Source organism: Pezoporus flaviventris, unplaced genomic scaffold, assembly GCF_033815535.1.
Source record: "Pezoporus flaviventris isolate CSIRO_AGI_PZ_B2104156 unplaced genomic scaffold, CSIRO_AGI_Pfla_v1 ptg000093l, whole genome shotgun sequence".
NCBI classification, from domain to species: Eukaryota; Metazoa; Chordata; class Aves; order Psittaciformes; family Psittacidae; genus Pezoporus; species Pezoporus flaviventris.
Window position 1 is genome coordinate 2,450,858 of NW_026892641.1, and position 107,171 is coordinate 2,558,028.

Sequence of the window (107,171 nt, forward strand, 5' to 3'; positions counted from 1 at the left end):
TTGGGAATGCTCCATCCCTGGCAGTGTCCAAGGCCAGGTTGGATGAGGCCTTGGGTGATATGGTTTAGTGTGAAGTGTCCCTGCCCATGGCAGGGGGTTGGAACTTGATGATCTTAAGGTCCTTTCCAACCCTAACTACTCTATGATTCTAAGTTCTGTGCTGCCCAGCGATGTGCTGAGGAGGGGAGAGAGGCTTTGGTGCCATGTGGAGACTTTTAATTTCCCCGTGTGGCGATGGTATCATGGCCCTGACTGTGTACTAAGCGCATGTCTTATCTCGCTGCCCGTGGAAAAGCAATATCAATTTTGTGGCGTTAAGGGCTGGAGCAGGAACAATGTGCTGTGCATTGTTAAACAAGCCACCAGCCCTGTGCTGTACAAGCAGAACAAGTGTAATCAGTGATACAGACTTGCAGCATAATTACAGCTTACCAGTAAGCACAAAATCCTTCCCTGTCCTCCCTCCCTCCTCTTGAGCATCCTATATTGCAACAGCCCTTGAGATTAGCCTCATAACTTCTTGCTAGGGGGAGACTGCCCCTTTGCCACCTCTGCACGTCGGCTGATCTTGTTGAAGGAACCAAGGATGTTAGTAAGGAGAGCTTGGAAGAGTCCATAGGATTTATTCTACTATTTAACCCCTCTCTGACTGGTCTCACCATTGGAGATTGCCACTGCAAGCTCCCATCCCACTGAGCCACCCATAGAACCACATTTGTCACCCTCTCTTCAACTGGTTTGGAGCAGGGAAGAGTCATTGCCTGGATCCTCAATGACAGCACAAGACACTCTGTGTGTTCTCCAGAGCTCTCCCACCAACTGAGACAGAGAGGGAACTGCCCCCATCCTCCCACCTGTATGTGCCCTTTCTTTAGGCAGGCAGACCATAATGCTCTGAAGTCTAATTGCTGCTCTTAGCAGACAGATTCACATAATGACTACAGTGTTCTGAAACGCTGAATAGCAGCTGTGTATCGGCAATATCTGTGGAGCAAGGTCAACTGCTTTGCAGTAAAACTCTATCCTGCCTTTCACATCCCACCAGCACAATCAGCAAATTGGACTCTTCTCCAAATACTGAATGCAGCAGCAGACTCTAGAATAAGCTTCCCTTGAGTGTGACAGGCTCTGCTTTGAGCTCAGACCAGATGCATGTTCTGGATGCTGCATTGCTGCTGCTGTCTTCCCTGGTCCCTGCTCTAGGCTGTGTCCAGCCCCAGTTACAGCCAGGTCAGGCAATGGGCTTAATAGGAATACAACAAATAAAACTAAGAAGTATTTCATTATGCCCTAGCATAGAAGGGGATGTGGAAGCATCCTGAGAGCAGAAACACCCCTTTACCTGCTAAATCTTTACTTTGAAATAATGAAGGAAAGAGACGTGCTTCAAAAAGGTTGGGGACTGTCTCTTGGCATGGCTCTAGGAGCTGCAAGTCTGTCTCCTCAGGCCCTTGAGGACCTCTTCTGTGCTACCATCTGCACCAGACAGTGCAGATGTCTTTTCTCTACCTAAATCAGTGCTCTCCTTCATTTTTCCCCCCATACAGTGGTATCTTCTTTATTTGCAGGGCCATATCCTTGTTGGGTTGAGGACACAAGAAGATAATCTGGTTTCTCTCAGCTTGCTGTCTTAAAGTGCCCTGGGAGATTGCATGTGTGCATACTTGGGTTTACCCGCACATAGCTACACAAGAGAATACAGTACACACATACAGAGAAAGAGACCAGAAGAGAATGTGAATGCGTGGACAGCCTTCGAAGGGTTAAGAGCAACATCCCTGTTGGCAGAGGAAAGGAGAGATGAATTCACAGGCTCAAGAGCAATTTCAGAACCCACTCAAGCTTCATGCCACTCGGTGAAATCTCAGTGCACCTCAGCTAGATCAGAAATTGGTTTACATTCCCTTCTATGTGTTTATGAGTTTGTAAAAGCTGATTTATTTTACTCCTTTGCTACTCGAGGATATTATAGCAAAGGCATCTATTGGGAGAAGAACTAGGATTCATTATAAAGTTGCTTAAACAAAGTCACTGCTATCAGAAGTGCTGGATCAGATAGTATTTTGGTTTTATTGCACTTCAAGGAAATACCTTGGCAGCGCTGCTGATTATGGCCTAGCATCTGATGGGAGAGAGTGGAACTGTGGTGGATGCAGTCAGCAGAAAAATTACTTTCCACTTCTCAGAGGACACAATTTCACCTGGGGGCTTTCATTTCTTACTTGGTTCCATACTTGCTTGCACGATGGCTACGATTCCCTTTTTCTATCACTGTTGGAGGAGAAGATACCAGGTTAAATGGATTTTGGGCCTGTCCCAATCAACTCAACTGATTTTAACCACAGTGTGTGGGCCGATATTACAGGCACAAAGATATCGGCCTTCCTGTAGTACTTCACATCCTCTCTAACCATGTGCTAGGCTCTGCACAGCACAGGGCAGCAGCAACGCTTGTGAACACCAGGTGCTTCTCACTCTGAAAGGTTAAGGAACCCATCCCTTCTGCTGTGAGCCATGAGCTCCTGTTGAAAACAGCATCTTTCATCCCTCTTTTCATTTCTTCAGTCTCCCTAGTCTCAACCTCTTGGCCTCCTCTCTGCTCCCTCCTTCCCAAATGCTTTCCTCGTGTCATTTCTGCCTTGCTCAATGCAAAACCCGATTGTAAAACAACCTGAAAGCAATTTTGCAGCTGCCTCATGATAAGAGGCAGAGCTGGTATCAGGGATGTTCACTTTAGAACCACGATGCACAGAAATAATGATCTCAGCTCATGAAGAGGAAAAGAGAGAGGGAGGGAGAGAGAAAACATGAGCAGCACGTGCCCAGATCTGCCTGGATTTCAGAGTTGCTATCAAATAGTCTTGGCTTGTGTTTTCCCCAAGGCATCTGGGAAGGTTTTCCCTTAAGAAACAGATGCTGTGAACTACCCCATGCATAAGTTCATTGCACTGATTTGCCCATCGCACAGACGTGGCCCAGTAACTTCTTTGACACCAGGCCAGCTTCACTCAGCTGATCTAAGTGGTGTATTCACACCCTCAGATTGGAAGTGAATCGGAAAATAATGGTGTTACATACTTCCATCGTTGTGATTTATTACTCACTGGATAATTCCTCATTTATTCTTTATGTTTATTAGTATAACTGAGCTCTTCATGGTGCGACTCTGCTTGCTCCACGCAGTGCACAGCACAGCTAGTATCTGGTCTCAGCTAGCTTCACTTGAGACTGCAATTCCAGAAGTGAATCATTAAAAGCTGCAATGACTTATTGAAAACTCATCATCTTTCCTCCAAAACTAGAGTAAAAACAACACTCTGCTCCCCCAAAGCTAAACCCAAGTGCAGCCATTCCCAAAACTTTCACTATGACTTTCTGATCCAGATCTGAAAATTGCCTGTCAAATTAAGCCAACAAATCACAGCAAACTGCCCTTCCTCCTCTAATTCCGTGCCAAGATCAGTGTTCTGCCTGAGCTGCAGAAGGAGCTGAATGAATAAACAGCATTTGCCTTCAATCTCGGCACCTTTTCCTCCGAAGATGACAGCAGATAAGCACACACACTCTTGATGTAATAGCTGATTCTGGGGAAGATTAAAGCTGAAAGGCCACATACAAGGAATTTGTATCTATAGGTGGGAGGGATTTCTTAGGCAGCCTTACAAGGGCAGCCCCACCATTTGAAAGAGTGGACAGAGGGTTTCCTGTGGTTTCTTATAGGAGATATTTCCCAAAAACTTAGGGAATTAAACGAAGACATTCCCTGGACCAGAAGCCAGCAAAGGACCAAACCCTTTAAATCACCATAGCACAAGAGTCTCCAGCTGAAGGCATGCCCCAAACGCCTGGACACACAGCTCCAGAGGGGCCTTAACACATCCTACTTCAGAAGTAGTTGCAGATCAACTTTCAGATTAGCAACGTGGGTATTCCTGTCACCTCCCTGACCCTCTTGTTGGTGCAGATAGAATGTGCAGCTTTTGGAAGCTCCAAATCCCTAGAACCAAATCCTCTGGAAGAGGCAGAATATGCCTAAGCTCGCTATCCAAGTGCCTGTTCCAGGCCCTGAGCTGTAATACATAAAAGATAAACTGTGCACCTATTAGCACCGCATCAATATCATTTAAAGCCCCATTCTGAGGAGGGCCTGGCAACCCTGTTAATGCCCTTCATTTTCCCGTGTCTCTGAATGGACATAAATAATTGTGCAGAGCTGGCCCTTCCCGCTCCATCCTCTCCAGCCAGACGGATTATCTCTTGTTCTTTCCCTAGATTTGGCTTCAGGATGCAAACACCGTTTATGGTCCCTGATTGTTCAAAAGGCCAAGTGTATAATGTAGCATAAAATGAGATTTTAATACTCGGTGGGAAATTAGAGCAGCTAGTAAGCTTTATTATGTTAAAACAGCCTGTGTTCCCACAGTGCAATGATCCACAGCCCTTATAGCTTGTCACTGGGTTCAGGAGAACCTGGTGTGGGGAGAACACACATTGACCCAGAATGGACTTAGTTTAAATGATTCTGTCTTCTGCTATAGTTTTGACCACTTTGTCTTCAGATTTTTACCTTGCAAGGGCTGCTCTTGAGCCTAATGCTTTGGAGACGGAAGAGTTACAGGAGGGTGTGTGGTTAATGGGTGCAGTGCGGTGCTTTGGTGCCTGGAGCCTTGTTCTCCAAGCAACGCATGCAGACATGCCACTTGTCACAGTGGGCAAGAGGTGGCCCACTGACCTCCAACAAAGATGTGCCAACAGAGGCCATGTACTGGCCAGCCAGCTTCCTCCTGGCCATCACCACTGTCGGGCTCAGCACCTCTGAGCTCTGGAACATCCTTCCCATGAAACAAAGCTGAAGAATCACTGTTATTTGCCATGTAACCCAAAGAAAATCTATCATGAATTAATCACAATAGGGCACCTTTCCTCAGCCTTCTATAAAACTCCGGTGTGATAATTTAGTGGTGAGAATATCCTCTAACGAGCTTCGAGGAAACTGAAGTCGTCTTAATGGGCTTCTTAATGAAGAATCATTTAGGATTTTATTAACACTGAGGAAAAACACATGGTGTTTGGCAGCTATTCGGAGCTCGATGAACATGAATAATTGCTTCAAATGTTCAAACACAAGCGCCCTAACGGGCCCCTGGCTGGTGCTTGAAGGGGTATCACAATTTGGGTCTTGGAGAAGTGTATCCAGAAAGATGTTATTTTGGTTCCTAAACAGAATCTCCAGCACTTCAAGCTCGGTGGCAAGTGCCATCAGTACCATATGGCTCCCAAATGTTCTGACAACTAAAGACAGTTTGAAGATCCAGCGGAAAATACCAGTGGATCTCAGCTTTGAATCTTGTACTGGGTTTGCTGCAGGTTCAGCCATACCCACTGAGAGCAGTGTTTGCCAAGTCATTCCAATTTCTCTTTCTACTCCTGTTATTTTCTATTTTAATCCTTTTTAAGGCCGGACACAATGTCTAGGCAAGGGTCCCATTGGCTTCGAAAGAATGTGGCCCAGCCTCATAGTCAATGGAGAATGTGAAGTCTTTGTGATTTTGTCATTCCTGATGCAACCCTGGACTCGAAAACCTCATGTCTGATAAAGAAAGAAAAAAGCAAGACCATGACACACTAGTTGAAATGGACGGGGAGAGTGGGAGAAGAGGAGGGAACTTGTTTTCATTTCCTAGCATAATTAACCTAGCTAATGGACAATCTGTTCTGTGGGCATTACAAGTCTAGTATCAGTGAAGAAGTTTGAGTTAATAAAGCTAAGAGTTTCATGCTTTACAGGAGAAGTCAGAGCTGCTTTCTCCCACAACAGAAACAAGGATCCTCTCTGTCGTGTGGCCCTTGATGCTGCTGAGCCCTGTGTGGGGAGCTCCAGCTCCCTTCATTATAGCATTAATAGCTGGGTCAACAGGCATGTGCAGATGTTCTGTGTACACCAGTCTCCACCTGGCCTGAGTGAGATGCTTTGCCTAATCCTAACTTTTCCAAGGGATATCGCAATTTGTCCTGGAGACCCCAGCAGTTGGGAAAGAGAAATAACCATGAAATTACTGTCTTAGTCTGTCTGCTGCTGACTGTGGAATGAAAAGACCAGAGGTTACCATACAATTATGGAGTTAATTAAATGGGTATCTGCGCCCTTAAACATAAAACGTTACCAGGAGGTTGGATTTCAGAGAACTAAAAACAAAAGAAGGGGGAATGGAAACAAACTACTTTAGATTAAGGGCAAGGAAGGAAAGGGTGTTCATCATTTTCTCATCTGATGTTCCAGTTTGCTCAATGCCAGGAGCTGAACTCCTATTTAAACAAGATCTTGTGTTTTCAAGATCTGTGCCTCGGTGCAGAGGAAGCAGCAAGGGAGTGCTTTTGCCAAATTCAATAGAATTAGTCAATAATATTTCATTAATACAGAAGCAGTATCGCAAGCTTTTAAGTGTGGACACAGTAATCACAATTTATTTTGAAGCTAGGTTTATTTTCCCTGTTCAGCTGGCAGTAAAATAAACGGTAATAGTACCATTATAATTAATCTCTAACCTTGAGATTTTAGTAATGCCTGAGAAAAGAAAAGGAAGTTTTGAGGAGGAATATTCTGGGAGGTATTCTATGCAGGTGGGTTTATTCCACTTTCAATTAAAAGATTAATACTTCTGGTACTCTACCGGCTTTGATTTGCCAGCATCCTTCTCCAGTTTTACTGCAAGCAGAAATTAGGGTCCTCTGTTTCTAAAGGAGCCAACACCAGATTAAAAATGTATTTATCCAAATAGTTCACAAGTGCTTTGGGCTTCGTTTAAATGGCTCCTAATTTACTCCAATTTAAGGATAGCCTTCCCTGCCCTTTGTGTCTTCTTTGGGATGGGTCTCCCACCCCTTTGTGGTCTGATTTAAGTACAAATCACCTCAGGGCCATCAGTCAAAACTGTCCTTAAAAACAATGGACTTCCTGATCTGGGGTCCCAGAACCTGCCTGGAGCCTGAATAAGAGACTTGCAGCGTTCTGGTGGCCTCTGAGCAGTTTTGAACCGAGCTGTGCAGGTCTCAGCCCTGCAAGTGAGTGTCCGTACACTGGGATGTGCTACCTCCTGAGGGATGAATTGAGGGCTTTCTCAGCCAAAGGCTGAGCATATGAATTCCCCCTTACAAAACAAAGCTGCAGTGAAAAGGAAGAAGCTCCCTACCCTCATTGCCTGGTGTTTCTGCCTGTTTCTCTACTTCCACTTCTCTGGCACCTCCTCAGTGCGGTACCAGGCTCCTCCCAGCAGAGCTTCCTGTGATTCTTGTCAGTGCCTGCAGAAGTTATTCCCAAAGGGCAAGCAAATGACTTGCCATTTCTCTCCCTTCCTCTCATTTGCGATAAGAAGCCTACAAGCTAGCACCTCCAAACATACAACAAGCCAATATGCAAGTCTAAAGCTTGCAGATGCCTCCCACAGAGGAGCTGTGAACCCTGCATGGCCAATTTACCACCCTTTTTGCCTGCTCCAAGGGCCCTCCTCTACCTCCCTGGTTTCCCCTCGACTTAACAATTACCATTTAGCAAAGGTAAACTCAGGAGGCTTTCCAGCCACAGGAGATCCCTCTATTGCCTGGGGATAAACCACACACTGCAGTAAGCCTGTGTCTGCTACACAGAGGGCTCCAACAGGCTGGATTAGCATAGATTAAAGGAATTAAAGGGGAGAAAAGAATCATACCTCCATCATAGTCTCCTGTAAAGGCAGGGTCAAAAAATCATCAGCTATTCAGGGCACATAGAAGGTTTAGATCATGTTCTGTGCTAGAAAGAGAACATGGAGTCTTGAGAAGGATAGAGATGGGTTTTATATTAGGTAAACAGATACTATTCACACTTCCCCCCCCTCACTATTGCTAATCAATATGGACTCCCACTCCTGTAGTGAGATTCACTGTAGAATTTCTTCTCTGGCTGCTCCTGCTTGGGTTTCCAACAGAGATTCCCTCATCCATTGGGGTGTGATAGCTTGATTCATTTTTGGCTCACTTCCCTGTCATGCTTAAGTGATGGACAATGTGTCTGGAAGCCAGTACAGAATAATAACATTAACTCTGCGTCTAGCAAACAAACCAGACTTAAGAGAATACTGCCAAAGAAACCCTGAGGAAGGGAAAGTGATGAAAATATAAATGATTAGAAGGAGATAAGAGACAAAGAGCCTAAACCTGTCCAGGGAGAGAGGAAATGAAAGTGGGAAAGTGGTATTCAGTGGGTTTAAATCAACTCACTGATTATCACAGACTGACACCAGCTGAAGATCCGTCTCCCTGGCTGCTGCTGGGAGGAGCTCAGCCCTAACACTGTGCAGGCTGAACCCTGCAAGCTTTTTCCAGCATAAAGCTTGCAGAGCCTGAGTTTGTTGCGTTACCCATCAGTGTGTGTCGATGTCTAACGCAGCCCCTTTGTATCTTTCTCTTCAGATGCAGGCAAAAGAGGAAGGAAGAGAATATGGGAAGGGCCAGGTGATTTTTAGACCTCTGCTGTCTCAGTTGACAGGCTGTAGGGACAGTTTACCTCCAAGAGACAAACTCTTCCATCTTTCCCAAACGAACACACAGGGAACAGCACTGCCTGGGCAAGACCGGAGTACTAAGGCCGGTTTGCTTCACACTGGCATTTTCATGTCCTCTGTGCGAACTCTTCCGCAGTATAATCCAACTCACAGCTCTCATCCTGGGCTCACAGTATGGTCTCTTTGCTCAGTAAGGTCCGTTCATCCTCAAGCAGGGGTCAGGCATGAGTATGATCAGATTTGCAAACGTATGTGTGTGCTTGTGTGGTTAAGTGTCCCTTAGAAGCACGTTCCTAAGACACGGACAGGTTCTCCCACCCTGGAAGGAAGAATTGAGGGGAGTGGAGAAAGTTGCTTTACATTATTCAATATAAATGTAAATAGGAGAAAGGGTTCCTTGGAATACATTGTGTTATTTATGCTCAGCCCTGGAAAAATGGGCAGCAGGTTAGGATCTGCTCGCAAATCAGAGGCGTTTGTTTTCCTGGTAGGTGATGCAAATAACGTAAATATGCTTTACATTTTAGAAGGAAGCTTATGAAATATTAAAGGCAAATTCCCAGGTCCCATCTCCTGTTGAAATGGAGCACTCTTGAGGGAGACTCAAAGATACTGTGATGGTAAAGCACAGAAAGGGAGAGGTATGTGTGCAAGACAGAGAGAAAGCAATGTAAAGGGATGACTGGGAAGACACTTGTGTTTATACAGAGAAAGAGATGCCTAGAGGGAGGGATGAAAAGAGAAAGGAGTATGTGTAACGTCTCTGGGTCCCAGGAGAGACCCCGTTTCCTATTCCCTGTGTGTGTGCGTGGTGGGAGCTATGTGTGCATCTGTCAGTGCCACAGAACTCTTCCTGCTGTTAAAAACCCCATTGTAAGGAAAGCAGGATTACTACCTCATTGCTTTCAAGGCTGAGGCCTTCAAATGAAGGGGATTATTTCACACAGCAGATGCTTGCTGGGCTGTTTTAAGAGAACAACCCTTCCAGCCTTATATATTTCTGCTGTAAGATGAGGGCTCTTGCCTTACTGTCATGGCCAGCACCCCCTGCTGAACTATTGTAAGAAGACAGGATGGAAAAGGCAGAGTTTATTATCACAGGATGAATAATAATGTTGGTGGCTGGGTCCCAGCCATACAACACAGCCCGTTTCCTCCCCTCCTTTGCCTGAAGACGAAGAGGGCAGTGTCTGCCTTCTCCTAGCACTTAATCAGAGAGGCTGCATGAGCAGAGGTAATGGACCGCCTGTCACTTAAACATGTGGCTGGTGACCAATGGGTGGCAGTTGTCAGGGCTTGTTGCGAGGAAAGGAGGGTAATTATCGGCTGTAGTAGGGAGCAGAAGCAATTGCCTGGTTTGGTGAGGTCTGATTAGCAGGCAGCACCGCCTCTGGAGAGCAGGCCATGAAAAATGCAGGAGCGCGGATGCGTGCGTGACTCTATAAACATCATTACTGCAAGGGGAAAGGGGAAAGACCTGCGTGGGCAAGAGCCTGCAACTAGCAGCGGTACTCCAAGGAGCACAGGGGAAATGCTCAGGCAAGCAAGCAGCCCTGGCTGATTGAAGCATACCCTTGCATTGCTCCATCATGTTCCCATAATGGAGGGTTGGACTCTATGGGAGAAACACATGGGCATGGGGGAGATATAGCTATGTATGTACATTATACGTGTATGTGCTGACACCAGGGCATGCATAGACAGAAGCTAGCCAGTGGGTCTGTGAGTGAAATGGGTACAACACAGGTCTCTGGCTTAGGAGCCCCAGCCAGTACAAGATGGCTGGCCCCAAGAAGCATCTGAAACAAGGAATAGATATTAGCCATGGCAGCGCCCTGCAGCTGAAGCAGGAGGCTATGCAAACACTTCTTTAACATGCCTTAAGCAAACAACCCAGCTTCTATTTTGTCTGATTTATTTTCTTCCTTCCCTCTTGAGATAGGCAGCATGCCCACTTCAGATATTTCTGGGGCTAAATAAGGAATACAGCAAGAGGCAAGCAAAATCAGGGTTTAACCATCTGCAGTCCTCAGCTGGATAGGTCCAGGGAATCTGAAGAACTCCAGGCATTCCTCTGATCAATGCCATCACTGCAGTAAGGGCAGGATGTCCCTTAGCAGGGCACCTGTCTGCCAGGAGATCTGATTTCCAAGACGTTTTCTCTGTATAATTGAATGCACTTATCTATAGCACTGCCAGTGCCACCCCTGAAGACAGCAGAGAGGAAGGAAAGGAAAAAGGGCATTCTTTAACTTCAGATTAGAGAGTCTGTCAGTCTAAATAGGGACCTGCAAGTTGTACTGAACATTTTTATAACATACAGCTCTTCAGCAGCATTTTAAGTAGGACCCCCAAAAAAGACATCAGTTGAACTCCTTGACTTGATGACTGATTGGGTCATTGCCTGTGTCTGGAAGCTGTATTTGTATTTACCGACAGAGTTTGAGACTCCAGCAATGCAATCATTTGCTTGAGTTCCCCAGGCAATGGTGTATAATACGTGGCTGTAAACAGTAATGGATATAGAAGTATTAGTGCAGAGTCTAACCAGAAAACACACAACAACCAGCGGAGCTCTAGGAAGGACAGTGCATCCCAGCAGGATGCGGTGCTCATTGCAAAGGAGCTGGAAGGGGACAACTCACATGGAGCAGCTGGCTGCCCTGTGCCAGATCAGCATAGCTGGGCATGTACTTACTCACCTGTAGGCTCTCTGGCCAGTGCTAGCCTGGTGGCAGCTCAATGGGAGACAAGCAGCCTGAACCATGCTCCTTTCCTCCCCCATTGTAAGTCAACACAGGAGCAAAGAATTCACCCAGCACTCAGGCATGGGGTGCAAAAGAGCACGTCTTTTGCCATCCTCCATCCTAGCAGTGCACAGCCACACTTCTCTGACATGAGCACACTGCAAATGCAATGACATTGCAATTGCATCCTGCACCTTGCTCTGATAACAGGAAAGAACAGATTTCCACCCAGGCAAAAGAGCTTTTTCCGCCCCTCTCCCTGTTTCCTTTAGGGTGGAACAGCACCCTAAATCTTGCCTGCACTCCTGGGATGCGCTGCAACAGCCCCAGTGCATAGCTGGATGCTAGAAGTGGATCACGCGGGCTCCTCCTGCCAGCTGGATGCTGGTGTTGCCACCGGCTCAGCACCAATTATTTATGAAAGGAAATAGAAACAAAACTGCTTGACATTTGAAAAGAAATCATTACCACGCACTTGTGGCGAATCAGAGCTGGAGTGCTTTAAAGTTCCATCGTCCCAGTGCTTAATTAGAGACCAGGCTGCTTATGTTTAGCTCTCATGAAAAATTTAACCCCCGGATGCTTTGCCTGATTCCAGCCAAACTCTGCTTCTGGACCACATCCCAACAGGCTGCTGGGCTTGTCCCCTCCCTGCGCAGAGGCATCAACCCCAGCCTTAGGACTGCTCAGGGTGGGTGTCTCAGCAGAGCTCCCAAGGCCATTGGGATGGTTTGGGAATTGAATCTGTTAGGTTAGGACTTTGGTGCAGGCTCTGGGAATCTCAGTGAAGCCATCATAGCCTTTCTTCCTCCCAAGCAAAGACCTGGTGCATCAGCTCTGAGGGGTTTCCATCCTCCCCAGGGCAGGATCAGCTTTGGCCAAACCTGGCCAGTTTTCTTCCTTGCTTTTACAACACACACCCCTATGGATGGCTGAGCTGAAGAGGCTCACCCTCTCCACCCCAAAACCTTAATGGATACTGGGTTAGTTATTAGAACCTAGTCACCATTTTGGGGTCTAGTCTGAATTGCTCTGCTCTCGCTGGATGACACCGCTCGTCTCCATCCCTCTTCTATAAAATGGGTGTAGCAGGTGTAGTATGAAGATAAATAGACTGAGGAGCACAAACTGCTCAGATAATGGGATCTATATAAGCTTCCAGAGTAAATGATCATTGTAGCTACAGCTGAATTTTCCTAATCTAGACAAGCCCCTGTTCTCCTGTCCTTCAACTAGCAGTTTAATTTGCATTAAAGAAATCCATCCAAGATGATGTGAATTGCACTTCCCCCCCTCACCCTGCCCCATGCTTTACAAGGTATAAACATAGCATCTTCTCTCTTCAATGTAGCCTCTGGGTAGGGATTCCTGTGAAATGGAGAAGCAGGCCATTTTTCAGATAAATGATTTATACAGAAGATGCTGTGGATGACCTGACACTGACCTGGTTGAATTAATTCCAGCGTTTGAGCTTCCATTTCTATTAAAACTCCATTTACCAGGGAAGTGAAAAGGTAATTATCGTCCCCAGCTTTAAATCACTCTGCTGCTGAATTATTAAAGGGAAGAATTAAAAATAATCAGGCTTTTACATTATACTTCATAGAGAGGAAATTAAAGGTGTAAGAATGCAGGGTTTTTTTCCTTGAATTTAAGTATTCATTTCTGAGATTCATGTAGAAATTGAAATTATTCTCTCTGCATGCCCAGCTCGTTCTCTTTATGAAAGATGCACAGATACACACATGGGGGGAAGGAGAAAAGTAAAAACCCTCTTGTAGAATTAAAAGAACAGAAGGAAGAAGGGATTTAACATGAAAAAATATAGGAGAGTGTTTTGCATTTTAATACCTTTTTTTTTCTGCACAATTACACCTCTGAGTGATCCAGCATAGGGAGATTAAGCTGCTACTAATTTTTCCTCTGTATTTGCAGAGTGAAACTCAGATGCAAACAGTTGATCAGGTGGATGGGTGCACACAATACATATAATACACACGATGCCAGGAGTGTTTGCAGTGGGTACTTGGGTGTTTCCATTACACAGAAGCGGTGGGCTTCCTAACCAAAACAGGGCCAACCAGCATGGTCCTGCATTGGTTCCCACTTCAGTTCCCAGGAAACCACCTTCCCCATCATTTGTACAAAGTAGTTGCTATCTTTTCTCCCCCAGCCATATTCCCCTATACATTAGGGCTCAAGTGTACCCAGTTCCCTGGAAAAGGAAGGCAATCACAGAAGGAAAATGCGAACACGGTGCCTGCATTCACAACTGCCACAAGAGTGAACAAGGGAATCTAGGCCAGTTAACATCTGTCCCTGGCAAAGTAATCAGAAAAGTTGATATATGATTCAATTGATAAAGAATTAAAGGAGAGGAATATAATTAACATCAGGCAACACGGTTTCATGGAAAATAGGTCTTGTCAGACAAATCTGATTTCATTCTTTGATGAGATTACAAGTTTGGTTGATAAGGGTAACTGCAAAGACGTAATATATTTAGCTGTTGTAAGATGTTTGACTTTGTATCTCACAACCTTCTGATTAAAAAATTAGCGCTATACGATATCAGTAAAGCACATGTTAAATGGATTAAGAATCAGCTTTCTGACGGTTCCTTGGAAATGGGTTGTCAACGGAGAACTACCACTGAACAAGGGAGAGAGGCAGAAATGGGGCTTCTGACACATTTCTAGGCTTGCACTCAATTTTCCTTGATAATCTTGATACGAAGAATTAAATTAATACTAACGAAATCTGCTTAACAAATAAGCCCAAAGATCTAAGGAGAAGTATATGGCAATAAAGAGGGAAAATTGCTCAGGAAGAGCCCTGGATCACTCCGGAAGCTGGGCTCGTTCAAGCCTCAAAGGACATGGAACAGTGCGTCTGTAGTTCCACAGCGAGCAGAGGCAGGAGGCAGATGAGTAACTCAGCAGCTGGTGCACGAGCAGCAGTGAAGCAGAGGCAATTGCTCCACTGGATACAGCTGCAATGAGAGCAATCAAGCACTGCTTCCCACCCTGCTCTCCAAAGGATGCCACAAATCTGGAGCTTCACAAATTACCTGGCCAGGAAAACACGCCGGCTAGCAAGCATCCATATAGCAGGAATTCACTGAAGCGGGGCTGGTGTCTGGATAACTGCTTTCCCTGGTGGAGACCAAAGGCGGACGCAGAGCATGCTGATAGCACTGATGCATTGCTCCCTGGAGGGGGACATAAAGAGCTCAATCCTTTTAGTTTATCAAAGCAAAGTTTTGATATTGAGAAGTGCTTTGTCTGGAACAAGTTTAAAACCTTTGTGGGGAGGCAATAGCAGGTACTAAAGGCCTCATTAATCCGCCAAAAAAGACATTAGAGCAATCCAACAACTACAAGATGAAGCCAAAGAAATTCAAATGAGAGTTTAGGCCCAAATATCTGACTACATTGTGATTAAATAATAACAAATCAGAGGAATAGCACAAGCTCCAGACATGTAGTATTTTATGAAAGGCTGCCTTAACCAACAACAAATTGGTGCGCTCGTCTCTTTTGCTAGAAAGGAAACAGAACTCCTAGAATTAGAGAAAGCTTCTTCGAGTTCTCCCTTCCTCTGATGATTCCTAAGGAAGAACTGCTGAACGTAGCTCTGCTATCAACCAAGATGAGCGAGTGCCCCATGTTATCGCTCCCGGCTGTCCATGGGCCCACTTGTCTGCTTTCCAAGCTGCACAACCCTATTGGGGAGGGAATGGAGATTCGGACCCCAGGGCTAACACACAGCACAGATCATCCCGAAGAGGTGTGCACACACACACACACACGCTGATCCTTCTTACACCCTCCTTCAATCTCACTTTAACCCAGAACCAAGATAACCCTCAACTTGATAACACTGGCTACATTGCCTTTCTGCTCAGTATCGATGTTTAAAAGCTCCTGGTCTCCAGCAGTCTTACCTTCTTACCATATTCTGCACTGAACTATACTACCAGATCTCCTGGGCAATGAATTTATTATCCCTTTAACTGCCTGAAAAGAACTTACAGCCCTTATAATAATGCTTCACATCTCTCCCGGGTTTTCCCTTTAAGGATCTCAAAGAGTTGTGCAAATAACTATTATTCCTTATGTTCCCACACATGGTATTCCTTTCCATCACGCAGGTACGGAAGTAGACGCTGAGATGACATGAACTGTGGCATAGATGGTGCTTCAGGCATGGTCCCCCAAGCCTGAAGTCAGCTAATGCAAATACTCACACCGCAGCACCTTGTATTACTGATGTGACCAATGTACTGCCACTGCTGCCACCAACAAATTCTCTGCCAAGCCTTATCTCTCCTACCCTCTATGAAACCCAAAACATGCAGACATGCCACGTGCTCTCCCACATGGCACTTACCTGGAGCAGCATTTTAGTTTGGACACATCAGCATCCACACATAAATATATCCTTCATATCCAAGTGTAAACCTTAGCATTTTGATACTAGGCTGCATCATGCAGACGATGACATGGAGACATTTCCTATCTTGCTCTGCTGTTTTCAACTCCACCACCCATACACCAAGCAATTGGGAAGAAATTTTGATTAAAAACCCAGTAGAGATCCCTTTTGATAAAGCAGAAACAGCTTTGACACTGTTAGAAAGGAACACCTTCATTTCTCATTTTAAGACCTGCCATTTCAGAACACAGCTTTTATACTATTATCTTCTCAAGGCACAATTGAAAAGAAATATTGCAGTTGGCCCAAAACAATGTTGCTTGCAAAAAAATGTGTTCCACAGAAAGGAATAACATTGGATTCTAATTCAGAACAGAAAGCAGACACATTCACCCCATGTTTGGATGGATATTGCAGAAGGAGGACGAGACAGGCAAGTTAGCAAATAGGTGAGCAGGTAAAGAAGAGATGTATGGCTATTGTAAATGTATGAATAAATACGTAGCTAGAAGATACAGCAGTAAGCAGGTGGATGAGTTTGTGTGAAGGGATGTGAGTGGAATGCTGGACACGCCACTTGCAAGGTCAACAGCAGGTAGTTTCTTGGGGATGCTTCTTGGGCTTTAAGTCCCCGTGAGTAGCACTTGCTGTTGGTACCCACCACCCTTGTGGAACCAGCACAAGCAGCAGCTCCCTGTACCTCGGTGGTCTGTTATTTGCTGGTTTACATTTCCCTGCTGCATGCACCGGGTTGATGCACCTCTTCTCCCCCAGGGTGCAAGGAAATCATTGCCACTAGCATTTCTCCTTTGTGCTCCTGCTCTCCAGTCACTTCACACCGCAGCCTGATTAGCGTAAATATTGTCCCCAAACAGCAACCCCCTGAACAGATACCTTTCCATTTATCTGCTATCCCTTCCCACCGTGTGAGCCTGTAATGAATTAGCAGAAAACACTGCTGAGGTGACAGCACAATTGCTATTAAACATAATTTTCTAATGAAAAGGTTATAAGTGACTGTGTCAGAGCTAATCAAAACTCAATCCCCCAGCCACTGCACAACACAATCCTCTTCCAGCGAGTTGAACTTGGATGGCTGCAAGCCAAAGGGGGGGTCCCATGCCAGAGCTTGCTTTTGCAATGCCATCCTTTGCAGGAGTGAAGCACCTCCAGCTCTGGGGAGGGAGAAAAGGGTGAAACACTCGGGGGTTCCAGTAACTTGCAAACTGATCATTCCCTGGCTCTTCACCAGAGCACAGAGCCCTCTCCCCAGCCCAGGGAGCTGGAATAGTTTGCTCCTTGGCTAGCCAGCAAGCCAGCCTCTCTCAGGGTTGATTTTGCCCTTAATTTATCCCTCTCATTTCTTACTGTCCCTCCCATCCTTCCCCTCTTGTCTGCCTTCCCCAAACCACCAGAGAGGATTGGAGATAGGATTACTTATCGATAGCAACAGCCACCGTCCTAAATCCAGTCAGGGATGGTGCCTAATCCCTTTAATGAGTTGCTTTAGCTCTGGCAGCTGAGCTAAGCTGTATGCTAACTCGCCAGCTCTCCTCTCCTCCCATACAAGCTCACCTTCACCTCCTCCCAGTGCTGAGCTCCCCTCCGGGTGTCTCAGGGCCCAGTCTCAGATCTTACACAGCACAGAGGCTGTGTTCACGGGCAAGGCAACTTTGGCAAGCAGAATCTTCCCTGCAAACAGCAAGAGGAGTGGGATCACCCTGGGCTATTCAGGCACATTAGGCTGAACTGCTCTCTCTAAATTAGGCTTTGTGCAAGGGCTAAAACCTCCCATTGATTCACTCTCAGTCTTTCATTCCCAAGGCTCACTGGAGCTAATGACACTTCCTTCGCTACAACAAGCGCCTGCTGGGCTGGGAAAGGCTTCCAACCAGTGTAACAGAGCAGAGCTTCCCAAACTGCATCCCCAGGGAGGCAAGATACACACCTCTGCTGCCTCTAAAGGGTGCAGACCTCATGGCCAGAGTCCTCAACCACCTGCTGTTAATCACTGCTCACAGTCATTCAGTACTGCGCAAACAGAAAGCCCATCTATCCACCCCCAGCACTCACGTTGAGATAGGACAGGAGAGGTGGGAAGATCCACTTCGCTCTTCACTGAACACAGCTTGGGAAAAGCTGTTGCAGCATCTAAGGAGACAGTCTGGAAAGGTGCTGCCCGTTTCCCACCCAGGCAGCAAGGATGATAGGGATCCATTCTTGATTTGGTCCCAAGGCAAAATTCCTCTGCATGGATAATGCATGGCAGAACACATCACAGTGGCCTCATCCAGCCTTTACGGCTGCTCTTCGTTATTTTGCACTGGTGCTGCAATTTGCCCTGATGCAAAGAAACAGCGCAAATCAGGCATGAATGGGGGAGGATTACTGCTTCAGGAGCCTCTGACTGCCCCACATTGGCAGCTTTAATTGCTTTCCCAGGGACCAGGCCAAATCAGATTCACATGCTGAGAATGGAGGCATACAAGCAACCACACTCATTGAACATCCTCCCCTCCACAGGCTCTAGTCACAGCCCTGCTGCAGTGTCCATGGGTAGGAAGCCTACCTACAAGGTCTGATGCTTTGTTTCTCCTCCTCTGGATTTTAGAGGGAGATAGGCACCAGTCAAACTTAACCTAAAAGCCTCACAATGCAGCTCTACCCGCTTCCCTTTCGCTGCACAGGAACAGCCCTGTGGCTGTCAGGACATCCCTCTTGTCCTTCACTTACAGGTGCTTATGCTCCCAGCTACAGCTTGGAGTAACACTGCTGCCAGTGCTGCGCTTCCATTCCTTCTCTGCAGAACACATGCCACCTGGGTTTTTCCCCCCCTGTTTCCTTATTAAGATAAAGCTGTCATCAGCTTTCCCCATCCCACTGGTTTGTTGGGGCTTTCAAAGCCTGGAACTGTATTAAATATTCAGTTGACTCTTGGTTACATTTCCGAGCCTGTATCCCTCCCTTTAATTGCTCTGTCAAGAAGAGATGAAAGTTTGATACTGAGGCTTTGACTGGGACCAACTCAAACACTTTGGGCTCTGCTGATACATTTATTTAAAGAGAAATTAGCTGGATTATTCTGCTTAAATTAGGCCCTATGCCATTGTTGAAGACCTCTTTTTCATTTGTTCTTTCACTCATTCATGCACTCTTCCATTAATTCACTCTTTTCCCAGCTATCTTTGATTATGCTGAATTATATGCATGCACTTTCTTTTATCCCTTCCTTTCTGTCTCTCTTCTGTCACCAAATGTACATCTCCTCAAACACCTTTTCTAGCACAGCACTGTGCCCTATACTCTCATGGGAAGGCAGTTTGAGTTCTCCATCCAAGGAGATACCTCCCTGGGGCATTGCTCCACCAGCAAGGCAGCAGAAATCAGAACTCTGAGAGAAGTTGGCTGGCAAAGAAGAAACAACCACAGCATCCTCTGCATAGCTTCAAAGGCTGGCTCTGATTTATATGCACCCAACAGAAGCTCCTTAATCTGCGCCCCATCAATTGCCTACCCAGCCCACCTCACCTAACAGGCTGTGCTCTCAACCATGTCTCCAGGGCCCTTCTGCTCTCTCTTTGCTTCTCCTGAGCACCTTCATTTTTGCTGTGAATATTGCTTACTTCCCCACAGGCAGACAGAGGCAAGCTTTGCTCTCCAGGCACCTATTCAGATCCCTCTTCCTATTGGAAAGGAGCATCTGGAAGGAGACTTTTGTTTTGTTTGGGGCTTTTTTGCTTTCTTTGTCCCTATCTGCCCATAGCTGCACCTCAGTGGCTTTTGGAGTCTGTGGGTGAGCACACGTGCGCTGGGATCAGGGGGACAAGGTCAGCCCCAGTCACAGGGTGGCAAACAGCAGCCACTCCATCTGCACACCCCCCACCGGTTCCTTTGATGTAATTAACATCCCTTTGTTATTGTCTGAAATCCCTTCTGTCTCCGCTTTAATCATCTCCCAACAATGAGCATTCTTCCTCATTAGGGTCTTAAAACCCTCCATTATAAGCATGTAAATGGGATGCAGTGAGGAGGGAAATATTTTACTACTCCAATTTCCTGTTGTGCCACTGCCAGCAAGTCGTGATATTGTTACTAAGCATCTCCAATCGGCACCAACATCTACAGGACCAGACGTACATTGCGCTGGCAACCAGCATCTGACAATACACAAGTGCCCAGGGGTACCAAGGTTTCCAGCCCTGAATGGAGATTGTTCCTTTGAGGAAAGAGCAGAGATGAAACAGTAGGCTCTAAAAGCAAAGGAGAATCTTACCCACTCTCTTGAGATCCAGTTTTCAATTGGCAGCACACTGTCAAGGCAAAATGAGCCAACTGCCCCATCTTTATAGATAGAAAGTAAAGTCTGAGTCCCTCTGGAAGCATCATTTAAGGCCTTTAACTTCTTCAGGCTTTCCTACGTTCATACCAGCTGAGCTCTGGGCCAGCAGGACTCCTGACCTGCTGGTATCCCCACACTAACCACTGGCACTCATTGCATTGCACAGACCCGTTTGATTCTGTGAACTTCCTTCTCAGCTAACTACGAGGCTGCCTATGAGTCCCCTTCTCTCCTTCAGCAGCAACAGAAAACAAGTCTCCTAAGCATGAGCTTTGCAAGATGTCTAAGCATTTTGTCCCCTTCTTTCAGAAAGAGTCTTATATTGCAGAGGAATACTGACCTCTCCTTCTCTTCTCCACACGCTCCCATCCAGCGGGCAGGTCACACAAGAAAACCCCTGCTCTGCCCCATGGGTAACCTCTCTTACATCAAGACAGCAGTATGCTAGCCAGGTACTGCCAAGGTCTCTTTCAAATAGGAATGGCTCAACCCAATAACATTTACAATGCAAATACCAATTCTGTTTGCAAGTATAGCAGGCTTAGGGGGAAGCACACTGGATCATCCATCTCCAAAAAGACGTTGGGAAGCACATCAAGCCAGATGCTGTCCGTGGTGGTGAGAGGCTCTGCTCCCCTTTATGGCAGCTCTCACAAAAACAGATCTCCCCATGAACCTCTTGTCTTTACAAGAGGCCTTTGGCCAGACAGCCGCTGTTGGGCAATGTGTGGAGAACACAGCAGCTCTGACACCTCTTCCACCACTGTAACATCTAGGCAGTCCTGCCCTACTCAGAGGCCACAGCAGGAGTCCAGCTCTCTATCACTTGAGGCCCGGACACCATGGCCCGTTATATATGCCTTACATACTTTGCACATAGCTGTCTAGCTTTCTCCTCTACCGAAACTCCCATGCCAGGCACTCCCGATTCTAAGAGCATCATAAGCAGTTTAAGCCTTAGGATTCACCTGAAGCCCATGTTAGGTTTTTTCTCCTTTTCCCTATTCTGTTTTTGTTTGCAGTAGGGTATACAAGGGACACTCAATCTGATCTCTCCAGGCAGAGTTTTTCTACCTTATGCATGCTATGCCTCTGCAAGCAGAGCCCTCTGAATACATACAGAAATATTTCTCACCCAAGGTACCTAACAAACCCCTAGAGGCAGAACTTACAGCCAAGGTGCAGAGAAAAGATAGCAAATCAGTGCTTTCAACTCCAATCTCCTTGTCTACCTCCTGATGAAACGTTCCCAAAACCTTCCATCTCTCAGCTCCTCTCTAGCACATGGACCTGGCAGCCATGAGCTTTTCAATTTCATAAGCCACCGGTGCTTTTCCTTCCCTTTTGCACCCTGTGCCTTCTTGGAGCTCTCTGAGCCAGGTGCAACCACCTGATAAGTCCCTGTAATGTGATTACATCAGTTGGAGCAGGGCCTCTGTGCCAGAGCTGAACTGTAGCCCCAACCAAAGAGCACCATTGGCAATAAAAGAGCAGGACAGTCCCCTCAAGCTTGACCTGCACCACGCAAACCACCTCGTTTCACTGAGCCCCAACACTGCCCCTCGCATTAAGACCCACGGCATCCTCCTTTATGTCAAAGCTCAGCAATGCTACTTGCCTTCATTTCTTAAACCCCCTCACATCTCACCTCCATGAGTAAAAATACTAAAGCAAAACACCCTCAGCTCTCTGAGGAGTGGCTTATATCCTCTGTGTGCCTAAGGAAAGGGCACGTGCTATTGGTGCTTGGGCTAAAAAGAATCCCACACACCTTTTTGCACTCAAGTCATCAAGACAAGAGCAAGGCAATTGTGCTCACTCAGTTAAAGGGGTAAAGGCAGAGAAGTTAAAAGAGGTTAAACAGACATACGAGGACTTTCAGCCTTTTGTACAAGACGCTGTGCTTGCAGGCAATCCCCGTTAGATTTAAATCTCTTTAAGAAATGCACTGGCTTTGCTCCTGAACCTTTCTGTGTGTTCCCTTGGAGACAAGCCCTGAAAGCTTCTCTAACAGCCCTGAGTGGTTACATTTGCTGCCTTAGCTGACATCTACTGTGGCCAGGTCTTAGCTTTCTCTGAGCCAAACTGAGGATGGACAGGACAGGATAAAACAAAGCAATTGCCTTCTGCAACAGGAATGCTCCTATACTAGCAGTTCGCATCTGCAGATGCACAAACTGTGCTTCATGTGCTCAATCCCACTCATCCTTGTACCAAGCCACTGCCACAGCTGGTCAGAGCATCTATGTCAAAGGCAAAAGCATGACCAGAACCTGGACCTGCTTGCAGGGAATGGTTTGTAGTGAAGGGGGGCTTACAGGCAAACACATCCATCTGCCCAAAGACGTGCCACATAACTGCCTCATCCATCCCCTTCCAAACACCACTCAGCCAGAATTGAATACTTACAGATTCCTATTTATATCCCCATCCTGGTCTTAAAGTGTAACCAGCCTTTTCACAATGGGTTCCCACTGACTGCAGTGGAAAATCCATGCCTGCTTTTAAACACAGGAATGCCCTTCCCCAAAGAACTTCTTTTCTTCTCAATTAGAAGCTGCAGCTTTATGCAACATCTCCCTCCCCCTTGATGCTCATGGGTCTGCAAGAGGTTAGTTTAAAAGCAATAGAGGCCCAGTGTGTGCTGCTGGCAGAGTAGCAACTGTCTCTTCCTCTGAGTTCAGCTCAGGCTAGGGCAAGGGTTATGAGTTATGATGAGCATTAAGAATATTTAATAATGGGATAGAAGATTGAACCAGTTGTAGAGATAAGGCATGAAAGTTAGAGTGCTAATAAGGGCTTTAAGGGAGGCTTGCTCTTAAACAGTCATGAATGAACGGGGAGTGAATGAAGGCAGAGCGGATAGATGCGTATATGTGTGGGAATTAATAGTTGTAAAGATGAAATTTGGCTTTCTCTTGTGGTTAGAACTGGGATATAACAAGACTACCATCAAAGTCTGGATGATTTCAGCCTCTGATCTGTATGACAGGCCAATATTCTGAATTCCCCTTTGTTTCACTTATTTGGGAGAAGATACATCAACGGAGGCAGAGATGAAAATGCCTTTTTTCCTTAGAACTTTGGGTGCTGATTTTAATCAGGGTTTGGTTCTTGGTTTTTTCCTTCCCTTTCACAGCTACATTTCTAAAGTAAAAGTACAGCTCAGAGAGAAATTGGAGCTGCTCCCAGGACAAATGGGCCTGACTGGCAGTGCATAAAATTACCACTGTCTCTTCACCTTGCTTTCTGCAATCCCTTTATTAACTAACTGAATCCTCAGTCATTCTCTCTTTCCTAGTTCACTCATTCTCTTTCTTTCCCCCCCCCTCTCTAATCACAGACAAAATGTTAATTATCTCATGCTCGTGGACTAATAATGCACCCATATCATGGGGGAGTGCAATTACATGTCCTAGAAACATCACTAATTAAGCAGGAGGCCAGTCTGGCCTTCCAGGAGATGCTGGGTCTGGACTTTGGAGCTGTTTTCACTGGTATGGCAGAGATGTGCTGCATGGGGTTATGCATCTGGCTGCATCTAAGGGCACCTTATTGCTAGGATAAAGAGGAATCCTGCCTTCCTATGGCTCTGGCAATGGGAGGCAGGAAGAGGAAAGTAACACAAATATGACAAAGGGCTCAGCTAGCCCAGGATTTTGCCTCTAGCTGGGCCACAAGCCAATGAGAAAGCCTGCAAGCTGCTGGAAGAGCTTAGCAAGCTTCTTGCTCCTGTCTTTTCCAGCACCCAATGAAGCCACCTTCTGCGAACTGTTGTCTCACCCCCTTCTCAGAGCCCTTCTTAGAGCCCTGCCAATACCTGACCTCAGGACTGAAAGTGTCACAATTAACAGCCAAGCTCCATCGTTGTAAATGGGCCAATGTGGCTTTGGCCTTGGCACGTTGTTTCCTGGGGCAGGGCTGAGGCGTATCAGAAACCATGCTGGGGTGATTACACCCAGCAAGCTGTGGGACTCCGCTCCGCAGTGCTGTCAAGCCAGTTCTCACTTCAGCCCCTATAAAAAGGATTCAGATGCAATCTCCAGCTGTCAATCAGAGCACACATCCAGGTTTAAGTTCCAGGAGGGTAATTAATTTCCATCCAAAGACTGGAGGAGAAGTGTATTTGTTTAATGAACGCATTGGCAATTTGTTCTTCTGCTCAGTATGTGTGCTGGCATTTTATTAAGACTTGTGGGGCTTTTTTTCCTGGGGGTGGGGAACAAGGATTACTAAAATGTGTTAATGACAAATACCAACTGCCTGAAGAGAAGACATAAAAGGGACAAGATGATTTGTGGGCTGGATTGAAAGCGATTCTGTACACTCAGTCCACAAACTGGGATGAGGAAGAGCTGACATCATGCTCGCTTGAAAAAGGTGGTGGGTTTCTGGCACTTTTAAATCTTGCTTATTAGTGTCTATCTGTGGTGTGATTGTGCCTGAAGGAGGGCAGCCCTCTCCTTGCAGAGGCTGTCTGCCGCTTTACCTGCTCTGCAAGGCTTCTTCTTGCTTGCACTATGAACCTCACTGTAGTGACCATGCCCCTCAGGAGTGCCATCACCACATCTAGGGGCAGCTGGGACCCCCAGGTTACCAGCACTGGGACCCCCAGGCTACCAGCACTGCAGCTTCCCCCTTGGCACTGGGAATGATGGAGTACCGGGATGATGGAGGTACTTTGGTACCAGGATGATGGAGGCGAAGCTGCCCCAGGGGCTGTCAGGGTGCTGAGATGTGCCACCAGGCAGGCTCCATCAGACAGACCCTCCTACTGATCCTCATCCTCATCCTCCTGGAGCTCTTCCTGGCTCCCACACCCTCTTACTGCAAGGGAAAGGGCCCCTCACCTCTACCTACACCCAGTCACGCTGCTCTTTGACTATAAGGACCGATGCCAGAGGAGAATCCCACTTCTGGAAAGCTGCAGACAAATTGCTCTCTGCCTTCTTTTCATGGCTCCAGCTTGCGACTAAGCCATGATTTCCTGTCCTGATCATCTTGGTGGATGGGATCTAACACCAAGATCCCATCTTGGACATCTCATCTGATTGTTTCAAAGATACGACAAGAAGGGACTAAACTTGAACTAAAGCCCAACGAAGGTGGGAGGAAACGTTTCTGCCTCTTTGCAGCTCAACAGCCTCTTAACTGTGCTTTGAAAAGCCAAGTGAGCTATGCACAAATGGCATTGCTCCCTCTGGCTGTCTGCAGCACTACTCACAGCTTGCCTATTTGTCTGGTGTTGGGGGCTCTTGCATGGAATGCCCAGTGGCTCACTCAGCCTAGCAGTTTTCAGGATGGGCATGGCACATCACAACTGTCTTTCCCATCATCATTTTCTCAAGGTGATGCCAGCGCTTATGTGTTAACACAGAACACTGTTGTTATAACAAATATATCCATGCCTCTGTTGCAGCAAATACTGTTTTACAGGAGATGAGGGCAGATACAACCCTTGATATAGTGCCCTACATTGCAGTTATTTTCTCTTCTCTGTGTTTCGGGTTGGGGTTTTGCTTTGGTGCAGGTTTTTAGAACCATTTATAATTTTCCATATGTCACTTTAGAATCAGGAAGATCTTTAAAAGGAAAATTGCATTTTTCTCTCATGGCAGAGTCTTTTTCTTATGACTCTCCGCTTTGATTTTTCTTTCTCCCAGAGTAAATAAACACCAATATTGTGTTACAGCACTCTCAGGAGGTTATTTTCTGGTCATTTCTCATTTCTTTTTTTTTCAGTTTTCAGTGACAATTATCACAGAAAAAAAAAACCACACATTTTTTCCATCCAAAACCTAGAATGAGAACAGTCACGTAAACCAGAGCTCATAAAGGAGGAAGCAATGTGGCTGGATCCACCTGATCCATAAACTCTGAGAGCCCAAGTGACCTTGGGTGCACTAAGCACATTTGTGTTGTTTAACTTCTGCATCCCCTGACACCCCCAGCACTTTCTTACTTGTACCTGATACACATTGAAGCTACTAAGAGTGAGCACATAACAGCTATATTTTTATCACTTCTTCACTGTTTGGAGGTGTTACCAACTTCCCCAGTGTTTTTGCACCAGATGCTTGTCCATATCATCAGCAGGATGAGACCTAAAGGAGTAGCTCATCTTTCCTGTCTGGAGGCAGCCCAAAGCCCTGGCTAAGGGAAGGATTGTTCCTTTGGTATCTTCCCCTTGTCTCTCATTTCCTCTCAGTTTCTCCTTCCATCTGTTGACACATACAGGAGTTTTGTTGTAACTGGAAATTCCTCACCGTTAAAGGGGTCTGCCCCATGGTATATGCAGCACAGCCCAGGCAACACCTCTGCTTTGATGAATGTCTCCTGCAGGTTCCAAGTGTGTCTCCATCTGCTATCAGCTCCATCTCCTCACAAGGAAATAAATCACCAGTCTGCATTTAGTCACTCAGAACAAAAACAAGCCATGCAGAGCAGAAAGGCTATCAGGAGGCAAAGCACTGTTCTCTCACTGTGCTTTGTGCCTTAGGATTCACTAAGAAGATGGACAGAAGGGGTTCAAGGACAAAGTATTGTTCAATGTGCTCTTTTCTGCCTAATCTAAAGAATGCCAAGTGTGGAAAGCAAGGGGTAGAATATCAACATCTCTGGGCACAGCTTGCCCATTTTAAACCCACTTGGTTTTCAAAGGAAGAAGCAGCAAAACCTTTCTTGCTCACTTGGCAATATCAGTTCCCAAAGGAGCGGGAGAAAATGCCTTCTTAGATCTCTACAGGTGTCCATTCTGTGAACTCAGATTAAAAGTGTTGTGTAAAGGACAGTGGCTGTTCATGCGTGGACACTTCTGTCCTCTCCCGGTCCAAGAGGAAGGTGTTGCTTTCAAAGTGGGAGAAGATGGACAGCAAACCGGGGCTCCTGGTTCTGCGCTAAGGGATGGCCAGAGTTCACCAGGAGTTGCACTCTGTGGACAAGCTCTGAAGCCTTTCTCACCTTCTCCCCGTCTGGTCTGAGTTTCTAACAATCGCCCCGTTACTGCTGGTGACAAGCTTGTGATAACATTGCCATTTCATTAGCTGAGTATTGTTCGGGAGATTGATGGCTGGCAAGCTAAGAAAAATTGCATCTCCCTCTGCAGCTGCCTGTCTCATAGACAGCATTCATCACAGAGGGAAGGGGAGTGAAGAGAGTCGTACAGGAGCAGGAACCACGTATATTGGCATCCCACCGAAGTCAAATGTCTATCTGCAAGCATGAGTGAGGATCCTGATGTCCAGGCATTTTCCCTTCACTGCTCCATCCCCAGGAGAATGTCTCCCAAAGGAAGAGAAAAGAGGAGTGCCAGGACCACCTTCCCCAGTCTGAGCTCACACGGCTGGTCCTAGAGGCCTCACCTCTCCTCTGTTCTTAAGAGTTATTATTAAACAGAAAGAACCAAAGGAAAGCAAATATTGATATTAAATACGAAAGTAAATGCCACTTTGCTTCTGGGTGCTTGGAGGGAGTGAAAAGGAGAGACAATGTAGAACAGAAAGAAATGAGGCTCTGGAAAGTTTTAGAGAGACTTAGGTCTGCTCCCAGCCCCTCTCAGCATCTACACTGAGAGGTGTAGATGGGAGGAAGAGCGCCTTAGGCTTTCTGATGGAGACAGCAAATGCTGAGAAAGGTGGCAAAGGTAGAAAGCAGGCAGAGAAAAGGATAAAAGTGATGCCAAAATAAATGTTTCCATGGTTGTGTCTAACATTCCGTCTTTCTGGAATGGCTTCTTGCAAGTCTCTTCCAATATTGCTGACTGGTTCTCAGCATGGATGAAGCCAACTGTCCAGTTTCCAGAAGAAGTTCTCCCATGCTGAACACCTCCTTCCGTGCTTTCAACACCTCTGCTAAGCTGAGTTTCCTACCAGTACTTGCATGGTGGATGATCCTAGGAATCTTGCATTGCTTTGGCACTACTGCTGAGGACAAGTTGTCCTAAGCCACTTATTGCCCAGCAGTATGTTATGTGGGGCAATCAGGACATTACCTAGGTGCTAGGAGGGGCCCACTCTAGTGCCTCGTGTTTGTGACAAATAGCCCCAGCTGATATTAAAGCCGCAATCGCATCCTGCCACTTCTGGAATAGCATCCCAGTTTTGTCTGGCTCTTTCCATCCCTTTAGAGGCAGTTTCTGACGTGGGAGGCCTCCGAGAGCTCCTGATGCGATGAATAAAAACCACCTCGCAACTGTACACAAAAAATTAAAACCTCGTTTGTGTCTGCTGAGCGAACAAACCACAGCTAATTAAATCCCATAACAATAGGACATTATACAAATGAGTACCGCCTCCTTAAGAGCACAGCTGGGGACCAAGTACAGTTATTCGTGCTGTGCCCCTCCAGAGCCATGGGGTGACAAGGCTTTCACAGCGAGGCTGTGCAACAAAGGCAGGAGCTCCATCATGCCCTGCCAGATGAGCCAAGGTTTCTTTTCTGCCAGGGAAAACCCACACAGAGAGGCACAGAGACAAACAGCATGAACGCTCTCCTGCTGCCTCCCTGGGGAGTGCTGGAGCTCGCAGCAATCGCTCCTGCTGAGGGCTGGGGGAGTTTTCCCTTCGTGCTCACCACAGGCTGTTTGCAGCAGCTCACGCCATGGCAGCGCGGGCAGGATGGAGCCCGGGTACACAGGGAGGAGAGGCACGCTGCTGAGCAGAGCCGAGGGCTCTGGCCTGCCTGACGTGGAGAACGGATTACTGCCTAACATCTGTGCCAGTGAAAACATACCCATCTCCAAGGCTTGAATAACTTCTTTAGCTATTGTATAGGATCTCCTCACTAGTTTCACACATCTGAGGGAGAGAAGTCATGAGTTGCTTTTCTCCCTTTTTTCCAGACAGCCTCTGAGACGAGGTGCTCAGAGAAATCTAAATGACAAAACTAAGGCCAAGAAGCAAGTCTGCACCGGTACCTACATCTCATCCAAATGTGATGCTCCATGACTGCACTCCACACCATCAGCATGGCTGGGGTGGCATCCTGCATGGGATGCTCTGCCCCTACCCAAAGACATCCACAAAGGGAAAGGTCCCCACAGTGCTAGTAAGGTGTCTCACAACTAAGGCCCCACTTCCCATACTGTTTACTTTCAACCTATTACGTGGTGTAATGTGCAAAGTGTACAATGTGCCTGCTCACAGCACTGGCTTTGCAGTGAACGGTACTTAAAAGTATAAAGGTGGATTGGAAAAAGACCTGCTTTGTATTAAAAGGATGGAGTTCATTCAGCTGAGCTCTGTCTGAACTCCCTGGGCAGGAAGAAGACAAGGGCTCCTTCCCTATCTACACCCATACAAGCTCAGCCTTTGTGATCTTTTTTTTTGTAATATCAGTTAACTTTCATTTCTGAACAAAATGGTATCTTCTAACGTAAAGTGGAAGATTTTGCCGATTTTGGAAATGTTGAAATGGGATGATTCGTCTCTGTCTTTCATGTTTTCCCTTAGATTAATCTGTTATTGCGTTGCTTGGGAAAATTGACTTATTTATGAAAGCGCTTTCTGCAAAGAATTTCAGTTTCATTAAAGCAGCCTTCTGATGAGGAAACAGCTAATCAAAGAATACCTGACCTTCCTAAGTCATATCTCATCTTCCCCCATTAGTACTGAGGAGCTCTTCTGACACAGCCTGACAGTTGCAGCAGGGGAAGGGCTGGATTTCTGTGCTAACCATGATCCTGGACCGTGTCAGGGAGCCAAGGAGTAATCAGGGAGGCAGAACCCCAGCCTAGAACAGTCAGGAAGCAAAAGACAGCTCTTTTCACACCGACGCTCCTCTGCTGGCAGTGGTAGCAGCATCACTTCTCTCATCCCGCATTTTGATCCCTGGGGCCGCATTGAGCACTCAGGGAGAGCTGGTGGGGTTTTAAAGTGATGAGAATCCTGCTTTTACACCAGTTCTGCATTCTCCAGGCTGGCTCATTTGTGACAGAATTCCCAGTGGCCATGCAGAACTTCGTCTCCTTCCCCACCTTCTCTTGCTCCTGAGGGCAGCTTAACTAAGTCACCTGAAAGATTATTTATTTGGCAGTAAAAGCCACAAATAAAACACAGCTGCCTAATGAAGACAACTTGGTAAGTCTGGCCCATTTTTAATGTTAATGTTGCATGTAATCTCCATTCTGGTCTATGGATTTGTCAGTGGTTTTACAACTTCTGATTATATGAGTGCAGTAAGCAGAGACAGCTCAGTGGAGGAGCTGGGGAAGCAGCATTAACAACTGCCTCTGGGGAATCCAGCCAAAGGAGCAAGGATTTGTCTGCACCATCATTGCAATGACAGAAAGCAGAGCCTGAGTGGGCACTCTATGTGGTGTCCTTTTCACAAACTACCTTATTTAGCTCTGGGTCTTAAATACAAGAGGAGACTTCTGCTTCACCATCCATGGGGAGAGGGATGCCTCACTGTGTTTTACAGAAGGGCAACTGTTACAGAAGTAAAGCAAACACTAGGGATTTGCCCATGGCTACAGAGCAGGGGAGCAGTGGCAAACATTAGGGTCAAACCTATAGCCAAGTTTCCAGTCTTGGGCTAACCACCATTGCCTAACTCCCCATCGTCAAGGCTACCTCCACCAATGAAGGGTACCATCAATGACAAGTGAGCCAACCTCCCCTCCAGAGCACTGTCCTGCCAATAAAGCCTTCCCGACACATTTGCCTCCTTCCCTTAGACAGTCTTGCTGCCAAACAGCTTACAAATCAGAGAGTAAATCTATTCAGAGGCTAAGGATTTCCTGACAGAAAGACGGATACAGAGAAAGCAGTTGCGTTGCCAGCATGAACAGAGGCAAGCATGAAAGGGCATGTGCATAAAGGCTCAGCGCTGCTCCTGTTCAGAGGCCCGTAACCTCAGCCATCCTGCATGCCTCGCTCTTCTGCCTGCAGAAGCCCAAGGCTCACTGCTTCCATTGTGCCATGAAGGATGCTGTCCTCCACCGCCCACTGAGCTCACAGGCCTTTCTGCTGCCCTGCTGTGAGCATTACTCCATAGCAAGTTTTGACAACCCAGAATCGGGTTGAAACAGTGGGCAGAGCAGCACGTGGAACTCCATGACTCTCCTGGGTGTCGTGACTGTCAGCAGGAGCACTCTCAGACCTGAAAGGGCTGTATTCCTCATAGCCAAGGCAGGAGGTATCCCAGTTTTTATGGATAGGGGAATTGGGACTGGGAGGAATTATAATCTGACTTATAGGGAGGCTATAGCAGATCTCAGAGTTTTATCCCAGTCATCCATCACTTTGGCCCTGCCAGGACTCCTCCTAGGTTTAGTGAAAGCTGCATCCCTTCCCTTTACAATCATGCAAATCTGGAGCAGCTCCCCTGGAAGTACACTGTCCTTACCTGCCTAGCAACCTGCTATAAGGTGGTGAGCTGTGGGGCTGTTTCATAGCCTGGCCTCATAGGCAGGCATGAGTTAGGAAGAGAAGACACTTCAATCCCTTCACAGTCTCCCAGCCCTGAGCCCACAGGCTCTTTCCTGATGCTGGGCCCCTTTTCTTCCTGGGGAAACGGTACTGCAGTGCAAAGAGTGCTTGGATGAAGTCCACAGGCATCAACCCCCAGTGAGAAAGGAGTGGTCTCATTGCCTGGCTCCCCTCCAGGCACCAAGCATGTCAGCTACACAAGATGCTGCTTGCATGAAAGTGCAGAAACTGCCACCAGCTGTGGAGCTGGTGAAAACTAGCCCATCCATTGACAAATCTTTCTCTGGAGGCTGACTCAGATGCTTTTCTGCCTCCCAGTCATCTCCTGTCATTTAGGCCCCATCACTTCCACGTCTCATAATTAGCCAGGAGGGCTTCCTGCCATCTGAGTTTGACCTTCTAAGGATGTTCAGCATCTTTCAGCATCTGGCCCATTAGGGATGTGACATGCTACACAGATGTGCAGGACAGCAGGCACCGGCTTTGCAGAGCAATAGAGACCTCATTCCTCGTTCTTGCTTTCCAGGGACTGAAGACACACAGTCTGCCTGGCTCCTTCAGGTCCCAGAAGCAACACACAACAGCGTACCCAGGTCACCATGTTTCCTCTCCTGAAAGAATGAACACTGTCTCACCTTCCCCCTCTCCCAAATGAGGTGCTCTAATCTTCACGCTAATCACTATTCTGGTCCTATCCGAGGAGGGGAGGTGAGCAGGATGGCTTTTGCTCCTCTCCTGCTACATTACACATGTCCATTCACAGGGGAGATCCCTGTGCACTTCAGGGGCTCACCAACCTGGGCTGCAGTTTGGCTTTGTACCAATACCTGGAGCTACCCTGCTGGCTGTGCTTCCCAAGGGGCAAGGAAGAGGCTTGTCTGTCTTTATGGATAATTAAATCTGGATTAAAACAAGATCTTAATGGGATCCAGCCTGAGGGAAATTGTAAAGGGCTTCCTGGAGGAGAAAAGGCTTTGGTGGGTGAATCTTTTCCTGTGCCTCAGTTTCCTCAACTGCAAAATGAGGCATTAATGGGCAAACTGATCTGGGCCAATGCCCTGCTTGGCAAATTGCTTTGAAAAGCAAAAACAACAAGCGAACATCAGGGCTCGCTGGACACCCACAGCATTCCCCACCCCTGCGCTTCCTCCTGGCTGCTGCATCACAGGCCTGAAAACACAGACCCAATATGCAAATCTGACATTTAATTTGGACATGAGAGTTTAATAAGGCTGTGGAGATTCTGCCACTCGCAGCCTCCACATCCTGCAACCTCCAGTCACATTCCCTTGATTGAACACATCCCCGCTACACGTGTGTGAATGCACGTTCACGTGCACATGCGCTCCCGCACCGTCCACCCTTTGCACAACAGTTGCTCCCATCTCCATCCATGCCTCCTCCCCGGCTCCTGAGCCCATAGGGCAAACGTGGGGCTCGTGACTCTCCATTAACCAAAAACCTCAGCTTTTCACAGCCCACTTTTGGGACCTCCATTCAAACGGTGTTTTGGTGCGATGACTTTTACAGCACTTGGCTCTGCCGCAGGGCAGGCCCCCCCGTTCCGAGCCAGACAGCCGGGGGTTTACGTTGCAGTTGCGCTGCATCACTTAAAGCAGATTTGGGCAGGAAAGGGGCCAAACGGACAAGAGCCGGTTGGAGAAGGCGCTTTATGGGGTACCCACCGCAATGAATAGCTGCGCACACGGCAGCGACGGGGCTTATTGCGGGGGACACAGGAGGAGCAGCCAGGACCTGCGGGAGCTGTCCCCAGCACCACGGGATGCTCCCCGCGGTTCCGAAGAGCCGAGCCCGGCCGAAGGCGCTCGGAGATCACCGCCCCCCCCCCCCGCCCCGTTGACGGAAACAGCCGAACCCTCCCGAAGGCTGTTCCCGCCCGCGGGGCGGGGCGGGGCGCGAGGCCAGGCGCGTGCCGCTGCCCTCGAGGTTCCCGCCGGCGCCAATCGGGGGGGGGGGTGGGGGGGTGTGTGTGCACGCGCTGGGCTCGTGCCCGTCACCTCAGAGGTGGGCGGGAAGAGCGGGAGCGCGCATTTACCTCAGGGTGAGGGGCAGACGGGGGACGGGGAGGGAGGGAGCCGGTGCCCCCGGGGAAATGGCAGCGATCGCCTCGGGACGGGAGGGAATGGGTGCCATCGTCTTGGTGAGGAAGGGTCTGCAATGGCCTCGGGACGGGAGGGAATGGGTGCCGTCGTCTTGGTGGGGAAGGGTCTGTGACTGCCTCAGGACGGGGGGGGAGCCGGTGCCATCGCCTTGGTGGGGAAGGGTCCGTAATTGCCTCAGGATGGGGGGAACGGCTGCCGTCGCGTTGGTGGGGAAGGGTCTGTAATTGCCTCAGGACGGGGGGGGAGCCAGTGCCATTGCCTTGGTGGGGAAGGGTCCGTAATTGCCTCAGGATGGGGGGGAACCGGTGCCTTCACCTTGGTGGGGAAGGGTCCGTAATTGCCTCAGGATGGGGGGGAACCGGTGCCTTCACCTTGGTGGGGAAGGGTCCGTAATTGCCTCAGGATGGGAGGATGGGGGGGAACCGGTGCCATTGCCTTCGTGGGGAAGGGTCCGTAATTGCCTCAGGCCGGGAGGGAAACGGGGCCGTCGTCGTGAAGCGGGGGGCCTGCAATTGCCTCGGGTCAGTCACCGTCCGTCGGGGGTCTGCGAGCTCCGCGGGCCGGGCTGGGCTGTGCACCGTGCCGGGAGGCGCGGGCAGGCATCGCCGAAGGGATGCAGCAGGACCACGGAGGATCCAGCTTCGGCAGGGAGCTGGCCGGAGCAGCAGAGCGTCCTTCGCCTTCGTCCCTGCAGGGAGCCCCGGAGCACCCACCCAGTGAAGAGAAGCCGATGGGTGAGCTTTTACCGGGTGGGAGGGGGGTAGGTGCGGGAGGACGGCGGGGCCGCTGGTGCTGGGGACAGCTCCCGCGGGGACCAGGGGGGGTGTGGGGAGCTCCCGGTCTCTCTTCGCCCCTGACCGCGTCCTCCTGCCTTCGCACCGGCAGAAGAGGCATCGTCGTGTGGCACTGCGAGGCGAGAGAGAGACAGAAGAGGAGCAGAGCGCAGAGAGGGAAGCCCAGGAGGCTGAAAAGAGAAAGGCACTCTGGGAACAGGGACCTCCCTATCACCGGGGCTGTGGCCACACCAGGGCGACACTGGCACCTTTGGGCTGCCCTGGATGGCTTTGAGCTGGGTGCCTTCCCTGTAACCAGGGCTCAAGTCTTTGGCATTTTGCCATTTCGCCCCACGGTTTGGCTGCCCGGAGAGACAGGCAACCCTGTAAGCAGGGTGAAAGCCACCGTCTACACATTCCTGGGTGGTGGGAAGTGGAGCTCCTGAAGATGGGGCGTCATGCTGCAGCCAGGACGGCCAGCCCATAACCCAGGCTCTGTGGGGCTTGTTGGGAGCGCAGAGCCATGGGGGGGTGCCCTGTAAGGAGGGCTGTGCACGGCCCCTGTGCTGGGTGGGAGGTGCTGAGAGGGACCCCCTGTAATCAGATAGGTGTCTCTGGTGCAGGCCTTTCAGAGGCGTGGGGCTGAGATGTGTGGGGCTGGGCATGCCCTGCCCTAGGCTTCTTTCTCTCTGCTCTCAACCCTAGGAGTGGTTTAGAAGGGAGTGGACTACTGGGAAGGTGGGAGGATGGGGGGAACTGGACCTCCTGTGGGTATTGTGTTATTGTGTCGTGCCTGCAAGTGGGGTCCAGCTCATGCCTGGGCAGTCCTAGCCTTGAGCTGGGCTCATGCCGCAGAAGCAGGGCTGGGGCCTCTCTTGGCTGGTTTGCTTCCCTCTGGACCGCTGAGCATCACGGAGGTGAGAAAGGTTGGCCTAACGCAACTGATTGTGGGAGGTGTGGGTGGAAGGGGGACCAGGGGCCAGGGCGCGCTGTTTGGGGCCTTCTTCTGAGGCTGAATTCCCTCTCTCCTCTGGGTGGAGGACCTGGTTCTTGACTGTGCCCCCCCTTCCTTGGCAGCAGCTCCTGGACAAGAAGAACATTGTGTGGAATGGTGCCACTGAGCACCACGGGCGAGCTAGACAAGGGGCGGTGGGCTGAACACAAGAGCACTGCCAACACCTTTAACTGGTGGTGCACTGGGTGACCTTCCTGTAAACAGGGCTCTGGTCTTTGGCCTTTTGCCACGATGCCCCACAGTTTGGCTGCCCAGAGAGTGTGGCAACCCTGTAAGGAGGGTGAGAGCCACCGTCCCCGCACCCGAGGGGGAAATGGAGCTCTCTGGATCCCCCAGGCCACCCTGTAAGCAGGGGAGAGCCATTTTCCTGCCCCAGTCCTCTGCCCCAGCAGCTTTCTGCCTGCTGGTGGCCTGCCCAGCATGACCCCCTGTTGTCAGGGTGTGTGTCACAGTCCATGGAGCCCTCTGTCCCAAGGAGCATCCCCAGACTGCTTTAATCAGGGCTTGGGAGGCTGCTTTCGCCAGCCCTCAGGAAAGAGCCTTCCCTGGCCCTTTAGAGGGTGCAGGTTGAAGAAGTGCTGTGCAGAAGGGCACAGGCCCACCTTTGGCTGGGGTGACTTCCCCCTCGTTGGGGTTGAGGTCACTCACCGGGCTCCTGCAGAAGTACATGATGATGATGATGGTGGTGGTGGTGATGTGCTGCAGCCAGGGTGGGTGCAGGTTGGAGCTCTCTGCTTCTGGGGCACTGGTCCAGGCAGCGGCATTAAAAGGGGTGTCCCAGCAGGACTTGAACCCTGAACAGGCCCCATACCCCTCGCCCCCCACCTTCCCAAACGGTGGTTTTTCTCTGTCCAGACTCCTGGGTCTGAGAGCAGAGACCGAGCGGACCAGCGCACGGCGAGGCGGGTGGGATGGGAGCAGGTTGGGGGTGGCCAGCACAGCTTGCACGCTCCAAACACCATCCAGTTTGCAACCAGCTGCTCGGCGTTAAAGCGACAGCTTCTCCCGAGGGAGAGGGACCCACCTCAGGAAGTTCCTCTGCCCAAGCCCCCAAAATCTCCCGGGAAACGCCCTTATCAGAGGCTCTAGCGATTCCGCTGCCCCTAGGGCAGGAACTGCCCCGCATTCTACAGAGCGTGCAGCTGGCAGCCTGTGTGGGGTGACCGCCCCGCTAGCGGGGTGCGGGTCAAGGTGCCCCTGAATAGAAGAGAAGGAGCCTCCGAGGGCCTTGGGGACCAGGACCGCCCCCCTTCAGCTTTGCACGCCTAGCAGTGTGTGCCCAAGGAGCCCCGGAACCCCCCTCCGGTGAGAAAAGGCGAGTGCCGAGGTGTTTGCGGGAGGGGGTACGGGATGAACGGGCGGGGCCGGTGGCGCTGCTCAGCCCTCGCTCTGGGGCCGGCTCTGCGTCTCTCTGCCCGCCCGGCGGAGCGGTGGGGAGCACCGTGGGCTGCTCAGTCCTCACCGCGTCCTGCGGGCCCTGCAGCGGCTGCCGGCGGGGGAGAACGCGGAGGCGTCCCTCGGGTGTGGAAGGAGCTGCGAGGCGAGAGCGAGGACAGGAACGGAGCGGCAGCGCAGGAAGGAGGGGCGAGGGGAGGGCGCTCCTGGGCAGGGATCTCCCCGGCCGCGGGGCACCCTGGCCCTTTGGGGATGATGCCTGTGCCTCTGGAGCAGGTCCCTGGCTCCCGGTGGTTCCTGCTCCTCCTTTGTGCGCTGCAACAGCTTCTGGCGCTGCCCTTTTCCTAGCTATACAGCGCGGCTGGCACCCAGTAAAGTGCTTTTTCTTGCCCATTTGGCCACTTTCCTGCCCAAACTGCTTTAAACGAATCTCTGAGATACCCAGTGAGTTGGAGCAGCACTTCTACAGTTCGGGTGCTCTTTGGAGCAGACTGGTATAAGCTGCTCCCTGGCAGCTGGGGCAAAAGCTGGAAAGGTTTGTGTCAAGAAGTGCAAGTTGCTGCTGTCCACAAAAGCGTGAAGGATTTCAATGGAGAAAAGCCAATTGGCAAGATGGTTGGGGGGGATATGGAGAGGGGGGAGTAGGGGGTAAGGGTGGGTGGCAGCCGCTTGCTCTTGAAGAGATGGACAATGTACTAGCTGAGAGCTGGGGTGAGGAGGCAAGGGCAAAGATGACACCTTGTGAGCATTACCCTGCCAGCACAAGCCCTTGAGTCAGGGAGGGTGTATCCCATCCACTGCAAGGTGGGAAAGGAGGAAAAACACATCCCCCCTGATCCATAGACTCACTCTGATATGAAAGGCACCCCTGGAAACTAGAGCTGAGCCATAATTAATCTGCCTCCTCAACTGCAAAAGCCAGAGATCAGTGTGTTGTTGAGAGCCCCAAATACAATGTGCACAGGATACATTGCTCCTGAAGAGGGCAACCAGGAATAAGCTATGAGGCCTTCTGATACATCCTTAGCTCTCCCAGTGCAAAAGAAAACAAATAATCAAATCACAAAGCCCAGGCAAAACCCAGGCGCTCTTACAGCAAGGAGATCCTTCTTTGTGCAACCTGCCTGAATGCAAAGGCTTCCACCCGCTCCCGGCGCAGAAACTTCACAGTCTTTTTATTTGAAGAGGATTATGGAGCTGCCATTCAGTAAATGAAGTGCCACTCCAAACGGCTGTGCCGTGGCCTGTCTGTCTTCAGAGACAGAGCCTTGCTGGGGCTGCAGGCAAAGGCTGCTCCTGGCCTTAGAGCTCTGCAGAACGAAGTGATGCCTGTGAGTGCATGCACAGGAGCCAGGAGAGGGGTAAAGAAGCAGGAGAGCTAGCTCCTTTGCTGGTGCTCCTCTGCCAGGCATAGACAGGGGTTTCTTCTTCAGCCTTCTTTCCTTTCCAGGTTGCAGCCGCAGCACTGAACTGCTCCTCTGGCACCTCTGTTCCCTGGTTTCCTAGCACGGGGCAGCAGGATGGAAGAACACAGGTCAATCCCCTTCCTTACTGCCTTATACCAAGTAAGTTGCTCCCAGAACCTGTTATCGCCTCAGTAATCGAGGCACTCGGTGCACAGGGCTGGTTACCCAGCATCACACAAGACACAAAGTGAGCTGCAAGCTTCATCTCTTAAGTGTGCCACATTTAATAGCCAGAGAATATGAGCTCTTTACAGCCAGGGAAGAGACAGGGAGACCTGTCTGGAAGGGAGGAACATGAGCTGGCCCAGGGCAGGAGATCAGTGGGAAGAGGCAGGTACGTGGGACACGAACTCTCTTCAGCACGAGCAGGCTCCAGGATGAAATATTAATGCAAGCATCCTGAGAAGGCAGCAAGCAGTGGTGTCTGCACCACTTGGCTATGAATAAAAGATGGTCCTGAAAATGGGGAAGAGCAGCAAATTAATTGATCGAAGCAAAAGTCTCTCCGCTCCCATTAATGAACAAGCCTGGAATCTTCCCTCAGCTCAGCTTGGGGAACATCCAGGGCATAGAGGGGAGAAGGACAGCAAAGGCAGGGTCTTCTCCCAGTGTCCTGGGGTCTGCCACTACCCAGCAGTGCCCGTTAGCACAGGTCCTGGTGCAGCTCCCCATCGTGTTCAGCCTTTTGGCCTCCTCCCCTGTGTCACCCCAAGTAGGAACCAGCACAATGCACCAAGAGGGGCTGAAGGAATGCAGCACCTTCTTAATCCTACACTGAGAACTGAAACAGCCCCAAACCCCGGGGCCCAGCCGGCTGCTCCCAGGGCTCTCAATGGGGGGCATGTGCTGGGGAAGGGCTCTGAGTTGCTCCTGCCTGCAAGAGAAGACAATCTGGTTTCCCTTCATTCAGAGCTGGGAATTTTCTGGTGGCTGCCCTGCCCAAGGCTAATCCCTTATGCCTGCGCCAGTTGACTGGAAGCAGAGCAGTGGCGGCTGCTGCGAATGGAGAGCCACCCTCAGCACTGAGAGACGACTGATCTCCTCTTCTGAAGCTTTGCCCATAAATTATAGATTTTAAGCAGTGTTTGTTTAAAATATTCAGCTTGCCACTTAAAAAAGAATACTTGTACACATCAGGAATGGGGAGAAGGGTGGGGAGGGGGGGGCTGCATTCCCGCTTGGAGGAGGTGTTTCCTGGACTAATGAGCCAGCATCCCTCCCGCTGGATGTGCAGTCCGACACGTGAGCCACCTGCACTGCAGCTTTGCCCGCCTCTCCCTCCGGTACACATGCCAGGCCAGCGAAGGTCTGCAAGGAGCAACAGCCTCTGCTTTTCCCAGCCTGCATCCCATGTGTGGGTCATTCCCCTTCGAGCCTGCAGGGCAGCGTTGTGCTCGCAGAGATCAGGGGCTCTGAGGGCAGGAAGGGGGTGAAAAGGTAGGAAAACCTCCCCCTCTACACACACAAACATCCCCCTTATCTAAAAGCACAATCATTACTTTGATGAAAAATTCAGCCCTTCAGCCGACATGGCCATGGGGCAAGTGTGTAAAAGGTGAGACGCAGGGAGCAGGAGCTGAGGTATCCTCATCAATGAGAAATGCCCTTCTTCATCTCTGCTCTGGGCGCATCCCAGCCCTGCCAGTCGCCAGAGCCTGTAATGCCGCCTTATGGTGAAGAGGAGGTAGGGCTCTGCTGCAGTATAAAGGGATTTCTCCAATAGGTTGCAGCACTTCCTAGGCTAAGGCAGGCTCTCACCGTCTTCTGGGGTGGATTTCACGTGGAAGAGACTACACACAGCATTGGAGAAGAGACACAACCTCACAGGAGATGCCTAAAGGCACGCCTCAGCTTCTCCTGCCCCCAGAAGTTTACTCATAGACTCAGGTACATCTTGCAGCAGGGTACAGGTAGCAGCAGTCTGGTTGCAGAGAGATGCTCAGGAAGGCACAGATCTCCTCCCAGCAAACCCAGACACAGCAAAGGGCTGCTGCTGTGCACACAGGCTGCTCAGCTCTTTGTGTGCAAGCACTGGAGGAGCTCTCGGGAAGACAAAAGGCTGTGTGCTCGGTCCTCACTGTTTATCTGTTTCCTCTGACAGGAAACAAGGCGGTTGCAGGCAGGGTACCCAGAAACAACATCACCTGTCCTGCGCTGCAGCAGCACTATGGGGAGCCTGACCCACAGCCTTCACCTTGAGGATTGCTTTAAGAACACCCAGCCTCGCTGGGGTGAGTAGAAGGTGAGCAGGCATGCAGGGTCTGTACCTTGCCAAAGGAGAAAGACAAAGATCACCTTTAACAAAGGGAACACAGCCCAGGGGCAGACAGAGCTCATGGAAAGGGCTGCAGCTTCAGATCCTGGCTACCCCACATTACCTGTGATGTTATCAGGATCGCACCCAAGCTCTAGCAGGGAACAACTCAATGAAGCTCAGGCCCAGCAACGCAGCAACTGCAGAGACTGGGGGTCCCCTTCATCTTCCATACATCTCAGAGGCTTTCCCAGCTCACAGAGACTAGAATTTGGCTCTCTTCTTGCCAGTCCCCAGCCAGGCAGCATCATCCCATGGCCAGCCACAGCCCATTTCCCAGCAGAGGGCAAGGAGCCATGCTTGGTCTATGTCTCCCAGCTGGAAGCAGGGGTGTTCGGGCTGGAAAACTTTTGCCAGTAGCCAGCTCTGACCTGCTTAGCCCCAAAGCAGGGAGTGGGGACTCCTGCTTTCCCCATAAGCAATACAAAAGCACCAGTAAGGCCAGGGAAGGGTTGATGCTCAATGTGAATCTACTGAGCACCTTCAGAGAGAGATTCAGAGGAAAGGCATAAAGAAAGCCCAGAAGATGTGAGAGTCAACAGGCACCTGCTGATCATTGTTACTGGACTATGTGCTCCTTGCAGCAATGTTTGGGTACACCCAGCACCTAGGCAAGGGCTACTCGCATTGCCAGCACACGCTAGCACTGCTGCATCCCATGCATCCATAAGCTGAGTGGAGTCCCTTTAGCCCCTCCACACTCCCTGTCTCCACAAAGTGCCCAAAGACCTAACAGCCCCATGCCAAGCGTGAGCCCAGCTCCCCTCCATGACCCTGGCAGGGCCGTGTTTCCTGCTGTCCCTCTCAGGAGACACTGCCCATTCTGGCAAGCTCTGCACTCTATTTATAATAAATTAGCCCTGAGCTCCATTTGCATGGATAAATATAGCATCAACCCCTCTGCCAAGCCATTTTTCTCTTGGTTAACACATTCATCCAAGCTGCTCTATTTGTCTTTCCACCACAGACTTATATTCTTCCGGATTCATTTTGTCAAACAAATTGCATAAGCTGGAATACTACATTTACCCTGTGCTGTTTGATTACAGGCGTTATTTATGACACAGCAAGGCATATGGCATTAAGCTCCTTAAAAATAATAATAATAATGATGAGAGAAGGGAAGGGGGAAAGCTCTACAAGAGGGGAGGGGAAAAGTGGGGTTTATTGCAGGCAAAAGCTCCTGCCATGGGTGATAAATCCCAGGCACTTTCTGCAGCTGCTCTCGCGCTGCTGGCTTGATGGATGGCACAGGCACCAGCACACGGGTTGGCTGCAGGAGCGTGGAGCAAGGAAAGGAGGGAATAGCTGGAGCATACCCTGAGGTGTGCAGGGGGTGCTGGCCAGCAGTGATGTGGCACTTCACAGGAGGGCAGCGATACAGACAGCCCAGTTTGGTCTCTGACCCGTCCTCCTCTGTCCTGGCCATCCTGGCTCTAATTGCATATTGCAATTCAATCAGAATCTCTTTCAAAGGCAGGTGCTTGGTTAAGGGCCTGCAGGACCTTGAAAGTAGAGTCCCTCCTGCAAGAGGAAGGTAATTAATCAGTGGGCACTGATCTCAAGGTCTATAGAACAGAGTCAGCAGCAAACTCACTCCCACAGATACATAGTGGAGCGCTGCCACGTTACTGGAGAGCTCAGGGGAAGAGCTGGGGTTGGACGTGGTACCCACCAAGGGTGCTGTATCATCCCCCGTGGGAGCAGTTGGCGTTATTCCCCTGGGGCAGCTTGTGCTTTCCCTCCTCCTCACCTTTGAAGTGAGCAAAGTTCCTGGTCTTCCCTTCTCGCCCTGTCCCAGGAAAGGGGAGCACACCAAGCTTGTGGTCGGAGACAGCATCAGCCTCTGGATATAACTCCTTCATAGCCCAGACTCTTACAGGGGCAATGGGATGAACAAGCTCAAACACAGAGGCTAAAGGCTTTTTTTTCCCTGGCAGATGCAAATGGTTCTGCTGTACTAGCCCCAGCTTCTGCTTTCTTGTTTATGAGCTGGCACAGACCTGGGAATGCTGGGCAGGCAGAGTTAATCAGGCCTTGTTTGTGATTACAGTGAACTCTTGCATTTCATGGCCTGCATCCTAAACCTACTTTCTAATTCCCCAAGGGAGAGGGATTTACACTTTCAATTTTATGTCTAGTTAGTTAATGGTCCATTACTGTCAAAAGGATCAGTAGCTAGAAGTTAAATCCTACAGGATTTATGATGAGGAAGAACCAAAGGCTGCAGAGGAAAGCACATCAGACAGAGGGCACAGGGAACACAGAGGGATGTTTGAAGGTCCTGTGACACCACTGACTGGACACTGGTACCTGGCACAATGTGGAGTGGGGTGAACCTTGTCCAGAGATGTCACTGGGCCAGGATTGCTGAGTGACCTTGAAAGCTGCTTTATTTCCACAATATATACGTATTTGCCTCAAGTAGGAGGCAGACCAAGATGTTCACCACACTCCAGCATCACTTAGGTGAAGGTAGGCCATTGCATCCCATAAAAGGGCATGGGAAATCAGTGTCCCAACACTTCGTTAAGCTCTGGCTTACTTTTCATTAATGCTTCTTACTAATGAACCCAAGCTCTGCTGTAGGTAGACGATGATGCAGCTACCTCTGAAGCAGGACACTGTCACGACCCCATAGCACAGAGAAGCTCTGAGACTCTGGTTGCCTTTTATAGGTCAAGGTAGCTTGAGCTGCACACAGCACAGTGCACCTCTGAGCTCTGGAGTCATCAGGGCACCTTCAGAGTCCTTCCTCATCCTGGTGCATACCTGCAGGAGAAGGACACATTAGATCTGGAAAGACAATCCAGGAGAGCTCCCAGTGGGTTCCACAAGGCATCCAGAAGCTGTCCTGCTATTGCTTTTCATCATTTCAGCTGGTAAGCTTCTACAAGACCAGCATTGAAATCAGTGTTTCTCCACTAAAGCCCTGCCACGGTAACAGCATATACATGAAATAGAGCTGTACTCATGACTAGATAAGTCCATAAAGCTCACTTTCATCCCTGTTATTTCATCCCATAAACAAAAGATGGGACTTGAGGCTCTTACAATGTTCCTTTTCACATGTAAGCACAGACCACTGTAGGACCTTAGGATCCAGCCTGCTCCATCCCAACAATCCTCACACAGCAGCCCTACAGTAGTTGCCACAAGTGTACTCCAGCAAAAGGCAATGCTACCCTCTGGTGCTTCCTAGCAGAATAACCACTGCCCACTGTTCAAGAGCTAACACAGGACCTGCAAGGCAGGGATGCTATCATGCTGCTTCCTCACATCCCTCCAGACAGGCCAGCCTATGTGTATGGGGCAGCTTTGTCTCTGAGAGTGCCATAGCACCCCAGGTTCCCTCAAACACTGCACTGGAAAGAGATGTCCAACGATGCTGACTGCCTCACCCCAATAACACAGACCACCTTCACCATGGAAAGCCATTAAATGCACACAGCAAGGGGCAAGGGGCTGTGCTCACACTCATCTCTGCAGGCAATGGAGCTGTTTCCTTTTCCTCCCCCTGTTAAAGCTGTTGCTGACTCTTTTCAGTGTAAATTCCCTCCACAGGAGAAGCAATTAAAGGGAACGGAGGAAGAAGCTAACTGTTATCAAGTCATTGCTTTGCATGAGGAGGGCACATGGAGACTTCGTGGCAGTCTTTGTTGGCCCTTCACACTTGATTAACTCGCATTTGCAAGGCTTTTCTTCACTTGCATGGAGCTTTTTGTCATTCATTTCTAATACGTTCTCAGAAATGGAGCCCTGGCCTGCCAGCACAGGCAGGACTCGCATTAAAATAGGCTGTGGTTTGGTTCCTAGGGTTGATTTACCATTCCTGTGGTAAACAGCAGATTACATTGTTTGCGATGCTTCATAAATCCCCTTTTTGTTAAGTGTGTGTTTGTATTTAAGTGGAGCTTTCCCCTGTGCCTGTGTGCATGCGCGATCATAATAGCTACGTTTTCCTCTGACAGTACTTGTTTTTCATCTCGTTCTTTCCCTACCTTCCTCATTTTTTCCATCTCTTTGGCCCTGCCTCTGCTCTTCACCAACAAAACCTTCCTTTGGTTGCCAATAACTTGCTCTTTGAGGATTCTTTCGAGCTTACTAATGTGGCTTCAGAAACACCTCTAAGAACTTCCTGCAAGTTAAGAGATCACCAGAAAGAAAAGGGATCTTACTGAGGAAGATGCACAAAAAGATGCATGTTTCCCCTCAGTTACAGCTGCAGAGATTCCAATGATGTATATTGTGAGGGTTGTCTTCTCTACCATTTCCTAGCCTTAGCCTAGATTCTGGTTATATACTAGATATTGGGGTTTGGAGTATCTGTCCCAATGCACTTCTTGACTGAATCTCTTCAAAACAGAGATTCACGACATAAAAAGGCATCTATCCCATGGCAAGAGTGGAACAGATGTATAACACCTCATGTTACAGCTGACTCATCACAAACAGCCTCCGCTGCTTGCAATGTAAAGCACTGTGTCAATAAACGCAGTCTCTGCATATGTCAAGAAACACAGTGTGTAAATAAGAGATGTAAAAAGCCACAGCAAAGACCAGGGAGCATACTCATTCAAAGGGCTTCTAAGCCAACATATAAACTTAAGTAATGATTTCTAAGTTTGTTTAATAAGATCCATAATCTCATGGGGTTTGGGTCTTTGAATACCTCAGAGGGCTCAGGAGAACACTGTGATACTTGGACTGGCCAGTGCTTTGTACCCAGGCATTTCAAGGCAATGGCAAGTACAAATCCAGCTGCGGAGAGAGGAAGGATGCAGGCTTGAGACGCATCACTAGAGAGTGTAAATCTTCATTTCCACATCTGTTTCCTAGCATTGCACAGGAAAGATAGATAACAACTTCTTGATAGGCTGTTGTTTAAAAACACCGAGGAGACCACTGAAAACCAGCAATAACTTCCTGCTCATACACTATACAGTGACAGCATCTTTGCATGTAAAGGGCCTAAAATATCATGTTTAGACTTCAACTCATGAATGATGTAAATTCAGGGGTTAATGGGTTTGATGTTAACTGCCCCTCAGGTGCTGCCAATGAGAGCTCCTGCCTCCATCACCCTAGAAATGCAGTTGTGATGCCTATAAGTACCTTTCCCAGCAGCAGCTAGGAGCTGCTGTTTGTGCTGGTATGAGGTGCTGGAAGGGTTCTCTGTATGATCTGCATTAAAGCTTCAGAGGAACCCAGGCAGATACAGGTATTTGGCTGGAGATTGGGTATAAATGCTTGCAGAAACATTGATAATGCCTTGAAAAGCCTAGAAAAACAAGTGGAGGGGCTGCTGCTCTGCCAGGTCCAGAACTGTGTGTCAGTGCTGGCATCTGCTGTTCCCTGCCTTGAGACTGTTCTCTTTCCCTTCCAAATGTCTGGTCCCTTTTTAGAGCATAGCTGTCGCAGGCTGCTGTTTTGCATTGATTAGTACTGGATCCACATACCTGTGCATCACCTGGCAATGAAAACGGTGCCCAGACCGATGCACAGGCAGATTTTAGCCCCATTTGCTGGCACATGCAGAGCTGTTTGTGCTGGCTGTGTCATCTGCAGGAACACAGCTGATAGCCTATCTGCCATCAACCTGCTGGGACAAAGCTTCCTCCTTCAGAGTAACAGTGCTGGAACACCTGAATCAGCAGAGTGAATTTGCACTGATTCAGCATTCCGTGTTGGCACAGTATCTCCAATCTGGAAGTGGGTATTCAAGGCCTGGATGTGAGCTTCTAGTTCCAGTAAATGTAATTTCTTTGACTTGCAAGAGTGCCAAGACTGTCTAGAGAAGGTAATTGGCTTTGGGGGTCCTATTTTGCCTTACTTAGGGGCTCTTTTTGAGGCTCTTGAGGGTTGGAAGCTGAAGCTTGAAGCCCTACGGACACAGGGCTGCAATCTGACCCAGGATGTTGATGACATTTTCCTGCTAACCACAAGAACCTCTGTGCAGAGAGCGGCAGAAAAGCAACGCTTAAAAATGCGTAAGGAGCCAGCCTTATTGCCTTAGCTTTTATAGCTCTTTCTGACCACGCGTTCCAGTGCAAACTAGCGTGCTCCCTTTGGAACTGTTCCTGGCAGAGGAATGGAAACTGCTGAAGCGTTTGTTCTGGGAAAAGAGCAGCACAAATGCGGAGAAGATGAAACCAGATGTGTTTCTGTACAAAGCCACTTCAGGGGGTGCATGCGGTGGGGAACTTGGGGATGCCAAATCAGAGCACACAGGGCTGATCTCCAACTACCTATAATAAAGGAAATGAAAGGGCCTCTTGTCTTCAGCTGAGCTCTACAGCAGCCTGTGGGCTGCTGGAGCACCCTGGAGTCCCAGCTGCTTTGCAGCTCTCTTCAAGCAGGGCTGCTGCACCTTTGCACATCCAGCACCATTTGCCCCGGGTGAGTGGCTCCAGCACCATCCAGAACCCTGCCGTGCATCGCTTTGGTGAGACAAGCTGAAGTGAGAGGGGGGTTCTGTGATGGTGAGGATTGTCATCAGATACTCTAATGTAGGACCCGCTTAGAGCTTCCTACTGCAGTGTTTTGTCATGCAGCTGTGCGGAATGGGGTATCCTTGTATGATGGAGACTTTTCTTTGTTCTTTTAGGCTGCTTTGCTGTCCTCGACGTTGGAGATATATTGTGGTGGGTTCGTCTCGCTTAGTTTTGGGTTTCTTGCAGCATATTCATGTTGGAGACAGCTTTGGACCCCAACATCTGGAAAATCAATGTTCTTCCTGTGCAGGTACAGCATCTGTGATTGCCCTTTTTTCCTGTCCCATCACTCAGTGTTCTGGTTCCCCATAAAATGATTTTTCAATCCCTGTACTATACTGATAGCCATTTTCACTGCCTGTTTTCCTGTTTCTTATGCTCATACAATGGCACCTTTTCAGCAGCAGTTGCAGTTATCGCTGCCACAAGGTGGTTGTGTATTTGTTCTGGGTACTCCCAAGTGGAACCTCGGGTATCAGGAGGTGGTATCCAGGTAAGTGACATTGCTATACTACTGCAGACAACTTATGGGGGAGTGCTCCAGAGGTGCTTCGGTCCCTTCCCAAGTGGAGTGCAGGGCCAATGGGCACCCTGTCTGGCCTGGAAGTGGGATGCCCTTGAGGGACCAGTGTAGTTCTTCACTGGGTGTCTGGGTGACTCTTTCTTTCTCTTTCATTGCTAACTTTGGCCTATGGCTTTGGGTGTCTCTAGACGAAAGCGCAGGGATTCTTCCTGATGATGCTGTCTTCATCTACAATCTGTTTCCTAGAGACAAGTGTTTCAAATCAGAAGGTCGGCCTGGATGAAAAAGGAAGGAATTTCTTCAGGACATGGTTCTCTGTGGCAATACTGATGCACGGAGGTATGAAGTGACCCACTTCGTGTCCCTGAAGGAGACTGTAGAAGAGATGGAGACTCAGGCTTCCTAGCTCTGCTGCAAGAGCCTGGGGAAACACAAGGTTCTCCAGCCTCCTAAGCAATCAGAAGCAGACAACAGTGGGTAAAAAGCTGCCTGGGAAATGCTTGAAAATCCCCCTCTGCTCCAAACCATTTGTCACATGGGCTGGGAGGAACCAGTGAGTGACTCAGTACAGCGCAGGGCTGGCAGATGCGGCTCTGCACGGCCAGATGTGGCTGGGAGCATGATGCTGTTTGTGGCTTGGTGCAGAGGAGAAGGGTAAGGACCAGAGCCGGGGCTTGCCCAGTGCCTCCAGGGCGAGCTGACATCAGGCAGTGCTGTCTGCCCCTTTGCCCAGGCACCCAGTGCAGCACAGACTGGCTGGCTCCTATCAGCTGCAGGGAAGGCAGGGAGCAGGGGAAGCCCTTCTGCCCAGCCTGGGTACACGCTCCCATTGTCCCCACTAACAATGGGGGAGACAAGCGAGTGCTGGAGCTGATGACACAAACCCAAGTGCGGCGAGCAGCTGGCTGGATGCTAAAGGGAAGCTCTGTGCGTGCTGCAGGGACAGCCCCTGCCTGTCCAGCACTGCCAGGGTGAGGGCCAGGCCTCCCAACAGCAGAAACGAGCTCTGTTCTGTGCCTGTATTTAACCTGCCTGTATTTTACCTGCCTCTCTCCAGCCTGAGGAGCCTCCTCGCTGGCTGGGAATCATCCCCGGGAACCTGTGTGGTGAGAGCTGACCACCCTGCCCCAATGGTTCCTTCATAAATAAGGAATGCCAATAAACAGTTTCCATTCCTTAAGGCCCAGCAGGTAGGAGGAGAAAATTCAGGGAAGCTGTTTCCATTTTCTGTAGCTTGCATTATTCATGCCTCCTGAGACACAGAGGGGAAAGCTAGGCTGGTGATGGAGAGCAGCAGTGCTGTGCTCTATGCCTTTCTCTATCCGGCATCACCCTAGGAGGGCCCTAAGAGCTTCTCCTTTCCCACACAGGCAAATTTCCCCAAGACAAAGGGGTTTTAAGTTACTCTGGTAATCAATCAGTTGCATGCCTGGGGCTTCTAATGCTGCACAACCTGGCATCAGTGGGGTATTCCCATCGACTGCCGTCCCGATGCAGGACAGGGGGTGATGGTGTGTCACAGGGGAAGGTGTTCAGCAGGTTGAAGAGGGGGGTTTCACCATCTGACGTGCATCTTTTCCCAGATCCAGCTGTCCGTTCATGTCAGCTCCCATATGAAGAGCCCGTGGGATGTGGCACCGTTGCAAAGAGGCTGAAGGCAGGCCCTCTGGCCACTCACCCTGCAGGTAAGAGACCCAGACCTCCAGACTCTGAGCTAGGAACCAAGTTATCTGCCTGGCTTAGTTGGCAGGGATGCTTCTCCTTCTCCCAGGAATGAGTTTCCCCCTGAGCTCAGCAGAGGTCAGGTTTGCAGGGCATGGTCCAGAAACCAGCTTTCCTATCCCACCAGGACGCATTGCTGGTTGCAATGGGAGGCAGCGAGGAGTCTGAGCAGGCAGCCAAGCACCATTCCCACGCAGTCTGAGGAGCAGATGGAGCAAGCTGAGAGCTTTGTGCCTTAGTCAACCCCTCTTGCAGGCTGAGTTGGCTCCTCCTGTCCTGGCTGGCTCCCACCAGGATTTCCAAGTCTCTTACAGGAATAGTGTAGCAGCTCTGGGAATGAAGGGCTAGAAGCAGAGATGGTCACCCACCCTCCAGATGGATATCAGACTGCAAGGAATTGCTCTGCAACAGGCAGGAGAGCTGTGCTGCTGGGACCTTGCCTGGTGGCTCCCAGACACTGACAGCAACATCAGGTGAAGCAGGGGTTTACTATGGAGCATCCTACACTGCAGTGCATACTCACTGCTGGCAGCCTCCCAGCAGGGTCTCCCTTCAAGACAAGCCACCAGGACAAGCAGGAGGGTGCAGCATCCCCACTGGGCACTCTTGCATGACTGCGTGTCAGCATGGAGCCAGGACTTAGGTATCCAGACCCTGCAGGCAAACAGGGAGGCACAGAGGGAAGGGAGGGATGTTTCTGCTGTCAGGTGTGTCAGTGCAGGGACTGGAGCCGATTCCTCTAATAGCTGATCTCTGTTAGGTCTTCAAGTCTCTGGGGCTTCTCAGTACCCAGGATCCAGCCATAAGCAGGCAGAGGTACCATGGAGGAGCCCTTCGCACTGCAGGCAAGGCGCCCGGCAGTGCTGGGGTGTTGTGCCAGCCATCTCCTTTGCTGGGCTAATGTGGCTGCTCCAAGCACAGCAGAGGCCAAGGAGCTTGCTGCAGCAGCAGCCCTGCTTGCCCCTGTTTTCCATGGCTGTGTGCTGCGTGCAGGAAGGAGGGGAGCACAGTCTCCTCCACCCCTGCTCTGTGCAGTGGTGCCACAAAGCCCAAGGGCTTTGTATCTGGGCCATGCTACATATAGCATCCGTGGGGCCTCGCTGGGCTCCCAAGGGCCTTTCTGTCTCTCCAATCAAGGGCAAAGCTCTTCTGCAGCCTCAAAGACGGGGTGGGAAGGGCCTGGGTTTGGCTTCATGCAGTGACAAGCATAAAGACTTTGCCACCCTCCTGTCAGCTGGAGCTCTGGGGCCAGGCAGAGCAGGGACATGCAGGGGCAGGCACTGCGCTGTGAAGCTGGTGAGCGTATCCATCAGTCGAGCCTAGAGCTGCAATCTCTGCCAGATCAATAGCACTGATTCTCAGACGCCCTCCCTTACTCCTGTATCCCGTAACTCCTCAGCTCTAATGGCCTAGGAGAGGATGCCAGGGGTTTCTCCCCAGGAGTGCTGCCCCAGATCCCGTTGGCTAGGACCTAATGTCTCTCCTCCCTTGCAATTAGCAGTGGGGGAGCCAATGATTACTGGTAGGGACCGGCTGCTGCGTAGGCATCCTGCTGTCATGTTTTGAGCAGGACCCAGTGCGATGCTGTGCTGTGATTCATGAGCAGGAGGGAGAGACGCTCCCTTTCCTCTCGTCTTTGGGGGTAGGCTGAGGGCAGGGGGAAGATGTTCCTCTTGGGAAGGATGCGCACCTCTCTCCTGGAAGGGCATCCCCTGCAGCAGCATGTCCTTGGGACAAGGCCAGGTTTTAATTGCTGCAGCAGCACCAGGCACTCGAGTCACGGTCCTCAATCAGTGCCTCAGCTTCTAGCCTACCCCCTGCTGCTACTGGGGATGGTCCTAGGGCGACTCAGAGCAGTGATGCCCCTGACGCACTCCATCAGAGCAGAAGGACTCCCCACATGCCCTGGCTTTCCCTCCAGAGAGGAGATAGGGGAAGTTCAATTGATCTGAGCTCTTAGGAGAGCTGCGCCCTGCCTCTGCCTGTCTGTCCTGCCACATCACCTGTGCCTGCTGGTAACTGCACTGTCTGGCTCCCTCCTTGCCCCTGTTTATGCCTGTCTGTCTGTCTCTGCCTGTCCCCTGCCACTTCAAATGCTGCCTGCACCCTCTCCATTTCTCTGTCATGATTAGGTTTTCCCCTCCTCACCCACCCTTTTCTTTGCCTTGGAGCACGATCTGGAGGCCTCTGCATTAGGTGTGACTTGGGGACTGATTTTTCCCTGGTGTATGGATAGCAGCCAGCCTGCAATCTGCACTGAAGGGGCTACCCAGGGAGAGAACCTCTGCAAGGAGCCTCCTGCAAGTACCTAGGCAGGACGTTCGCTGCCAGCACTGCCCAGAAACTGCACAATCATGCCTGCCTCCACAGCACCATCAGGCAAGGATCTGAAGGGAGCTGAAGTCTCTTGCAGTGCAGTGGTGCTTGGGCAACCGCGTGCCTCCAAAAGCCAGTCCCTCAAGCCTGAATTCCCTGGTTGCCTACGCTTGCATAGCTAGGAGTGAGGGTAGGGATGCGGAGCTAGATACAAAAGGGACATGTGTGTGTGCATGGTTATACCACAGCTGTGTTTGGATGCAGCCCTCATGCTTGCATGGTTTTTGCACCCTAACAACGTGGCAACGCGCCTCTTGTTCTTGTCTGTTTGCGTTGCATCAATCTGCTTCCAGTCGTTAGTGATGGCTTTCTGTGTCAGTTTGCCATGCCTTGAATCCCATCCTCAGCCAGCACTGTCAGCTTTGTATACCCTGGGTTACCATCCTAGTTGTGTTGCTACGCACATGTGGCAGTGACCACAGCCTGGGTCCATTCAGTATGCAGATAGGGTCAGACCTTTGCCCTCCCCATGGCAGCACACTGGGAGTCCTTCCTGAGCATCATGGCCTGTTTCCAGCCCCATTTGGGGCAGCATAGCCAGAGCCAAGATTCTGTAGAATTAGCAAAACCCCCCTGCACAGCCAGCTCAGCACTTGGGTGTCACCAGGGATCAGGTTCTGCTGGAGCAGAATATGACTTCTCCTATCAACTTTCACAGTGCCAGCCCTTTTCTGCAGAGCCAAGGGCTGCGGGCAGAGGTGAGGACAGGGCAGGCCCTTCTGCATGTCTCTGCTCCTTGCTGGGATGCTTTGGAGCACAGACTCCTAGGAAGAGCAGCTCCATGATGCTGCCATCCTCTTCTGTCATCTCCACTTGGCCCTAGAGCAGAGAAGAGCTCCTTTGCCCGGCTGTTTACTGGGTTCAAAGACGTTTTGCACACAAGCAGCTCTCCTTAGCCCCTTCCCAACCATGCAGTGCTGGGAGCTTGTGGGGAGCAAGCCCTTGTTTGCATCCTCACCGCCACCAGCTCTGGGCTTAAAGCTTAAGGCTTGCGGCCAGTGGTGGTTCCTGCGTGGTGCATGGGTCTCCGGTGACTTGGTGTCCGCTGCTCATTGCACACCTGAACTATAGCCATTTGGGGAGGGCCAGTATGTCCCCTCTCCTCAGCAGAGCTCAAGCCACGCTCTTCTGTCCGCTTCCAAAGCTTTCCTTTCCCAGCAAAGCAACACCCGTATTGCCGGGAAGGACGAGGGCTGGCGGCTCTTCTGCAGAATGTGGTGTTCCCATGGCGATGGGGATGTGTCACCCTTCCCGCTTTGCGCTAAGAGGAACGGGGAGGGGATGAGGGGAAGGGGCCGAACAGGACCCTCCTGTGCCCCAATGAGGGGCCGCCGGGGGGCTTCCTCCCTCCCCGGGCACCCCCAATGCCCCGCACCCCCCCCCCCCTCCCGGGGCCGGTTCGGCCGCATCCCGGGGCGGGGCCGGTCCGCAGAGCCGATCCCCCCCCTCCGCACCGCTCCGCAGGGCCGGGGGCCGAGCCTCCGTGACGCCGCCCGGCACTGATTTGCTGGGGCCGCCCGCCCGGCCCGGCCCAAACTGCGGGGAGCGCCGAGCCGCCCACAGCCCCGCCGGGCAGCACCGGACAGCGCCGGCAGCCCCGCGGGCGGCAGCGCGGACAGCACCGGACAGCGCCGGCAGGTAAGGCACGGCCCGGCCCCGCCGCACCGAGCGCACCCGCCGCTGCGGTGCCCCTCTACGGGGCGGGGAAAGGGGAGGGTCGGGGCCCCAAAGCGGGAGCCGCTTGTCCTTGCCCGGGAGGGATGCGCTGCCCGCCGCGGGGACTGGGTACCGGGATGCTGCTGCAGGGCGGCGCTCCCCGTTCTTCCCTTCCCTTCTTCCCTCCGTCCCTCCCCTGCAAAGGCTCGGGACTGCGGCATTCCTCCACGGGCACGGCGGCGCGCATGCCCGCTGCCTGCGGGGTGGGCAGCTCGCACGGAGCCCTCCTGCCCCGCAAGGGCCCGGCAGAGGTGTTGCCCGCTTCGCTCTTCCTTGAGCATCCATCCACACGGCGTAAAGGGAGACCCCCGGTACCCTTGTTCCCAGGTCTGCAGCCAGGTTCCCGTGGTTTATCCCAGCCCACCAGCCTGGCTCTCTTCTGCCCCGATGGCTTTGTTTGTCGTGGGGGTGGGCACGGAGGTACCACCATCATAGCGTGGCCCCACGTAGGTGGTAGAGACCACGTTAGAAAGCTGTGCTCTGCAAGAGCTGGGGTTGCTCTAATGCTATCGTTCTTGGGAGATCTGTCCCTGCGCAAAGACCCTGGACTGTGCAGCAACAAGAGTTATCTGGCACCACTGTCGGGAGGAGAGGTACAAAGGATCCAAGGGGTCATGAATCCAGAGCCTGGAATATCTGAGTGCTTTTGCACATAGAGGGGAGGAAGCCCCCTTCTGTGGGAGCTTATTTGCACTGATTTTCCGGAAGAAAGCCTGGCTGTGACCTAGATAGTGTCCCAGGACATTCAAAGAGGAGTGGGTCAGAGCTGAGAAATAACAAAGGAAAGGACAGGGGCCAGTTTCTAGGCACCCAGAGGAGACCCGAGTAGTCTCCTCCATCATGCGTTTGCCCCCATTTGCACCCTCTTGTTTGTCAAGACCAAGCAGAAGGGAATTTTTCTTCCTGGCCAGGGTTTGGGGTTGCAGAGATCTTTCACAGCTCCACAGTGAGCAAATGGGTTTGGTATTTCCTCCTAGAACATTATATGAAAGACTGAAAATATGCTCAGAAGAATCATCCAGCTGGCTGCAGTGCAGAGCTCTTCCCTGGATGCTTAGTCAGGCTCAGAGGGAGCAAACCGGTGGCCTGCTGTGCCCTCTGCCAGCCCGGAGCCCCAAAGGGTGGTACTTCACCTCCTCCTCTTGACCTGGCTCCGCATCCCCAGCCTGGAGAACCGGCCGCAGGATGCGGTGTCCTTCAGCCCCGGTGTCTGCTTTGCTGCTCCCCCACCCTCTGCCTCCATTCCGCATGTCTGCGGCTGGATTCCCCATGCGGCTGCTTGGCTGGGCTGCAAACCTTTAATTGATTCCTTTCAGCCACATTGGAATCCCAGCAGCCCTGCGGCTTTGGCAGCACATCCACAGGCCTGAAGAGACATGGGCTGGGGACCCAGAGGGTGGACTCTGCCACCCCAAAGCCCTTCCACGCTGTAAGCTGGGCAGGCTGGGCTCAGCCCTTGGAGACTCGGTGCCATCCTTTGGCAGCCTTGGCTCCGTGTCCAGCTGCCGTGTCCCTTCTTCCCGCTGCTGTTGGCCCCTTTCCCTCGCTGCATCGCAGTGACTCATCCATGCTGAGCTCACCCGCTGGAGCTGCAGGAGGGCTGGTGGCCTGGCGCCCGCCGGCACCGACGGAGGGTCCCTCACCTGGCAGCCCTATGGACATCATGGGCAGGCACGGATTCCTCCTGCCTGGTCCCCATCCCAGGCACGGGGCAGCAGAAAGGGAAGGCAGCGCACGAAGGCCGTGCTGCAGGTCCGTGCCATGCTTATTTAATGTCTGGTGTGGGGATACAGACAGGGAAAAGAGTGTGGCTGGTGCTGGCTGGGGTTATGGGAAGGTGATGCTGGCCAGACACATAATCCCTCATTTCCTAGCTGGCTGCAGGGCCGGCCAGGCCCTGCACAGTCAATCCACCACCATGATGAGAAGCAAGCTATAGAGCACCATAGAGGAGAGCCAGACTGCCTACCTGTGCCATGTGTGCCCGTTTCTGTGTGCTGGGTTCAATGACTAACCTCCTCTCCTTCTCTCTGCCCAGGCTCCCCTTCCAGTGACAGCCACTGCTGGGCACCTCAGCGGAGAGATGAACCCCACCGTCGGCATCGCTGTCATCCTGACAGGTAGACACACATCCCCTCCCTTCTTTGCAATGAGCTCAGCCCAGCGCAGCCAGGCGAGAGCCAGGAGGCTATGTGGGCATCCCCAGTGCTTGTATCCCTTGTCCAACCCCTGCTTGCCTCTCCCAGTCCTCCAGGCTGCCCACTGCCAGATGATCAAGGACCTGAGTGCCTGCCTGCTGGGCCAGAGCCTCCGGGTGGACTGCCGCTATGAGAACAAAACCAGCAACCCCCTGACCTACGAGTTCAGCATCACCAAGGACAACAGGAAGCACGTCATCCACAGCACCATCAGCGTCTCGGAGAACATCTACCGCAACCGAGCCAACGTCACCATGCACAAGAACCTGGTGTGCCTCTACCTGCAGAGCTTCACCACCAGCGATGAGGGCGTCTACATGTGTGAGCTGAAGGCCACCAACGACTACACCGGGAACCAGATAAAGAACATCACCGTCATCAAAGGTGAGATGGGCAGCCTGGCTTCAATCCCTCTTTCCCACCTGCTCCTTGGCTTGGCAGGGCCAGCAGAGAGAACCAGAACCCCCGATGGTGTCCCCAAATCCTCCTTGAGCTGTTTCCCAGCCCTTACAAGCCCTTCATACCGCAGGCAGAGCCATCAGCCCCACTTGCTCTGCCTTGACTGCTTAACCCTGTCTCTCCTGGGCCTCACGTGTCTCAGGTGTCCTCCCATAGGGGATGCTTCAGAGTCCCAGCAGAGGGGACAAGTCTGCTGGGGAAGGACTGAAGAGGGATGTGGCTTTTCCACACTTAGGCTGTGCAGGAGCAGTCCTCCATCTGCAGAGCCCTTTATCTGCTCTGGTGCCCATCCCCTTGTCACCCCAGTCAGGCAAAAGCAGCGTTATGCTTCCCCGGGTCTCTGCATGGCCCCAAAAGCTTTGAAGGGCACAAGGTGGGAGGGGAAGCAGGCAAGGGGCCAGGATGAGACTTGGTGCTGTTCTGAGGCCAAGGTGAGAAGCTGAGTCCCAGCACCCCTTATAACACCTGATGCCTGCTCCTGAGGGATTTCACCGTGGCTCTTCTCTCCCTCCCCATCCCCTGCCCTCACAGACAAACTGGAGAAGTGCGCCGGCTTCAGCCTCTTGATCCAGAACACTTCGTGGCTCCTGCTCCTTCTCCTTTCCCTGCCTCTCCTGCAAGCCGTGGACTTCGTGTCCCTGTGAAAGGAAAAGCAGGCACACACACACACATACACACACACGCACATGCACGCACACACCGAGCACCCCAGCAAACCCGCCTCCCCTGCCAGAACGCAGCCCTTGGAAGGAGAAGCTGAACCATTTGGAACCAGTGAAACCTCTCTCTGTGTTATCTCTATATAGCCGTGTATAACGCTCCCCACCGTCCGGTGCCAAGGCCCGCCGTCACACGCACACATGCCCCGCTCCGAAGCATGGTGGCTCTGCTAGGCAGCATTGCTTCTCCCATCGCTCCTCCCCGCTCGGTAGGCCGGCTGGTTGGGAGCACTGGAGCCTCAGCCCCACACAGCCCGCTTCTCCCCATCCCTTTGGCTTTTGGGGTTTACCTGTTCTCAACTGGGGAAACACAGCAGGATCGGCAGGTAAGAGAAGGAGGTGATGCGAGAGCGTGCAGAGGGGTCCCCGTGCTGGGTGCTGTGCCCCTATTGGAGATGGGGCTGTGTGTCCCCAGCCTGGCCGGGCTGGGAGAAGAGAGGGGAGCAGGTTTAGGAGACACCATCAAATGACCCTGCCTCCTTAGGGCTCTTTCGGGGCCCTGGGGAGGGGGCTCACAGCAAACGTGCTTTGGCAACAAGTATTTCCTAATCTGTCTTTTACAGCCGAGCTGGAAGTGAGGCCTCCTCCAGGCATCATCTGGTACCTTTGGGCTGCCCAAGCCACAGACACCACTTGCTCTCACCCAAGACCAGCCCTTAGCTGTGACGAGAGAATTGCTGCCAGCACCAGTGGAGGCAAGCAGAGCCTCTCTGAGCTAGCCACAGCCCCGCATTGCCCCTACTCCTCTCCCTGTGGTCCCCAGAGCTAGATCCAGGCAGGCTGGTGGGGAGGGCACATCTCAATGCCTGGCCACAGCTAGGCTTATCAGTCTTCCTTCAGCCCCACCATGCCGCTGGGAGGACCCTGTGTACCCCTTCCCTTCTCCTTCTTCCCTCTCATCATTCCCTGTCTCCACTTAAGAACAGAATAGGATGTAAGGGCAGCCCAGCTGGCCATGGGGAGAGAGACCGAAGGGCTGGTCCTGCTGTACCCTCACCCAGGAGAGGGCACAGGAGCAGGCAGGAAGATGCAGGCAGGAGCATCCTGATCCATGGGGTGACCCCCAGCCCCGCTGAGCTGCCCGTGCAGCCTGAGCTGTGCCACCACGGCTGAGAGCAACCCACAGCAGCTGCTCCCCACGCCTTGTGAGCTGCCTCCTACCTACCCCCCTGCCCGTTCCCTGCCCGTCCCTGCCTGCTTGCTTGCTGTCTAGTGCTGCTGAGGCCGTGTATAGCTGAGGCCTGGCTGCGCCCAGCTCCCTGGGCTTGCTGGTGAGCGCTGGGGCAGGTGCAGAGCCCAGCCAGCAGAGCGCGGATGCATCTCGAGTCTCATTTTTGGGTGACCATTTGTAGTTGTTTTCCACAGCTTTGTCGTAAACCAAACTCTGTCAAAGGGGGGGGGGGGGGGGAAGAACCCTACGAAAAGCAACAACAACAGAAAAAAAAACACCTTACCCTGCAGGAGTGTTCCTCTGTCTGCACAATAAAACCCTAGGTTGTGTGTTGGAGCCGCGGCCACCCGTGTGTGCGGTGATGGGGAGAAGGGCCCGGATCCAGCCTGTGCTTTCAGCCCCCCATTTGGGGGGGGGGGGGGGAATGACACACCCTTCCTGGGCAACCCACATCCTGCTTCCAGCAGGAGGGATAGAAGCAGGCAGGGACAAGTCTTGCCTTCCTGGGGTGATCCCCTCCTATGAACCCAGAGCAAGGACCCCTGCACCAAGTCCCTTTGCCCCATCCCGTCATCCCACCCCGGTCCCTATGTCCCATACTCCGCTCTGGAACCCCAACCCTCCTGGCCCCATTGTGAGCTGAGGGCCAGGGCATTCCATCATGCCGGCAAGGAGGCAAAGCAGGGTAGGTACAGCTGGGTACCCCGGGATACATCCCGGTCCAACCATCCCCTGGGGAGGGAATTGTCAGAGCCGGGAGTGTGTGTGGGAGCAGGGCTGGGTGTGGATTCATGTGCTAGAGCCCCTGGTGCTGGGTCTGTCATGCCAGGGTCCTTCCTGCACACGCTGCCCATGGGGATGCCAAGGGCCCCTACGTCTCCTAGAGCAGCCACACACTGCTCCCTGCCCACGGTCACGATGCCACCCTGGGACCGGGGGCTATCCTCCCCCTCCCGTTTGGGAGTGGGGCCCGACATTACCCACTGACCCCACTGGTGACCCTATAGCAGCCTCCCAGAGTGACGCCCAGACGCATCCCTCCCTGTTTAAGGGCTGGAGGCAGGCAGGAGGGCCCCAAATGCCACCGTAATTACATCCCTGCTAATTACCCTCGGCAGGTGCTCATTGAGTCACGGCCGCTCCGGTGCCGGCACCGTGAGGCCACAGCGCCCTGGGCGGGTCAGGCGTCGGGGAGCGGTGCTGGGTGGGTGCCCCGGTGTCCCCACGGTGCTATGAGGAACGGGTGCTCCTGTGCATCACCGCCACATCACCCACCCCGTGCCTGCCTCTGATGCAGGCTTAGGGGACTCTTCTCCCTATGTTTTGCCCCAAGGGAGCGTCTCCTCCCCTCACCCGGATGCTCTACTCCAGTCCTCAGTGGGAGCCATGGGTTTTCTGCCTTCTTGACCCCCGCACCAAGCTCCCTGTCTTAATGCTCCATCCACCCTTTCCTGCCTGGACCTCCGTCTCCCTCCCCAGATCTCTCCCTTCCCCATACCTTCAGACATGCTTCTTCCTTCCCACAACAATTCCCCCTTACCTCTGTCGCCTTCCCCCCTCAGCATCCCCTTGCTGTGGGCCACCAGCGCTCTCAGGTTCACGTCCCCTTTAAGCCTCCCCGAAGCTGGAATGCGAGAGGAGCATTTCAGCGCCCTGTGAGGTCAGATAAAGGCTCTATATTTATCTACCCGGTAACCTGAGCTGTGAATTTCTGCCCTGGTGTTTTTATGCGGCCCCACAGCCCTCCGCCTCGGCCCCCTCTGTCCTCTCGGTGCGGGGTGGAGGAGCCAAGCCGTGGGGTGCCCGGTCCCCCGCTAAGGGCTCGGGGTGCTGCCGGCCCGCTCTGCATCGCTCACTCTCATCCCGCCCCAAGGGAGATGCCCCGAAGAGGCAGGATCGGGCCCCACTCGCTCAGCCCCATAACCAGCCGCCTGCCTCCCGCCGCGCCGGCCTCGTGCCCCTAAGCAGCCAGCAGCCGCCCGCACCGCTGCCCCGCACGCAGGTGAGTGGACGGGGTGCCATGGGGGCACCAGGGAGGGGGGCTGGCATCAAGGACTCAGCCCTTCGGCTGGGTGAAGCCGTGGGGGAGAGGTCTGCGGTCTCTGTGTCCCCATAGAGCCCAAGCACCAAACCTGGCAGCTCTCTGCCGAAACCATCACCCTGGCACCATCCTTGTGCCGCAGCAGGGGCAGAGCCTCCCTGGGGTCCATTCTTCCCCCTGCAGACCTCAGAGCAGTAACACACGCCCTGGGTCTTTAGGTCCAGGCTCCCTGCGAGGTTGGGGCTCTGCTGCCTGGAGGGAGGGTGATCTCCGCAGGCAGCTGGGTATGGGTCAGCAGCACGGAGCGGGCCCAGGGTGGTGACTGCTGCTCAGCGCTGTGCTGTGAGCCCCAGGGCTCTCAGGCTGGCCCGAGCTGCACGCATGACCTTGGGCACTGGTTTTCTATCACCCCCCCGGTGACTTGGGCTCAATGCAGGGAGCAAACATCCCCCTCCAGGGCTGCTTGGGGCCACCCTTCCTAGAGGGAAACGCAGATTCCCAGAGGGATCTGGGAGCTCTGGTGTCACCTCCAGGCTGGGACATTGCGTCTCGAGGGACAGGGGGTACAGCTCCAAGCCTGCGTAAGCGAGGAGCAGCTGTGCCGTAACACCTTGGATGGAGCCAGCGCTGTGTAAGCTGAGCCTGCTCTGGGGCTCCGAGGGGAACAGCTACGGCAGGGCCATGGGCAGAGGAACGGCTGGAGAGGGAGCCTCTGCCTCCCGGCTTCAGGTTAAACTTCCTATGGGAAGGCTCCCATAGGAGCCCCGTGGGTCCCTGGCGCTGGCCACGTGAAGGCAGACCGGACATTCCAGTGCATCAGCTTCCCCTGACACCCCACGAGGATGATGAGGGTGCAGGAGCCCTGACTCAGCCATGCCAGCCCCAGGGCTTCGCCAGGCAGCAGGAAAGCTCAGCACTATTATGGGCAGGGAGGGGCCAGGCAGGCCAGGAAGTGATGGGAGGGAGGAACCTGTGTGTTCTCACACCCCCTGAGCTCCTCCGGGTCCTGCCATGCTCCGCTGCCCCACGGCGCTGGGCTCTGCTCCGATGTGACACGGGGAGGACTCCGCGGCGCAGGCGGTCCTAGCAGATGCGGCGCTGCTCCGTGGTAAGAGCCCTCTTCCCTCAATGCCAATGGGTTAGCTGCTGTGTCTGGGGCAGGTTCCCCTTCCCGGGCCCCGCATCCCTCCATCAGCTCACACGTTGCCCTATGGAGACGTGTCCTGCTGCCTTGATGCCCTCCCATTCACAAGCCGGTGGCTGTCCTAAGAGCAAGGAAGAGGTGCTGCTGGTGCCAGCGGTGGCATGGCACACTAGGACAATGGCATGGGGCTGTCCTGGCACTGATTGTCGGTTCTGGCTTGGGGCTAGGGAGCAGGGGCAGCCCAGAGAGAGCCCCTGTGTTTCATTATGGCACACAGGCAAGCGTGTGCTCCCTGGCAGCCGAGGGGCTCTGACTCCAGCATTGATGCCAGTCCCTTGCCTGGGGTCCCCATTGGCCATGTCAAATCCCGGCTGGCAGAACCACTCCTGGGTCCTCCCAGTGCTGGTGAGAGTGGCTGCAGCCTGGCCTGGAAGAGCTGGGTGCTTGGTGGACTCCTTGCCTGCGAGCCGATTATTCAGCCCTCAGCCTCCATTCCCAAACAGGTCTGTTGGCTCCACCTCGCTCTTGCTTGTAAATAGTTCCCTCTCCGCTGTGGGACGGTTGTTCCCTGGGCAATGACAACAGTAGCCGGGATGCAGCTGGGCTCCTCTCCAGGAGGTGGCTGAATGCTGCCTCTGACACCACCTCCTAAAAGCAAAGCAGCCCTGGGGCATGTCCACACCAGGGTGAGATGGGCAGGGGTGGCCGTGGGAGCTGGTCCCCACCACCCCAGGTGGCTCCCATACCCCTCTATGCTGCTGGCTCCTCTGGGCAGGGGGTCCCACAATGGGTGGCATGCCTGGGGCTCTAAGCAGGAGCTGGGTCCCCCCAGGGTCAGGCAGGGGGTGATGCTGCTGCTTGCTGGGGATCCGGTGCCCATCCCCAAGCCCGGATGCGCCCTGTGTGCTGCCAGGGCTGTGCGAGGGCTGGGCCAGGCACCGTCTCCATCACCTCCTGGCTTGGAGCCGGGCCAGAGCCCGCCCTTGCTGGGCTGGGAAAAGCCTTTGAATCAGGGTCATCTCCTGGGTGACTGGAGACTCTGGGAGCCACATGAGCCACTGTCCTGCCAGGGAAGGGACACCGGGCTCCCCGGGAGCTGAGCACCAGCAACACAGGGACAGAAGAGCTCCGCTTGGGTCCTGCAACCCTGGACAGGTAGGGGACCAGCCCCATGTGGGTGCCATGGGGCAGAAGCCACCAGCTCCCTGTGGGGATCAAGTGCTGGGTGTCAGCCACCCCTATGGGCTGGATCTGCCTGGCTGGGGGGGGGGGGGGGCAGAGCAGCCGCCTCGCAGGAGGATCTGCATCAGCTTGAATTACTGCTGGGAGGCTAGCAGGGCACAGCGGCAGCAGGGAGATGGGGCAGGCTGGGCACTGCAATGAGGGGGTCCCAGGCTGTACCCACAGTCCCCCAAGGGACCATGTGGGGAGCAGGGATGGACGGCAAGGACTCCTGTGCTGACTTCCTGATCTTGCCTCAGTTTCCCCATCAGCCAAATGGGGAGTGTTTTAGTGAGCTGGAGACGCCAGCCCCCTGCCAAGCCCTGGTACTCACTCTGAATAACCAGGGGAGGTGGTGGATGGGCTGAATCAGTCCATCCCATCTGCCTGTCTCAGCATCATGAATGTGACCAGGCAACTGCCTCCCATGTGGAGGAGGCACTGGGGACACATCCGCAGCCCCATGAATGGAATAGCCACAGGATGGATGGATGCCAGGGCTGGGGCAGAGGTGACCACTGCAGTCCTTTGGCTTTGGTGACTGCGGGTACCAGGATGCTGGGTGCTTCTGGCTGTGCCCTGGGGCTCAGTGTGGTACGAGGTACCGGAAGGCACACGGGTGGCAGTGCCAGCTAGGTCTTGGTGTACCAGGCTCTCCAGAAGTCACAGCCCCCTCTGCACCCTTCATCCCCTGGCATCCCGCTGTTGCCTGTCCCAGGATCTCCAGGCAGGAGCCAGTGAGCTTCTGGGTGAGTGCTGACCCCTGGACTCTTCTCTTGCAGTCGATGACTCCAGGAGAGCCTGCAGAACCCCAGCCTCCATCATGTCTCAGCTCTCCTCCACCCTGAAGCGGTACGTTGACTCATCCCGCTATGCTGAGACCACCTACAGCAAGGTGCCCAGCGGCTACAGCTCCTACACCTCCTACGGATCCACCTTGTCCACATCCTATGCAAACAGTGACAAAATCGGCTTCAAAAGCAGCTACCTGCCCTCCCCTCGCTACCACCATACGGGGCTGTCCCCAACCAGCGCCTATGACAGCAGCCGCCTGCCCCTGTATCCCGACTCCAGCATCCGCTTGAGCTCCACGTACATCCGCAGCCAGCCCCGGCCGCCCGGCGGTGGGCTGAACGGGGGTGCCTGTTACAGCTTCGCAGGGCCCCCCAGCAGCCCCCCCGCCTACCTGCCCCCCACAGCATCCCTCAGCCGTCGCAAATCCATCAGCCACGCAGACCTGGCGCGGGAGTTCTCCGGGCTGCACGCCTCGGACAGCGCCTACGCAAGCACCGGCGCGCAGGGACAGCAAGAACTCGGCGCCCTGCAAGGTCTCTACCGGGCTGCTGCGCACTCCGACTACGTCCGCAGCTACGTGGAGAGCTACGGCAGGAAGAGCGGCCCCAGCCCCTCACAGGCCCTGCCACCCTCGGGCACCCGCGGCACCGCTCAGTCCTGCGAGAGGAGTGATGATGGGTGCTGCGACACGTCCGCACGGAACGCCGTGGTAAGGGGCTCCTGCTGGGATGTGCTGGGGTTTCTCATCCAGGCCTGCTTGCGCTGGGATAGGGAGCCTGGGACGCCTTGCGTGTCCTCAGCTGGGGATCTCGGGGCATCGCTCGGTGCCTCTGTTTCTGCTGCTGACCCTCTGAGCCGCCCTTGCTGGGCTAGAGCTGCTGGCACAGCCATGTGCGGGTGCCCTCTGAGGGGCTGTGCTCACAGGGCTCCCCATGGGCACCTTGCAGCTAAGGGTGCCCATGTTAGATATAAGGGTGTTCTTCCCTGTGAGGGTGCTGAGGCGCTGGCACAGGGTGCCCAGAGAGGCTGTGGCTGCCCCATCTCAAGGCCAGGTCGGATGCTGACACACAGAGCTGACTGTGCCCGCACCCCTTGCGTCTGCTCCATCCCAGCCCACATGGGTTTCCTGCTGCTTCACCCCAGCTAGAGAGGGTGACATGACCGGGCTGGGCACTCACCTTGCTGTGACACCCAGCTGGGGAGGCTGGTTTGGCTGGTGCTTTGGCACAATGACTTGGTACCCAGCTGCTGGTCACGTTTTCCACTGATACCCGGTGATGCCTGATCACTGGAATGGTCTATTGCTGCCATCCCGGGGCCCTGTGCCCCAGCTCCTAGCATAGGCCATGGCAGCCAGGGGAGCACCAGTTTCTCCATGGCAGCGGCCGCTCTGCTCAGCATCACACGTGGTGGCAGGCGCTCGGTGCCCCAGGTACCAGTCGGTGCTGCACCATCCCCAGGGCCTCAGCCCAGGCCAGGAGCCGGCATCACACGCACGGAGGGGAGCAGCCTGGTAATTTTCCACTTGGACGGTTTCCTTCCAAGCTCCTGTCAGGCTCTGTGTGCGCTGTCTCCCGCTCGCTTTCCAGTCAGCCTTCATTCACCCATGGTGGAGGGACCAGGCTGCCCTGGCGCTGGGTCTGACCTGTGGCTCACATGCAGTCAGTCCCCTGCCCTGGTGTGGGACCCCCTGTGCCCAACCTGCCTGGTCCCTGGTCCCCGGTCCCCAGCCCCGGGGCGCAGGAGCAGGTTGGAGGGCTGGGTGAGTGGAGGAATGATGCTGTGGAAGGGAATTCCTGCCTCCCACAACGGGCCCTGCTGGGGGGGACCGAGGGGGGACCCAGAAGCTGCTGCCCCCATGGCATTCACTGAAGCCCTCACCACCACTGCTTGGGCTGGGGTCCCCACCACTGTGATGTGGGTGCCCCCATGGGGCAGCTACTCCCAAAACACACCCTGTGGTTGTATGTGGACATAACCGGGGGCTTTCGAGCCATGGCTGATGGTGGTGCAGCTGGCACAGGGTGCTAGGGCAGGCGGGGAGGATGGATCAGTGACATTGGCTTAGGTTTCCTTGGTGCTTTGATGGGCTATTTTCCATTCCCGTGGGGTTTTTCCCTCCCTTTCCCAAGCCAGGAAGCAAATGTCCCCATCGTAAAACGACTGCGGTCGTGCCAGGCGCCGGAAACAAGCGCCATCGGTTCTGCCCCATTACCCAGCCCCATGGGCAGCGCCAGCAGCACCCGCCAGAGCCAGGGCACGGTGGGGCTGGCTCAGTGCCTCTTCCCATCCCTTCTTCCCCGTGCGCCTCCTGCCTCTGCACCACGTGAACCATGATCCAGAGCAGGAGGCGAGGATGCCCGCATTTGTGCCTACCCATCGCTCCGTGCCTCAGTTTACCACCCCGCAGGGTAAAGGGAGGTGTGTGCAGCTGCGGCTCCATACCGGACCAGCTCCCAGGAAGGGCAGGCAGGTGGGGGGGCAGGACCAGGGCTGTGCCGCCCCATTAACCACCCTGGGTGAACATAGGGTCAGAAGGCCAGAGCCACCCGCAGAAGCACCGGCAGCTCTCCGCAGCCCCATCCTGAGCAGCTGACGGCTCTGGCCTGAGGCCAGTGCTGGTCCAGTGCCTTTGCGGTGCCAACCAGGCCCGTGGCAACCTCTGCCCGTGGCAGAAGGTCACCGCTGCTGAGAGCAGGGAGCACCCTGCACAGAGCTTGGGGCAGGCTGTGCACTGAGGCAAATCCCATCCCCAAGCTACCCAGCGGGATGCAGGGCACGGCGGTGGGATGCTGGCTGGTGCGGGCAGCACTGATACAAGCAGCGGACACACTGGGGAGCTGTGCCACGGTCCTGGGGCCCAGGATGGGACATGGAGGGGCTGTGAGAGCCACGCAGCCTTCGTGATGCTGACGGGGTGCGCAGCCCCATGTGAACGTCGTGTCCCTGTGTGTGTACGGTGTACACACGGCGGGGTGTGTATATATATACACGCGCGCACACGCAAGCAGGGATTACGACAAGCATCCTGTTGTGATGCAAAAAGCCCTGGCCCTGCAGATGAATAACGCTGCAAGATGCCTCCTTGGATATTTTTGCTGATGCCAAAAATAGTCTCCCCCCCATCAGCCCCTCCACTGGCTGTGCCGAGCTTGCGCCGCGGACAAGGGGAAGCTGCATCTGCAGCAATTGGGATTCAGACAGCAGCCCCTGGCTCTGGCTGGGGTGTACTGGGAGGAAAGCAGGCTCTGCTCGGTGCCTCCAGCCTGGTCAGGGATGCTGAAGGCTCTGGATGTGCTCGGAGCAGCCAGGCTGCTCTCCCTGTCTCCACTGCCCATGGAAATTTCCCTGAGCAGGCAGGAAGGACACCTGGGCACACACAGCAGTCGCAAGCCTCTGTTGCTCACCCTGCTGTGGTCAGAGGGGAGACGCAGGACTGGGACACGGGATAGCTGGGCTTCCTGCCAGCCTCTTCATCTGCCCTTGCTGCAGGAGAAGACACTGAGCGCTGCCCGCTCCGTGCCTCAGTTTACCCAGTGCTCAGAGGGGAGGCACCAGAGGGGGTCTTTGCTTCACGCAGGATCTGGGGGGAGTTTTTCCCCATCAGATGAAGCAAGGCACTGAAACACCCTCTGAGCTCAGGGTCAACGCATCCTCCATAGAGGGGGGGCATGCACCGTCCACTGTTGCTCAGTTCCTCTGAAACGGGAGCCCAGCACAGCACTGCAGGGAAGGCACATGCCTGGAAGCCCCTCTCAGACATCCCCCCTCTGGGCACCCCGTGCAACCACAGTATCCCAGTTTGACCGAGCTCTGGTGAGCGTCTCCCGGCTGGGACAGCCCCGCTGTGCCCAGTGCCAGCCCCGCTCCCAGGCCAGCACCGTGCTGGCGATGATGGGAAGCCGGTCCCAGGAGCTGGGAGCACGGGGAAGCAGGCGCTCCTCCGGCTGCCTCCTCGCCCTTATTGCCCTTACGACGCTGGCTCGGCGCCGGTGTTGCAAGGCGGACACCGTTGTGCGTGGGGAGCAGCGCTGCGGCGGATGGAGGGGGGCACAGGGATGCAGCGGGGCGCTGCCACCCTCCGCAGAGCCCCCCAGGGTCCCACGGGCCCCGCCGCCCCTCGCGGGCCCCCTTGGCTGCGGGCTGGGCTCGGCTGTACCACGCGGTGCGACGGGGGCCGGCCGTCAGCGAGCCGCGGCCGCCTCTCCACCCATTTGATGTCAGAGCCGCTCAGGTGCCGTCACCCCCGGAGCCGGCACCGGCTCCGCTGCTGGAGCTCCGCTGGAGCCGGGCGCCTGACCCCGTAGGCAGGGCGATAGCTCGGCCGCAGGCAAGAGGTGGCCCCCCCCCCCCCCCCCGGCAACCCCCCGGCATCCCCCTGTAGCCGCCGCTGGTCCTCCCCCGTGCCGTGCCCGAGGGGGCCATCATGAGGGACTCGTACACGGTGACGCTGCCCGAGGAGCCCCCCGCGCTCCCCGACCTTCACAAGGACCTGCGGCCCCGCACCTCCATGCCAGGGTCGCTGCTGGTCTCTACCTTCGTCGGGCTCGTCCTCAACAAGACCAAGGTATGAGCTCTGCCTGCAAGCCCCCTGCCCTCCGGCTTGGGGGGGCACAGGACGGGGTGTGGGGCTGGCGTGGCCCCTGCCCTCACTGGGGAGCACGGGGGTACCCCACGGCATGCCCCTTGCTTGGAGGATGGGGTGCCTGGGGCTGGGTGCCCACCCTGGCCGGCCCTGGGGCCGGGGTGCCCCGGTGTCCTGCAGGAGGGACAAGGAGCAGGTGAAGGCACGTGTCAGGACGCCTGGGTCACAATCCCAGCCCTGCCCTTGTGGTGACCTTGGCCAGGTTCCCGTGCCCCAGCTTGCCCAGTGCAAGGAAGGGGCTGCTGGCCACGCTGGCCCCTTGGCTGTGTCCCTGTGCTGAGCCTGGCTGTCCCCAGGGCGGCAGTGCCCGGGGGGGGCAGATCTCCCCCATGCAGGGACAAGGGGCAGATCTGGGCACTTATGTAAGTCTGCCTGCTCCAGCTTTCCTGCTGCCCCAACGGGCCCTTGACATGTGGACCTGGATGGGGACAGCGCAGCCCAGGTCTTGTCCCTTGTCCCCATCCCCTGCCCCTTGTCCCCCCTCCTGCAGTGCAGCCTCAGGGACTCCCCAGCCGCCGCCGCGTGAGCCAGCTCTCCTTCGCTGCCTCGGAGCGGTGCCGTGTCCTAGATAAAGCCCTGGATGGGCGAGGGGGATTAGCTGGAGTTGAGTCACCCACAGGAGGGAAAACCAGGAGGGGGGGAGATAAGACCTGGCTGCACAAAGGGCTTGTGCCATGGTATGAGGGCACCTGGGCTTCTGGTGCTTCAGCCTCTGGCCTGGCCAGGCAGTGAGTGAATGCCGTGTCTATGGGGAGGTTTGCACCCACACTGGTGGGGTCGCTCTGGTCCCTCTGGGCACATGGAGGGGGCTGCCAGACCGGGGCAACCGGATGAGCAGCGTCCTCTCTGGGATGGCTGGGGCACATTGGGGCAGCTACTGGGAGATGCAGTTACCCCCCCCCACCCACCCCGAGGCTGTGACCTTGCCTCCAAGAGGCATGGGGATGCGAGCAGCGAGGGTCAGCCCCTTCAAGGGACGTAGGCTGTTAGGGCACAGACCCACTTCTGCTGCCTGCAGAGCCAGGCCAGCTCCTCGCGCCATGGTGTGTCACACTGACCCACCGCAGCCTGCCCCATGGCCTGTGGGTCCCTACACGGGGATAAGTGATGGGTCCGGCCGTGCCATGTGCACCCACACAGGGCGGCCGAGTGGCCGCTGGTGCTGCGGTGGGTGATGCCTGCGCCGTCGCTAAGGAGCACGTGTAAGTGGATCTGGGTTATTTTGGGCTGCTGTCAGGGCTGGGTGCTCAGCACCTCCCACACACGCACCAGATGCTGCTATTTCAGAGCTGCTGGGCCCCCTCCCCTCCTCTCCTCCCGCTCCTCACGCTGGGGTGGGCAGCTGGGGGGGTGCCTGAGGATCCTTAAAACCTGGTCATCCGAGGGAGCGGGATGAGCAGCCTGGCCCTGCAAGCCTCATTGTCCCAGCACCCCGCTCTGGGCACAGCTCCGGGGAGGTTCATGCCACCACTGCCCTCTGTGCAGGGCCCCTGCTCCATCCCACCAGCCCCATAGCCCTCCGTGCAACACAGGCAACCCTGGGGCTCCCAAAGCCCCTCTGCGCTCTCCGTCTCTCCAGCAAAGAGTGGCCATGCCTCCTGGCCCCATCACCCCACTGCCTGTGGCTGTCTCTGCTTGGCATGATCCTGCCTGGCTCAGGGAATACCGACGGCCCCCATAAGCATAGGCATAGCCCAGCCAGGCCAGCGAGTGGTTGGGAGGACGCTGGTGGACATGCAGCCCCATGCATGGGCTCAGTGCTGCAGGGCTGGGCTTGCACTTTCCCAGATGGACTTTATCCTGTGCCACAGTCTGGGTGTGCTTGTGCAGGGCGGGGGGACACCCAGCGTGGGCAAGGCAGGCAGCAGTGGGGCACAGTGCACCTCCTGCAGCCGTGGGGCAGGCACAGGGCGCTTCCACCCCACAGCTTCCCAGGGCACAGGGCTGGCAAGGGGAGGAAGAAAGGGTGTTTGGTCTGGCCTGCAGCCCAGGGCATGGGGCAGCAGTGGCACCAGGCAGGGAGAACTTTGAACACTGCGTGTTGTCCTGGGCCAGGGAGCCAAGCAGCAGCAGCCGGGCAGGCAGGATGGGGCAGGCCAGCCCCTCTGGGTCCTTGGCTACGGTCCTGTGTGCATCCAGAGCACAGAGCAACTGCGGGGCTGCCTGTGATGCCCATGGCAACTTGAGGGTCTGCTGCATGGCACCGTGGCCTCACTGTGCTGCCCACAGCACGGCCAGCCTGTGCTGGACACTGTCTCAGCCCTGTTCCTTCTCTCTGCAGAGCTCCAAGGTGGTGCAGGGGCTGACTGGCCTGCGAAACCTCGGCAACACGGTGAGTGCCAACCCTGGCACCCGGCTGGGGGTCCCAGCTCACACCATGCCTTCTGCTGCCACATCTATGGGGCAGAGGGAAGCCCGGTCCCTTCGCCTCGCCCCCCGGCACCCGCACTCTCACCCCGGTGTCTCCCTGCGCCCCAATCCCAATGGAACTAGCTGAGGAAGAGCTTCCCTGCTTCGTCCCTATCCTCTGCCCACCCGCCCCGCGTGTCCCCCTTCCACCGCCTGCCTCCCTCTGCCTCTCGTTGCCATGGTTTTCTCTTCTGCCTCCCCCAGTGCTTCATGAACTCCATCCTGCAGTGCCTGAGCAACACCAAGGAGCTGCGGGATTACTGCCTGCAGAACCAGTACCTGCGGGACCTCAACAACAACAGCCGCATGCGCACCGCGCTCATGTCAGGTAACCGGCGGGCACCGCACCCCACACCGTGTCCCCCGGCCTTGGCGCTGTGCTGTGGGTCCCATCACCGGGACCCGCGCTGAACACCTGCCTCTGTGCACACAGAGTTTGCAAAGCTGCTGCAGCTGCTCTGGACCTCGTCCCCCAATGAGAGCGTGAGCCCCTCCGAGTTCAAGATCCAGATCCAGAGATATGCCCCCCGCTTTGTCGGCTACAAGTAAGGGGGGGGGTCAGTGCAGCGGTGGTCCAGAGGGGGTGCTGAGCTCCCGCCGCTGCTCACTGGCCACGCGCTGTGTCTTGCAGCCAGCAGGACGCACAGGAGTTCCTGCGGTTCCTCCTGGATGGGCTGCACAGCGAGGTGAACCGCGTGCTGGTGCGGCCGCGGGCAAGCACGGACACCCTGGACCACCTCCCGTAAGTGCCGGCTGGGATGGAGGCAGGCTCAGCTCAGCCCGGGGAGGGTGATTACGTGGGTCCGCAGGGGCTGCTGCCCCTCAGCCACGCTTGGTACCACTGTGTCTGCCCGTCTCCTGCAGTGACGATGAGAAGAGCCGCCAGATGTGGAGGAGGTACCAGGAGAGGGAGGACAGCCGCATCAGCGGTGAGCAGGGCTGTGGGGAGAGGAGGGCAGGGCTGGAAACGTGGGGTCTCACCTGGCTTTGTCCCATCCTTGTCCCACCAGATCTCTTCGTTGGGCAGCTGAAGAGTTCACTGACGTGCAGTGAGTGCGGATACTGCTCCACAGCCTTCGATCCTTTCTGGGACCTGTCCCTGCCCATCCCCAAGGTATGCTCTCTCAGTCCCTGACCCCCAGCACCCTGCCCTGCACACCCTGTCCCTAATCCACACTATTCTCCCGCAGAAAAGCTATGGGGAGGTGACCCTCATGGACTGCCTACGGCTCTTCACCAAAGAGGATGTGCTGGATGGGGACGAGAAACCGGTATGGAGTGGGGGGCATGGGGCTTGCCTTGATGCGGGCTGGGCCCCTTTCCCTCCGTGCCTGTGTTGCCAGCACTGTGGGCTCACAGCCCCATGGGGCTGCCCCCTGCTCTCCCCCTCCTCATGCTGTTTGTCTCCCACAGACGTGTTGTCGCTGCAAAGCCAGGACAAGGTGCACAAAGAAATTCAGCATCCAGAAGTTCCCCAAGATCCTGGTGCTCCGTATCCTTCCGGCAGAGGGATGGGGCCAGGGGTGCTGGTGGGGGGGAGGGGGCAGGCAGTTCCTCACAGGCTCCCCGTTATCCCTTGCTTCCTTGACCTGATGCCCAGACCTGAAGCGCTTCTCAGAGGCTAGAATACGAACCAGCAAGCTCACAACCTTCATCAACTTCCAGCTGAAGGACCTGGACCTCCGGGAGTTCGCCTCGCAGAGCTGCAGTGAGTGCAGTGCTGGGGGGCAGAGCCATGGGTACTGGTCCCTCCCGGCCCCAGCTCCGTGCTGGCGCACTGGGGGACAGCAGGGCAGTATCCTGCATGGCTGAGCCCCCCTTTGCTCCCCACAGACCATGCCGTTTACAACCTCTATGCCGTCTCCAACCACTCGGGCACCACCATGGGGGGACACTACACTGCCTACTGCAAGAGCCCCATCTCCAGCGAGTGGCACAGTTTCAATGACTCACGGTGAGGCTGAGCGTGGGGTGCAGGGTCAGGGCAAGCAGGGACCCCCTGCGCAGAGCATCATCCCGGTGCCTTGTCCCCATCGCTCACAAGCGCATCTCCCCGTGTCCGCAGTGTTACCCCGATGTCATCCAGCCACGTCCGCAGCAGCGATGCCTACCTGCTCTTCTACGAACTGGCCAGCCCGTCCTCCCGCATGTAGCCAGCCCTGCCCGCCTGGGGATCCCCTGCGACACCCCTCACTACCAGCCCCACAAGTGCAGGAGGAGGTGAAGAGGAAGGACCCCGAGGTGACTGCAGCGGGAGGCTGAAGAGGAGCAGACCCCGAGCAAGGAACACCCCAGCTCCAAGCCGAGGAGGGCAGCGGCGAGCAGGGCAGGGCCCCGGCAGCTCAGGCACCTCCTGGTCGCTGGCGTTTGTTTTTTACCTTGGGGTACGTTTTGGTTTCTTTCTTCTTCTCTTTTTGGTTGGTGTGTAATAAAAGTACTGAGCAAGGGACATCGCGGGCATGGGGCTGCCGGCCCCATTGACTCGGCCAGGAGCTCTGCTCCCCCCGGGGGAGCACCCGCAGCTGGGGACCCAGGAGAGCCTCCCGCATCCCTCCTGGCCTCCGTTTGGCTCTCCCATTCTCCTTGGCCATCCCGGAGGATCTGTGAACTGCTCCCAGCCTCCTCCCAGCGCTTCCGAACCTCCTGGCAAAGGACCTGAGCCCTTCGGTCGCCTCCGTCCCATCTCAGGCAGCAGCTGCCCCACATGCGCTCCTCGAAGCGAGACTTACGGACAGGAAGGAGGAAACCCGTCTGTGGGATTTCTATGTGTTTATAGTGGACTTTGCTCAACCTGGAGCACCCCGCTGCTTCCTGGCTCTCCAGGGACTTGTGCCGGGGGATGCTTCAGGTAGGTTTTTACCTGCATCCTCATGCGACGGTGCCTTAAACCCTTTCGGGGGAGCGGGAGGCCATTGGGGTTGCACAGAAACATCCATCCTGTGGAGGAGAGGGAGGGAAGGGCAGTGGCTTTCCGGGACCATCTGCGACTGGGGCTTTCTTGTCCCTGCGATCAGGAGCCCCGCTGGGTGCCCGGGGGTGCGTTTCCCCCCCCCCCCCCCAGCCCTGCTGCTCTGTCCTCCAGCTAGCAAATGCCAGTGGCCTTTTAAGCCTTTAATTTATTCTCCTCCCCATCCTGCCTTGCCTGGGGTGCAGCTGGAGGAGAGATGGGCCCGACCCAGCCCAATCCCAGCCCCAGCCTGCAAGGCAGCTACATCCAACGCAGCAAACCCGTTCTCCTTTGCCCTCGCTGGCGCCGTGGGCACACAACGGAGCGCTCCGGTGCCATGAGCATCCCAGTGGGGCTCGGATGGAGGGGAGGGCAGGCAGGATGGAGGGGCTGCCCGCGGCGGGTACCGGACTGGGGCGGCGATGCTGCTTGGCAGGTGGCTTGTTTACTGTGTAAGCAAGATGGGTGGGAAGTGTCTCATACAAGGGAGACTCGTGCAGGAATAAAGTCGAGCTTGAACAGATTGCTGTGTGCCTGTGCTTGTGTCTGGGCGGGCACACGAAGGACTGTGGCTCCAGCAGCCGGAGGGAAACCACCTCCAGAGCCTGCCAGCGCTCAGCCCCAGGAGCATCCGTGCCCCAAGGCGTGCCTGGAGCGATGGATGCAGGCAGCAGCCCCTCTCCTCCAGCCACCTGCAGAGGCAGAGGGAGCCTTTCCCCCTGCGCCAGCCCTGTGGAGCTCCTCCGTGCCCATGCTCTTCCCTCAAAGCCCATGAACAATGGCCCCTTTCTCCCCTTCTTAGGAACGGGGACGGGCACCAGGGCATTAAGGAGCAGTGGGAATGCAGGTGGAAGGGCTCAAGCATTCAGTGCTGGGGAGGCACAAGGCAAGGAGGGATGTGTTCAATGTCCCCAGCACGGCCCCTTCAGTGCTGCCCTGCCCTGATGGGGACCTGGAAACAGCAGGCAAATCAATGCTGCCTCCATGCACCCAAAAGCAGGGTCCCTGGCTGGATGGGCTCCCAGCAGAGTGGGTGCAAGTACACATTCCCCTTTAAGACGCTGGTTCTCTGTGCCAGGGCCTGACCTCGGCATCCTCAGCTGAGCTGGATTAACAGGGCAAGGGGCCTGCCGAGGGGGCTGGGGCTGTCCTTCCCACACTCACTGCACAGTGGGAATGGCCTTTGGGGTTCCAAGGGGTCTGGTGCCGGGGCAGCACATGTAGGCACAGCCGGCACTGCCACCACCTCTGCCTTGGTGCATGGTGGAGAGGGGGTCCCACAGCATCCCAGGGCCAATGGGGGCAGCTGGGGAGGAGCAGGCAGTGGGACAGGAGGCTGTGCTGTGGGGCAGGGTGTGCTGGGGAGGCTTTTAGCCCAACTGCTGCCATGAAGGACTTCACTGAGATCGTGCTTTGCCCAGAGGCTCTGGACCACAGCAAGGTAGGGCTTGGGGGCACTGGGGGGTCCCTGCTGCGTGCTCCTCATGGTGCCACCCGTGCTCACTCTCCTGCAGACCGAGTTCTGCAACCCTGTCTTCGAGGGCGAGGAGCCCCGGGCGGCGCCAAGCACAGCAGATGAGGATGGGAGCAGCCCCACATCACAGCAGGACGGCCTCGGTACCAGCCTGGGGTTTGTGCACAGGCAGCATCTGGGGAGCAGGGTGATGGGCAAGCTCCCCCCACGGAGCATTTAGGGACCAGTTATCACCGTGGGGCTGTGCCCAGCTGTGGCAGCGTGGGGCTGCTCGCAGCGCTGCTGCTCTGCCCTCTTCCCTTGCCTCCCACAGGCCAGCAGCTCTGGGGGCAGGCAGGCTGGCGGTTCCGTGCTGACTTCAAGTTCACCTGGCTCTGCGTGGCTCTGATGAGCGCGGTCCTCATCTTCCTCCTCGCCCTTCTGCTGGGCATCGTTATCCACCGTGAGTCCATGAGCACACAGCCAGCTCGGAAGGGGGGAGAGGAGCACAGAGAGTGCATCCACTCTGTACAGCACCTCCGTGGGGAGAGTGCCACCACGCATAGGGGCAAGCGGGATCTCCACCTCCCTGGGATGGGGAAGGTCACTGTGGGACCTGCACACACGTAGGACCACAGGACACGGGGCTGGGTGGGCTTCCTAAGCCCCTTCCCTGCACTGCAGCCCCTTCTCCCTGCTGGGGCTGAGCTGCGCCTGCTCTTCCCTGGGCACAGAGCTGACATCCCCGCAGCCACCCGGTGCCCCAGCCGCAGCCCTGCCTGCCCATGGAGCCGCAGCACCCACCCGAAGGACCCCCCCTGCCCCCAGAACTGCTGCCACCCCAACCCAGAGCTGGCTGCCCACCACCGGCACCGCGGCACCGGGTGAGTCCCGTGTGGGGCAGCGTGCTGGGACAGTGGTGCCCTGCAGCACCATCTCATACCCACGCTACTGCCCCATGCAGCCTGCGGTGGGACCCTGCGGAGCCCCGAGGGCTCCTTCAGCTCCCCCAACTACCCCAGCCCGTACCCCCCCAATTCACTCTGCATCTGGCGCATCGAGGTGAGCCCCGGCCTCGCCATCCAGCTGAAGATGGAGACGTTCAGCGTGGAGGGCACTGCCTCCTGCCTCTTTGACCGTGTGGAGCTCTATGAAGAGCAGGGGGCTGGCAGCACAGACCCTGCAACACTTAGGGGGGGTCCGACCAGGTAGGGCCCCTCGCACCAGGGGAGCGTGGCACCTCTTGTGAGCGGGGTGAGCGGTGTCACCCCTTGTTGTGCCCCCAGGTTCTGTGGCAATGTGGTACCCCCGACCTTCAACACCAACTCCAACCACCTGCGTGTCACCTTCGTCTCCGACAGCAGCGTGGGTGCCCCAGGCTTCAGTGCCCACTACCGTGCTGTGGCCCCCAGTGACAGTGAGTACCCCCTCCCTGGGCATCACTCGGACTCCTCACTGCGGGCACTGGGGAGCACTGGGGTACCGGGGCACGGGAGGGTGCCCAGTGGGATGCCACCACCAGCCTGGCTGTCTCTGCCAGGGAGCTGTGCCTGGGATGAGCACTGGTGTGACCAGGGGCTGTGTCTCCACTTGGGCTTTGTCTGCGATGGCTTCCACGACTGCACGGACAAGAGCGATGAGGCCAACTGCAGCCTCAAACACAAAGGTCAGCGTTTACCCCTGCCCATAGCCGCTGCAGCGCCCGGCCGGAGGGCACGGTGATGGGCGGCAGGAGGCAGGGGAGTAATGAGACAGAGCAAAGGGAGAAGGGCAGGGGTAAAGCTGCATGTGTGTGTGTGTGTGTGTCCCTTCAGAGTGCGGGGGGCCACTAACCGCCTTGGAGGGGCACTTCTCCAGCCCAAACCATCCCCAGCCATACCCGCACCAGCAGGTGAGAGAAGGGATGCCGGCGGGATGGAGGCGGGAGCAGGGTGAGGATGAGCAGGGAGGAAGGCAACCTGCCATTGGGAAGAGCCTGGTTTCATGGGCGTCACGGTTCCCCCCAGCTGTGCCTCTGGCAGATCTCGGTGCCCTTGGGGCACGTCATCGACCTGCGCTTCCACAACTTCAGCTTGGAGATGCATGAGGACTGCAGCTTCGACTTCGTGGAGGTGCACGACAGCGCCGGCACGGGGGCTGCCAGCCTCATGGGCAGGTACAGGCCATGGTGTCCCTGGCCCTGCTGCGCCAGCCTCAGTGCTTCCATGCACAGGGCAGGCTGGTGAGGAGAAGGCACCGGAGGACAGGGCTGGGGAGGTGCTGCCCACCCTGACCCCATCTCTCACCCCCCCCACCTCGGCAGGTTCTGTGGGCACCATCTACCACCCGTGCTGACCTCGTCCCGCCACGTCATGACCGTCCTCTTCGTGGCAGATGAGGGGGTTGCAGATGATGGGTTCTTTGCCACCTACCAAGCCCGCAATGCCACAGAGAGTAAGTAGCCAAGCAAGGGCACAGGCTGCCCAGAGGGGCTATGCAGTCCTTGGGGGCCTTCAAATCCAGACTGGATAAGACCCTGGGAAAAGCTGCTCTCATCTCCTTGGAGCAGGAGTTTGGGCTACAGGATGACCCTATTGATGCCAGCCTTTGGAATGTGGATTGCTCACCTGCACACATCACGAGCCATCACCTGAGGGCTGGCCCCTAGATAACGCGGGGAATTCGGGATGCCCCTAAGCTGAGCCAGCAATGGTCACCTGCTGGCCAGTGACCAAGAAGAGTGAAGGCAGGGGTGGTCAGCATGGGACCAGGCTGAGCCCCAGCCATGCCCATGCCCATGCTGCTCTTACAGAGACCTGCAGCCCCGCAGAGTTCTCCTGTGGGAACGGCGAGTGCCGGGTGCTGGAGTCCGTATGCGATGGGTGGCACGACTGCCCCGACGGCACCGATGAGCTGAACTGCACCGGGGTCTCCTACCCAGCCTTTGGTGAGTGCCACCCCTCGTCGTGGCCCAGCACCGTAGCACTCGGTGGGCATCACTGCTGCTATAAGCAGTGAAGTGCCCTGGGGCAGGGTCTGTCTGTGAGCCTGTGCAAGTGGAGATGTGCCTGGGGCTGGGCTACAACGCCACCTCCTTTCCCAACATCTGGCTGGCCATCCCGGACCAGGAGGGAGCCGCCGAGGTGCTCCGGGACTATCAGGTGAGCTTCCCAAGGGCTGCCCGCGGGGCTGCCCGCACCACCCCGTGCACGGTGTGCACCATCACTGCCGCTCTCCCGCAGACGCTGATGGAGCTCGCCTGCTACCAGCACCTCCGACTCCTCATCTGCAGCCTCTTCGTGCCCAAGTGCACCCCGGACGGGGGGGTCCTGCAGCCCTGTCGAGCCGTGTGCCTGGCTGCCGAGCTGCGGTGCCAGCAGTCCCTCGGCCTCCTCGGCATCCTCTGGCCCATCAACTGCAACATCCTGCCTGATTCCAATGACCCCATAGAGTGCTTCCAGCCCTGACCCGCCAAGAGAAGATGAGCCAGGGCTGAAGCAGCCGCTGCCCTGCCCCAAATATCCCTCCCATCCTCCTCCTCCTGCAAATACCCAACTAACGGCGTGTCCCCCATCAGCAGCACCCCATTGCCCAGCTCCTCGCCTGCCCTGGGGTCAGCGCCTTCGCTCAGAGTCAGCTCAGTTCAAGGATGCCATGGAGAACAAGTGCCCCTTCCCAGCTTTGTTACAGGGAAAGGCTTGTGCTGGAGGGGCTGTGCCCACAGGTTGGAGCTGTGCTGGTGGCTCCATGCAAAGTCCCCTTGCTGAGCAGCAGGACGGTGGCAAGAGCTGGGTGCTGCTTCCCCATCCTCAGCCAGCCCCATGTTGGGGTTGTGCGTGGTTCCCAGCCCATTTCTCTCTTTCAGCATCTCCAGGCCTGTTTCCCACAGCCCTCAGGCAGCTGCTAGCCTTAAAGGGGAAGGGTTTAATGCTCCCCAAACGGAGCAGGCAGAAGAAGAGCCCAGGACTGCCCACATCTCGCAGCCCCAAAGCAAAGCAGAATAAACAGCATGAGCAGCTGATGAACCCAGTGGAGGAGGTGGCTCATTTGGGGTGGGTCTGCCTGCAGATCCTAGGGGAAAGAAGGGAAGCCAGGGCCGGGGTGGGGGGTCTGAGCAGGAATGGAGGGGCACAGGGGATGCTGCCTGTCTGCTGGCTGTGCCCTCGATGGGCTGAGAGCCTTGCAGGGCCCTGGGGAGATGGATGGGTCTCAGGTTGGTGGCCCCATGGTGCAGGGAGGGGATCCCTGCCCCAGCAAGGGCTGTGTCCCTGCTGTCTGAGCTGGTTGCACTGGCTCCAGGACGCCCTGATGGCCACAAGCCTGGCAACACCCGGTGGCCACAACCCAGCTCCACGCTGGCCAAAACCAACAACTCCTTCACACCTCGGGAGGGAGGAGCCGTGCGGCTCCCTGCCAGCACCAGCCTGGCGCTGGGCACGCAGGCAGGAAGGCTCTGCCTGCTGCAGGGCACAGGGACCCCCCCCCCCCCCCCCGCCATAGGACTTCCCCACCGCTGGAGCCCGGTGGTGTCCCTTGGATGCACTCAGTGCTGGAACGAGTTAAAGGCAAGCTGGGAATGTCCTCGAAAGCTTCGCCTCGTGCTCCGCGGTCCCCTAGGGCTAATCCTGCTTCCTGGCATGGCCACAGCGCTGCTCTGCCTGCGCTTCCAATGCTGCTGCTGCCTGGCACATCCCGGCCTGCTCAGCCCCACGCTCTGCCCCCTTGCCCCCCGGCTGGCTGCAGCTCCCATAGGTGCTCCCAGTGCTGCCTCTGCAGCCTGAGTGCATCCTGCCCTAAGACTGGGGGACTTGCATGCCCCAAGAGCTCAATCTTCCTTCTGCTGCTCCCTCCCTGCCTGCCTTTGCTGGGTTTCCCTCCCTTGGCCTTTCTCCTGTCCCACCCTCCTTCTGCTGCCTGTTTCCCTTCCCTCCATCCCGCTGCTCGGCCATGTCCAGCTGGGGTGGTTTGCAGCCCGTGCCTCTTCTCCCTTTGCCAGGCTCTTTGCCTCGCTCTCCCTTCCCCCTGCTTCCAGCACTTCTGACACCATGGGATTATTTTTCTTTTCCCCTTCTTTTGTAGCTTTTGGCTCCCAAGGCCCTTGATTTCCTTTGGAGTTTGGGAGGAGAGACGTGAGGAGGAGGAGGAGGAGGAGGTGGGGGGGGAGAGGCTGCCTTTCCCCGGGCCTTCGTCAGAGCGAAGCGGTCAGGAAGAGCCGCAGCCCGTCCGCACCGGAGAGCAGCGAGGCACCGGGGCAGGAGCCGTGGGATCGCAGTGAGTGGGGATGAGCGGCTCTGTCCGCTCCGCGCCGGGGGCAGCCGGGGCTCGCCGGGGTCCTGGCTCCAGCGCCGGGGCGGAGGACAGGCTCTTTCCTCCTCCTTTTCCTCTTTGTTGCACCCGTCGCGTCCAGGAGGGGGAAGAGAGCAGCGATCCCCGGGGAAGGCCACGGGGAAGGGGCCGTGGGGCTCCGCTCTCGCTGCGCTGGTGTGGGATGGGCTGGGGTGGTCCCGGCAGCGGGGTGGTCCGGCACGGCAGGGGATGCTGCAGCCCCAGCCGTGCCCCAGGGAGCCGGGCAGGCGTGGAGCGAGCCGCCGGCAGCAGGGATGCTGCCAAGGGCTGGGCCGGTGGAGAGCTGCCGTCCCGGATGCAACAACCGCACCCCGTGCACGGCGGCTCACCCGCCGCAGCCCTGCCGGTACCCCCATGTACACCCATAGCCGGGCGTGGGGCAGCTCCCACCCCGCAGAGCCCCAACCACACGCACGGAGCTACTGCCTCCCGCACATGCCTCCTGGTGCTTCCATGGTGGGATACACCAGTGCGTGAGGCAGGATGATGTGGTGGCACTGCTGATGGATGGGGATGTTGTGGCAGGTGCAGCCCCTGTGAAGAGCAGCCAGAAAGGCAAGGAGGAAAGAAGGGAGGAATAATCCCTCATCAACCTCCTGTACCCACTCCCTGCTGAGCACTGCAAGTCTGTTTCCCAGCCCTCTTCACTGAGGTCCCCAGCGCCGTTCCCCTTCTCTGCCCCTTCCAGCCCCTCCACAGCAGACGGGATGGAGCAGCTCTTCCTCCTCTTCTTCCTGGGGCTCATCACCAGCTCCTTGCAGATTGAAGACAACAAGATCCCTGGGCTGTGCTCAGGGCAGCCGGGCATCCCAGGGACCCCGGGCCTGCATGGGGGCCAGGGTCTGCCAGGCAGAGATGGACGAGACGGCCGGGACGGGATGATGGGGATGCCAGGGGAGAAGGGCGAGATGGGCCCTCCGGGTAAGAAAGGAGACTTGCTGGCTGGGGATGGGGACCTGCTCTGCACTGCCTCTGGGGAGTGCCTTAATGAAGGGGGGGGAGAGCCTCGCTTTACCAAACTGAGAGCAAATCCTGCCACCACTGCCCCTCTGGTCCTGCCTGTGGTGCCTGCAACAGGCAGCAGGTCCCTGGCACTAACAAAGATGCTTTTCTCCCCCATCCCCAACTGCCATCCCTCTCTTCCACTTATCCCTTTCCACTTGTGACGCACCACCCGCATCCTATGGGAGGCTTGAAACCTTGGTGGGGTTAGGGGGGGCTGGTGGCTTAGAGGTAACCCTGTTCTCCTCCTGACTGCCCCAGGAGTGCCCGGTCCCCGCGGGGACGTGGGCAGCCCTGGCAGGGATGGCATGCATGGTGAGAAGGGAGCACAGGGCGAGTGTGCAGTGGCCCCCCGCTCGGCCTTCAGCGCCAAGCGCTCCGAGTCCCGCAGCCCTCCCCTGGCTGACCAGCCCATCCGCTTCGACGTGGTGCTCATCAACGAGCAAGGCCACTACGACCCCGCCACGGGCAAATTCACCTGCGAGGTGCCCGGCCTCTACTACTTCGCCGTGCATGCCACGGTGTACCGCGCCAGCCTCCAGTTTGACATCATGAAGAACGGCCAGTCCATCGCCTCCTTCTTCCAGTACTATGGGAACTGGCCCAAGCCCACCTCACTCTCTGGGGGTGCCCTGGTCCGCCTGGAGCCTGAGGATGAGGTGTGGGTGCAGGTTGGGGTCGGGGACTACATCGGCTTCTACGCCAGCGTCAAGACGGACAGCACCTTCACCGGCTTCCTCGTCTACTCCTACTGGCAAAACTCCGCTGTCTTCGCCTAAGCCTGCCCTTGGCTGAGGCCAGGACCTGGGTACCTGCCCCTTCCCAGCCACTGGTGCCCTGGGGAGGGCAATGCCGGGGTCTGGCCATGGAGGAACCAGGACCCCTGCCCTGTTCTGCCGCAGCTGCGCAGCACAGGGCAGGGATACAGCCCCTCTGCCACCCCAGGTGTGGCGGGGAGCATCCCTTCAGCAGCGCTGTATAAGAGCTAAGTATTATCGCAGGCACCCGGCGCTGGGGCAGGACACCCGCGCCGGGGAGCCGCAGTAACCTGGCTGTTGTATGCAACTCGCCATTAGCCGCCTCGACATCACGGGCACGATGATGCCCTGGTGCTGCCAGCTTCTCCCCACACCACACACACCCAGCCAGCCCGCTCCATAGGGCCGGCACGGCGCGGTCCATAGGGCTGGCAGCTACCCTGCCCATCACCTCCTCCACCTCCAATAAAGGGCTCCTTGTCCACGCGTGTGCCGGGTCCTGCCGACGGGATGCCGCGACGGGAGACCGGAGGGAGCGGTCCTGGGCTGCCGGCCGCAGCGGCAGAGCCAGCGGGAGCCACTAGATGGAGGTACCGGCATCCCTGAGCGGGGGACCGGCCGCCCCAGAGCCGCGGGAGGTGTCCGGGACGGGGCCCCCCTTCCTGCCTGCTCCCCTGCCCGCCCCGCACTCCAGTGTGAACGCGGTGACCCGCCGCTGAGAAAGGTCCCTATTTTTAGCAGGGGAATGGAGAGCTTCCTCATTCCTGCCCAAAATGGGTCCCTGCGGGCTCCAGCCACGGAGGGGGCTTTTGGATAGCGGCCTGAGTCCTTAATGGGCCGTGCTGCTGGAGCAGGCTGGGGACGGCTTGCTCTGCCCGGCCGTCGGGTGGCAGCTGGGCTGGGCTCTTCTGCCGTGGCAGCAGGATCTACACAACGGGACAGCTCCGGGCCGGCTCCTCTCCTGCCCCTCAAGTGCACGGAGCCCCCCGGGGCTATGGCCATGCCCATCCGCGATGAACAAACCCTGCTGGGAGCTGGGGCTCCTGTGCCCCTGTGTGAGAGCCAGCACCACCTCCCAAAGGGGCTGCCCATAGCCCCACAGCTCCCCGCCATGGGACTGGGGACCAGTCTGTCAGGCTGCGTGCGACCAGGGCGGGGATGCACAGTCCAGCATCCCAAGGACCACCCTTAACCCATAGGGGGCTGTGGAGGCGCTGGGACCAAGGGTGAAGCTAACAGAGGGGCTCTGGAGCCCAGCGCCAGGATTGGGTTGCAGTGGAAGCGTCTGTTTGGGTTGAGGACGGCCTTTTCTGTAAGCAGAGCCGCCCAGGGGCACGCCGCGCCGCAGAGCGGATCGATGGCATGGGATCTATTCTGGGAGGAGGAAAATGACTTGAGAGCAGGCCAGGGGAAGGGGTGTGGGGGCTGGGAGCATCCTCTGGTCCCTATCACAATGTGGGGGAGCGCAGCTCACAGAGGCAGCCAGAGGCACAGCAGTGTCTGGGTTCTCCTTCCTTTGAGATGCTTTTGGTCTTCGGGACACTTTGGCTGGGATCACTGTGGGGCTGTTGGGAAGCCTCTGAGGAACACAGGGGTGCCTGCTGCTGCCCGAGGAGGAAGAGGGTAAGGGAAGGATAACAGGAAGGGGAGCTACAGGAGACCTTGACTTCTGGCATGTTCCTAGTATGGTTTAGCTGCTCCTAATGAGCTCTAGAAGCTGCACCTTAGTGCTTGAAGCCCCTGTCCCAGCTGAGCCCAGGTTAGGGAGGGGCCAGCATCCCTTAGCCAGTGCAGGGCAGAAGCCTATAAAAGAGGCAGGCTCAGCCCATAAAGTGCTGTAGGTGGAGGCAGCAGAGTGGGCAGAAAGGTGGGTTCTTTTGGGGTTATTTTTCCCCTTTTTGGTTGCTTTGTGTTTGGGGTTTTTAAAGTTCCAGCACACCAAGGTCACAGCCACTGGAGCAGCAATTCCTGCAACGCTGGAGGACACAGCCTGGCCATTCCCTAGCTGCTGAGGGTGCATCCTGCAAGAGGCGTGTGGTTTGTGCATCTTGGAGCCGTGCTGGCAAGTGGAGAAGGTCGGAGTGCTATATGGCGTCAAAGAGGGCATTAAGGAGGTCAGCTGTACCTCTCTGAGCCCAATCCTTTGACTACGGTAACAGAGCATCCTCCTGGCAGGTTTGAAAGTGGAAATGCCCTCGATGGTGAAGGTTGCCCTGGTGACCCCTGACAGTAGGATAGATGCTGCTCCACCCAAAAGCTTGTGGTTTATGGCATAGGTTCGGTGCCCTCATCACTGAGGAGATGCAGGGACCACCCTCAGTCATCTTCAGGTGACATCAGCCAGCTGAGGTGGCAAGGAGAGCTTTAAATGCGGATTGCCACAGCGTTTGGGGAGCTGGTGAGGCTCCCTGTGCTGGGCTGATAATGAAGGAGCAAAGCTGGGGCCCGGGAGCAGCCCAAAGGCCCCCCATGGTTCGGCTGCTGAGCATCACCTGCTCCCTCCCTGTTGGCCTGGGATCATGAGCTGTGCATCTGCAGCGAGCGTCTGTCGAGCCCGCTCCCTGCTGTCAGGCAGGCGCTGGCTCTGGTCCCCAGGCCGCAATAGGGATGGGCTGGTGCAGCTGGGCTAACAAAGGGATCCCAGGGATCTTCTCAGAGCCTGCGGGGCCCTGCTTTCAGCAAGCTGTCAGTCCCCCCCTCCCCGTGCTCCTGAACTGCAGTAACCCAGCAGCATCCTCCTCCTCGCTCCCTGGAGAGGGGTCTTAACGTTGTGATGGGCTAAGCTCTGGAGGAGGGAGGACCCTGGGGACTCCAGATCTCACGCCCTGGTCTGTGAGTGCTGTTGCTGCTGGGTACCCTCCCCGGGCAGTGCAGCTCTACACCAAAAGGCACAGTGCTGGAGAAGGCAGGCATAGCATCAGTCTCGGGGACCCTCTGCACTGCCCATCAGCTGGGAGGTGATTGCGTTTTCCTCCTGTAATTGCTTACTGCTTGGCCAGGGGCTGAGCCAAGTGCGTGCAGCACGGCTCCCAGGGGAAGGCACTGTCCTTCACATCCTGTCCTTGCTCGGCTGCACTGGCCTGAGGCGGCTGAGCACCCTCTGTGTCCCCCACTGGGGCTGCCTGGGGAGTGATGGGCTGGGATCACCCTGTTGAGGCAGGGGATGGCAGGCATAGCCCTGCTGGCTCCGTCCTCCTGCCCTGGGTTAGCTCTGCAGCCTCAGCCTCAGTTGTCACCCATCCACAGCCAGACCCCCATAGGGCTCAGTGGGCTCTTCCCTGCACCGGGCAGGGCTCTGTTCCTGCAGCCCTCCCTCTCCCTGCTATGGTTCCCATCCAGGTTCAGATTAGCTGGCTTGGCCCTGCCAAGGCAGGTGAGCTGAGGGCAGGGTGAGCCAGGGCTCCTGGCATCTCTGCCCATCAGGGTCCTGAAGCATTTTTCCAAGCAATTTACAAGGATGCTGGAGAAGCAGGGGGTGCTTAAAAGCACACAGCAACCTGCCAAGAGCTCAGACCGCAGCCAAGGAGTAACCCATCGTGCAGCAAATGTATCTGCTCACCGGTAGCACAGTGGCTGAGCCTGCCACAGCAAGGCCAGACGGAGCCCTGTGCTGCCTGCTGCTCCACGGCTCCTGATGCTTTGGGTGCTGCCTCCATCCCTGGGGCGGTCAGGCTTGCACCGCCCTCCATCACAAGCAGCAGGACATCAAGGACATGGAGAAGCAGGGATTTTATGCCCATGTCGTGCTCCTTTCCACCTGGGAATTAATAACCCCTCAGCTTTGGGCTGCTCAGGGCTCCATCCAGCTCTACCTTTAGAGATGCAAGTACCCCATAGCTTGCTGGTGGTGTCACCCCTCCAGCTGTGACCCTTGGGGAGCGCTAGGCTTGCTGGGGAGCCCAGGGCTGAGACCCCATCCCTCCAGAGGAAACCCTTTCCAAGAATGAGGCACCAAACAGCTTTTGGTAAAGGAGATTTTAATCTGCTCAGTGTCTAGTCCATAGTGCAAAGAGTTAAACTTAAGGCAAAGCTCTCTCTTTTTCCTTTATAAACAGGCAGCAAACAAACAGGCCCTAAACCAAAAAGCATAGGTATTATAATAGAAAAAGGGTTTAAGGGGAGAAACTGCAGTCCTGGGGAGGCGGCCTTTCCTCCCTGTAATTCACATAGGAAACATTGCACCATGAGGTGGTCCCTGACCAAACACCACAGCCTGCAGCATGGCCACATTCCTGCTCCTGGGTGTCTCCACAGGCACACCCGAAGGATGACCTCTGCAAGGCCTGTGGAATGCAGGAATGCAGTGGGGTTGCACTCGCTGCTCTGGCAAAGGCTTTGGCTACTCAACTGCAAAGCATGGCTGGCTGCAGCCACAGGGGAGGGGGTTGGAGTGAGCAAACATTAACGTGGGTGCTCTGTGTCTGGGGAGGCACAGGGACAAGAGGTTGAGCAACAAGGGCTTGGGCAGGGAGTTTTGTATCCCTGCAAAGTGAGGCGGAAGCAGCTGACAGCCCTGGGACCAGGCCCTGCTACTACTTGCTCTGGAGCCCAGGGAGCGCCTCCTGACCCCATGGCAGTGGGGCAAACCAGCCCCTGCAGTGCCTCCCAGAGCAAAGCCACTCTCCCAACAAGACAGCATCTTGCTGCAGCTCAGAGGTATCTCCCAGCATGGCCTGGCCTCTCTGCTGCCTGCTTTGGCTGAAATCACTCTCAAGGAGAGGAGAGAAGGAAGACCACGCCAGCCACCCTCGGGCTCTTGGCTTGCAGTGCAGGAGTCAAGGCTCTTGCCAGTGTGGCTCCAGCCAAAACTGGCTGTGGCGCGTGGCTGACCTCAGGCAAGCTGCTGGAAAAGGAAAAGCTTTCAAGTGCAAGGCCCTCCTGCAGCCCAGTAATTGGAATGGTGCTGGTTGACCAGGCTGGGATGAGCCATCTCAGGCTTCCCAGCTGGGATCTGATGCCTTCAGGAGACACTTCAATCAAACTAGCTACATTTTGGACAGACAAGGAAGACAGAACAGCAGTGTAACAGTGGAACCCTGCCCTCATCAATGAGATCCCATGGTCCTGGTACTGCTCCATGCACACGCCTGCAGATCCACAGAATGGACATGCAGAACTTCTGCCTGGAGCGGGAATGTCTCAATGGGCTCCCAGGAGCTTTGGGGTGTCCCAGTCTCCTCCCAGAACACGACTCCCTCTGTGCAGCCCAGCCTGGGAGGCAGCAAGCAAGCAAGCAAGCACTGGTGTGCACTACCCAGTCCCAAGAGCCTGAAGAAGATGTGTTATCCAGAGAAGACTCTCCAGCACTGGCTCAGATGTGCACTACCAGGGCCCTCAGGTTTCCCCAGCAGCAGCACCACCCCTGCAGAACAAGTAACTCCCTCTGGCCTCCCCACATGAGTAACCTGATGTGTGCTTGCTAGGCTTGCATAGGTGATGCACGGAAGCAGCAGCAACACTGGGCTCTGCAGTCAGCTATGGCCTGCAGGGAGTCTGCGATGGTCACAGCTCCTCATTGTCCTGGCTAGGGGAACAGGAAGCTCAAAAACCAAAGCCATGGTGGCTGGGATGCTAAAGAACCCCAGAAACCCTGCTCTTCTCTAGCTGAAAGCCAGGCTTAGCACACTTAACTTGAGTGTGCTCATTGCTCTCCTAGGGCCTTGCAACGGGAGCACACTTCTCCCTTCTCAGGGAGCTCCCATACTTAGATGGTGGGAGGAGGTAACAGAGACCTGAATGCAGTCTGCCAGGTGCTTTTCCTAGGCAGACCTTGAGAAAAACCCTCCCTTACCTTGCACCAGCTCCTCTGACTCCCAGGAGGGCGCAGCATTGAAACCTGCCACCACCTTTGGCTAGAAGGAACCAGAGCATCCTTCTTGCACTCTGCTTTTAATCTGAGACTGCTGCAGGCTCCAGGCAACAGGCCCACCAACAGCAGAAGTTGTCAACAAAAGATAACTGAGCCCGCTGCAGAGATCAGTTACGGTGCTTGCTAGCAGGAGCTACAGTCTAGTTACGTAGCAAACGTGGCTAGCAGACACCCCTAAAAGCCTTTTGCCCTTTCAGCACCATCCTTAGTTCTTTGGAAGCTGCTCAAGGCAGCCCTGGGAAGTTCTGCTCCCTGGCAAGAGGCAGGCAGGGGTGAGGTGCCCCAGTGACCCAAGCCACCCGCCCCTTAGGCTCACAAGTACACATTGAGCGTCTGGAGGATCATCTGGCGGCACAGTGGGCAGTTGCGCTGGTAGATGGCCTGCTGCAGGAGGACTTCTGTGCACTCCTGACACAGGCACAGGTGCCTGCAGGGCAGAAGCAGGACGGTCTTAGTTTGGTCTTGACAGATGACGCATTTCTTGCGTTCCTCTTGTTCTTTCAGGAGCATCCAGGGGTCGTTATCCGCAGCGCCCTCAGCATCCCTAGCCCCTGCGTTCAGCTGCTGCCTCCTCTGAGCTTTCCCCCAGGAGGTACCCGGCTGCTCCCTGTGCGGCTGCAGACGCTGTCCTGACACGCTTCGACCCAGAGCGGGGCGCGCTTGCGGTACCTGCTCAGCATCCTCCTCGTCCTCATGCTCTGCGGGCAGCTGGGCGACCCCTGCCAGCATCGGCCTGCCAGGAGCTGCGTATCTCAGCGTAGGCTCCGTTGCCCCTCGCTGGTTGCTCTCCCTGTTCGTCATTCTGCCTCCTTGGCTCCAGTTGGTCACCTGCAGGCTCCAGTCCACCAACCTGCGCCATGTCTGCGAGGTCATGGCCATACCCAGCGTCAGCACCGCCACCTGATAGAGCCGCCACACGTCCCGCTGCAGGCGGTGGTAGGAAGGCAGCGTGTTGAAGTAACCCAGCACGCAGTCCGTCAGCGTCCACAGCAGCCCTGGGTTGAAGACAACGGCGCCGACAGCAATAATGAGGACCAGCAAGCCCAGCCCGTAGATGTTCACGAAGAAGGTGGTGACGAAGAGCTGGGCGACGGAAGCCAGGAGCTCGAAGGCCATTTGGCACGGTGACCACAGCAGGATGGACACGGCGATGGCCCCGCTGGAGACGTGCGCAAGGAAAGCGGCCAGCAGGTCGGTGACCCTGAGCAAGGGGCTGGCGAGGGAATCCCACAGCGCCGCGGCCAGCGTGAAGAGGTTCTGCGTGCCGATGAGGCACACGTTCACCAGGCTGTTGACCAGGTAAGCCAGCAGGCTGGTGCCGATGGCCAGGCCCTCGCACACGTGCCTGGCCACGGCCTGCCCGCAGCCCAGCAGCCCGCAGAGCTCGCGGTGCAGCAGCTCCTTGCCCCGCAGCGCCAGATGCGACACGAGGTGCCCCAGCACCTTGAGCCCCTCCAGCCCGCAGCAGCAGCCGCGCACCGCGGCCGCCAGCCCCTGCAGGGCGCCCAGCGCCGCCCGCTCCACGGAGGCCAGCGACAGCAGCAGCCCGTCCCAGCAGGCCAGCGCGCCGGCCGTGGCGGCCGCGGGCAGGCTCCAGACGGCGGCGAGCAGCCAGAGCAGCGCGGAGACGAGCGAGGACACCAGGAAGAAGTTGAGGTCCAGCAGCAGGAGCAGCAGGTCCAGCGCCAGGCGCAGCCCGCGGAGCAGCACGAACAGCAGGTCCATGGCGGCGGGCGGCGCCGGGAGCCCCGCCGGGGCAGTTAACGGCGCTCCGCTCGGGGACCCCCGCCGATGGGCGCCGCCATCTTGGCTCGCACTGCCGCGCGGCGCCGGGCCAATCGGCGGCGAGGGTAGCGCCTCTCCCCGCTGCCCATTGGTCGGTTCGGAGGACGCGGTGGGGGGCGCGGTCAATAGGCCACGCCCATTGGTGAGCATTTAAAGGGCCAGCGGCCCTCATTTAACCGTGCGGGCGCAGCTGAGCTCGGCGCGGTGCCTGAGCGTTGGTGTCCGGGCACGCGGTGTCCGGGACACGATTGAGCCCCTCCCTCACCCTGGTTCCAAGCAGCGCGGGTGGGTACCACCACCCACGGGATGCCTATGGCGCACGTGTGATGAGGTTGTGACGGCCTCAGCCCCGGCACGGGGGAGGTTTGCCCTCGCTGTCGAGGTCCCAGGAGCGGGAGTGTGTGGGGCAGGGTCAGCCCGGGGCAGCGCTGCTCTCACACCACCAGGCAGTTTCCTGCAGGAGGTCTAAGAATAAACTCATGGCCGTGACCCGGCCCGAGGTTACGGCCCTAGAGCAGCTCCTGCCCTCCCCGCCGGCTCTCGGGAAGGGCGTGGGGCTGCCAGCGCTCCGAGGGCAATGACAAGCTCTGGGAAACCCAGCCCTGGAGCCCAAGGCTTTTTAAGGAAGGGGAGAGCGAGCAAAGACATCTGCAGCCCGGGGAGGCACCGGCTCTGTCCCCCTGGGCAGCAAGGCAGGAAGCCCCGAGGGAGCAGGACGCTGGGGTCCCCTTCCTGAAGCGTAGCCCTCAGGGATGGCAGCTCCGTGTCCGTCCGTCCCCTCCCGGCTGGGGTGTGTGTCCTGCCGGCTTGGCTCCCCTCCAGCCCCGTCCCCTCCCTGCCTGACCCCCCCCCCCCTCCCCGGTCCCCCGGCGGTGTGCGCGCCCGCGTCACCGAGCCAGGATGCTTTCGGCATTTATGGTAATGTTTGGCTTTCTCAGCGCTTCACCGAACGGGAGCAGGAAAGCGAAGAGCCGGGAGCTGGGCGCGGTCCGCTCCTTCCCTGCCGCTGGCAGCGCACCTGCATCCCTGCAGGCTCCCCGCTGCGGGACCGGGGAGATGTAGCGGCTGCAGGGTCGTGGCTCTGTAGCAGGGGGCTTCTCCATCATTGCTCCGGGGGGGGCAGAGGGGAGCCTGTGCTCCCCGGCTGTAGGGTGTGCGGCTCCGCGGCATCCAGACCTATCGGACAGAGGGCTCAGGCACCCCGGCGTGGGGTGAGGAGAGCTGCAGGGGCTGGGAGCACCGAGGGGATCGGTTCAGGTTGGAACACTGGAGCAGAGCAGGGCTCCCCGTGGAGGGGATGGGGTGCGAGGGATGGGGAACACCTTCCTGGGTCCCTGCTTTGGGGATAGAAGTCCCTGACAGGGTGTGTGGACGAGGAGGGTCCCCCCAGCTGTCCCTGCACTTGCTGGAGGTCCGGGCGTGATGCCACCAGCTCCCAGCTGTGCCCGTGGCAGCTGCCAGCAGCAGGACAGGCTTATGAGCCCCCTCTCCTCATCAGCTCCTCAGTGCTCATATACAGACAGGGCTCTACCATAAACTGGGCTGCACTGGTGCTAAGCAGGGCCACCGCAGCCCACCCTGGGGGTGAAGGAACCCAGGATGTGTTCACCCCTGCCTGCCCTGCGTGTACCCTGCCTGGCTGTGCTGGCACTGAGCCTGCCCACAAAGCTGCTGCTGCATCATGCCTCTGAGCTGCCTTCCCGGTGCTGAGCTCACTGCAGCCAGGCAGCTGATCCGCATTTCGGGAAACACAGAGCACCGGGAGGAAGCCAGCTACAGGGCTTTTAGCTGGACGCACAGGGAGCAGCCCCAGGGCTGGGTGTCACAGTGCTTGAGGAGCTTTCCGGAGCCTGAAGTGCTTGAAGGGGGATCAGGACCCTGTGCTCTGGTGTCCAGGCTGTGTGGAGCCTGGGGCCATGCTAGCAGCGCAGGGGCTGCCTTGTATCTTGGGAACAGGCTGTGGGTGGCAAAGGAATGGGAAGAATGAGGCAGACAAAGGGCTGGCAGCGCAGCCTGCAGCCACAGAGCTGGGAGATGGTGCTGGGGACCACAGTGGCTCCCTCCAGGCCTGCCTCCATAGGGGAGAAGTGCAGCTTCCCCAGCCCCAGCATCTTACCCAGCCTTCCTAGGCCCTTGCTGCATGGGCACCTCCTGCCCTGAGGCAGGAAGGGTGTTTCTGGGATGTGGATCCTGTTGGCATCACACCAGCGCTCCCAGCATGCTCACGAATGGCCAGGCAGCTGGCACCATCGCACACCCCTGGCCATGCAGCAGCCCCAGCGCCTGGGGGAAGGCAGCCAGCATGGTCCTCCTGCCAGCATCCTTACCTCAGCTCCCCTCAAGACACCCTTGCCAAGGGCTGGGCTCATGCCTTAGCGGGCGCCTGCAGCCCCACGCTCGCAGGCCAGCCTGGAACAATAGCTCATTCCGGTGCGTCTGCTCCAGGGAAGTCCCCGTCCCCACTTGGGCTCAGCTCCAGGATGATGTGGCTCACTCTTCCTCTGGCCTTCGCCTAGCCTTGGAGGCGCAGGTGATGGTGTCCCGCACTGCACGCATCCCTGCCGGCAGGGAATGGCAGCTGGCATCCGCCCTGCGTGCCGCATGGATGAGGCTGCCGGGGAGAGCCCCTAGGAGCTGGAGGTGCCCATCTCCCGCTGTGTTCCCAGCAGCAGGCACCTTCCCTGCCTTTGTTTGCCTTGCAGAGTGGTAGCACGAGGGCTGCCCGCAGTGTTTCTGGAGGGCTGTGCGGATCCCCACGGAGGGAGCTGGGATCTCTCTCTCCTCCTGGAGCCCGGCCAGACAGCCCTGGGAAAAGCAAGTCCTCTTCCATGGGAAAGTCCCGCAAGGAGAAGTCCCTGCTTGGCTGGGCCGGCCACACAGCTCCCCAGAGCCCTGGTTGCTCTGGCACGTCCCCAGTGCTGCGGGGCCGAGCAGGGTGCGGGGCCGGTGGCACATGGAGGTGCCATGGGGACTGTGCCCACCTCACTGCCTTCTCCCATCTGTCCTTGCCTCTACTCCATGCGTCCTTGCAGCAGCAGGGAGCCTTCCCTAAAGCCCTCCAAAGGGATCCTCCAGAGCCCTTGGGTATGAGAGGCGCTCCCCAAAGCTGGGGCTGCCCTCGGCACCTGCCTGGGGCTGATTTCTCATTATGCTTTCTGATAGTGACTCCTAATGAGCTGTCCTGGGGGAGCGCCAAACCTTACAGACAAAGCCAGGATGAAGACGTCAGTGCCTGGGGGCTGCAGGGTAAGCACAGGGAATGATGCTGGTCCCCTCTGCTGGCTTCTCCTCCCTTCTTTGGTAGCGGGAAGCACACTGCTCAGTGCAACGAGCACAGGGCACGGGTGTTCCTCCTCCGTGCTCCTCCAGGGAGCTGCGGCACAAGAGCAGTGCCATTCATTAGCAGGGTGAGGAATAAGCGTGTCCAGGCCCCTGCCTGCCCAGCCATGGGGCTGCTGCATGGGTGTTGATGGCAGCTGCTCCTCGCGGGCATCCCAGTGCCGGACTCCCACCATCCGGGTGCATAATCCACCCCATTGTGCGGGCGAGTGCCCAGCCCCGGCCCATCTGGCGCCAAGACAATGGGGCCTTTTTCCGGCCAAGGGGTGGGGGGGGAGATGAACTCGGAAGTCTTCCGAAGGAAAAGGCTGGTTTATAAATAGCCATCCCTATGCTTCCAGCTTCCCCCTGCTGCCCCATCGGCCCCCAGCCCCCAAGCAATGCACAGGGGCTGGGAGAGGAGCCACACGTGCGAGCGAGAGGGCACGGTGTGGATGTCTGCTCGCTGTCCCAGGGCTGCACCTGCTCCAGGCCATGGGCAGTCTGTACCCCTGGGGTGTGGAGTGACCCCTGGAAGGTGCAGGGTTCCTTCCCCCTGTGCTTTGGCAGTGGCCATCATGATTCAAAGAAATCACTTCACAGGACACACGCAGACCTTTATTGGCCCTGGGAGCATGTGGGGGTTCAAACCTCCACCCACATCTCCAAAGCACAGCAAATTTCAAGGGTTTTTATACTCTACGTTCTCACCTTGATATAATTTTATCTGAAGCATCCCCAACAACTGGATAAGATAGAACTGTAGTCCTCTTATCCTCCTGCACACTTGGGCTAAGGCTACAACGACAGTCTATCGGTGGCCTTTTAGCTTTCAACTGCTTATATCTGTGAGTTATGTTTAGTTCCTCGTTCAAATTGTTATCCTATCTTACCACGAGGGATGTCCCTGCTTAGAAGCAATTTACAGAAGCAGATGCAAGCCGTCTACAGGCCCGAATTCTAACACATGGTTTATCATGCCTAGCAGAAGGGCAGGTTCCCACCCTCAGAGCCTGCTGTTAAGCAGAGCAGTCCTGTTTGAGTGCTAAGTCATATTCATGCTAAAAAGTAGTTATTAAGTAAGGCCTAATGGCTTGGTCTCAGTCAGGGCTCACTCCCCAGCTGTCTTGGTCCTCCAGCCCGCACACAGCGAGGTTTGGGTCCTCAGCAGGGCACAAGAGGCTGCACGGCTCCGTAGCCTTCCCCACCACCCCTGCGATACAGCCAAGCCCCATCGCTTGCATGCCACGAGCCAGCCCTAGCAGCCCTGGGCTTACGGGTCTGTGCTGTGACCACGGCACCATCACCAGGGGGCTGTGCTTGGGACGGCGTGGGGCTGGGTGACCCAGCTTGGCTCCTCTTTGGGGCCGTCTCTGCACAGCTGCCCTGGGAGGCTGCGCTCCTCCAGCACAGAAATCCAGATGTCACCTTCCTTCCCCGCTTCCGCTCACGTCCTTCCTTCCTCTGCCCGCCCAGCCCCTTGCCCGGCTCCTGGCCCCTCCTAAACAAAGGCCCCGTAGCCATGGTTAATAATCCCTACATAAAGGCCCTGCACAAGAGGAGAGGAAGGAGAGGGGAGACACAAAGAAGCCGCTGGGAGCCCAGCCAAGGGGGTGGAAGAAGGCGCTTTCCTGAGCTGTAGGACAGGGGCATCAAACGGGGCTCCCAAAGGTGGACAGAGAGTGGAAGTGGCACATCTGATACCCAATCCCTCATGGTCTTCCAGGGAATGGTAAGCTGAATGTGGCTGGAGTGAAGGTGCCCCAGCGTAAAGAGCCTCAGCACTGCCGTGCCCCATCAGGGTGGTGTGGGAAAGCACAGCACTGGCCCGCATCCCGTCCCTTCCCTAGGGAATGGGGCCCCTCTCGGCCCTGCTGGTGTTGTGTGAAGAGGTGCAGGCCTGGGCGGACACGGCAGCTGGTTTCCGCCCGGCACGGCTGCCCTTCATCCAGCCTGGAGCAGCGCAGGGAGCCAGCGCCAGCCGCCAGCTCCGGGCTCACTGGCACCGTTGCTGGTGCACGGAGCATCCCACAGAGCTCTCCGGAGACACCCAGGCTGCTCTGGGCACCATCGGCGTGGTCAGATGGTGCAGGGTGCTGGGGAAGGTGTGGGGCCCCTCATCCCTACCTGAGCAGCGTGTAAGGACATGCACAAGGGCAGTGCAGCGCGCTGCCTGCCAGCACAGCCCGCACTGGGGCCAGCTCCCTTGGGCCAGCACGGGCAGGACCCAGCGGAGCCCCAGGGGGCTCGCAGGGAAGGCAAGGGAAGGCATAAGGGGCTGAGGTTATGTGCCTCTCATCCCGGTGGTGCCAGGAGGAGAGTGCTGGGAGGCCTGGATACCTGTATTCCCTATGCTGATGGAGAGCTCAGCTGGGGATGGACCCACGTGCCCTGCCCTCCCACCCCGGCTGTGTGCGTGGGACTGCGACACGGGAGCCTGATCCACACTGTTTATTTGCGTAGCAGTGAGTTGGAGCCCAAGCCAAATCCATTAAAGCAAGCAAATAAATCAGAAGGCATGTGATAAGGCGACAGGGAGGGAAGATGAAGGTGGCCAGCCTGCTGCGCTCCCCACGCAGAGCCACCCCGAGCCCGCTGGGTGCCACACACAGCGTGGCAATGAGGTTTCATGGCAAGACAGGAGGGTGGCTTTCAAACCCTGCCCGTCTTCCCCAGAACCATTACTTCGGTAGGGGAAAACCAAGTTAGCTTCCAAGTGAAGCAGTCCCAAAAGCAAAAGCCCAAGCAACTGGAGGCACGGGCACTGCGGTAACAGCGGGAGGCTGTTGGAGGGTGGCACGCTTCCTGCCGCAGCGGTTGGCCAGCCTGTTTTCCCCGGAGAGGGGCATTGTCCTTTCCAAGCGCTGGGAATTTTCTGTGGAGGTTTTATTAGCAACAGTTTGCTTTATTTTTAACGCGGGACAGAATGAACCAAACCAGTTCTCCCACTCGTTTGTTTGACTTGGAGGGTGCTTTCCCAAAGGCAAGTGGGACCCCTCGGGTCCTCTCCCCTTGTAGGGTGGCATTTGAGTGGTGCCAAATGGAACATCCTTTTCCCTCCTCTAAGGGGAGCAAAGCCTGAGGTCCCTATAGTGCTGCATGGAGGGAGAGAAAAGTGTGAGCGCGTTGTCAAGGGGTCCCCAAGGCATCCTCTTGAGGGGTGGCTGTACCCACCGCAGACAGAGAGCATCCCCACGCTGCAGTCACGGGGCTGGAGAGCACCTCGTGAGTAGCTTGCACGTGATGGCACAGCTCACTTGTGGTCCTTCCACTGCCCATCCCCTCCGCACTGGCAGCAGGAGGGCTCGGAGCCTTATCGGTGCCCAGCGCTGCCATTTGAAGCAGTTAATCTGGTGGGGAAAAACTTAATCATTTCCGATGAATCATCTCTGTGGCTGGCACAGTGTGCGGGGCTGGCCAGGCATGCAGAGGAGGCAGGAGGAGCCGCTGCATAGCACCGGTGGGGAGTGGGGCTGGGGGCCAGCACAGGGTTGCTGGGGCTGGAGGTATGAGAGGTGCTTGGGCATGCCTGGGAGGAATGCTGTAGGAAGCTGCAGCCTGGCCCCAGCGAGGCTCAGGGTCTGGAGCACAGATCGTGATGCAGGAAAAGCAAGTGGAGGAGAGAAAAGTATATGCAAAGGTTCAGAAACCTTGCGGCCGAGAGCTGGAGGAGGATGCTCTTGTTGTGCCTGGGAGATGCCGGGGCAGCCGTGGGCCTGTCCTCAGGGTGTGAACACAACTCGGAGTCCTTTGTGAACGGGGAGCAAGAGTGTGGGAGGCAGAAGAAGGGTGTTGAAGGACCTAAGAAACCCCCAGTGCTTCATCTTCCAACACAGCTCCTCTGGCTGTGATTGACCCCGGGGGAAGGAAGCTGAGGCTCAGAACCATGCTGTGATGGGGGGTAGAACACTGGACTTGTTGGCTGCGGTACCTGGGGAGGTTTGTTGTGCTCCTGCAGGGCTGTGTTTGGGCTGGGTGATTAGCCCTGGATAATAGCGGCCTTGTGCAGCGCTGATCGCCCCCGGGCTGGCCCCCGTCCAGGCGTGCTGCCCGGGCCACCGCAACCAACGGCTTTCTGCACAGCCGCCCTGTTCAACAGCTGCGTGGGGCTTGTGCCATGGCCGTGCGCTCCATGGAGCGGGGCCCGGGGCCCCCGGGACAAGGGGCTTTGAACAGAGCTTCCCCATGGGGCAGGGAGACCGAGGGGGAGCAGGGAGTGGGGAACAAACCCTGCAGACCTCAGTGACCCGCCTAGGATGGCCCCATCCTTGTGTCCCTGTTGCTGCTATCCTCAGGTGTCTCTTAAGAGGCCGGGCAATTGATGAAGAGTGGTTTGGTTTGGTCCCCCTGGTTTTGAGGTTTGTGTTGGTTGCTGTGGCTGGGCTTCGGGGCAGGGCTGAGCAGGGGAGCGGGTCGGGACGGATTCCCCTTTCCAGCATTCACTCCCCGAGCCCTTGTGCAAAACAACCCGACCTACACCTCTGCCCCCGCCGCAGGGTCTGCAGTGATTTACACCTCCAGCGCCCTGCAGTCTGCTGCGATCAGCCTGTGCACGCCTGGACAGGCAGGACCTGGCAGCCGGCGCGTCTGCAAGCAACGCTGGAACGAGCCCCTCCAGCCGAGCTGGGAATGCCTGAGAACGGCCCCGTACCGACACCAGGCTCGGGACTCAGAGCTAGAGCCCGCCTGGGGCAGCGGCGGCACCGGCTGACCCCCGAGCGATGCCTGCGGCCGATCGGGGCCGGGGCTCCGTACCCCCCCCTTCCCCGAGCCGTGCCGGGCGGTGCGGGGCTCGCTGTGCCGGCGCCCCGGCGGCTGCCGCTGGGGGGTGGTAAACGGCCGCGGGCGGTGGGCAGGCTCCGCGCCTTCCTCCTCCTCCTCCTCCTCCTCCTCCTCAGCCTGACGTCAGCCCGTGGTCCCGCTCAGTCGCGGGCGGCCGGCGGTGGCGGCGGGCATGGCTGGGGGGCGACGGGCGGCGGGGCTCGCCCTGCGCTGGGGGTGCTGCCTCCTGCTCTGCTGCGGTGAGTGCCCTTGGACGGAGGGACGGGACGGGACGGGACGGGGCGGTCGGGGACGCGGGGGGGGCGGGCGCACCTGCGGCACCGTCGGTCGGTGCAGCGGCCGCTTCGCTCCGTGCTGCCGCCGGCCCCGCCGCCCTGGTTGGAGGGGGGGGGGGGGGGGCTCCGTGCTGGGGTCTGCCCGCGGCCAAGGGGCTGCGGGGGCCTCCCCGCAGGCAGGCAGCGAGCGGAGCTGACGCCCTTCGGAAGCAGCCTGGCTTGGGGCCAGGACTGCTGGAACTGTGGTGCCGGGAGAGCCCAGGTGGGAGCAGGCGTCCTCGTCTGCACGGCCCCGGGGCGGGCCTGGGAGCGCCCATTCCGCTCTCGGGACCCCGCTTAATGCAGAGCAGGCGGCTCTGATTGCCCGGGGGGGGGGGGGGGGGGGCGCTGCCCGGCGTAAAGCGAGCTCCAAAGCCCGTGCTTCGTGGGGCAGGGTGCCGGAGGTTGCCCCCACGTGTGTACAGTAGCTTGAACTGGTCGAGTTACCAAGAAACATCCACCCCATTCCTTCTAAGGAGTTTTTCCCCGAGCTCTCTGTTTCTCTTGGCTTTTTTCACGCTTGCTTTTTTTATCCTCTTTCCAGTCCATTTTCACCCTCTGGGCGCGGGGGGGGTGGGAGGTTTTGTTTCCTGCCCTGCCCTCCTCCCTGCAGCATGCCCTCTCCTCCATGGGGACCAGGGAGTGGTCCCGGTGCGCTGGCTACTCCCTGCCGCCTTCTCGCCTTGTCCCTGCCCAGCCGAGCAGCGGAGGTGGCCCCAGGCGCTGGGGAAGCTGCTCTGGCCAAGGCGTTGGCTCCACAGGAGTGCAGGAGCCCCGAGCCAAAGCAGGCTGCTTCCACCCCCGGCCCATGCTCGCAGCCAGCGATCCCCTTCCCCACAGCACATGTGCCGAGCGAGGAGTTTATTGGTTGGCTGCGTTGGTGTGGTTGCAAGCCCAGCCGCTGTGGAAGCATTGATGCTTCCCAGAACCATTGGGGGGGCCGCAGCCAAGCCGTTCCTAGGCAGGACGGGGGTCTCGCTGTGCTGCGGGAGCGGGGAGCTGAGCCCACACTGGTGCCGGTGCCACGCTTGCCCCCCTTTGCATCGCAGTCTCCGTGTGTCAGATCTCTGTGCATGTTGTCACCTGCCTGCAGGACTGGGGTTATGAGCCTTTCCCCTCCCGGTGGGGCGCTGGGGTTGGTTCGGGGGTGCTGATCCCTGCTGCAGGAGAGCTTGGGCTCCATCCCCAGCACCGAAAGGGCTGGGGCGGAGGCTGTGGGGCGCTGGGGTGGTGCTGCTTGCTGCAGGGGGCCTGGCTCTGCACCCTGCGAGGATTAAAGGGGTTCAGGTGATGCTGCTCCGTTTGAACTGGGCCCCGTGGCTCAGGGGTCTTCGCTGTCCAGGCGCAGAGGGGAGCAGCGTGTGTGGCTGTGCCTGTGCAGGCAGGATCTGGCCGCAGCTGGTTTCCCTGCGCAGGGAACGGGATCCCGCGGCAACCTCAAGCATCCCATGTGCGGCTCCAGACCCCTGCGGCGCCCCACAAGAGCGCTCCCACCGGGGGCTCCGTGCCGGGGGCTCCGCCGTCTCCCCGCTCACCTCGTTCCGCAGGAGGCTCCGCTCCCTCCACCCCCTTTCCCCGGCTCTAAAAGCAGATCTTTGTTCTTGCGGAGCCCTGGCTGCCGGCCGGCTTTCCGCCGGCCAGATGGGACGGCACCGGGGGGCTCTCCTTGCCTTCCCCCCTTGCTTGCTTGCTGCAGACGGTGCTCTCCCCATCGCTGGAGCCGTGCCAGGCGCTTGGGGTGCGGTGTGAGGGATGGAGCTCAGCGCTGCCCATGACCCTGCACCAGCACTGCAGCCGCGCTGGGCGCAAAGAGAGGTTTGCCATGTCCTCAGAGCCAGGGTGCTCTCCAGCCTGCCCGTGCACAGAGCCAGCTGTGGGGTCTTGGAGCTGCAGGAGGAAGCCTTGTGTCCCCCGCCCCAGCACTTGTGTTGCTGGGGAAGGCGAGTATCCAGCCTGCCCTGGAGGAGGTGGGGAGCAATGAGCCCTTGTTCCAGGCGTGCGGGGGCTGCAGGACCATGTCCACCTCCTCAAGGGCAGCGGGTGGCTGGGAGGGCTGTGTGCCTCATGCCAGCCCTGGATGCCGCTCATTCCCCAGTCCTGAGCTCATGTTTCGGCTGCCAGGGCGAGGGCTCTCATGCCGAGCAGGTCAGTGGGGCTGGACACCAGCTCTCCCTCTCCCAGGGGCTGGCTCTTGCCTTGGGGCCGTGGAGAAGGTCTATAAGGATGCTGGGGGGACAAAGCCTGGCTGCAGCTCAGAAGCATGAGGGCACAGGGGCGCAGCAGGCAGCCAAGTCATGGCCATAGAGGTGCAGGTGCTTCCAGCACAAAGTTATCTTTTCCTATGTATGCTCGGTGTAGCTTCCTGGCCCCACTGCACGCCTGTCTCTGGGGTTTTCACCTGTTTTTCTAGCACCTCCTTTCCTGTTCAGTGCTTTGCTTCTCCCTCCGTGCTTAGCGGGATGGGTGAGGGATAAAAGCTGCCTTTTGGGATGTCCTGAGGTGCCGAATCCTGCGAGCCGGGGCCTTTGCTGTGCCAGAAGGGCTCCTGGCTGCACGTTGGCGTCGTGCCACCGCATACCCTGTCCAGACAAAGAGCGTTCTGTGAGCACGGCATCGCCCTTTGAAGTCCCCTCGCTTGCAGGGCTCGGTGGCTGTCACCGAGCAGCACTATCAAGGGAGCTGTTGACACAGCTGCCTTCTTTCAGCACCCTTGTCCCAGGTTCCCATACCTGGGTTGGGCTGCGGGTGCTGAGCCAGCTGGCCCTGTGTGCTGGGGCAGAGACCCCTCCGCAGGGCTGTGTGCCAGCCGGGGGCGTGCGGACCCCTCTTGTCCTGGCACCCGCAGTGCCAATGGCAACTCCCAGCCTCGTGACGCAGCCCCTTGGGAAGCTGTCCTGGATCGATAGCCATTACCTTCCCTGCCGCTCTGGAGCGTGGCCAGCAGCTCCATTACTGGTGTGGGCAAGCAGGGAATGCGTGGTGCAGGGACGGGCAGTCTCTGGTGCCACCCCTGTGCTATGGGTGGGCAGGAAGCAGAGGAGCAACAAGGGGCTCACCTTGGATGTGCTGGAGGGGGATGTGGGGAGTCCTGTTTGTGCCATGGCCATGGTGGCTGGGGCATGGAGGGCGAAAGGGAGCCGCAGGGTTGGAGCACCCCTCCTGGGTGCTGCCCTGCCTTGTGCACGCAGAAGGCAGTGTGGCAGCAGGAGTGATGCCATGCTCCTGGCTGGCACTTCCGCTGTGCTGGGCCGTGGTGCCTAGGGAACGCTGGCACAGGATGCAGCTCTGCCCCATGCCCTTAGTGGGATGGAGGTGGGGATGGGCTCAGACACGAGGGATTCCCCGGGCTCCCCGCCCCTGATGGACCTTGTCCCATAGCTGCAGCCAGCGGTCTGGAGGTCTCCATGCCGGCAGTGGTTGAAGTGGAGGCCGGGGGCACAGCCAGGATCGAGTGCAGCTTCTACACCCCTGAGAATGGTTCCTCCACCTCTGTCAGCTGGTTCTATGTGAGTGTGGCCTGGGAGAGGAGCAGTGGGGCTGGGGCAGCAGCAAGCCCGGGGTTCCCATCAGCACAGCCTTGGGCCCTCGCCTTGCAGATGGACCGCAACAACCGGGTGAGGCTGTGCCGCGTGGCGGGCAGCGAGCTCCTGGAGGAGAACGTGGACTACAAGGGGCGGCTGTCCGTGGGGGAGGACCGAGCCCTGGCCATCAGCAGGGTGACGGTGCAGGACGCCAGGACCTTTGTGTGCCAGGTCGGGGAAGGCAGCCACGTCCTGGGCGAGAACCACACCAGGCTCCATGTGTACAGTGAGTGATGGATGGGGCAGGAGGGCAGCGGGGCTGGGCTGCTGGGGGATCCCCTTCTGTGCGTTCCAACACGTGTGGGGTGGGTTCTCATTGCAGAGGTTCCCGAGGCCCCTGAGATCGTGGCCAGCTCAGGAGGTGCCTCCGTGCAGAGCAGTGAAATCCCAGAGGTGAGGAGATGCCCCGTACGGGGAAGGGGGAGGCTCCAAGCCATGCCGAGCTCCCCTCTCCCCATGGGGGCACGCCGTGTGCTCAGGGCTCCCTGTGCCCGCAGATTGCCCGCTGTGTGAGCAGGAACAGCTTCCCACCCCCCAATATTACCTGGCACAAGAACGGGGAGCAGCTGCAGCCGGAGGAGAACAGTGAGTTTGGGGATGGGGATGATGCCTGCCTGCCTATCCAGGCTGTGGCCGTCCAAAGGAGCCTTGTTGCTCCCAAGGGAGCCCTCCTCTCTCCCATGGCCGGGGTCTTTCCCCATGGGATGCGAGCAGCGCCTGTGTCCCGTGCAGCGGTGAAGATGCCGTCGACGCTGACGCGCGAGTCGAGCGGGCTGTACACGGTGAGCAGCACCCTCTTCGCCCACGTCACCCGCGAGGACCGGCACTCCCTGTACCACTGCTCCGTGCACTACCGGCTGCGGGGCCAGCGGCGCACGGCCGAGTCGCGGCGCGTCAACATCACCGTGTTCTGTGAGCCGGGGGCAGCGGCGGCGGGCGCGGGCGCTGCGGGGCAGGGATGCGCGGCGAGCGCTCCCGCTCCCTCCTCCTCCCCGCAGACCCCGCGGAGCACGTGAAGCTGCAGGTCCTGCCCTCCTCGGCGCTGGTGAAGGAAGGGGATGACGTGAAGCTGGTCTGCGAGGCGGACGGGAACCCGGCGCCCGTCTTCAGTTTCTTCAAGAGAGGGGTAAGGGCAGAGGGGACCTGGGCACCTCCTTGTGTTCTGGCTCCTTGTCCGCCTTCCATAGGGCCCTGGGGACGGGAGTGCAGCGGCTGCGGTGGAGGATGCTTGTGTGGGGCTAAAGGCTCTGCTTGCTTCCCGCTGCCTGCAGCTGGATGACGTCTGGCACGACCTGTCGTCGCTGACGGACACCAGCAGTGGGGTGCTGAATCTGCACGATGTGAATAAGAACAGCAGCGGCCTCTACAGATGCCAGACCCTGGACTTGGATGATATGAGACAGCTGGAGAAGGACGTGGAGCTTGTGGTGAACTGTAAGGCAGGGGGACGGGACCCTGGGGACCTCCTGCTCGGTGTCTCCTCCGTGCAGCTCACCTTGCCCTGGTCTCCATCCCTCTCCTAGACATTGAAGGGGTCCGTGTGAAGATGGAGCCATCCTCGCCCCTTCGGGAAGGGGATAGCGTGAGGCTGAGCTGCAATGCCCACAGCCCTTTGTCCCTGGATTACCAGTGGAGGGATGAGAAGGTGAGCAGGCATTCAGGCGCTGTTACCAAGCGAGCCTGGGCTATTCAGAGCCGGAAGCAGCAGGGCACGGTGCTTGGGGCTCAGCACTGGGGGACATCCCTTCCCAACAGGACAGGACGGTGGCGAAAGGGAACCAGCTCTTCCTGAGCAACCTCACCTTCGAAACCTCCCGGAACCTCAGCTGCAAGGTGATGGCACCGAGCGTGCCGGGGCTGGAGCAGAGCAAGCGGGTGGCTGTGGCTGTTGAGGGTAAGACCCAGCGCGCGTGCGGGCGCGGCGGTGCCGGCGTGAGCCTGTCCTGCCCCGTGTCAGCGCCGTGCCCCCGATGGCCTCCCCACAGGGAAGCCGCGGATCGTGTCCATCAGCTCCCCGCTGTACGTGCGGCAGGACGAGGTGGTGAACCTGACGTGCAAGGCCATCGCGTTCCCCAGGCCCTCTGTCCACTGGAGCGTCAATGGGACGGTGAGAGCTGCCTCAAACCCTGGTCTCTTGAGGGGCTGCGCGTTGCTCCGGGCACTGAATCCTTTGCTGTTCCCCCCCCGCCCCGGCACAGGCTCATGAGTACGTGGAAGACCAGCACATCGCCAGCAACCTGACAGTGCGGGTGAGCCACGACCTGCTGCGGGCAGGAGCCATGTGCAGGGTGTCCAACGCGCTGGGGGTCAGCGAGCAGCACATCCAGCTGCTGGGTGAGTCCCGGGCCCTGCCTCCCGAAGGGAACCCAAAGCAGGATTAGTGCTGCCGGCACGGGCACCGTGTGTGCTCTGCGGCCGTGGCGTGCCTGAGCTCTGTCTCTTTCCCTTTCTGCTCTACCAGTGGAGTCCATCAGGAAAGGTCAGTCCCTGGGCTGCGCTGGGTGCATGTGTCCATCAGCCCAGTGCTCGCCTCTGGGCTGAGGAGGGAACGCTGGCTGCTGGCTCCTGCACTGCATCTCTTACTGCTCCTCTCTTCCCTGCCAAGCCGAGAGGGAAGCAGAGGCTCTGTCTCCATCTATTCCTGCAGCGGTGGGGAAGCTGCCTGCTTGGCCTCTGCTTGTTGCCCAGTGGGGCCATCGAGCGCTGCTTCCTGCTGGAAGCGTAAGGGATGGCCTGATGGCTTGCAGGAAGGCCTGTAAGCCATTATCCCATGGCATGGCAGCCAGGAGCAGGATGCAAAGTGTATTTATACAGAAACTGCCCTGTCAGTGTATAAATACAGAATATATGGATGAAATAGAGTAGAATAGAAATACAAACCCTGCACTTTTGTACTGACATCTGCATCCTGCAGGGATCTGGAGAAGCACCGGGAACCGGGCTCCCCATGATGCTTTCTTAAGGGCACACCTTCTCTCCTTGCTCCCACAGGAGTGCAGCGATGCAGCAGGTGGAGAGCTTCGGGGTGGGACAAGCATTAACTTCTTCCTCTCCTGTTGTCTTTAGATCAAAAGATACCAGAGAGCAAAGGGGTGATCATTGTGGCCATCATCGTCTGCATCCTCGTGGTGGCTGTGCTGGGGTCTGTCATCTACTTCCTGCACAAGAAAGGCAAGATCCCGTGTGGCCGCGCTGGGAAACAGGACATGTAAGCACTGCTGCCTGCCCATCCAGGGAGCCCTTGGGGACAGGGGTGCTTGCCATCACTCATGCTTCCCATCTCATTGCACCGGCTGCTCCCTGCCCAGCGCAGAGAGGGGCAATAGTGCAGCCTCGGGGGGACACCATGCTGGGGTCTCGGCAGCGCTTCCAGCTTCCCACAGGCTCTGCTTGCCCCGTCCTTGCAGGGAGGCAATGAGGAGGAGAGCAGAGGGGTAGAGCAGCCAAGGGAGAGGGGATGGGCAGCCCAAAGCTTTCTGTGAGCCGGAGCCTCATTCACCCCAGCCCCGCTCCAGAGCATCCCTTGAGATGGAACCAAAGCACAAGCGGCCACGTTGCCCTCTTTGGTATCGCGAACCTGTCTCAGAGTTGTCACCTCCCTCCCCTAGCACAAGGCCAGAGACACGTAAAGACAAGATTGTAGTAGAAGTTAAGTCAGATAAAGTGTCCGAAGAGGCGGGGCTCCTGCAGGGCGCCAACGGCGAGAAGAGATCTGCCGCTGACCAGGTAGGACAGAGCATCATCGTGCGCTGCACCCGGGGCCAGGGCTTGGGCACAGAGGTGAGGAGTGTAACGGGGAGGGCATCGAGGTTGTGCTTCCCTCCCCTCCCTGCTCCCCACCCTGCATGGGCCTCCGTCATCCATCATCCGCGCTCAGAGGGGCCGTGGGAGGGAGGGGAGGTGATAACGGCCGGGATTCCCGCTCCGAGGATGCGGCACCAGCGCACGTGCTCTGCTCCGTGCCAGCCCCTGGCACCTCCTGCTTGGCTCTGCCTCCTCCTGCGCTCCCTGGAGCAGGAGCCGGGCTCCCTGAGGAGCAATGGGAGAAGGAGCTGCTTAAACACCTCTGGCCGAGAGTCAGAGGCTGCGGGAATGGGCTGTGCTCTGGCATCTTTCAGCCACAGCTCTCGGTGCAGGATGGGATGAGTCTCCTGGGCTCAACCCCATCACGTTGCTGTCTGTCACACAGACACCTGCAGTAGAGGATTATCCCTAATGGCCTTTCCCCCCCCCCCCCCTTCTTTCTGTTTTGGTGGCCTGAAGAGCGAGAAATACATCGATCTGAGAAACTAGAGAGGGCCTGAAGCTACCAAGTGCTTTCTTCCTTCAAACCTTTCCTGCTCTTGGATTGCCTTGTCCCACCCCTGCTCCAGTACCTGGGGAGCACGGCCAGAGACAATGACTGCGTCGCGGTGCTGAGCTCAGGACACCTCCCTGGCTCACCTCTCTGTTACCTCAACCGTGGGCTTGCAGGTTGTTGGCAAAGCTGCACTTGCTTACTACTGCAGAGAAGCCAACAGCAACAGGAGGCAGAAATAACCCCATTTAAGCTGCCTGATGGCAGGATTGGAGGCGTTTGCAGGGAATCTGTACCCATATGGGAAGGTTTTGATGTGTTTCACCCCAAACTCGCTCAGCAAAGCAGATGGAATTGTGCTTTCGGGATGCCCCGGGCACCTTGGGTGTAGCGGTGTGGAGGTTGGACGAGGTGAGGGATGCAAGTGGAGGGTTAGAGCAGTGGTTGTGAGAGCGGGGAGGTGTCGGTGCTTTGCTTTCCCATTGTCCTGTTCTTGTCTCGGTTCAGCCCAGTGTGTCCTGGTGGTGCCGGGCAGCTGCGATCCTATGGGAGGTGAGGATGCTGTGGAGCAAGGCCAGGGGTGCCCACCTCTCAGGCACATGCCAGACTAAGGGCTTAGGGTATCTGGTTTGCAGTGTAGCCTCGCTGACAGGAGTGGGAGGGCTTCCCTCTCCCTGTTGCCCAGGAATTGGATTGCTTTTAGAGGGGCTGGCAACAGCAGGTCCCAGATGCCCCCCCCCCATCCCCATCCCCAAATTTAAACCTTAAGGAATGTCTCAGGGTTTGTGTTTTTTGTGCTGAGCAGTTACCAGCCCCAGGTTAAACCAGTTTGTTTCTGTGCTTCGGTGGCACCAGGCAGCTTGAATGGTGGAGAGGGGAGATGGATGGGCAAGCAGCCTGCCTTCAGCTTCTGCTGCCGTGGCCCTTCCCAGCCCTCTGCCTGCACCATGGCTCTCTCCTGCCTTCCTCTAAGAGAGATCAGCGCCCTGCAGCCCCTTTCCTCTAAGCTATGTACTCAGTGCTATGTTGTTCACAAGCCCCAGGCCTTGGGGTAGCTCTCTGCAGGTGATGGGGAGCCGTGCAGCAGCCAGCACCCTGCCAAAGCAGCGAGCTCTACTCGCGAGCTACAAGTGTTGTCGAAGCCAGAGCTTTGGTTTATATATATTTTTGTTGGGTTGTGTGTACATTTCCAGGAGTTTTGTCTGTTTTTTTTTTATATATATGTGAAAATAAAAGTACCAAGTTCCAAGCCGGGGTCTGAGTGTGTTCCTGCTGGCGGCAGCTCCACTGGAGCGGTAAGGGCTGCCCATCACCTGCCCTGGCCCCCCTCAGCCACAGGGCTCCCTAACCCTACCGAGGGTGGTGGCACCATGAACACTGCTGGCTCAACCTGCCTTTGCACCGGGGCTGGGGCAGGAAAATGGGTTGTGTTCACTGGCCATAGGTGATGCTATTTACAGGTATAAGTCTGATACCCAACGGGCAGATGAGGTGCAGAGAGCTGATGATGTGCATATATCCCCTGTACC

At 56.4% G+C, this 107,171-nt stretch overlaps 6 protein-coding genes across 10 annotated transcripts; 5 read left to right on the forward strand and 1 right to left on the reverse strand.

The window, feature by feature from the left end:
* The first annotated feature begins 53,174 nt into the window (after positions 1 to 53,174).
* THY1 (Thy-1 cell surface antigen) lies at positions 53,175 to 56,846 on the forward strand. The gene is made up of 4 exons (XM_061476038.1): positions 53,175 to 53,331; positions 55,448 to 55,529; positions 55,656 to 55,991; positions 56,598 to 56,846. Exons 2-4 carry the CDS (start codon positions 55,493 to 55,495, stop codon positions 56,708 to 56,710), a joined length of 486 nt encoding a protein of 161 aa, XP_061332022.1. The 5' UTR covers positions 53,175 to 53,331; positions 55,448 to 55,492; the 3' UTR covers positions 56,711 to 56,846.
* A 2,823-nt stretch (positions 56,847 to 59,669) lies between these two features.
* USP2 (ubiquitin specific peptidase 2) lies at positions 59,670 to 72,663 on the forward strand. 4 transcript variants are annotated; one of them, XM_061476004.1, is made up of 13 exons: positions 59,670 to 59,958; positions 63,145 to 63,866; positions 70,084 to 70,134; positions 70,416 to 70,539; positions 70,645 to 70,756; positions 70,843 to 70,953; positions 71,076 to 71,140; positions 71,222 to 71,325; positions 71,402 to 71,482; positions 71,625 to 71,703; positions 71,812 to 71,919; positions 72,045 to 72,165; positions 72,277 to 72,663. In XM_061476004.1, the coding sequence occupies exons 2-13, from the start codon at positions 63,186 to 63,188 to the stop codon at positions 72,362 to 72,364; spliced, it is 1,725 nt and encodes a 574-aa protein (XP_061331988.1). In that variant the 5' UTR covers positions 59,670 to 59,958; positions 63,145 to 63,185; the 3' UTR covers positions 72,365 to 72,663. The 4 variants fall into 4 exon arrangements, with proteins under 4 accessions (XP_061331988.1, XP_061331989.1, XP_061331990.1 ...); XM_061476005.1 differs by lacking the exon at positions 59,670 to 59,958 and adding an exon at positions 60,962 to 61,105; XM_061476006.1 differs by lacking the exon at positions 59,670 to 59,958 and adding an exon at positions 62,157 to 62,296.
* A 1,880-nt stretch (positions 72,664 to 74,543) lies between these two features.
* On the forward strand, positions 74,544 to 78,177 carry MFRP (membrane frizzled-related protein). Its single transcript, XM_061476173.1, has 13 exons — positions 74,544 to 74,599; positions 74,673 to 74,775; positions 74,946 to 75,074; positions 75,346 to 75,495; positions 75,576 to 75,819; positions 75,898 to 76,028; positions 76,152 to 76,277; positions 76,426 to 76,502; positions 76,618 to 76,766; positions 76,914 to 77,044; positions 77,403 to 77,537; positions 77,624 to 77,751; positions 77,833 to 78,177. The coding sequence occupies exons 1-13, from the start codon at positions 74,546 to 74,548 to the stop codon at positions 78,055 to 78,057; spliced, it is 1,782 nt and encodes a 593-aa protein (XP_061332157.1). The 5' UTR covers positions 74,544 to 74,545; the 3' UTR covers positions 78,058 to 78,177.
* A 1,499-nt stretch (positions 78,178 to 79,676) lies between these two features.
* C1QTNF5 (C1q and TNF related 5) lies at positions 79,677 to 82,064 on the forward strand. Its single transcript, XM_061475991.1, has 3 exons — positions 79,677 to 79,861; positions 80,625 to 80,857; positions 81,200 to 82,064. The coding sequence occupies exons 2-3, from the start codon at positions 80,644 to 80,646 to the stop codon at positions 81,715 to 81,717; spliced, it is 732 nt and encodes a 243-aa protein (XP_061331975.1). The 5' UTR covers positions 79,677 to 79,861; positions 80,625 to 80,643; the 3' UTR covers positions 81,718 to 82,064.
* A 5,785-nt stretch (positions 82,065 to 87,849) lies between these two features.
* On the reverse strand, positions 87,850 to 89,298 carry RNF26 (ring finger protein 26). The gene has a single exon (XM_061476126.1). The coding sequence runs from the start codon at positions 89,288 to 89,290 to the stop codon at positions 87,878 to 87,880; it is 1,413 nt and encodes a 470-aa protein (XP_061332110.1). The 5' UTR covers positions 89,291 to 89,298; the 3' UTR covers positions 87,850 to 87,877.
* Positions 89,299 to 97,547: 8,249 nt separating this feature from the next.
* MCAM (melanoma cell adhesion molecule) lies at positions 97,548 to 105,799 on the forward strand. Of its 2 annotated transcripts, XM_061476018.1 has the most exons (15): positions 97,548 to 97,689; positions 101,143 to 101,270; positions 101,361 to 101,571; positions 101,668 to 101,738; positions 101,843 to 101,930; positions 102,078 to 102,257; positions 102,344 to 102,471; positions 102,617 to 102,779; positions 102,869 to 102,990; positions 103,101 to 103,239; positions 103,331 to 103,452; positions 103,544 to 103,679; positions 104,412 to 104,553; positions 104,954 to 105,071; positions 105,609 to 105,799. In XM_061476018.1, the coding sequence occupies exons 1-15, from the start codon at positions 97,623 to 97,625 to the stop codon at positions 105,636 to 105,638; spliced, it is 1,845 nt and encodes a 614-aa protein (XP_061332002.1). In that variant the 5' UTR covers positions 97,548 to 97,622; the 3' UTR covers positions 105,639 to 105,799. The 2 variants fall into 2 exon arrangements, with proteins under 2 accessions (XP_061332002.1, XP_061332003.1); XM_061476019.1 differs by lacking the exon at positions 104,954 to 105,071.
* Positions 105,800 to 107,171: the final 1,372 nt, after the last annotated feature.

Excerpts from the sequence above, each read along its gene's own strand:
- THY1 (XM_061476038.1), top strand. The coding sequence starts at position 55,493 with ATGAACCCCACCGTCGGCATCGCTGTCATCCTGACAG. Across the intron at positions 55,530-55,655 it reads CATCGCTGTCATCCTGACAG|TCCTCCAGGCTGCCCACTGC; the intron begins GTAGACACACAT and ends TGCCTCTCCCAG. Across the intron at positions 55,992-56,597 it reads GAACATCACCGTCATCAAAG|ACAAACTGGAGAAGTGCGCC; the intron begins GTGAGATGGGCA and ends CTGCCCTCACAG.
- USP2 (XM_061476004.1), top strand. The coding sequence starts at position 63,186 with ATGTCTCAGCTCTCCTCCACCCTGAAGCGGTACGTTGACTCATCCCGC. Across the intron at positions 71,920-72,044 it reads GTTCGCCTCGCAGAGCTGCA|ACCATGCCGTTTACAACCTC; the intron begins GTGAGTGCAGTG and ends TGCTCCCCACAG. Across the intron at positions 72,166-72,276 it reads CACAGTTTCAATGACTCACG|TGTTACCCCGATGTCATCCA; the intron begins GTGAGGCTGAGC and ends CCGTGTCCGCAG.
- MFRP (XM_061476173.1), top strand. The coding sequence starts at position 74,546 with ATGAAGGACTTCACTGAGATCGTGCTTTGCCCAGAGGCTCTGGACCAC. Across the intron at positions 74,776-74,945 it reads ATCACAGCAGGACGGCCTCG|GCCAGCAGCTCTGGGGGCAG; the intron begins GTACCAGCCTGG and ends TGCCTCCCACAG. Across the intron at positions 76,767-76,913 it reads GCTGCCAGCCTCATGGGCAG|GTTCTGTGGGCACCATCTAC; the intron begins GTACAGGCCATG and ends CCACCTCGGCAG.
- C1QTNF5 (XM_061475991.1), top strand. The coding sequence starts at position 80,644 with ATGGAGCAGCTCTTCCTCCTCTTCTTCCTGGGGCTCATCACCAGCTCC. Across the intron at positions 80,858-81,199 it reads GGGCGAGATGGGCCCTCCGG|GAGTGCCCGGTCCCCGCGGG; the intron begins GTAAGAAAGGAG and ends TGACTGCCCCAG.
- RNF26 (XM_061476126.1), bottom strand. The coding sequence starts at position 89,290 with ATGGACCTGCTGTTCGTGCTGCTCCGCGGGCTGCGCCTGGCGCTGGAC.
- MCAM (XM_061476018.1), top strand. The coding sequence starts at position 97,623 with ATGGCTGGGGGGCGACGGGCGGCGGGGCTCGCCCTGCGCTGGGGGTGC. Across the intron at positions 103,240-103,330 it reads GGTGGCTGTGGCTGTTGAGG|GGAAGCCGCGGATCGTGTCC; the intron begins GTAAGACCCAGC and ends GCCTCCCCACAG. Across the intron at positions 103,453-103,543 it reads ACTGGAGCGTCAATGGGACG|GCTCATGAGTACGTGGAAGA; the intron begins GTGAGAGCTGCC and ends GCCCCGGCACAG.